This window comes from Hyperoodon ampullatus, assembly GCF_949752795.1.
Source record: "Hyperoodon ampullatus genome assembly, chromosome: 11".
Lineage (NCBI taxonomy): Eukaryota > Metazoa > Chordata > Mammalia > Artiodactyla > Ziphiidae > Hyperoodon > Hyperoodon ampullatus.
Window position 1 is genome coordinate 77,134,567 of NC_136924.1, and position 144,179 is coordinate 77,278,745.

The window sequence follows — 144,179 nt, forward strand, 5'->3', positions numbered from 1 at the left end:
GGGCAAAGGCATCCTTGCATTTCAAGAGTGCCCACCTAAACCACCAGAGGCTCAAGCTCGGTTTAACTGGCAATTCCACAAAGGGCTCGCTTCGCTTTTCGAGTGATCGAAATCACCTGTTCAAGGTCGCACATCCAATTGTTACTGGATGCAATCAGCAAGGTCGGGTAGGGCTGCCAGGTCTGCGACCCCCCAGCTCCCGGAGGCGACTCAGCAGGCCCACCTGGTGCCCCGCAGTGTGCGCAATCGCTGGGAGAACGCGCCCCCTCGCGACCGACTTCGCGCCGCAGCTGGGCCTGGCGCAAACGCCCCCCGGGCGGAGGCCGGCGGCTGCAGGGCCGGGGAACCGGAAGGAGGAGGCAGCGGCGACCCGAGGCTGGGAGAGCGGGTGGGGGCGGGGCGCGCCTATATAAGCCCCGTGCGGGGTTGAGGGCGGGCCTAGGTGAGAGCGGCTAAGTCGGCGGAGCGCCTGGCGCCGCAGACCCGGCCAGCGAGGCCTGGGAAGGGAGAGGGAGGAGACTGGAGGAGGAGACGCGAGTGCGGGGTGGCGCCGGTCCACCTCCGCAGCTCTCCTGGCTCCCGCCGGCTTTCGAAGGCGGGCCCGTGCTGCGGCAGCGGCGGCGGCAGCGGCCTCGGCGGCCTGCGGAGGTGAAGCCTGGCTGCCGCGGCCTGGGTCGGCGGCGCGGGGACAGGTGCCGGCCCGCGTGGTTGGGCAGGGTTGGGCGGCCGCCGCCGTGAGTGCAGGGGCGGCTTTGCATCCTCGGGGCGGGGCCCTGGAGGGCAGGTGGCCCGTGCGTCTTACTGCAGGTCGGCCTCCTAGAGGCACCTACAGAAGTGGCCCCGGCCGTGTGCTTCGGCGTCCGGAGGACTGTGGGGAGGGCGGGGGTCGCTGCCTTCGGGGCGCCGAGGGCCCGTCGCGTAGAAGCGCCTCTCGCCCGGGCCCTGCAGGGGCTTGGGATCCGCGCCGGCTGCCTGGGGCCTGTTGTGCCCTTGCTTTGAGGATGCTCCTCAAGGGGAGTGGGGGGAATAGCGCCGATGCGCGGGGGTGGAGGGGGAGCTAGGGTCACGGTCGGGGCGGTGTAAGACTCGCCAGGATGAGCTCTTAAACCGGTTGGATGTGAGTGGTTACCGGTTAGTCCAAACAAAACTGAATACCTACTCGGGGCGGTCGCAGCTTCAGAGAGTACCTCGCTCCAAATGTCCAGTAGTGACGGACTTGCGTTATAGGCCCCAGAGCAATTAAAGGGAAGTTAGCATTCTTGTTCAAGAAGTTTCTATTCACTTAGTGAATGAGAACTCTAAAAGAATTGTGTGTGTTCGGGATTTTCTTTTAAAAGTCGTTGTTAGTGATTGGGGTCGGGGCTGCTGGTGAGGGATAATGTAGACAGTTTCGAATGGCTGCCTTGTCCCCATGGGGAAGGCTTATTTTTTGTGTGTCATCACTTGACCATAGAAATTATTCAATATGTGGATTGCCCTCAGCTCTGAAGCCACTGCTTGATGAGCGGCTCTTCCTCCCTATGTGGGAAATTGAATTTCTGGAAACGTCCCCCATATTGTAGATTTTTGCCTACGTAAAGGCGCCAGTGCGTGGCACTAATTGCCTTCAAGGTAGTGAAATGGAAGTGTGGTATTTAAAGCATCATTAGGTTTTGAGCTCACTTCTGTGGAAGAGAATTTTGAGGGCGTGGGTCTAGACTTTTCAGGGCATTTAAAGCCTCTAGTCGTAATTGACTTTTATACTTAGTTTTTTTTCTTCCCTCTTTCAGCCTCATCTGTTTCAATGGTGCAACTCTCTTCATCTCCTTTTGGTTACCAGTCACCTTCAGGCCATTCGGCGGAGGGAAAGGAGGGGAATATGAAGTCAGCCAAGCCCCAAGTGAACCACAGTCAGCATGGGGAAAGCCAGCGGGCCATGAGCCCCTTGCAGCCTGCTCTCAGTTCTGCTGCCTCTCCTTCCCAAGCATATGAGACATATATTGATAATGGACTCATATGCCTTAAACACAAAATCAGAAACATCGAGAAAAAGAAGGTAACTTTTTTTTTTTTGCCCCAGCCCTGTATATGCACCATCTTAAATAAGGGTTAAGGAACTGGCATTTTTGCTTTCTATCAGGGCTCATAGGTATTCTTCCTACAGATTTTTTTCCTAAAGATTTAAGTAACCTTGAGATTTAGCTGGCTAAAATGTACAAGTGGGCTAAATATTGGCTATGTTAAACACTTTCTGTTTGATTTGTCAGAATAACTGAATAAAAATATTCTTCATAGTAAAATTATTATGCATGCTACTGTTGAAATACTTGAAGAGCTGGCTACTTTACGTCAGATTAACTCCTTGAGTGTAGTATTAATGTTTCTTTTCATAAATGAGTAATAGTCTGAATTTTTTAGCTTGTTTTCCTTGTGACTTTCTGCAGCAGTTGATATTGCAGTATAGCTGCTGCAGTCTTTGGAAGCTTCAGTGATGGTAGAGCCAGAAAATATTTTAGCACTAATTTTTGTGTTGCTAGGTGATCGTTTAAGATTGGTAGGTGAAAGCATTGTAGAGAGCCTTGTGAAGATACTCAGGGTTATAATCAGCCTAACGTTACAGTAAATGCTGATGTAAAGATCCAAATCATTCTTCATTTCCTGAGTCATGTAGCCTGTGAAACGGTACTGCACGGAGCTTTGTTATGTCATGATCCTCTTTTGCTTGTGATAGTAAGGTGAGTTAATAACTATCTGGACCTAGGAACTCTTAAATATTTTTAGGCCAAGACCTAGTTAAACCTTAGGAAAGTTGCTTTTAATAGAGGAGGGTGAAGAGATTTTTAAGAGTCTGGTTGACTCTTGTTTCCTCCCCCTTCTCCCCTCCCTCAGCCCCCCTGCCGCCCCCACTAACACACACACTAGGAAGGTAGTGAAGAAGAGCCAGTTACTAGTAGCTTCTCTGTAGCCCTAGCTCTCACCAGTTGTCTTTTGAATGCATGCAGTTGATCACAAGTGTGAGAAGGTGAGTGTGCCTGGGTCAGCACAAATTCCCTGCCACTGTGGGAAATTAGTCAAAGCAGGATCTTTTGATAGAGACTCATTAATGTCTTAGCCCAGGTGGAGGAACTACATATATATGTATAATTATGCTCTTCAGTTTAACTGTAGTGCCTCTTTAATTTTGAATACCAGTCTGGTCAGTACTTATACATTTGTTTCAAGCTTCTGGAAGAGCATTTTAAAGCTATCAAGCCAATATGGAAGGAGCCTAAACATTGCTTTTAGAATACCATAAAGGGTATGTCATTATTATGTGGACAATAAATGCAATGTGTTTGTCATCTATTTACTTAAATATCAAATTTTATATGAAAAATAGCTTCAAGTTGAGGCTGCTATAATTCTAGAAAAGAAGTCATTTTACATTTCTGTACTTCCATTAGGAAGCTTCCTATTGAACAAATGCCTACATAATTCAACAGGTAACAGTTTCAGTATGAGGTTAGAGCAGGACCTCTCAGTCTCAACACTATTGACATTTTGGGCTGGATAATTCTTGGTTGTGGGGGGCTGTCCTTTGCACTGTAGGATGTTCAGCAGCATCCCTGGCCTCTACCCACAAGACGCCAGTGGCACCTTCTTCCTCCCTCCCATCCTCCAAGTTGTGATAACCAAAAATGTCTCCAGACATTGTTGTATATCCTTGGGGGACAAAATTTGCCCCTGATTGAGCACCACTGGGTTAGGAGCATATGACTGATTAAATCCCTGTGTGTCACGTAGTCTAATTATAATTATAGAGGCCATTAAGAGAAAAGGGTTTTATTACTGCTTAACTTATGTAATTCCAGACTAATGTTGATTGTGTGTAATATTTTTTTCCCTGACTGGAACTCACCTACAATTGCTGCTTGCCTCGTACTAAAATGTTATTCTTACAGATTGATAGCTAACTTCAAGAACTTTGTTTTCATAAGGAACAGTCTGGTATTCAGTTTGTTTCAGAATTTTATATCAGGTTGTAGTAGATACAAGTTTCTCTTTTGTAGCTCAAACTGGAAGATTACAAGGATCGCCTGAAAAATGGAGAGCAACTTAATCCAGACCAGTTGGTAAGTGGTTTATGATCCTTTGGCCAGACCTACTGATTTTCTTTTCTTAGTAAAACTCGAGATGAATTTGGGGGAGACCAAAGATTTGATAGGCTAAAAAAGAAGGGTGAGAATCCACTGGATATTTCAAAAGACTTTGTCTTCACCTATTAGATCTCATAGCTTTGACTTTACTTCTTTTGCACTAGTAGATGGTTTACGGATGGGTGTGTGTGTTGTCAGGTAAGAGGGAAAATGTAGACTATCACTGAGAGTTAACGTATGGATTTAAATTAACCTTTCACTAGAGTGGACTAAAGGAGAAGAGCAGGGAATCATCTAGCTTTCTACTTTTCTAAACCTAACGTCTCTCTGCTCTGAAATAGAAAGGAATATTCACTACAGCTTGCCTTGGTTTTCTCTAGTTGCTTCCCCCTAATTCCTTTGATGGTTTCTCCCTGCTTTTCTATCCTGAATTGCCATGTTCCTTCTCAGGAGGCATGTTTATCTGATAGATAGATGTTGGGCTTTTTTTTTTTTTTTCTTTTAAATCTTACTATAAATATTTACTATTCACCACATTTAAAAATATTGTTTACCTTGCCCATGGTATACCTGGTAATTGCAAGTTTTATCTAATGTGGTGAAGGAGAGTTTTTGCAATATGGAAAATTTAAAAGATGCTTTATTGATGTTTGCCATTTTGACCTGATCACATCTCCTGGCTAAGATGGGGACAAAATTAATCTAAAACTTATTCAGTCTAGCTTGTAGATCTATTGTATTTTATCTTTTTTAACTAAAATTTTTGGTTGTGAATCATAGGTCCTGGTATTCAAGGGCTTCTCCCTTGCCATATTGGCTGTTCTTCACTGACCTCGAATTTTTGTGATGTAGTAAATTACAGTTTTGCTGAGGCACAGATTTGAATTGTCTGAGCTCCGAGAATGATGGGCTTAGATAGCTTGTGAAAGGACTTAGCTGGACATTTCAGCGTTTCAACATGGCTTTGTTTTTAAGTAGTCATGGTATATTCGATAACTTTTAAAGTGATGAAACTTCCCTTTGTGTAAATACCCTTGGAGGAAATGTTCTGTTACAGTAGTGTTTTTGACTTTGGGGAAACATAGGAGATGGGAGTGGGGAGGTTGGTGGTTCTCATGATAGCTCTGTAAGAAATGTCGAGGATATGCTATATTTCAGAGCTCCCGCCAGGTAAACTTTAATCTCAGCATTTCATTACTGCCTTCACAACTACATGTTGCTTCTAGAGTATTAACTTGGAATTTTTGGGTAATATCCTGACAAATGCCAAATTTATATTGCCAATAGATGAGTCCTCTGAACTCTAGATTCTTATGCCCAGTTGTCTTTGACATTTTTGACTTCATTTTGCTTCCCAGAACCTGTTCCTCCTTTAACCTTCACTATGTCAGTTAATGGCTTGATGAATTGGAAGGACGGAGTTGCCCAAAACCTTGGAGAATTTCTCGTTTTTCTCCTCATACCTCATATCTAGCCCATCAGCAAGTCTGGTCAATTCTGCCTTCAAAATAAATCCAGAAACAGACCATTTCTCATAAATTCTGCTTCTGCCTTCCTGTTCCACACCACATCACCTTTCATCTGCATTACTGTAACAGCTTCCTCACAGGTTTTTCTATTTCTGCTCTCTATCCAAGTCTATTCTTAACATAGTAGCCCCAGTAATTCTTTTCAGATACAAGTCAGATGGTCATTTCTCTGCTCAAAAGTCCCTCCCTATTGGTTCCCATCATGGTGGCAAAATGTCCTATAAGGCCCTACGGAATATGCTCCCCACTTCCTTTTGCATCTTTATTGCATTTCCTGCACTTCTGTTTCTTGCTGGCTTCATCCCAGCAACACTGGCCTTCTTGCTGGTCCTCAAACATCCCAGCCACACTTCTACTTCGGGGCTTTTGCATGTGCTGTTCTTACTGCCTGGGATGCTTTTTTCCCAGATGTCTAAATGGCTCCATTCCCAACCTCCTTCAGCTTTTTATTTGAAGGTCATCTTAGTAACGCATGTCCTGACAATACCATACCTCCATTCCCCCATTCCCACCCTTTTGCTCCCTTCCTTGCTTTAATTTTCTTAATAAAAGTGCTTCTCTGACAAACTGTAAAGTTTTATCTCTCCTTCCCTTACACTGTAAGTTCCATTAAAGTAGAGATTTTTGTCTGTTCACTGTTGTTTTCCTAGTACTTAGAATGGTTTATAGCATATGGTAGGCATTTAAATATTTATTACATATAGATTTACTAAATATAAAATGATTGAATGTTAGGTTTTTAGGTGTGATTAAGTATATAGTTAGTGGTACTTTTGAGAAATAACATCTCCTCATACAAGGAATATATACTTAAGGTAGAAATTTAGAAAATGCAGATGAGTCAGAAGAAAAAAAATCTATAATCTGACCCCTCAGAACTGTCGTCAGTAGTATAGTACTTAATTTAAAAGCTCTAAGTTTAGTTTTTAAAGTTGGAAGTAATTCACATAGTTTAGAAATCAGGAAATATTAAAAAAGATAACAGTTTTTCTTTCACACTGTCCTTCCTCTGTTCATTTCTCATCTTACAAAATAATGATTCTAATAGGTTACTTTGTATTTGTCCATAGTTTCTTTAAGCCTGTATACAGTTTAGCTTAATATAGATACTTCTGGGGCCTTTATTTTTGCTTCTTTTTTTCTTAGTGTACTTTATTTTTTGGGCAGCTTTAGAAATTGATCCGACAGTAGAGAGAATTCCTGTATACCCCTTGACCCCACTACACACGCACAGCCTTCTCAGCTGTCACCGTTCCATACCAGAGTGGTACGTCTGTTACAATTGAACCTACATTGACACATCATCATCAAAGTCCATAGCTTACATTAGCGTTCAACTCATTCTGTGGGTTTTGACAAATATGTAATGGCATGTATCCATTGTTATAGTAACATACAGAATAGTTTCACCGCCCTAAACATCTGTGCTCTGCCTGTTCATCCTTTATTAATATGGTGTCAGCGTTACCATAATACTTTAAAGTTTGGTTGAAATGTTCTAAAAACTGTCAGCCTGGTTCTTTTTTGGGTGGGAGTGCTTTGAAAGTATTCTCCATTTTTTCTTTGAAAATTGATCTATTTAGATATTTATTGTTTTTGGAGTCAACTTTTTACAACTTTTCCTTGAAAATCACTAATATTTCATCCAGTTTTAAAAAATTATTTGCAAAGATTGGGACAAAGTAATTATTTATAAAAGCCTATTTGTGTATTACTTTGTTTATTTCTAACTTTGTGTGGTTGTATTTCCTCGTTTACTCAATTAAGTTAGTGAGTATCTTAAAAAAATTCTTTTTTAAAGCCAGCTTTTATTTTTCCTCTCCTACGCCTTTTATCTTTTTGCTTTCCTTTGGTTTATTTGCTTCATTTTCTATCTTTAAGCTGAGTGCTTAATTTGTTTCCTCCCCCCGCCGCCAACCTATATGTATTTAAAGCTGTGACTATTACTTCAAGCACTGCTTTAGCTGATACTATAGATTTGATTTGATACTGTTTTCAGTATTGTTGGCTAGAAATTTTGTAATTCAGTTTGTATTTCTTCTTCAACCCAACAGATATTTGTAATACTGTAAATAAAGCTTTCTATGATCTGCATGATTATATGTGCCTAGCTAATGTAACCTCTTTTGGTAGTAACTCTTAAGTAACCTGTTGAGACTAAGCTATAGACTTCTAAGATTTCACTATTGCTAACATAAACTTAGATTTCTCCTTTAAAGTAGTAAGAAAAGTGTCTTAATGAAGTTTTTTAGAGTCCCATTTGTAACTTTAATATCTATTTTGATTCAGGTCTGGATTTGAAACGGAGAACCGAGACTCAAGTGAGTGCTTGAGCAAAAGGCAAGGGTACTTGATGCTTTCAGCTGCTATACCTGTAGTCTAGGTCAGAGCTTTTGGGAGCTGGTACCAAGATACTGGCAGAGGGGTTTGAATAAAGTAGTTGGATTTGAGAGGTAAAATCAACATAGCTTGGCACTGTGTAGGAATAGAGAGAAGAACCAAGAGTGGTTTCCAGGTTTCTGGCTTGAACAGTTGGGTGGATGGCAAAACCATTTATTGGGCTTGGAAACACTGGGAGAGAAGAATGTTTTGGGAGGATGGGATAAAGAGCTCAATTTTGGACCATTGATTTTAATGTGCCTGTGAAACATTAAAGGGTGAGATAACTAGTAAGTATTTATGAGAAGGTCTGGAGCATAGAGAAGTTTAGTCTACAGATCTATCACCTGTATGGCTGCTAATTGAAGCCATGAGAAAAGATGAGACTATCACGGGTGAGAGTATAGAAAGCAGAACAGAAGCGTTAAGACAGAATGCTAAAGAAATCTGACATTTCATGTTTGGATAATAATGGCTAAAAATATTGATAGTGAACTTACTTTGGGTCCAGGCATCATTCTGAGTGATTTATAAACATGAAATCATTTAAATTGCACATCTCTGTGATGTAGGTCCTATTATCTTTATAAGTGTTTAAAAACTGAGGTGAGAATAGTTAATGGAAAAATTGCCAGTAAATAAAAAGCTGGAGAAATGGGAAGTTAGTGTTACAGAAAAAACAAGGGATCTTAGCAGAGCAGGAGGATGCCTTTATGTTGACGTCTTCTGAGAAGTTAACCAAAATGAGAGCTCTACAAGATCCATAGGTTTAAAGGATGGGACTGACATTGCTGACTTTAGCCAGGACAGTTCTGGTGGAATGGTGGAAACAATTCAGGTTGATAAGGGCTGACGAGGAAATGGAAGCTGTAGGCATTTTTGATGTATGTCTGAGACTGGAAGGACGTGGTTGCCAGAAAGGCACTTTTTATTTTTCTTATTTAGGTTGGGGGAGACTTGAACTTGTTCAGTGCTGGTTTCAGCATCAACAGAGAGGGAGAGGCTCAAGACATTAAAGAGGGAATCAGAGTAAGACCTCCGGGGCTTCCCTGGTGGCGCAGTGGTTGAGAGTCCGCCTGCCGATGCAGGGGACACGGGTTCGTGCCCCTGTCCGGGAGGATCCCACATGCCGCAGAGCGGCTGGGCCCGTGAGCCATGGCCGCAGAGCCTGCACGTCCGGAGCCTGTGCTCCGCAACGGGAGAGGCCACAACAGTGAGAGGCCCGCGTACCGCAAAAAAAAAAACAAAACAAACAACAACAACAAAAAAAAAACAGAGTAAGACCTCCCATGAAGGCAGAATTGAATACGATCAGGGCACAGGTGGAAGGACATCTCCTCCACTATATAAAGAAAGAGAGAAAGAAAAGAGGGATCCACATTTGATGATGGCAAGTCGAGGTAGTTCCCATTTGATTTTGCTTTTCTTGAGTCAAAGTTAATACCATTTGGGAGTAGATATGAAGCGGTATTCCTTTTTAGTTTTACATTCCTTTGAGGACTGTATGATATGGTTATGTTATCTGTGCATTCTTGGTTCTATATTTGGAAGGCCTCTCTACCTGTTTTATTAAGAAATATGTAGTCCAAACAAAGTATTGCATGTAAGTTACAATGCATAATAAAGCAAGTGTCAGAACCCACTACTCAACCCAAATAGTTTATTACCAACAACACTGAAGCTCCTTTGCAGAACTCTTTCCTGTAACCTGACCTTGAGTTTTTTCCCCCTCATTCCCTTCCTTTTGTTTTAACAGGACTAATTTGTTGTCCTTAAATCTGTTAGGGTTGCTTTTTTGAAACTTATGATAAATGTTATACTGTATAATCTTCAGTTTATCATTTTTACTCATTATGTTTAGGATTTTTATATTGATGCAAGTAGCTATATTTCATTTGCTTTTCTCTACTTAGTAGTAGTCTGTAAATAGATGGATGTTTGAGTTGTTTATTTTTTGGCATTCTACATTGATTGGGCTTATATGTGTTATTGAGATACAGGTGTAAGATTTCTTCAGGGTGTATACCTATCATTGGGTTGTAGGGTATACCCATAGTTAACTTCATAATAAAAATGTTAAACTATTTTCCAAAACTATTGTACCAGTTTATGCTAAGACAAGTAGTACACAGGAGTTCCTATTGTTCTGTACCTTTATAAAGACGTAGTACTATCAGATTATTTTAAAAACAGCTTTATTGAGGTATCATAAATATAACAACCTATTGTGAATGTACAATTCAATAATTTATAGTAAATTTGTAGAGTTATGCAGCTATCACAACAATCGAGTTTTAGAACATTTCTATAACCCCTCCAAGTTCTCTTTTGTGCCCTTATTTGCTTTCTATCTCTATAAATTTGGCTTTTCTGTATATTTCATATAAAATAAAGTCTTGCATCTGGCTTTTTTGACTTACCATTATGTTTTTGAGGTTCATCCATGTTATAGCATGTATCAGTAATTCATTTATTTTTATTGCTAACTAGAATTCCTTTGTATGGTTATAACACATTTTGCTTATCCATTTACCAGTTGCTGAATATTTGGATTGTTTTTATTTTGGGCTATAATGAATAATGTACTATATAAATTTACTTACAAGTCTTTAAGTGGGCATATGTTTTAATTTCTTTTGGGTAGATACCCAGAAGTGGAATATTATATTATTTTAACCATGGAGGCTTTGTAACATGCCTTTGTCTGATTGGACAAGTTCCCCATCTTGTTCTGTTTCATAATGGCCCTTTGAGGTAAAGTCCCACAAAAAAAATAGATAACTAATGAGAACCTGCTTCATAGCACAGGGAATTCTACTTCACTGTACAGTAGAAACTAACACAACATTGGAAAACAACTATACCCCAATTAAAAAAAAAACAAAACAACCTACCCCTTCTCTAATTATCATCTTTGTTCATCTGTGAAATCTCAAAGAAAATTTCCCTTTTTGAATTTACAGGGAATTCCCTGGAAGTCCAGTGGTTAGGACTCTGCACTTTCACTGCTGAGGGCCTGGGTTCAATCCCTGGTTGGGGAATTATGATCCCTCAAGCCGCACAGTGTGGCCAAAAAAAAACCAATATTTCTGTCACAATACTTAATTTGTCTGTTATAGGTAATTATTTACAAGTCTCTCCTACCATAGTATAAATTTCTTGAGGTTGTTTTCATCTGTGTGATTCTCACTGTGCTACTTGTGTAATATATTTGTGTAGTGAATGAATATTGACAGAGGAATCCTATTGGCTCAGTGCTCTTAAAACCCACAGGCCTCTCTGACCTTAGACTTTATAGATAGTCAGCTTTATTATTATTATTATTATGGTTCAGATTTCTAGCATAAACAATTGAATTTTTAAATTTAACTTTATGTAACTTCTATTAAATACTTTCTCCTTACTTTTTTTGAGTATGTATAGGCTAGTTCCTAAAGTCTTAAATCTCCTTTGCTGTTATTAAGGAACCTATTTTGAGATACTTGTACTTAGAAGTTCACAGAATTGATTTTTTTTTTATCCTGTTCGGTAGGAAGCAGTTGAGAAATATGAAGAAGTGCTACATAACTTAGAATTTGCCAAGGAGCTTCAGAAAACCTTTTCTGGACTGAGCCAAGATGTGAGTATGTTTTCTTTGCTTTTCCTAAAACGAATTTAACCACTGATCTTGAAGAAAATATCAGTGTCTGATAATGGTGTTTGGTTATTGTTCATCTAATTCCTGCTGATATTTTATTGGGGGAGGTGGGGTGGAGTATAGTTTCTGAAGAACTAGTGTTTTCAGATTTCTAGAGTCTCAACACAAATGTTATCTGAATATGAGGCACTGTGGAATTACGGAAATCATTGAGAAGGGGAATGAAAACTATTTTGACACATACATTTATTAAAGACATTTTAGAATATAGGCTTGAAAATTTATATTACATAGGCTTGTAAGTTTAGCGTTATTGGTAGACTCTTCTTGTGAGCGTGGTAGTTATTACCAGGAAAATTTATGGTTCATCTTAAATTTAAATAGCGTTAAGTCTGGTCCCACTGCTTGTTTCAGTTGCTCTGTGTTGGCAACTCAAACTTTTCTCTTCCACAGATTTAATCAGTAATTAATAGTGAAGTCTTAAGCATTCATTAATGAAGTATTCTTCATTGTTTTAGAATCTTAGTGTTAGATGGCCCTTTAAAGATCGTGTTCTACCAATTGAGGAAATAATTTGGTGAATTCATTTCTGAGATGGGGGGCGTGCCTCATAAGATAGTCTTTTCTACTTTTTGGATATTTTCTTGTTTGGCGAATTAAAATTCTCTTCTCCATTCCTGTGGCATCAAAAGAGAACAAATAAAAAAATAAAAACCCCAAACCATCATTCTGAAGCTGAAGACAGCTGCCATCTTAATCCTTGTAAAATATAGTTCTGAGTTGCTCTCTTCTGGATGTCTGACTTAATTAACTTTTAAAAGGTATTGTGAAACCTAAAATAGTGTAGTATAGAGACACTTCCTTCTGTTTTCTGGATAATTCTGTTAATGCAAGTCTAAGATGATATTAGCTTTGTTATCCATAGCACACTTTAACTCGTGTTTACTTATTCATCACTTAATTATAATACTTTCTGTTAGTTTCACAGTTGTTAAATACTTCTAGGCTATTTTATTTATTTTTTTAATTTTTATTTATTTATTTATTTTTAGGCTATTTTAGATACAATACTTCTGAGTCATTTTTTTTTCTTGTGTGATTGATTCCCCATCCCCCCACCCCCCATATGTTAAATTTATTTAGTTTTGGTCCATTGTGCTAAAAAAAAGATCTTTTATATCTGCCTTCTGGTTGGAGGTTTGAAGTATATTTTTATAATACTTACAAATTTCTGTTAACTATCTTTTGTGATTTACCCTATCAAATTTTCATTTTCCACTCAGGTGTTTTTTTTTTTTCAACGTATGATGTTCTTTTTAGATTTAAATCTTTTTTAAAACACCATCCATGTGCCAGGCACCTATGGAGGTTCACTATTTTTTTTTTTTAATAGATTTATTTATTTACTTTTGGCTGCATTGGGTCTTCATTGCCGTGCGCGGGCTTTCTCTAGTTGTGGCGAGTGGGGGCTACTCATTGTGGTTTCTCTTGTGGCGGAGCACGGGCTGTAGGTGCCCGGGCTTCAGTAGCTGTGGCATGTGGGCTGTAGAACAGAGGTTCAGTAGTTGTGGCGCAGTTGCAACTAAGCACGGGCTTAGTTGCTCTGTGGCATATGGGATCTTCCTGGACCAGGGTTGGTACCCATGTCCCCTGCATTGGCAGGCGGATTCTTAACCACTGCACCACCAGGGAAGTCCAAGGTTCACTATTTTTATAGCGAAGTACCTTCCAGCCTAGGAATTTGGGGGCTTTTTTTTTTTTTTTTTTAAACTAAACTCTTTCTTTTGTCAGACCTCTTCTATGATAGCCTGTTTTGCAGTTTGTGTAACATTTTCTTCTTTCCCTTCAAACTAAAGTTGGAAGCCTTCAGCCCACCACGTCTCTCTTTATCTTCATGATATGAGCTTTGTCCTTTGGGGATTTATCATTCTAAGTCGTGGTTCAGAAAATAAATTTTATGGTTCGGTGCTATTGCTTGACAGCAGTTTACTTCGTATCTTCTTCTTTCTAAATCAGTTTTCAACTGAAAGAAGAGAAGTAACCTGATTTCTTAGTTTCCACATAAATAAGAATAGGCTGCTGTCAGTGGTTTTCATGACATCTGATTATGACCTAGGAGACAGCATGTTTCTTACTTGATACCTGATAGAATCGATAAATATTTGAGGTCCTGTCATGTGTCAGACTCTATGCTGGGTACTAGTGATATACTGGTGAACAACAGAGATATAGTCCCTGTCATCATGGAGCTGAAGCGTAAGGGGGATGCAGCTAAAGAAAAAGATAAGCCTTTCATGTAATAGATACTTTGATAGGGGAAGTTCAGGGTGACTTGAGCCCATAAGAACACCTAATCCAACCCTGGGAGGTGGCCAAAGAGAGATCTGAGGTAATCATGTGATATAGTCCTGAAGATGTCCTCAGCACCAATTGCCTTTTCTTATACCATCATGAATCTGTGTCCAAGGGAATCCCACTGTCTTGGAGAGCTAGAATTGCCACCTCTATCGTCTTTCCTTCTCTCAAGCAGAAGCTGAGTTTGGTAAGTGTTATTGGTGTAAGTCCATATTAAGGTCTTGGAAAAAGCTTTTCTGAGCCTTTGCTGTCTTGAAGAAAATACCCTTGCCCATGTAACCCCCAACCAGTCCATTTCTCACTCTTAAAATTTTATCTTCAGCCATTGTCTCTTGTTCCTGGTAGTACTACAAGTCATATTTATTAAGTTGCTTTCATACCCTGTAGAAAGGAATTAATAATGCCATAATGAATCTTTTTCCTGAGGTTTTTTTTTTTTTAAACCCCCATCTTGATTAGGATTTATGAACGTTTCTTTTGTAGAGTTTTAAATGTTGATGCTGAATCAAAGTACTTTAACTCATCTATAGGAAAATTCTAAAAGTTTTTTTTTGTTGTTGTCTTAATTTTCATACCTTGGAAAATATCCAGTACGATGGAAACATTACAGACAGAAAAACACCTATGGGGAGAAAAGGCCTTTTGTGTTTCTCAGTGGAAATAGATGGTACTTTTTGTTATTGGTATTTTATAAATGAGAAGCCACTTTTGGGACCCACGTATTATATCAGACTTTAAGGTTTTACAGTTGTAAGCTTTAGAGTAGACTTGGAGCTGCTCAGTCTACACACACACACACACACACTCACTCACTCACTCACTCACTCACTCACTCACTCACTCACTCAGTCATTTGAGGGAAAACTTACATTCCACTAATTTTCCATGTGTGTTTCCATGACAAACTATTATGAAAATCTCTCTCAATTTTCCTAAAAAAAACCCTGTTTGCTGTGGCTGTTTTTTGGCATTACATTTGTAAGACATTTTATTTCTGTTTGGTTTTCAATTCCTTATGCTTTAAGCAGTCTTCTTTGGTTGGTTGAAAATCAACCATTTTAAATACTCTTCCCCTGGAACATAAGATTTAAAAAGGAACCCAAACTAAACTGAAGCATTTTCTTAAAATATTTAGCCTAAAAAGGCTTGGTATACATAATATGGAAAAGTAAAACCTTGTGATTAATATGGACATTAACGATAGGTACTTTGCTTCTCATCATGGTGATAGTAGAGGTACTAGATTCAGCCTGGGGTTGGGAGTCACATATTTGGACTTCTTTAGCTTTGATTAGCTGAGACAAACCAGCTAAGTACTCGGTGACTTCTTTAGCTCAAAAAGCAAGCAGGCGGTTAAATGACCTTGTCAGTTTCACAGTCAGTGTTATATATTTGAGATTTATCATCTAATTTCAACTCTTTGGGATTGTACTTTTGTAGACTAATGGATTGCTAGTATGGGTTGTGGAGAGTTGTCAGCCTTAATTAGCGTTTGTTTTCACAGCTGCTTAAAGCACAGAAGAAAGCCCAGAGAAGGGAGCACATGCTAAAACTTGAGGCTGAGAAGAAAAAGCTTCGCACTATACTTCAAGTTCAGTATGTATTACAGAACTTGATGCAGGAACATGTACAGAAAGACTTCAAAGGGGGCTTGAATGGTGCAGTGTATTTGCCTTTAAAAGAACTTGACTACCTCATTAAATTTTCAAAATTGACCTGTCCTGAAAGAAATGAAAGTCTGAGGTAAGTTCATGAAAATATTTTCCTGAAACAGGACACATAACACTTTAGTCTAGCTTTTCAGCATGTATATATGTATATGTATGTGTGTATGTGTATATATATATATATATATTCAGCTTTGGAAACGTTGGCCTGCCCAGACTCTCACGAGGTTGATAGCCTGTCTAGTAAGAAAGTGAATTTGAATGATCTCATTGACTTGCTTCTTTATTTCCACACTGATTTTTAAAATGTCTGATCAAGTTTTAACCTTATATAGGTATTAACCATAATACTAATTATGAATATTCTTAAAAATTTTTTTGTAATTATATCAGGTTGTTGTGTTACCTGAGAGTCTTTGCCTCCTTACTACTGCTGTACTTAAGTGGAGGTGAATAAAATTTAACTTGATTAGTATCACTAAACTGTCAAAGTAAGAATTATTTAGTGTTCTTCTTAGGCTGTGAGTAAATACTGAGAAACAAATCTGATAATTTAAAACATAAAACCAGCAAATTGAGGCAACCCAATTTTTTTCTCCTACAATATCTATTTACTGTTTTTGCTTAGATGGAGTAAATCAGCTAATGAGCAGAAGCTCTATGCTTTTGGTTTGTTAGATACAGGTTGTTTCAATGCTGTGTCTGTTAGCCATGCAAAAGCAGTTAGATTTCAACTGCTTTAGAAATTAGCCCTATCAGTGCAGGAAGAAACCTGATAAAACTCTTAATTACCTATATATAGCCATATATATATATATATATTTATTCCCATCCCAGTAGTCTATTCCATCATCATTACCTATTTGGATGCTTCCTTCTCTTGCTTCACTTTGGTAGATCCAAGGAATGTAGCTTACTTTAATATGTGAAATGTAAGTGAAACAATTTGAAAAATGAGCTGCTCTCTTTAAAGATAAATGCAGCTCTTAATATTTCCATTCCACTGTTTTTTTTTTTTTTTTTAATCTAGGGCATATACTTGATAATGAAGGATACCACACTGATTGCTTTAAACTCTTTTTGGTCTATTCCTTAATAGCTGTATTTGGTAAAATCTTTATTTTAGTTTTAATGAAAAATGCTTACATTTGAAATCCATAAATGGGTATTTAGTCATCTTTATAAAATTTCAATTTTTCACTTCCAAAGAGTAAAAAAACACAAAATTAACCTTGAATGTCTTAATTGTTGATGGGTTATATTGTATAAATTGTACTGCTCCATATATAACTGTATGTGCCTCTAAAGCCACTTTGTTCTGCTGCTGCTTTTCCTTGTCAGTGTTGAAGACCAGATGGAGCAGTCATCCTTGTACTTTTGGGACCTTTTGGAAGGTAGTGAGAAAGCAGTGGTAGGAACGACATGTGAGTTTTCTCTACTCTGGACTTATGCAGTAAATACTAAACTTTATATCTAGGAGTTTAGTATGATATTGAGGGCCAAAACTGTGTCAGTCCATCAGAACTTACATGTCTGACAATACTAGATTCATCGGCAGAATGATATCTTTGTTTAGTTCTGTTAAAAGCAGCTATTGTACAATTGTACTCGCTAAAATGGAGCCTAGGGAGAGTTTTGAGGTGATGAGTCACTGTGATTTGGGAACGAGAGCTAGGGACTAGTGCTTGACCATTTTGGGGTTCAGTTCTCTATTGTGCGTGGTAGTACCTCTTCTATTTACAAATCTTAAATCCACATATTGTTAATATCAAGGCTTATCTACCAGATCTGCTTAAGAAAATAATAATGATTTGGCTACGTAGTCTATTGAAACATTGTTGTCTATTGGTCTGGAAATGATCTGGAGAGAAAGAGTCCTTTTGGCTTCCTAGACAGGCTTTGGCCAAATGACCAAGTACAAATGTTTGGCCATGAAGTACACAGTTTTGTGTACTAGTGTAGGATAAGGAAAACTCATTGGAAGCTGGTAAACATTTTTGTTACTAGTGATTGCTTCCTTTTTAAAAATATTTAAGTATGAATAACTGTCTCAATTTCTAAGTCCTTTCAAGTTTAAACCACAGAAATTTATTGCTTGGCTAGAATGCAAAATGATACAAACACTTTGGAAACTAGTTTGTTAGTTTCTTATAAAATTAAGCATGCACTTACTATATAACCAAGCAATTACCCTTCTAGTACTGGAGAGAATTGAAAACATACATTCACATGAGTACTTGTACATGAATGTTCATACCAGCTTATTCAAAATAGTCCCAAATTGAACACAGCCCGGATGTACACCAACTGATAGTTAATAAACAAAATGTAATATATTCATGCAATGGAATCTACTCAGCAATGAAAAAAGGAATGAACTATTGATACTGCAACAGCATGTATGAATCTCAAAATAATTATGCTGAATGAAAGAAGCCAGACAAAAAATGAGAACATATTGTATGATTCCATTTATATGAAATTCTAGAAGAGACATAACTAGAACCATAGCAGGTCAGTGGTTGCCAGGGAGTAGGGGGAGGAGATTGATTATACAAGGGGCATAAGGGAACTTTTTGAGTTGTTTAAAATGTTCTGTATCATGGTTATGGTGGAAGTAACATGACTGTTAACATCTGTTAAAACTGTACACTTAAAATGTGAATTTTGTAAATTATACCTCAAATTTGATTAAAAAAAAAAAAAGGTCATCTGTGTCATAGTATTCCTGTGAAAGGAATAGTAGACCCAAATCAAGTATGAGAACTCTGCTTAATTTGGAAATTATGTTTTTAGTGGATATTAAAAATAGAATAGACTTTAGACCTATTTATGGTACAGTGACTTTAATAACATCATTTTAAGATTTTTCTTGATCATCAAATGGTGATGTGCTAGGAGTGAAATATAGCATAACTCAAGAGTAAAATCTTAATCATGGAATTTTTATACTTTAAAAATTCTTTAGAGGTTGTCCAAAATAGCTTTTTCTAAAGTTTATGTTTGAGGAACTGTGTTGTTTATTTTTCTTAAAGCCTAATTACTTGGGGAAGGTAGAGTAATTGCCTTTTGTGATGTCTTGGGGGCAGATGGGAGAAATCACTTTTCTCCCAGCTCAGGGAATGGATGTGTGCTTTTATAACATACTAGATAAAGTCCTTGATTGGAGTCTCTGATTTTTAGCCATTTTTCAAATGGTGGAAACGGAGGCCCAGGGAAACTTAAGTGACGTGCTAAACTTTGGGATTCTGATTTTTAAAATTTATATTGATTCAGCATGACGTAACGATGGACTGCATATTTCCTTTTCATGGTACGACCAGTTCTTTGAATACCCCCAGTGTAGACTGTTATAATGACATACTACAACTAGGATAAAATTATATTAGGATTTCTATTCCAAATAATTTGCCATGAACTATTAGGCTATGTGATAACTAAGTCTTAATCACTCTTTCTTAGACAAACACATGAAAGATCTACTATCTAAATTGTTGAACTCAGGCTATTTTGAAAGTATCCCAGTTCCAAAAAATGCTAAGGAAAAAGAGGTATCATTGGAGGAAGAAATGCTAATAAAATCAGAGAAGAAAAAACAATTATCGAAGACTGAATCTGTCAAAGAGTCAGGTTTGTTGTGACCTCTGAAATTCTTTATAGTGGTTGCATTTTTAACACTTAACCAAAATGAGTCAAATCATTGTAAAATGATTACTTTATTTTAATTTTATTTTCTACATGCATGGAAATCTTTACTTGCCCCAGGATAAGCCTAGATTTAGGACACATCTCTAGGCTTTACTACCATGATTTGCAGAGTCAACCTTAATAGAAACATTAGGTTATACTTTGTTACAAGAGAGTACACTGTTAAAATGAGGCATTTATGGAATTTGAATTCTTTGTTAAACTATTAAAGTTTAACTCTTTGTTAAACTATTAAGATCATTCCATTTAAAACCGTTGTTTAAAATGTGAGTTACAGTACATTCCAATACTGTATAGAGCAAGAATGTAAATAATCTAAGGTTAACATATTGATTTAGGAAAAAAATTGCCAAAATCAGTAAAAGAAATAATATTTTTCAAAATTCCACTTTTCTTGGGGAAGAAATACTTTGAGTAAATGGCACCTTTGCTATTTATTGTTGAGGCTGGATTTATTTAAGAAATATTACTTCTAAGGAGGTAGTCCAAGCAGGCTTCTGGTAGCCACTAGCAAGATTTGAGTATTTCTCGTTTACCCCATGGCACCACAGCTATAAATCCAACTTGAAAGAAGCTGTGTTTGTGGGTAAGAGGAGATAGTCCTATTTTCAATCAGAAATCAGTTTTTAACTATAACCTGACTTCAGAAAAGTGTCTTATATAAGCAGAGCTACTAGCTTCAACTAGCCTCAGACCACATGCTTTTGACCAGCACCCAATAGTGAGAATTACTCCTGCCCTGAATGTACTTAATTGCACTATCCTTTTTCTGTTACTATTCTGAAATTTGTCGCTAGAATGAATTACAGTGTAATCAGTCTAAAAACTTGTAGTTTACCTAGTACTTATTTAATATTCCTTTTATCTTCTCAGAGTCTCTTATGGAACTTGCACAGCCAGAGATACAACCACAAGAGGTAAGGTACCGAAAGGTAATTTTCAGTCAGTTGTGGTTTTTGAGACTTTTGTATATTGTTGGGGTTAGGAGCTAAGGCTTTGGAGCTAGACTGCTTAAGCTTGAATCCTGGCTCTGCAGCTTATTAGCTTAATGACTTTGGGCAAGATATGTAGCCCAGCTGTGTCTGTTATCCTCCTACATAAAATGGGGATAATAACAGTGCCTGCCTCATATGGTTATTGTGAGGTTTGAAGGAGTTAAACCTGAATTACTTACAATTTGGCCTGGCACGCAGAACGGCTCAAGTGTTAGCTGGTGGTGGTGGTGGTTTTGGTCCCTGTATTGGAATTTGAAGATGGGTGGGATTTTGCTCTTTCCCGAATTTACTCATATTGGTAATAGAAGAGGGCATTTGTTCTCTTTCTGAAGTGACATCGGAATTCATGGAAGCCGAAGAGAATGGAAGAAGCAAAATCACAGTATGATTGATATATAATGGGAATAAAGAAAAGGCTGGTAATTCAGGAAACATAAGGCTTCATTGTAAAGAGTAGGACTTTGTGTAGTTGAACTACCCTCTGCCTTAACTTGAAGGGAGTCAGGTGGTCCTAAGCCTGGCAGAGGCAGAGTAACCTTGGTAAAAGAGCCTGAGTCAAGCAAATGTGGCACCACGGTGTGCACTGCTTACCAGTCTTAGGTGAATCAAATATAGGTTGCTACTTTTGAAGTAGACTTTTGAAGTTTGTCTTTCTGTTAATTGAGGGGAAAGGAAAGGACATAAAAGTAGAATACTCTTTTCAAGTAGGATAAGGTCACAAGTTTCCTGTTAGCACAGTGGCTCAGACCAGTGTACATAGGAGTTCAGTATTCCCTTCAAGGTCTTCTACAGACTGTGACTTGAGCACGTTTTCCCTGTGGTTTAGTTTCTTAACAGACGCTACATGACAGAAGTAGATTATTCAAGTAAACAAGATGGAGAGCAATCTTGGGAAGCAGATTATGCTAGAAAACCAAATCTCCCCAAAAGTTGGGACGTGCTTACCGAACCAGATGGTCAGGAGAAGAAACAGGAATCCTTCAAGTCCTGGGAGTCTTCTGTGAAGCACCAGGAGGTATCAAAGCCTGCAGTTTCCTTAGAACAGAGGAAACAGGAGATTCCAAAACTCAGGTCCACTCTGCAGGAAGAGCAGAAGAAGCAGGATGTCTCGAAAACCAAGTCAACTCCTAGCCAGTGGAAGCAAGAAGCTCTTAAATCCAAAGTGGGATACATTCAGGAGGAACAGAAGAAGCAGGAGACACCAAAGCCTTGGCCAGTTCAGCTGCAGAAAGAACAGGATCCAAAGAAGCAAACTCCAAAGTCTTGGACACCTTCTGTGCAGAGTGAACAGGACATCACCAAGTCATGGACCACTCCCATGTGTGAAGAACAGGATTCAAGACCACCAGAGACTCCAAAATCCTGGGAAAACAATGTTGAGAGTCAAAAACACCCTTTAACACCACAATCACAGATTTCTCCAAAGTCCTGGGGGGTAGCTACAGCAAGCCTCATACCAAATGACCAGCTGCTGCCCAGGAAGTTTAATACAGAACCCAAAGATGTGAGTTGATTTGTATCAGTTTGTTCCTATCAATGTAGGCATAAATAGAGATTTGTGGTAGTGATAATTTAAAAGTTCTCTTTAGGAAAAGATCAGTAAAACCCATGTTTTTTTTTTTTCCGGTACGTGGGCCTCTCACTGTTGCGGCCTCTCCTGTTGCGGAGCACAGGCTCCAGACGCACAGGCTCAGCGGCCATGCCTCACGGGCCCAGCCGCTCTGCGGCATGTGGGATCTTCCCAGACCAGGGCACGGACCCGTGTCCCCTGCATCGGCAGGCGGACTCCCAACCACTGCGCCACCAGGGAAGCCCCCCATGTTTAATTAATGTATTAAGTATTTCACTTAGCTCTTTAATGCATAATTTGTTTTCCCTAGAAAATTGGAAGCAGATTTAATCTGTCATTTGCGCCTAACCTGAAGTGAAATTTCCACAATTAGAAAATATTGTTTTAATGCTCAAATTTTAATGACATGATACAACATCAAAATAGTGGATAGTTCAGAAAAGACCATAATGTTGAAGAAGTGAGAAACGTAAATGCATGTCAAAAGGCAGGAGACCTTTTTCTGACAGAAGTTACATTTTTCTGTATTCTCTTCCTTCTCTTTCATTTATAGTCACTCAGATTAGCCTGTCCTCTTTGAAGAGGATACAGATGGTCAGGAGGAGAAACAGGAATCTTTCATGTCCTGTTTCAGAAGAAGCAGTAGTTGGGGAAGGATCTGAATTAGTTATCTATTTCTGTTTCAAAAGAATTTTCTGCAGATGAAAAGTATAGGCATTAAATATTCTGTAATTAGGTTTTGGAGTATGAGATTTAGTTCAAATATAAGGCCTCATTCTGCTAGTGATAAATAACCCATGTCAGTAAGATAAGAAGCCTTATAATGAGTAATCTTGCATACAGTGCTAGTTAGTGTTGTCTCTTATTAAAGTATAAGTTATTTACCACCGTTTCATTGCACACTTCGTTGAAGACTCGTTACCACCTTGTTTGCTAAGAAATGTGAACTTGCTACCCTCCCAGTGTTCTCCATATACATCTAGTAGTGTTCCCTGCACTTGCACGCCATTTTAGCCAAAGGCATGCCCGGAAATCTTTGGTCCTCTAACCGTTTGAAAAACATTTTGCTAAGGACCTACTTTATTGCACAGGGAACTATACTAAATATTTTGTAATAACCTATAAGGGAAAAGACTCTGAAAAAGAATACACACACACACACATAAAACTGAATTACCATGATGTACACCTGAAATTAACACGATATTGTAAATCAACTATACTTCAATTAAAAAAGGTGGGGGGAGAAAAACATTTTGCTTAGGGAATTCAAAGCATTGCATTTTATAAAGTACCCCTGCCTCAATTCTACCTTATGGGAAGAGAATTTTAGAATTATTTGTCTCCTTTTATTTTCCTTTCTTCCTCTTTAAGTGGTAATACAATTTTAGCTTCTTCTGACCCTGCAGAAGATTGATAGCCTTTTTCATTAACTAGATATCATATGACAGTAATTGTAATATAGCAACTATTTTGAGAGATTTATATCTAAAAACCCAATTTAATACCTCAATAAAGCTGTTTAAAAAACCGCAGTTAAGAATTCCACTAGGTATAGCAGTGCTGAACCTTTACTGTACCAGAATATTGATACCATGCTGTTTGCTGAATAGTATTTAAAATTAAGGGTGTTTAATTGGAAAGGTCAAAACTCATTTAATGTGCCTTATGGCACAGACATCATTATATTGAAGTTACAGGGTCTCTCAGTGACTGAGAGGACGCTTCTCTGTATAGTAGAGTATTTGCCTCTGTCTGTATTGAAATCTCAGCTGTTTGGAACATGACCAAGTACTGTCAAGGGCAAAATAGAGTTCAAAGCCAAAAGACTAGATAACATGAAATAAATCACTAAAGTTCATACTTTTCTCCTAAAAGAGCCTTTCATATATTCCCTTAGGGTCTATTAACAGTTATTTTATGACACTGTTGACAAGCTTAGCTGTGTGACTTCCCAGTGGATTAGAAGGTGGAGAAGTGGAGCTGGTAGGGACAGGCTTGCTGATGCCTGTAAGACATAACCATACACATGGGGTCTATTTCAGGGCATTCAGCAGTCTTAAGAAATTTAGCAGGAGGGCGAACCACCTTCTAGACATCAGTAGCCCCCTCCCCCCCAAAGTATACCTACCGTATAACAGAATATAATAGTATATTTCCTCAACTCTAGGATATACATGTATATGTTTTTACATCTTACTGTTTCTGAAATCAGATATGTGTTAAAAATGGGATGTATATTTAATGTGGTAGTAGTAATTTTTTTCCCCTGGAGAAAAAAATCATGTGTTTTATATTAGAGTCAGTGGCATCTTATCATAGAGGACACAGGGTAACTGATGTCCATAATGAGAGAACTTCTATCACGGAAGTTCTGTTGCTCTGGGCCTTCCCTTTAAAAAGATGATGTTTAGAAACATTTCCCATTAAAGTTGTTCTGAAGGAGGAAACATGTAAAGTTTGCTGAAATTACTTAGAAAATGCATTTATGTGGAAATTCTTTACCTGAGATAAATCTGTAAATGAGCACTGCTATGTGTTTTGATTACATTAAGATGTAGTGATAAGCTTAGTTTCCTGAATTAGGCTTTTGAATTTGAATTTCACTCTTGTACATTATGGGTTTATCTTACAGGTGCCTAAGCCTATGCATCAGCCTGTAGGTTCTTCCTCTACCCTTCCAAAGGATCCAGTATTGAGGAAAGAAAAACTGCAGGATCTGATGACCCAGATTCAAGGAACTTGTAACTTTATGCAAGTATGAGTCATTATTAAGTGAATCTTAAATGATAGTCATGGGGCTACTAGCTTCTGATCTGAATCATTAAATGAAGTTGTTAAGAGCATAGATTCTGGTGTCCAGAATGAGTACAAATCTCAGTTCTGCCACTTCCGAGCTCTGAGAATTTAGGCAAGTTACTTAACTGTCTGCCTCAGTTTCTTTTTTGAAAAAATGATAATAGTTCCTATTCCTGTTTGTTGTGAGTAATAAAATGAATTAAACATGTAAGAAGCTTAAAGTGCTCAAATGATATTGCTGCTGTTGTGTGTAGATAATCATAAGACATTCATTATGACACATGCTAAATTGTGTCATACAGACTCTTACAGAATTTCAGAATAGTATGGTATTACTGAGGGATGAAGTAGGCAGATAAGAGATCTTTGTGTAGTAAAAAGATTTTGAGCTTTGGAATTAGACTTGCATTTAAATCCACTTCTACCAGTTACCAGTTGTATAATCTGTGGCAAGTTATTTAACCTCCAACCTTTTGCTTATTTGTAAAGTGAGGGAATTGCATACCTCTTCAGATTATTTGATAAATAAAAGACCTAAAATGATCACTGTAAGTATATAAGTTAAGTACTCAAAACATTGGAAATATTTTTAGGATAACCAGGATAGGCAGATGGGAGAAGAGAATGCCTTCTTGTCATGAAAGTCTCTAAGAGCATGAGTTAGTTTAGTGGTTGAGATAAAATAATTAGACCCTCTCATAAAATAATTAGACCCTCTCATTGGTTATAATAAAAATGAGGGCTCAGTCTATGCTAGGATTAACGTTTAAGACTTCAAGTCAGGAGTTTTCTTTTCCTAATTTGGCCTTAGAATTACTATTAGAGTTTTAACACTTGATACAGTCTTTTTTAAAAAAATTAATTAATTAATTTTTGGCTGCATTGAGTCTTCGTTGCTGCACATGGGCTTTCTAGTTGTGGCGAGCAGGGGCTACTCTTTGTTGTGGTGCACAGGCTTCTCATTGCAGTGACTTCTCTTGTTGTGGAGCACGGGCTCTAGGCACTCAGGCTTCAGTAGTTGCAGCACGTGGGCTAAGTAGTTTCAGCTTGCAGGCTCTAGAGCACAGGCTCAGTAGTTGTGGTGCACGGGCTTAGTTGCTCCGTGGCATGTGGGATCTTCCCGGACCTGGGCTTGAACCTGTGTCCCCTGCATTGGCAGGTGGGTATTTAACCACTGCACCACCAGGGAAGTCCTGACACAGTCTTTTTTTTTTTTTTTTTTAATAAATTTATTTATTTTATTTATTTTTGGCTGTGTTGGGTCTTCGTTGCTGCGTGTGGGCTTTCTCTAGTTGTGACAAGTGGGGGCTACTCTTCATTGCGGTGCGTGGGCTTCTCATTGTGGTGGCTTCTCTTGTGGAGCACAGGCTCTAGGCATGTGGGCTTCAGTAGTTGCAGCATGCAGGCTCAGTAGTTGTGGCTCTAGAGCACAGGCTCAGTAGTTGTGGTGCACGGGCTTAGTTGCTCCACGGTATGTGGGATCTTCCTGGACCAGGGCTTGAACCCGTGTCCCCTGTGTTGGCTGGCAGATTCCTAATGACTGCACGACCAGGGAAGCCCCTGACACAGTTGTAAGGTTTGACAGTTACTTTAGATTTCGTTTTTAATTCTCAGTTTCTTCTCCTATAAAGACTAAGTTATTAACATCTTGAGATGGTTATTAGCTAGATTCCTATAGCTAATAAGCAGTTGACATCATAAATAATTTAATGGTAATAGCTTTACCAACAAATGATAATCTTTGTTTTCACTCATTATTTAAACTCTTGTCTTTAGGAATCTATTCTGGATTTTGACAAACCTCCAAGTGCAATTCCATCATCACAGCCGCCTTCAGCTACTCCAGGTAGCCCAGTAGGTATGTCCTCATTCTTAAGACTTGTTAGACCTACAGCTGTTTTTCCAATTACTTCTTTTACATATAATTTTACTCTAGATTATCTTAAGGTTAAACTATGTCTGTGTGTTAACTTTTTCTAAATATGTACATATGTTATCAGAGTTACATACGGGTAAATTACCATGAGGATGTTAGTGTACTTAACTGACCTGTTTGCATTTTAGAGAAGGTCTCTAGATCGGTGAATGGAAGTACACAATATTAGTTGTCTTTGCTACTTTTTATATTCTTCTTGGAGTGAATTCTGACTAGAACCTGCTTGACTTCTTTCAACTCTGTATGTCTAGTGTGGAGGCTTTTGGATCCTGACTATGAGTGAAATTACATCAGTGGTATTTAGTGCAGAGTTTAACACAGTAACTAATGATGCAGCCCAGATCTGAATCTCGTCTGATGCTTCAGACTTTAGGCTTTTTGTTCTACACTAGTTTATCTCAGAGGTGGAATGACATAATCAAAGCCATAGTTCAGCTGCAGTGAGCAGTAGACACCAACCAGAAGACTGGTCCAGTAATTCCTGGGTAGGGTAAGGAGAAGGAAGAGAGAGTACTTAACAAAAGTGATAGAGATTAATAAGAAGAAACCAAATTGAAACTATGAAATTGAAAAGTATATTTAATTTACATGATCAAAGAGAAAAAAAAATTGAAGAGCCAGATGACGTCTGCACTTGTAACTTGAAGTGTATCAGCTAATTACTGCTCATGATAGCTCAGGTTTTATCATCCAGATTACAATTACCGTTTTTTTAAAAGTCATAGTTCTTTTCTTTTGGAAGCCTTGAAATGCTGCGTTTGTCCATTGATGGAACTAGTATCCTTTTCTTCTGTAATCTCTCTGACTCTTTTTAGAGCTCTACTACAGTAGAAAGGACTTGAGAGCTAGTTCTTCCAGATACTGCTTTGTTTTATAAAGTATAAACTTTAGTTTCCACCCAGTTGGTATGCATAAACTTCTCTCCTCCCTCAGTAGTTTACTGTTGATTTCACTCTCTGCAGCATCTACAGAACAAAATCTATCCAATCAAAGTGATTTTCTTCAAGAGCCATTACAGGTAACTTTTCCAGACTGATCTTTCATTTACTCTTCTTTGCTATTCAGGGAGGAAACTCTTGCTTTGGCAAGAATGCTCAGACTCGCTGATTCTAATATACCTAATGAAATTATTGCAAATGTTCTAAGGATACCTAGTTTTTTAGATTAAGTACAGCTGGTTCTCAAAAGATTCCGTAATAAACATGGGAAAGTCATCTGTTATAATAGAGAAGGTTAGCTGATGTTAGTAAGGAAAGAGTGAGCCTGAAGAATTCGGAGGTACTTTGGGAATCTTACTTTGCTGTTGAGCTACGTAAGTCACTTAGTATATTGGCAGAGTAAAGGGTGTAAAGAAAGAGACTAATTTTGTTTAACTCACGGTTAGCCAGTCCCACCCGCCTACATATATCTGACATTCTGATGAACTAACTTTCACAGAACACACTTAAAGTTATAAAGGGACCAGATCATTGAGATCTGTAAATGCCACATTGCATTTCCATCAATAGTAAGTTCAAGATTTGCTAGTTTTCTGGTCATTACTTAAAAAAAAATTTTTTTTTCTCAGGATCCCTCTGAAAACCTTACGGCAATTTTCTAGACAGCAACTGCTTTGACAGTAGGTTAAATATTTTGATCAGGTGGTTCAGCAGTTGTTGCCTTCCCTTCCAAAAACTTATGAGTAAATACCATTTGTTTACAGTGGTTTATATTTAGTTTAAGATGTAGCTCGGTTTTCAAAATGTGTTTGTTAAGCAGGGTCCCTCACCCCAGTCACTGCTTTAACTAAAGAATTCCATGTTATCTGGTCTAGCTATTAGGTTCTATATGAGGCTTTCAAGTGACAAGTTTAAGATTTTTTTTGATAAACCAATAGTCTGGTAGTTCTCAGGGCATGCCTGTGGGATGGCTACATCAGAACCACTTGGTCACTTTAATAAAAGTATATATAGTTGACCCTTGAACAGTATGCATTTGAACTGCTAGGGTCCACTTATACATGGGTTTTTTCCACTAAATTCATAGAGTACTATGCTTCACGAATTTGCGTGTCATCCTTGCGCAGGGGCCACGCTAATCTCTGTATCGTTCCAATTTTAGTATATGTGCTGCCGAAGTGAGCACTAAATACATAGAGTACTACGGATCTGAGGTTGGTTTAATCCAAAGTTGCGGAACCACGGGTATGAAGGGTCAACTATGGGACCTGAGCATCTGCGAATTTTGGTATCCATAGTGGGTCTTGGAACCAATTCCCTGTGGATACTGAGGGATGACTGTGTTGTTAGATACCACCTTAGACCTATAGGGTCAGAATTTCCAGGGGTGTCGTCTAGTCATCTGTATTTTTAATCTGCTCCCTGGGTGAATCTGCACATCCATTTTTTGGAACCACTGGCCTCAAACATCATGCTTACTCAGCAGTACTTAAAATGAACTCTGGTCTTCTTCAAGAGCAATAATTTGGAAGCAAGAACTGCCGTAACTTCTAAATAAATACTAATGTAAAGAATGTTTCTTTATCTTTTCTGTTAAGTTAACGTTTTAACTAAAATTCAAAGTCTTTTAAAGCTTAACTATCAAGTGGGCCAAGTTGCCTTAACTTAGTATCTTTGAATTTTTCTTTGGCAATAGAGTTAGTTATGTCCCCACAATAGCCAGTCTCACTTATTTTGGGTGGTTGTCTCATTGTTTTAATGAGAGGACCAGAAGAAAGACCTACTTTTAGAAACACTACCATTTTATAATAATTCTAATAGTTTGGTCAGATCTAAATTATACCTATTTATTTAGGTACATTAAATGCTCTAAAGGATTTCAAAATTTTCTCCATAAGACCTTTTAAAGGTCTTCCATGAGGCTTTTTAGAACTTGGTCCCCATCTCCTTATCAAGAAGTGGCAAATCATGATGAACCCTTCTAGAAGGTCACTGAAACATAACTGTTTGGTTACCATTGGTTACCATTAATTAGTTTCTGTTTAACCCATTTTATTACTTGGGCTTCTGAGAACCACATTGAAACATTTAGATAAAAGGAGTGGATTCACCGACACTTCAGACCTTGCCATTGCTAGAATTTTATGGATCTCTGTTATGATCTAGTACCTGTTGTGCCATAGCATTCCTTCCTAGCTACTCTTAGTTTTTAATTGATTACAGTTGTCACAGCATTAGTTCCTACTGTGCTTTCTCCCAATTTGTATTTTATACCTATTAGCTTTAATTTTTCTTAGAATATTGGTGCTATTGTGATTTATATAGAGCTTATCCTTTCTATTTATACTTCTGCCAACTTCTGTAAGACACTGAGAGCACTTAGAGTAAAAGCATAGTTGTCATGATCCCTGGCAGGCCCGTGCCTAGAGCATTAATGTGCCCTGGGCTCATCTCCCATGGAACTGCTATTGAGAGCCTGGTAGAAAATCTGACCCCAGATTTCCAGGGCCAAGAGTCTTGATAAATGAGGATGGGATTAGATGTGTAGCTCTGGTGACTAGGCCTGGAAAGGCAATGTAGCTGACTGCTTGGATTTGAATCTTAGCTCTTCTGCTTAATTTTAGTGTGACTTTGGGTAAATTACTTAACTTTCTTTGCTTCTGCCTGATTATGAATAAAATGGGAATAGTTGTACCTATTGCACAGGGTTATTGTTAGGATTAAATATATTAATATGTGTTAAAAGTGTTTAGCATACCATTTGGCACTAGTGATTGCTCCACGAGAGTAATGTGTTAGGAAGCCCGGGGCCCATGAAATATAAAGTGAACAACATGTGCCTTTTACAATGTTTTATATCTTCCTGTATTTAGGCTGCTTCTTCTCCAGTTACTTGTAGCTCAAATGCTTGCTTGGTTACTACCGATCAGGCCTCTTCAGGATCTGAAACAGAGTTTATGACCTCAGAGACTCCTGAGGTAATAAGAGACCAATTGTCTTAATTTCTTTTCTGTCTTAAAGAATAGCAGAACCAGTTTATTGTATGAATTACAGGCATAATCAGTTTAATGATTTAACATTTATACCTTACTAATGTTTGCTTTCTATAGATGTTGTAGTCCTGGAACTTATACAGGTAACTTTAACTTTATTGTGACCTTACCGTATACATGGACTTAATAGTGTTTTGCCTTTTCAGATACAATAAATATATCCAAATTGCTAGTGTCAAAAAAAAGTGAAAATTTCTAGGTAAGGGTAGGGTTAGTTCAAGTTTCTCACTATATTCATATTGAAGGACTCCTTAGGAGAAAAATCTTTTTATCCATGTAACAGAAGACTCAATAACTTTATAGTTTTAATATTAGCACTGACTCAGTTGGAATGAGTTACATTCTCTTTTTTGCCTAATTTTGTCAAAGCATTTTGACAGTATTACGTTTTTCCTCTCGATTATCAAGTGAAAGTTTTCGCTGTGTTTGAGCAAATCCTTGAGATAGATATAGCAAGATAGGATGATTTTTTGGATTAATTTAGCAATTCTTAGGTTTTATTATTATTTTTTGGTTAACTATTATATGAGAATTTGTGTTCTTTGTATAAGAAAATAAAGGTAAGCATTAGTTTTTATGGTGTTGACTTGGTCTAAATTAAAATTGCTTGGTTCCTTATTTTAAGAAGAGGAAGTGTTTGCCACCTAGTGAGTCACAGCTGTCTGCTTCAAAATCTCATTGGTATTGGTTTCTTCATATCTTTTAAAGCATTTGGCTTTATAATCTACTATATTAAGGACTTGCTTATTCCCTTAGTTAAGAGTTATTTAGATTAGCTCAGGTTTGGTTTTCTTTTTTTAGGCAGCTGACTGAGGAATCCACTAATAAGACTTTAAAATAGAGAAAAATTAACACTGACTAAGTAACTAACCCAAGGTTTTTCTTAAGCCTAATTCTTCTGTATGAATTTGGAATAATACTAGATTCTGAACTGGAAAATACCATTACAGGGTTTGAAAAGGACTAGGTACTCATAAAAAGTTCAGTCCCTCGTCTGTTAGACTGATTAATAGTAAGATTCTCACTTAGTCAGCAAGCTGTGCAAAAGCAAATGCTAGTGTGCATCCTCAGCAATTGAGATTTGAAATTGTAAGCAAAAGCTATTCTTCTGCATTCCTGTGTCCAAATGTCGTCCTATAGGACTTGCTGACTTATGCCAGTCTGGGGTTTAGTGTAAGTTAACTGTTTATTGTATGGCAGGTGATTGGCTGATATTGCATTTCTCCTCCCTAGGCAGCAGTTCCCCCAAGCAAGAAACCGTCTTCACTAGCTTCTCCAAATCCTCCCATGTCAAAGGGCTCTGAACAGGGCTTCCAGTCACCTCCAGCAAGTAGTAGTTCAGTAACCATTAACACAGCACCCTTTCAAGCCATGCAGACAGTGAGTATGAAACGTGAATGATGATTGCAGTTCATTATTCCTGTTAAAAAGCTATTGTTTCTCTTACATCTCTTAATTAGGTACTATGTGAAAAAATTTGCCTTTTCTATTACTCTTTTTGGGGCTGGTAGAATTTGCATTTGTCCAATGGAAATATTGTTTGTGTGGGAAGAGTATTAAATCCAAAGCCTCAATAATTTTGAATGGAAGTTTTTATCAGGGCCATTTCCCCTCTGAAAATTAGTGGCAGGCAAAGCTGAGGACCCATATTAAATAAATGAAATGTGAGTGAGAAACATAATTTTCTGTAAATCGCTTAATAATACTAACCATTACTAATATCACAGTAGTAATGTTCCATGGCATCAATAACCTGAAATACAGGACACATACTTGTGTGTTCTATCACTGCTGAAACTTTCATTTGATTTCATCTTCATCTCATCTGGGTTTTGGAGAATTGTTCAGATTTCTATGGTATTTTGAATTACATATTCCGCTACAAATTGTAGTTTAAAACTTCTTAAGGTGATATTTCAACTAGGTTTGTATGTTTATTCTCTAAACGTAGAAAAGAATAAAACTTTTCTTTAGAAAAAAGCAAAAAGCCTTAGCCAATAAGTACCTTTCCTGATGGTGCTTTAAGGTCCCACTCCAGGTACTTTCGTGTGATGGTGGTGGGATGGGGCCAGTGGAGTGGTAGTGGAAAGCAGGCACAATGCAGGGAGATGGTCTGGTGAATTCACACCCCTGAATTCACTAACCTTATTACTTCCTGCTTAGCCACGTAGCACAGCTTTGTGTCCTTGCTTTCCCTCTATCCCTGTCAATCCATCCTACACGGTATTGCCACATTGGTTTTACTAACTTTTTCTTATTCCTAATTAAAAGCAAATATTGGTCCATTATAGAATGATATTGAAAGTCCTTTGCCTGACACTCAGTAACTTTTGAAGTCTGGTGTAACTTGCCAGACTAGTCCCCTGGGCTTGCCTTGTACACTCTTGTCACAATACCTTTTTTTGTGTGGTGTGTGTTTTAAGATTTTTAATTTTAATTTGAAATGAAATACAGTTATTCATTCAACAAATTGGAAAATATTAAAACAGTTATTATCTAGAGTGGGGAAAGAAATAAGAAAGTTTTATACACTGCTGATATGACAGTAAATCGTCACAACCTTTTAGGAAAGGCATTTCCTGCTCAAATTTTTTAAGAAGGGGGCATAAAGCCGTGACAGAAGTTTCACCTTGAGGAATCTATACTACAGGAACAAAGGGATTAGTAGCTAAGGATATGCTTCAGTAGCTGAAGATATGTTGTATATACGGCACTAGAAGGCAATCGCAACAAAACCAATCTCAATTGGAGACCATCTGAACGTCTGTTAACTGGGCAATGATTGACTAAATTATGGTATTTCCAATTCTATGGCTCGCTCATTCACTCACCGTATATATTTTTCGAGGCAGGCATTGTTTTACTGTATGCCAGGCATTGTTCTAGATACTGGGGGTAAGGAAGTGAATAATACAGATTTGTCCCCTTTATCATGAAGCTTACATTCTAGTGTGTGTGTGTGTGTGTGTGTGTGTGTGTGTGTGTGTGTGTGTAGCAAGGGAGAGATAAAAATGATAAATGATAATAACAACAGCAACAATAAAACAAGTCAGTTAACCTTTAGAATAATTGCCTGTTTCTAGAGGCAGGTACCTTGGGTTTTTCAGTGAAAAAATTACATCCAGATTTTTATTCTGCTTTGAATCTTTGTGTCCTGATTAGTTGCTCCTGGTGTGTCTTCTCATTGTATTTTGGAAATTTTTAATAGCACTTATCCTACTTTATTTTTATGTTTTTTAAGTGAAACTTCAGACTTTATCTGGATTTCCCTAGTTTTTCCACCAGTGTTCTTTTTCTTTGCCAGGATGCCATGCAGGGTGCCACATTGCATCACAATACCTTTTTGCTCATGCCAATCTGTCTTCTCTACCTGTTAGGATTCTATCCAGTATAAATTGGTTCTTATTTGTTTGCTTACTCATTTATTCAATAAACAGGTAGTTATGAAGCCAGGCACTGTTCTTAGGGGTTGTAACAATGGAGAATAGACAGGTATTTGTGCTTAAGAAGCTTATACTTTATTACGGAGGTGGGAGGGCTAGAGAGAAAAATATTCATATATATATTATATCAGATGCTATGTGTAGTGAGGAAAAATGGAGCAGGATAAGGCGGCTAGAGAGTAACAGAAGTGCTGTATTATAGATGATTACCAGAGTCTGGACAGATCATTGCCTGCTACATGGTAGAAATTCAGTAAATGGCATATTTTTTCATTTGTTTTCAGTTTCTGAAAAAGTACCCTTTTCCCCTATATAGCTTTCATTCTCAGTAAGCATTAGTATAATGTAATAGCAGGAGAGTTAATTTTTGTACTTGGTTTAACTTCTGTCAGAAATCAAATAGAAATTGTTTTTTTTACTGTGGTAAAATATGCATAAACATAAAGTTTACTGTTTTAACTGTATTTAAATGTATAATTCAATGGCATTAAGTACATCCACAGTGTTGTACAGCCATCACCACTATCTATTTCCAGAACTTTTTCATCATCCCCTCCCCCGTCCTAGCCCCTGGTAACTTCTATTCTACTTTGTCTCTCTGAATTTACCTATTCTTAGGTACCTCATATAAGTGGAATCACGGTATTTGTCCTTTTATATCTGGCTTATTTCAGTTAGCACAGAATTTTCAAGGTTCATCCATGTTGTAGCATGGATCAGAATTTCATTCTTTTTTATGGTGAAATAATATTCCATTGTATGTATGTACCACATTCTGTTTATCCATTCATCTGCTGATGGACACTTGGGTTGTTTCCATCTTTTGGCTATTATGAATAATGCCATGAACATCGGTGTACAAATATTTGAGTCTCTGCTTTCAGTTCTTTTGGGTATATGCCTAGAAGTGGAATTGCTGGATCATATTCTACTTGGTAATTCTACTTGGTAAATGGGAATTCTGCATTTAGCTTTTTGAAGAACCGCTGTACTATTTTCTGCAGTGGCTGCACCATTTTACATTCCCACCAGCACTGCACGAGGGTGGCAACTGTACCACACCCTCAGCAATACTTAGATTTTCTTTTTTTTTTTTTTTTTAAGTAATAGCCATCCTAATGGGTATGAAGTGGAATCTCATTGTGGTTTTGATTTATATTTGTCTAATGACTAATGATGTTGTGCATCTTTTCATGTGCTTATTGGCCATTTATCTTCTTTGAAGAAATGTCTATTCAAGTCCTTTGCCCATCAAATAGAAGTTTTTGAGTGTTGCAGAGTTTTGCTGGATGTCACCTTTAATTGTTTTCTATAAAACTTCACAAATGACTCAGTGTACCCTGTCTTTTAAGGTATTTAATGTTAATGCACCTCTGCCTCCACGTAAAGAACAAGAAATAAAAGAATCCCCTTATTCACCTGGCTACAATCAAAGTTTTACTACAGCAAGTACACAGACACCACCCCAGTGCCAACTGCCAGCTATACACGTAGAACAAACTGTCCTTTCTCAAGAGACTGGTAAGATCTTTGTGTATCATATTTTGAAGACTTAGATGAGAGCTAATTAAATGGAAAGCAAGTCTGTAGTGACACTTGAGAGGTTCTTTCTTGACTAGTAAGCCTTATCTTTTCACATGTTCAAGTATTGAGAAACACTTAATGCTTTTTCATCTCTTTAGTTAAGTTCACTTATTACTTTTAACTTTTGTAGAGGTAGAACTTAGATGGTTGATTTAACCTTGAAGTAGGCTTTTATTTTTAAATCTGATTGCTTTGATTACCATCAACAGTGGTAGAGGTGCACGAGGCACTATCCAGCTGCTTTTATGAAGGTTTTGAAACCACTCTGTTAACTCCGTGTTAGCACAGATAGCTATCTGGCCTTTTTTCTTCCCTCTTGTAATAAAGCATTGATTAATGTGAGGATATAATTTAGTATGCTTATTCTACTCTTTGCTTAGAGATGGGAGACACTTTTGATCGTTCATGCTATTCTAATACGTACATGAAAGAATAGCAACTTTGTAGTTATTTCCCAATTTAAGAAGCACTTGTAGATTTTTGGTGTTGGTATTTCAGGCCCCTATTGGGTTTTCTAAAACTTAAGCTGGAGCAAACAAATTGCTTGGTTAATCACAAGAGGTAGTAAATGTAAATCCCTGGACCTAGCCACAAATGACCTCATGCTCTTCTCACCTGTACTGTGAAAACATAGGGCAGGTGATTTACATAAAGGATACTTTTTGTCATATTCCTTTTCAATTACAGTATTAATAAGAGTTCATTTTCTTTTACTCCTCGATCTGGCATATTTAGCCTGTTTTTTTCCTTTAATTGTGGTAAAATATACGTAACATAAAATTCATCATTTTAAACATTTTTAAGTGTACAGGTTTTATGGCATTAAGTACATCCAGGTTGTTGTGCAGCCATCACCACCATTCATCTCTAGGAATTTTTCATCTTCCCCATTTAACACTAACTCCCCATTTCCCTTTCCCTGTAATCCCTGGCAACCAGCATCCTACTCTATGAATTTGACTGCTCTAAATACTTAACTTATATAAGTGGAATCATAGAGTATTTGTCCTTTTGTAACACCATAATGTCTTCAAGGTTCATCCATGTTGTATTGTAGAATGTGTCAGAATTTTCTTCCTTTCTAAGGCTGAATAATATTTTATTACTTAAATATATATATATATAGAGATATCTGTGTCTTTCTCTATATATACACATACATATCTATAGCATCTGTTTTTTTAAAAAAGGGACAAAGTTGTATTAAAGGTTTTGATATACACTGACTTCTAAGTATAACGAATATTAAACTTTTATTACCATTTAACTCTTGGACTCTAAAACTGTTTCCTTAAGCAGCAAGTTATCCTGATGGAACTATTCAAGTAAGCAATGGTAGCCTTGCCTTTTACCCAGCACAGACGAATGTATTTCCCAGACCCTCTCAACCATTTGTCAATAGCCGGGGATCTGTTAGAGGATGTACTCGTGGTGGGAGATTACTAACCAATTCGTATCGGTCCCCTGGTGGTTATAAAGGTATGCTCTGAATAAAATTTGTATGTTTACTTGACTCAAACTGTTTTTACTTTACCTTGTTCCTTTTTGTGGTTTCCATTTATAATGTAGTAGAGAATTCCCTGTTTCTGCAAAATATTGTATTTCTAATATGTCTGTTGTCTATAACAGAGGAACTCTTTGAATGAAAAACAGATCGATCCTGTGACTTACTGAAGTGAAAGGTTGAGCATTTTGGTTTTTTTTCAGGGATGAATTTTGGTTTTCATATTTGAAGAATTTCTTTTTTCTGTTAATTGACTTGGCTGGCTCAAAACATGTCATATTTAAGACAGCGCCCATTTCCTAGTTATCAGAGTATACCACAGATGAAAATTTTCAGACAATAATAGTGATACGCTTTTAAGTTAGATATGGTTCCAAGTATTCTAGTCACTGCTGGTATTAGCAGAAGTACTCTAGACCAAGGCCTTAACCACCATCCTTTCCCGACCCCACCTGCATCCCAGCAATAGTAAATTTCCACAGTTTGCTTGTTTGAAGTCTGTGATATTTTTATAAATGTGTGTTTTATTGTGGAAACAGTATTATGGAGTATGCTTAAAGAAGGCATAAATCTAATGATGGCTTTATAGGATCAATTTAACTTTCCAAGTGGTATAGAACAGACTATTTAAAAGTTTAGTGTAATTTTGCCCATAATTTTATGTAAGTTGTTTATTTATTAGGTTTTGATACCTATAGAGGACCTCCTTCAATTTCCAATGGAAATTATAGCCAGCTACAGTTCCAAGCTAGAGAGTATCCTGGAACACCTTATTCCCAAAGGGTAAGAATAATTGTTATAACTGAACAATAGTACAATTGACGTGAAGCTGGTGACTAAACTATAGTAGAGTCGTAATTTGTTTTGTAAAGACACTCTTGTAACTATGGAGAGTGGATCTGGAAGCTTTTCTAATAACCCAAGTAGGGTACATGACAACTGCCTGTCACATGGAACTTAGGAGGTCTTAAGGACTTTATTAAGTTTGCATTAACTCATTTACTCCATCATCCTATAAGGGAAACTGGGGTTCAGAAACAAGTAACTTATCTAAGGTCACTCAGCAAGTAAATGATAGAACTAAGATTAGATGCAGGTTTCTTTTTAACTCCAGAGCCCATGGTCTTTACTATTTTGCCTTCAGTTTAACTTTTTTAGATATCAAGTATAGGAAAGTCCTTTTTTGTCAGTTTGATTTTTTTGGTTTATTCTTGATTGACTAGTTCAGCAGATTTTCTTTACTATATATGATAAAAGACTGATAGGACGATGGTAGACATTCCACTTGAACAGCCCTTGGGAACTCCCTGTCGTTGGTCATATATGTATATGAATTTATACTACATTAGCATTTTCAGTTTTGAAGTTTTACAAGCCTTTAAGTATGTATATGGTATTTTACTGAGTTCTGTTGTTAATATACAAAGGACCTCATGGTTACGTGAGGTAAGATAGATGTCTATACAGAGGCAATATTGAAGAACACACCAGGTCACCTAAATGACTTGGGTTTGACCCCTGATCTCACCAGTTTCCTCTTTGTGTGACCTTGGGCCTGTTACGTAAACTTTCTGAGCTTTAGTTCCTTATCTGTTAGGTGAAGACTCATCTGTTTGAGTTACTTATCTTACTCTGAAGTGTTGAGGATTACACTATGAGAGATTCTGAGGATTAAATGAAGTCATATACATACATAAGTGCTTTGCATATATCAAGGATGCAAATATTAACTGTTATTACTTGATTGTCACGTACTGTGTGTGCAGGGAAAACTTTGATTAATGCGGTCTTTCAGTAATGGAGCTATCTGTTCTTAATACCAGTATTCTAGTATTTTTGTGTGCTGCTTTAAATTTCTTCCTGAGGAAACATAAGATATCAATGATAGTAGTGCTATTGGGAAGAGGATTAGGCGTTTGGGGCAGGAAAATTTATTATTACTTTTACTGTATACATTCTCGTCCTGTTTAAATTTTTTATTACATGTATTGATATTAATCTGATTACACCATTAATTATTCTTTTCATGACTTGCATGGGGGCTGACTTTCACCATACTTGGGAGTCAGTTTGAAATGTTGCCTCGTGAACATTTTTTCTTAAAGATTCCAGGCAATAATATGTTCATACATTAAATTCTTATCAATTTCCCTGTCAAAACAAAACCAAACCCTAACATAGTTTGTAATTGTCTTCACCCTTTGGTTTATAAATAGAGCAAGACTGAAATTGTCTGTATTTTTGCTTTATCATCTCCTTTTGTATTGAGATGAGGCACAGAGGACCAGGACATATTTCTGAATTTCCCTCATTACCTAGCATTGTGTCTTTTATGTAGTGTTCTCTAAATGCTTTCTTGTTTTTGCAAGTATTAACATATCTAATTTGTCAGGTTAATTAACTGATGAAGCAAACATTGCTACTGTGACTCTTGCTTTATTTGTTTTTCTTGGTGTCAACTGAGCCCCTTTGGTTGCTGGAGAAGGCTGGATCAAGGGCTAGGAGGACTTAGTCTTACAAATTTATCTGCCAATAATAACTAATGACTGTTTTGCATTTTTGGTGCTAAGGTAAATATTATGTGTCCATTTTAGGATAATTTCCAGCAGTGTTACAAGCGAGGAGGAACATCTGGTGGTCCTCGGGCAAATTCGAGAGGTAAGGATAATTAATTGAGGAGTTTATTTACCCAAAACATACCTCTAGATCTTTCTTCATCCTTTGTCAAGTTCTCCCCAAAGTGTATTAGCATTTATCTTTTGAGGTTTTCAGTTTGCTTAAATGTTGTACTGAAGATCTGAGGGAGATATTAGACTACTAGAAAGGCTGTGGAAATCATTTGTCAATTTAAGTGTGTGTGTGTTTTAAATTTGCTTGACACCAGAGCATAATTTAACCTTCAATACATATTCACTATGCTGACTTGATATAGTTTCAGGTGATATTTCAGGACGGTGGTTTTGGAATAATGGGCACTTTTAGATACTCTAGTGCTCCTTAGTACATTGATAGATAGGAATAAACAACAATTAAGACACAATGACTTGAACAAAAGCAGGATACTTTTAATACTTCTTAAAATGTGAAGGTACTATTAAAAGGTTCAGTGTAACTGAGAAAATCAAGAATTACTGGAGATTAACTTTGTCACAAGAAAAGAGAAACTTTTCCTTTTAAGAAAGTAGCCACTATTCACAAGAAAAGAGAAACTTTTCCTTTTAAGAAGGTAGCCACTATTCACATTATCTTTGCCTTCTACCTGAGCAGTGTTTTTGTACAATACTGAAAACATTAAAATTTTATGATACCACATTAACTTAGAAATAAAGAACAAGCATTTATTATGGGGCTTAGTACCATAACAAAATATGTTTGAATGTCTAGTAGGCTAGTAGTTCCAGAAGTTGCTACTTTTATGTAATCTCAGTTTTCTTGAGTCCTTCTCCGTTAGATACTTAGAGTAGATTTATCACTAAGGAATTAAGAACTCAGAATTAATGGGAGAAAGGTAGAGAATTAAAGAGTGTTCACACCTGGGTTTTAGACTCTGCTAACCATAATTACTGTTAAGTTATCCAACCTTCGGGGGCCTCATTTTTTTAATATTAAAAAAAAATGAGGTTGCTGGACAAAATCATCCAGGTCCTTTCTGGCTTTTAGAATAGTAGTAGAAAAGCCTATTGTCAGAGAAATCTAGAAGAGTATACTGTAGCTATACTTTATTGCTTTTTAAAAAAAATTTACTATAAAATGTATTTTTATCTGTATTTCAGTAGCCGACTAATGTTAAATATTGTGTTCAAAGCTAACTGCTTCATTATGAGAAACTCACTGTTGCTAATAAAACAGCAGGGTGGAGTGATTCTTCTCAGGTGAGCAGCCCAGAAAGAGACAACGAAACCTTTAACAGTGGTGACTCTGGACAAGGAGACTCCCGTAGCATGACCCCTGTGGATGTGCCAGTGACAAACCCAGCAGCCACCATACTGCCAGTACACGTGTATCCCCTGCCTCAGCAGATGCGAGTTGCCTTCTCAGCAGCCAGAACCTCCAATCTTGCCCCTGGAACTTTAGACCAACCTATTGTGTTTGATCTTCTTCTGAACAACTTGGGAGAAACTTTTGATCTTCAGCTTGGTAGATTTAATTGCCCAGTGAATGGCACTTATGTTTTCATTTTTCACATGCTAAAGCTGGCAGTGAATGTGCCACTGTATGTCAACCTCATGAAGAATGAAGAGGTCTTGGTATCTGCCTATGCCAATGATGGTGCTCCAGACCATGAAACTGCTAGCAATCATGCAATTCTTCAGCTCTTCCAGGGAGACCAGATATGGTTACGTTTGCACAGAGGAGCAATTTATGGAAGTAGTTGGAAATATTCTACGTTTTCAGGCTATCTTCTTTACCAAGATTGAAAGTCAGTACAGAATTGACAATAAAAGGATATGGTGTTCTGATTAGTGGGAATAAAGGAAAAGTAGTCCTTGCCCTTCTGACAGATTGGTTTAGGAAAATGTTTTCATTCCTAGAGGAAGGAGGAGGTCCTTACTTTTTTGTTTTCCTCCCCATGGTGAAAAATTTCAAGCTGAATGACAATTAGCACTAATCTGGCACTTTATAAATTGTGATGTAGCCTCGCTAGTCAAGCTGTGAATGTATATTGTTTGCACTTAATCCTTAACTGTATTAACGTTCAGCTTACTAAACTAACTGCCTCAAGTTCAGGCAAGTTATAATGCCTTGTTGTGCCTCAATAAAAAAGTTACATGCACCTTCAGTGTTCTTACTTGATTAAACATTTAGTTAAGAAGGAAAATGTTTAATATTTAGTGTTCACACTGGTAACTCTTGAATGGGAATCTATTCATGGGTTCATACTGTTATTTTAAAATAAGGCTTTTATATATAACAGCTCCTTTTAGAGTTACTTTTATCTGTTGTTATACATATCATCCATCAAAAGATTTCATCTGTTTTCCACTGGCCAAATCAAATATTCTCCTTGAAGCTGTTTTGCAGTAGGGTGTTTTATCCTTTAGTTAGCTATCTTCAAGTACCTACTATATGAATAATAATACAAGATAGAGTACGCGATACATGGGTAATACTACTGGTCCACCATCAGTAAGGCTTATGCTTTCTAGTGGATTCTTAATTTGAGTAGGTAAAATATTTAGTCATCAAAAAGCATAGGTCTGTGGTCAGGCAATGCTGTATTTGAGTGCTGATTTTGCCACTTAGTAACTGATCTTGGGCAAGTTATTATACCTCAAAGATTTTTTTAAAGACCATTTCCCGAAATGCAAAATGGGCATGATAGAATAGCCTCAGGGCAGTTGTGAAGTTCAACTAAGAATTTATCTAAAAGGCTTTACACAGTGCCTGGCACATAAGCATTTAATAAATGTTAGATGCTGTAATTGTGTTTTTCTCATTCGGAATATTTTAGGGTGCTGTGTGTGTATATACTGTCTTGTATGCAGTGTATCAGGCAATGCCAGAGTTTAGTATCCATTCTAGATATACATCCTCACGTCTCAATTTAAGTTTGTATATGATTCTTACTACTAAGAACTTAATAATATGTTTCTCAATTACTTTAAAGAATAGTAATTCAAAATAAACATTTTGATTGAATATTCCAGAGTTTATTAAGGGTTGGAGAAAGGGCATTCTTAGCCTGCAACCAAGCAAGTCACTTGCTGAGACAGAAAGTTCTTGTTTTGATCCTCCGCTCACTCTGTGTCGTTAAATAATCTCAGGAAGATGTAAGAGCATTAAATTATTATGGTTAATATTTTTGAGCTAGGTGTGGGTTCAGCAATTAAATCCTTAAGCCATGTTTAATTCTGTGGTGTTAAGTGTTATTACAGTGCTCTCAAGACAGAGGATGTAATGTGATTCACTATTTAACAACTTTTTCAATTCATGGTAAGTACTTTGTGAGTTAGGGATATTAGTATTCCAGTTAAATAAATTAGTTCATGGCTTTTATGTCCAGAACACAAAATGAAAAGTATGCAGGAAAGCAGAAATATGAAATGCTTGAGGGGAAAACTTGATGTTTAAGAACAGTTGTTGATCAAGTTCAATGAGGCCTTTCTCAGTCTTTTTTAGCCACTGTTTTCTGCATTAGGGTCTTCAGCTTAGTCTTTTGTCCTGCACATGATTGACATTTATTGAAAAAATACTGTGAATGACTCTTTATATTTTTTAAGGTAAGTGTCCAACAAGAAGAGATTCATTAACTAGGGTATCCCCTCATGATAAACTCATGTTTTAGGAGAGTATTTTAAATGAAATACTATTTCTCTAAGTGTAAAGACAATAAACTCGAAAATTATTCTTAGACTTAAGGAATGAATGGACAAGATCTTTCATTCTGAAGCAGTGTAACTTTTGAAGACACAGTTCTTCTGGAAGCTTTTAGTAAAAGTCCAGATGTCTTTACAGAAAGATGTACACATGCAGATTTTAGATACCTTTGCAAGAGATGTAATGGGGATCCATAGATAGGTAAAGCACATTTAGGGACCTTGAATAAGGAACTTATATTTTACTGAGGGGATCTTGTAGCTATGACTGAAGTGGAAAGGCATTCCATAAAATTACTATGTATCTCTGAATATATAGATTCTTAGTTGTCTTACTGGAGGTGGAGATAAAGTAAGTTTTTCTATTTTCTATAGATAGATTTTCTATAAATTCACCTCTGAGTTTCCTTTCACTTTAAATCTTTTAGTCTTTTGTTAAATGAATTCTTCCTTAAGAATTGTGAGCAACTGACTCTTACCTCCTCTAAAGTTATTTAGTGAGTAAATGCAGGTATTTAAAGCAGGAAATAATTTTGAGAGGTTTGCTCACTTGCCTTCCATACCAAGTATCTTTCTTGTCAACCAGTCCATTTTTAAATTGAAACTTTCTAAACTCCATAATAGCTACAATTTTACAGTGCTTTGACATCACATACTGTGTTTTTATACTTCAGTCTTCCCTGTTTGCAAAGTTTTATTCCTTTATTGACTGATGTTCTGTTGTGATCCTTGTGATAACTAGGATGATATTTTATGTATTTTACAAGGCATATAAAGTATTTTATATGCCAAATAATTCTTGGCATATAGACGTTAAAGTTTTTCCATATGAATTCCACTCTGCTCCCACAGCAAACACTTCATTTTGATGAAAAAATTTTGAGTTGTCTCTCCAGGTCCTCCACTTGCTAATGTTACCTCAGAAGTATTCTTTTTTTTTTTTGCTGTACGCGGGCCTCTCACTGCTGTGGCCTCTCCCGTTGTGGAGCACAGGCTCCGGATGCACAGGCTCAGCGGCCATGGCTCACGGGCCCAGCCGCTCCACGGCATGTGGGATCTTCCCGGACCGGGTCATGAACCCGTGTCCCCTGCATCAGCGGGCGGACTCTCAACCACTGTGCTACCAGGGAAGCCCACTCAGGGGTATTCTTAATTGCCACTTTAATGATTAGGCTGATATCTGTCCTTATTTTTCAGCTTTTGGGCAAGTGTTGACAAAGTGATAGGTACAGCTCACTTGCTACCAGTGCAAGATGCTGAATGCCAGATGATAAAATATTGTTACCCATTATCAATATCAAGAGGCCTTAGGCTCACTAATTGTAAGTTTCTTAAGCATTATTCTTTTTTTTTTTTTTTTTTTTGTGGTACGCGGGCCTCTCACTGTTGTGGCCTCTCCCGTTGTGGAGCACAGGCTCCGGACGTGCAGGCCCAGCGGCCATGGCTCACGGGCCCAGCCGCTCCGCGGCATGTGAGATCTTCCCAGACCGGGGCACGAACCCGTGTCCCCTGCATCGGCAGGCGGACTCTCAACCACTGTGCCACCAGGGAAGCCCCAAGCATTATTCTTTTACTCATTTTATTTCAAGGGCCTTGTATGTTGAAATAAATTATTAATTTAGGTGGGTTTTAATTTGCCATAAAACCCAAATAGGTGGGTTATCTATCTGATTTGTACCTGCCTCACGGGCTACAAAGATGAATGTTCAGACACATCAAGTATATCAATTTTATCCATTTAATTTGCTGAGAGCAAATCTCGAGTTATTTCTCTGATTTCTATCACACTTCTGTTTTTTTCTGTTCTATATCTGGAAATCTTACTATTCAGAAGCTAAACCTCCTTGGACAAGTTATTTAATCTCATCTTTTCTCTTGTTTCTAAGTTTTCACTTTCTGGAAGATTTCCTTGATTTTGTCTTCTGACCTTTTTACAGAGTTTAGATTTCTGCTACGTTTAAAATTTATAAGTACACATCTGTTATCTTGAATGTTCCTTACATGTGTATTCCATTCTTGTGATTGCACTATTGTCTAATTCTAAGGATAGTTGGTTTTCTTAAAGTTTTCTTCCCTCTGTAGTCTATTTCTGTACTTCGTTTGTCCTAGTCTCATATCTGTATTGTTATATTTGCTCAGAATCTTGTGATTATTTGTTGACTTGATATTTAAGAATGTGGCACCTAAATATGATTGGAAGCTTTGAATGCAGAGGTGGGGCTTGTTGATTTTGGGGTTTGTAGTAGCATGATTTTTGTGGGGAGAACACCAATGTGGAAGTAGGGAAGAGCTTTCTAAGTGGGGCACAAAACCCAGAAGCCGTAAAAGATGGATAAATTTGACACATAGAATTTATTCCCCTAAAACTTGTTAGGGGACATAATGTCAAAAGGCAAATGGCTGCCTGCAGTGGGAGAAAATCAAGAAAAAGATGGCCCAAAAAAGGAGCCACAGAAGGGAAGAGACAGTTCATATGTGCTTACAAAAAAAAAAAAAAAAAAAAAAAATCAGTAAGCATATGTAAAGTCTTAAAGTGCGTATTTTGGCAAGCATGTGGGAAAAGGGGCACTCATAGTGTAGATGGTAATAAAATTAGTACTTTTTGGAGAGAGAAAGTATATGCTTTCTAACCCAGAAATTGCACTGCTAGGAATTTACAAGTAGTTTTGGAATTCTGCCAAGGTACATGCATAGAGATATTGTGTATAGCATTAATTATAACAGCAAAAACTGGAGAAACAACCTAGATGCCCCTCAGTAGGAAATTGGTTAAGTCAGAACAGAAGAATATAGATCAGTGTGTGCAAAATATCATTTGTGTAAAAATTCCTAAAAGCACATATATGTGATTCCTTGAATTATTTTTTTTCCCTGGTAGTATATACAAAACTTGATAGTGTTGGCTTTAAGGAAAAGGGGTTGTAGTAGGTATTTTTCATTCTGCATATTACTATAGAACTTTAAATGTACATATTACTTTTTGTTAAAAATTTTAAAGATAAAATGGTAGATTGCTATGGTACTTACCCTGCTTTGTCTTTCCTTGGCTAGAGCTTGAGGGTCTGCTTTAATTATCATTAAGCCCGGGATAACACATGGAAGAGTTACCGTAAAAACCTTTCACCTTTCACTAATATTTGCATTTCACTTCATAATTTAAAGAGCACTCTCATTTGTGTAATCTTATTTGATCTTCACAATGGTCCTGGTGAGGTAGATGCTTTTCTAGGGGATAAGAAAATTGGGACTCTTGGAGATTGACTTTCTAAGACCACTAGCAGTAGTGCCTGAGCCAGGCTTTGAGTCCAAATACAAGCGCGACCTTTCTTACCGTACTTCTTGCTCTTCTTTAGTTCTCAGGTGTGGTTGCCTTCACTGTATTTTCCATTGCTGTTTTGCACACTGATGTTTTAGATGTACTACTCAGCTTTACTAGAGCAGAATAAACACTGTGAACTGGATAAACTGGACCCAGTTAAGGCTGTCATAAGTTATCATTTCTTGTATGTCCTGAATATCAACAGGATGACTCCTTTTCCAATGTGAAATGTGGAAAGCCTGAGGAAATGAAGGAACAGAACATTTTGAGGAAAAAACTGATTTGAAAGTACATATTTCATTTTCAGTCTTAGTTAATGCCACTCTCTTTAGCTTCTATGCCTCCCGCCCACTACTACCATTTTAGTTTCTTGGAGATGGAAGTTTCTGGCTTCTGATCAGAAACTTCCTAACCCCCTATTACTTTAGCTTAGTATACTGATTTTTTGTTTTTAAAAAATTCTGCTTTAACTGAGAGGTCTGTCATTCTTTTAGAAAATTCTACTCAGGGCTTTTGGTTACATGTGACAGTTTAAAGGAGATTACATACCATTGACTTTATTATACTAACAAAATACCGAAGACCTTACATTTATAAGATGCATGTACATACTCTTGCCTGTTTTTCAGGTGCTATGATGTAGAGCTCTGCCAATATAGACCCTTTTGAAGTAGAGGCATTTAATCAAAATTAATGTACTGTATTCACTTACAGATCATTTAAGTGGTTTAAGAGATATATTATTAAACTTACAGGTAGAGACTTTTGTGCATTGGGTTTTAACTCCCATTTTGTCTTTACCGTATGGACGAGATTCAAGCCTGCTAACACAGACCAGCAGTTGAGCTGCTGCCAACAGATGGGGAGGACAACTGTGTGATATTCCATTTAGATGACTGAAATGTTAAATCTCAAAAAAGGCCACAGTGGCAGTGCTGGGAGTGAAAATTGCTTTCTGTAATTTGAGCTGTAATCATGCCAGTTATCCTCTGTGCTATATTTCTAGGATAATGTCATCCATTTCTATGGTGTCAACTAACCTATATACACAGATGACTCACAGTTCTCTAACTCCATCCCTTTCTCCTTCCTCTAACCCCCTGCCATAGCTTCCTCCTTCTCACCTAGCTCTTCTGTGAGAGCCAGAAGTCAGTTTCTGATGGTCACTGGAAATCTCCACTTGTATAACCCATAAGCACTTCTAGTTCAACATGTCCAAAGACAAACTCATCTTCCCTCCAAAATATAATACTCCTTCCATTTTCTCATAGGTCATCAAAGCTAGATACCCTAGAATCATTTTTGACTTCCCTTTGTTACTTTGTGTATCAGTCACAAATTTCTGATGCTTCAACCTGCGAAATGTCTCATATCTGCCCTACCTTCTTTATTCCTATTGTGCATATCCTGTTTCAGGCCCCTTATCTCTCTCACATTCATTCATTTATTCACTACTTATTAATTGCTTATTTTGTGTCAGGCATAGTGTGAGACTGCCTCACTATGTCTCATTTATCAAAGGTTGAATAAGGTCTCTCCTCTCTCCTTAACAGAATACAATGATAATAGTTAATATTGAGCATGTACCATGGGTACCATGAGCATGTACCATGTATAGTACCATGAGCATGTACTATATCATTTACAGTCTTCACAGTAGCTTTTGGAAGCAGATGAGGAAACAGGCACAGAGTGGTAAGCCGTATGCAAACCATGAATACTACAACAAGACAATACAGCTCGCTCAAATTCTACCTTAAACAAGGTGAATGTGTTAATAAATATAGACATCCTCTCATATTGTGCATAGTAGTAAAAAAAAAAGGGACTCATAAACAACGAGCCATTTCTAAGTTAAAGATATAGATTAGGGAAAGCAACTTTAAAACAGTTGCAAAGAAATCTAAGAGCAGAATCGGTTGCTTGGTTTTTTTTGTTTGTTTGTTTTCCTGTTGTCTCAGACATCACTAATTTGACAGCATTATTTTTGGGTAACTTGTCTTCACTGAGTCTTTTCAAAGCATACAAAGTTTTCATGGGAACATCATCTCTTTCTTAAATTATATATTTTGTAAGTTAAAGTTTATTTTTTGAGATAATTGTAGATTCTCATGTAGTTGTAAGAAATAATACAGATGGGTCCTGTGTACCCTTTATCCAATTTCCTTCAATGGTAACATCTTGCAAAACTATATATATATATATATATATATAGATTACAGTGTCAGATACCAGAGAGAGGTTTTAAGATAACTAAAACTGTCTCTTGCATAGGTCAAATGCACATATCTTAGATACCAACTAAGGGATTCGTGTTCATTTTTTGTTGGCAGTTTCAGTAGGGAAAATGAAGGCAGAAGCCTAGGAATAGCTGACTGAAGCACAAATAGGAAGTAAGGAAGTAGAGACAAGGAATGAAGACCCTTCCTTGGAAAAGAATGAACGTTAGTTAGTGAGCATTACTGAAAAAGACTGTTTTTTAACTGGGGGAAATATTTTTAGGCTGAGTTTGAATCAGTGGAGAGAAAGGTTGAAACTGTAGGAAAGAGTTTTACAAATTGTCAACCATAAGTGTGTAATAAGACTCAAAATTTATTTTAATGAATAATATATAGAATAGAGATTTATGGAGCAAGGTCCCAGAGGAAATGGGAGAAGATTGGGTTCAGATTGGAGGCAAGGAAGTAAAGAGGGGTAAACATTAATTTGTGTTTGAGTGATTTGAACCTAGTGGTTTTGTTCATCTTTGCAGAGCTCTGTGGAAAGAGGTAGGGAGTTTGAGAAGAGTCTTGAGGGTGGGAACAGTTGCTGAGATGCTGAAGGTGGTGCTGAGCAAAGGAAAGGAAAAGGATTGTTGAGCCTAAGGAAAGAACACATTTGTAGTGGTGTCGGTTTGCACAGTGGGTCAAGGGTAGACTTGAGAAGTTAAATTGGGAGTTTATTAGCAGAGAAGGAGGTGTAGTCATGAATGAATAGACTAAGGAAGGGCTGAAAAGTGACTGAGTTGGAAAACCATTATAGAGTTATTGAGGGAGACAGAGATGGAAGAGAAGGTCCTAAATTGAAAAGAGGATATTGGAGTTAAGATTTCAGAGGTCAAGGCATTTTAGATTCATGTGGTCCAAGAGAGTGGGATAAGGAAATAGTGTGAAGATGAAAGGCACTATGATTCATAAAAATTTGGAGTGCTAAGGAGTTTGTATTTTATCTTGAAGTTGATGGGAAATCATCAAGGAAGGGACATGACAGTATTAACCTTTAAGAAACACTACTCTGATGGAAATGTAGAGAATGGGAAAAACTGGAAGCAACCAGAGACATATTGCTAGGCACTTTTGCACCCAGCTGAAGGGCGTGGTCCCATTTACAGCCCCTGTAGAGGGGAGAGCTTTCAGGCAGCTAAGTTTTCCACCACAAAGTTTCTACCCTCTTGATTGAACCCAGTTAGCTGAACCAATCTGTCTTAATTACCTGCTCCAGGAAAGATCACACCCCTTCAGATGTATTTTGCCCACAGTCATCTTCTTTACAAATGTAATTAAACTCTCTTTTTCTGGGTTAACCTCAGGAACAACTAGCTCCTTAATATTTTTATGCCATTGAAATTTGGGGGCCAGATATGGCCACAGTGGGTGGGGACAGTATACCCTTTCTTGCCTTTCACTACTTTTCTGAGAAGATCTGGAAATATTTCAGAAACCCTCGGGCATAGAGTTAGTTTCTCTGATCTGGAACAGTTACTTTCTAAGTATATTTTTTCTGTTTACATTTGTCTCTTCTATCACATTGTAAGTTCCTACATAGTAACCTGCATCGAATTCATTTTGTTATAATGTAGTGCCTAAGTATCGTAGTACTCTGGCCCAAAAATACACGTTTAAAAAACGTTCAGTGAGGGACTTCCCTGGCGGTGCAGTGGTTAAGAATCCGCCTGCCAATGCAGGGGACACAGGTTCGAGCCCTGGTCTGGGAGGACCCCACAGGCCGCAGAGCAACTAAGCCCCAAGCGCCACAACTAATGAGCCTGAGCTCTAGAGCCCGCGTGCCTAGAGCCCACCCAACGCAGCCAAAAATAAATAAATAAGAAAAAACAAAACAAAAAAAACCCGTTCAGTGAATGAATGAGTGAATGAATGAATGATGGCTCCCACAGACTGAGGGAGCCTTGTTCTCCTGTGGGCTAGATGATCTCAAGGGCCCAACAAGTCTGCCCTGGAACAGGCTCAGTTGTAATGCCCAAAGAGTGCTCAGACTAACAAAAAGTGCTACGCCATCCATATATGCTTAATTTGGATGTAGCTGTAAAGAGACCTAGCTAGCTCGTTTCCGGATCTCCGAAGAGGCGGGAGGCTCTTTTCCGTATGGTAGCAAGACTGCCGCCTACCGGAGCCAGTGAAACTGGTTTCCCTCCGGGAAAGAAGCCGAGACTACTTTCCGTACAGTAGCATGGTGGCCGCCAGTGGGGGCGGCCATAGCATCACGCCCGGGGGGAAGAGGCCGCCGTAAAGGAGGCGCCGCTTCCTCTTCTTACTTCTCCCGCCTCCCAACGGCTGTCGTAAAAGGGTGAATGGAGAGCGAGTTGTTGGGGGTTGAAAGGGAGGACAGGGGGCGCGGAGTCAGAGTGGCGCAGCAAGTGGCTGCAGGTGGCGACGGTGGCGGGGGGTGGGGAGTGAGGTAGTGCAAGGGTCGCGGAGGAGGAGGCTGAGAGGGTCAAAAGAAAAACTAAAGCTGCAGCCTGGCCTACTGGTCCGGGGGCCGCGGAGCCCCCGCCCGGGGAAATGGACCTCAACCGGATCATCCAGGCGCTGAAGGGCACCATCGACCCGAAGCTGCGGATTGCAGCTGAGAATGAACTCAACCAGGTAAGGAGCAGGCCTGCGGCGCCCCCCGCCGGCTCGCCGGACTCTCCCTCCTCGGCGCCCCTGATCTCCACCCCCACACGGGCCCCGGGCCCCAGACCCCGACGCGTCTCTCGGACGGTTCCACCCTCGCCCCAGCCCCCGCCCCGGGGTCCAGTGGCGCCGCACTCCCCGGATCTTTTCCCAACGGCTCACGCACCTGTTGGCCACCTTTGCATCTTTTCATGTCGTTTTCCTTCCCCAGTGCAGTTTGTTCACCCTGCCTGCTCCGCAAAAAGAAGCTTTAGAAAGCTTTGCTAGTGTTTTCGGGATGTGATTTCTTTTCCTTAAGTACGCTGACTTGGTGGGAAAATTCACTTAAAATTCAAATCTGAGTTCAGCTTTTCTGCAGACCCAGCCCTTTTTAGGTGTTGCTGTGGGAAACCCTGCCCATCGCCTGCTTCTGTGGGGTTGGCAGGACCGTTTAGACACTGATTGGCAGAGTTCTGTTGGAGCGTTGGAGAAATGCTGTTGGGAGAGTGCTCTGGGAAGAACAGGCAATTTTTATGGTGTTAGTGCTTTGCGAAAGACTCGCCGAGTAGTAAGTGATGGTAGGGATTTCTTATAAACGGTAAAATGTGTGAGACTTTCTTTCATCCCCCATCGTCTATTCTTACTAACTAGCCTTGACCATGTTCCAGCGATACTACCGACATTTCCAAATTTAATGATCACAAACTCTAGCTTGTATTTTACTCCTCACCTGTAAGAATGAATCAGAGACCTCTCACTAAAAAGTACGAATTAAGGTCCACCCCCGGGATAGATTGACAGCTATCTGAGGTTGCAGTAATCCTTAAAATGTAAAGGAATATACCTAAATTAGTGGTTCTCAAAGTGTTGCCCAGGATAAGCAACATCAACGTCGTTTGGGAACTTGTTAGAAATGCAAATTATGGGGCTTCACTCTAGACTTAAAGAATTAGAAACTCTGGGGATGGGGCCCAGTTATGTTTTAATTAGCTAGCTAGGTGATTCTGTGCTTCCTAAAGTGTGAGAACGACTGTCCTAAGTAAATGTTTCTGTAGGAGTTCACTTAGGTTTTCCCTGGTTGGAGTTGACTTTAAAGTGCACATATCCATTGTGAATCTCTGAAAGGGATTATTTTAATGGGAAATCTGGGTGGAGTAAGTGTGAATCCAGGATTTCCAAGAGATAAGAGGGAGAGTGAAAACACTGACTCTGGAGGGAAGGTTGAGTTGAACTGAAGCCCAAAGGGAATGCACTGGTGCTTCAAAGAGAAAAGGATTCTCACTCAGAATAGGGGAAAGTTAAAGTCAGTACCTGTCCCAGGCTTTGCAGAGTAAAAGTACTATATGTTGCTTGGCTAGAAGAGTAGTAATCCAGGCATTGGTTAGGAGGAACAAAGCAAGAGCTGAACTTGCAATCTACCAGTATGAACAGGGGAGTTAGCCTGTTTCTCTTCACAATGAGGCCAGATGTTATACTGATAGTGTTGACAGGGATTATGTCTTTGCTATCACGTTGTACTACCCTGCCTCTGTTAGCCTACCCTTGCTTTGTTTCTGAGTCATCAGCATGTAAGTGCAGTTGAATTTATAGAAGTGGAAAAGGTAGGTAGGAAAGCCTACAGAACTGCAAGAGACGTTTAGGATCCAATTCTACCCTTTTCTTCGTGGTATTTCAATCCAAATCCATTCCAACCTCACTGTGCCCTGCCCCATATCCACCCAACTCATCACAGACCACAATTTCCTCTGCAACTTCTAAAAGTAGCTTATTGCTATGTCACTCATTTAGCATTTATATTTAGTATAATGCTTTGGATTGTAATATGCTCTAAGTATTTTTTTGAATTGTAAGTAGAAGACCAAAGTATCATGTCACATAACCTTTTAATAAAACATGGTTTTAATGTCGGATTTTGTATGCTTTATCCTTTACCACCACTGTAACCTCTTTTTTTTGTTGAATAAACAGGTGGGTAATCTACCATAAATGATTAGGGTCCAGCTCATTTAATATTTTAGTCTAGGTCCCCCCACGATAAATATTCTCTGCATAGGAAATAGGGGCAGTTTCTACAGTGTACTGATTGATTTGTCAGTTGCCATTTAGAAGAGTAGGCAGTTTCAGATTGTGTTCCAAACGATAAATTCTTTTGCACCTAGATTTTTTTTGTGTGTGTGTGTGGTACGCGGGCTTCTCACTGCTGTGGCCTCTCCCGTTGCGGAGCACAGGCTCCGGACGCGCAGGCTCAGCGGCCATGGCTCACAGGCCCAGCCGCTCCGCGGCATGTGGGATCTTCCCGGACCAGGGCACGAAGCCGTGTCCCCTGAATCGGCAGGCGGACTCTCAACCACTGCGCCAACAGGGAAGCCCCAAAGGATAAATTCTTATTTGGAACTATATTTTTCTGTAGCCAACATCTTTCTGTTACCAGAAAGATGACTGCTATATCTGATATTGTTTCTCTGGAAAAATGTGTTTTCAGTTTTATTGGAGGATATTAAGAATGGATCCTGTACACATTCATCATTGTCTTTAAACCCAATAGTCCCTTTAGCAGCAGCATAGGGAAGTAGGAATGGGTAGATATCTTTTTCCAGTAACTCATCCAGAAAGGTGCCTTCTTTTAATAAATCATGGCTTCAAAAGGGAAATCAAGATATTTACTTTCATTGCCACGCTTTGGAATCTCTCCTTTTCCATGCATCTGTATGTATCATTTTTATTGTCCTTTAAGAGAGTTTGTGGGGCTTCCCTGGTGGCGCAGTGGTTGGGAGTCCGCCTGCCGATGCAGGGGACACGGGTTCGTGCCCCGGTCCGGGAGGATCCCACATGCCGCGGAGCGGATGGGCCCGTGAGCCATGGCTGCTGAGCCTGCGCGTCCGGAGCCTGTGGTGAAGAAGTGAACCAGATGAAGAACTGGGAGAGGAAGAAAGGGAAAAGCAAATTCAGTAAAGGCCTTCAACTTGGAGTGTTGGAGGACTGGAAAAGTTAATGTTGAGGGAGCAATGAGGCAGAGTGGGAAAACGTCAGGTTTTTTGCTTTAAATGAATTCTCATAAAATGCAGAATTTAGCTAAGCAAGGAAACTTTATTTTCAGAAAACTTCACAGGTATGAACCAAAATCCTCAAGAAATCATTGAGAGATAGTATTATTATTATTTTTTAGAAACTTGAAGCCCAGGATAGAAAAGGAAATTGGATAAATATTTGTAAGGAAAGTCGTATGAGAATATATCTGAATTTACCACTGAATGTTTTAGCTGGTCAAATTAATGTTGATTGAATCAAGGCTGAAAGAAGACAAAAAGTTGCAGAAGTTCTCTGAAATGTCAACCAGTTGTAAAAAGAGGAGTTCCAAAATGTGTACAATGGCAACAGTGTTGAAATAAAGTCTCCACTATAACTACTTCCAAATAAGTAGTATTAATCTAAGTGTAAAGGTTATTTTGTACTTACGTATAAAAAGTAAACTATGTAGATTAGAACTAGCAATATATATGTTTCAATCATTGATTCACTACAGGATCTTACAGTATCTCAAAAGTTATAAACGTGAGTTATTTCACAAGAATGTAAATATAGAAGGTGAGACTGAGCTAAATCTGTTTTAATTTTGACTCCTGTAAACTGCTATTAAAAGAAATCTGTTTTCTTAAAAACTACTTAAAATTTCTGGTGGTTTCAATTTACTTTATATACAACAGATGTAAGATTTCGAGGTTTATACAGGATGAAAGGAAGAGCAATTATAAGATAATTTAAAATTTTACTGAAGGATATGGAAAGACTTGGAAAGCATAATGTTCCTGGATGGAAAGAAGCAATATTTTAAAGATGCCAGTTTTCTCCAAATTTTTGGTTAAACATTTATCTTTTTTTTTTTTTAATATGTATTTATTTGGTTGCACCGGGTCTTCGTTGTGGCAGGCGGGCTCCTTAGTTGTGGCACACAGGCTCCTTAGTTGTGGCATGTGAACTCTTAGTTGCAGCATGCATGTGGGATCTAATTCTCTGACCAGGGATCGAACCCTGGCCCCCGGCATTGGGAGCGTGGAGTCTTAACCACTGTGCCACCAGGGAAGTCCCTGAACATTTATCTTAATAAATGCTATAACAAATAATAGGAAAGGTGATAAATTTAAAAAATGGAGTGGTATGCATAAACCTAGTGGTGTACTGAAAGGGATGCACCATAGATCCAGGCTCCTGGGAGGAAGTAAGCAGAAAGGACTCTGTGTCATGGTCTGGCTTTAGCCTCACTGAGTATGAGTCTTTTCTGGGAATGTCAGTGGGCAAGGCCAAGTGTAAGCTCTGGGAATGTGGCAGGCCTGTACTAGACAGGTACTAGGTCCAGGTACTAGACATCTGGAGGGTATATGATCAGAAGGAATAGGCTGCTCTCTCTCTCTCTTTTTTTTTTTTTGCTTCTAAAGTTACCATGGCCAAACTCAGGAATAGGTCAAAGTAGAACATGTCTATGGGGAGAAATGGCCCAGGCAGCAGGCAGTTCATCAGCACAGGCTCACTTAGGCATTGTTAAGTTTAAAAGATGCTCTGGCAACAGAGAGCAGCTGGTGACGACAGCTCTCAACACTGTCTTGTGAAGCACACTGTTCCAGTCTGGGCTGGTTCCTCTCTATAGCTCATGCACAGCCATTGTCCATTTTCTGTGTTGGATCTCTTGTTTTCTGTAGCCCATGTTTTCCTGTTAGTCAAAAATACCGTAAACAAAATTGAAGCATAAATAAGCTGGAAACAAACACTTGCAATGTATAAGTCAAATAAAAATTTGAGATTAAATTCATAAAATAGCTCCTAGAATTTATTAAAAATAAAACAAATATTCCATTTACAAAAGGGTGAGGGGATAAAGGAATTTGTAGAAGAAACCAAATAGCCAACAAACAGGAAAAAAAATTCAAGCAAGAATAAATGTAATTTAAAATATGAATAAGGTTTAAAAGTTTTGAAGGAATGATAATGCTAATCCCTATATTAGATAGATGAACACACACATATTCTACTCTTGGGAGTGTAAATTGCTACACCCTTGCTGGAGAGCATTTTGACAATATATGTCCAAAAAACATAAAATTGTTCTTACTCATTTATTCATCAATTTATTCTAAGTAAATTTTTCTGACTTGGAGTATTTTAGTAATCTTCATTTGGCTTTGGAGAGTTTCTCTCACTTTAAAAGTTTTTCTTTTATTTGGACAGTAATGTATTCAGGAACAGGTGCTAATAGTTATTCATTTATATTGCCCTATTTTTTTATAAAATATTTCTTTGTAATTTCAGTCTTACAAGATTATCAATTTTGCCCCCAGTTTACTTCGGATTATAGTCTCTGACCATGTGGAATTCCCAGTACGCCAGGCAGGTGAGTTGGTTTTTTTATCCTTTATAAGTTTATTTATGGGTAAAAGTAGGACTAGCGTTTTATTTCATTTCTAAATATCTGCTTTCTTTGAAAACATAGGAAACACACATGAAGTATTTCTAATGGCTTGAAAACTCACTCTCTTTTTCCCTGGAAATTTAGAGGTCCATACTGAGCTCTTAAATCTCCCATAGCTTTTTCTTTCCTCTTCTCCTTTCTAGCTTCTAGCTACAGTTCCTTTTCTCTATAACCTTGGCATTTTCCCCTCTTAGCTTTCCCAGTTTTAATAGCTTTATCTCCCTAATTTTTAATGATTCCTGGTGGCCTTGCCTTTGGGCCCATAGATTAAGACCATGAATTTGTATATATTAATTTGGTTCCATTCATGCATCAGATCATGGAGATAAGGTTTGCACAGGTGTTCTTTTTTTTTTTTTTTTTTTTGCGGTACGCGGGCCTCTCACTGTTGTGGCCTCTCCCGTTGCGGAGCACAGGCTCCGGACGCGCAGGCTCAGTGGCCATGGCTCACGGGCCCAGCCGCTCTGCAACATGTGAGATCTTCCTGGACTGGGGCACGAACCCGTGTCCCCTGCATTGGCAGGCGGACTCTCAACCACTGCGCCACCAGGGAAGCCCTGCCCAGGTGTTCTTAACCACATGATTGGGGAGCAGGATTTTGTTATAAACATGAAACTTACTTTTGAGTCTGTGGAATCTTAGGGTAGTTCCCTGATGTTGTGTATTCTTCTTCGTTTTGCTTTTTTAATGAACTGGTAATTAGAACCCAAAAGGTTAAAAAATGGAGAAAGTCTTAGAGTGTAATGAGTTCTGGAAAGAGAATAATTTCATGATTAAAGGGGTAAAATGATAATAGCTAATTTAAAAATATGTAATTGAAGAGACTTAAAGAATTATGTAAGTGATATGTACTAATAAATAATTTGGGCAATATAGAAAAATAGAAACAAAAAAGTAGAAAAAAATTACCTGACATTCATCACTCAGAAATGACCGTCATTAACATTGGGTGAACGTTAGTCTTTGCATGTGTTCAGGTAGAAGGATAGATGAACAATATAGAAATGGGATTATACTATACATGCTGATAAAAGTATTTAGTTTTACTTGAACATAACAGAATAAAAAAGTAGGGAATCATTAAGTTTTGGAAAAATATGATTTTCTAAATGATCCATTTGTGGTTAAGAAAAACTATGGAAAAACATTCACGGTGGAATTATTTTTTTACTTTAATAAGGTTTATAAGACTTCTATGTAAGTTTTTTGAAACCACAATTCTCAATTTAATCTTTGTTTTATAAAATAGGGCTGTTTTGAAACCACATTTTGCTAAGTGGAACCTATTTTAATAACCTAAGTGTTTATAGGGCCATTGTGAATTTCCCATAAAGCTTTGTAGAAACAGTATTTTTAAAGATCTTAAAGCAATTTATTAAATGAATATGTCTTTTTTATATGACATATAAACATTACAAAAATACAGTTTATATTATTAGATTCCTCTTAATCCCACCCCCAAAGATACCTACTGTCAACTTTGGTGCATGGTTCTCTATTCTTTTTTTTCTGTAGATAGGTTGGTTTTAAAAAGTAACAAAAATCTGTTTGTATTACACATGCTATTTTATAATTTCCTTTTTTTTCATTTAACCTTATACCCTTGGGGCATCATTCCATGTCAGTACATGTACATATACTTCATTCTTTGTAACAGTTATTCAATATTTCTTTGAATTAGAACTGCCATAGTTTATTTAAGCAATCTGATATTAGTGGAGATTTCCTTTATTGTCCCTTTTTGTGGTTTTTGATAGAGGCAGTGCTGAAATGAACATCCTTGGACACATATCTTTGGATGCTCATGTGGATAGTTTCACAGAATAAATTTTAACAAATGGAAGTGCTAGGTCAATGATATTAACAATATTAACATTTAGAATTTTGAATCTTATCACCAAGTTGCATTTACTTGCTTTTTCTATCAACAGTGCATTAGAATGCTGGGTTCCCCATGTCCTCACCAACTGTATACAACTTTAAATCTTAATAACTTAGGTAATTAAGTTTTGATATAAAATGTAAATAGCATTTAAAGGCAATTTTTTCTTCATAGTTATGTAGATTTCAAATCTGTTAGCCACATGACAGGGTTTGTCTTGGTGGTTGATCATGTCCTAATTTATTAGGACAACTTTCTACTTTAGAGCATCCATTTTATTAGACAGTCTGAAATATACTGTGTAGGCTTCTACATCATCACCTAAATTTAAGTGCCATTTATAAATTTTCTGTTCTATTTAATCTATTATTAAAATACAAATGCTCCAAGAATCTGATGGTGACACCCAGACAGATAATTTATCATTTTAGCATGACATTTAAAGAAGAATGATATGATCTTTGATTTAAAAATATCAGCCTGTATAAAAAATTATGCTAATATTAAGTGGAAATACTTAGTTCTGCAAAATATTCAGTTTTTGATTATTTTGTTTGTGGGGAATTCTAAAATATTCTTGCTATTATCAAGCAAGCTCATTAGTGAATGTCCTTTATTACCTTACTGTGAAGAAATAGGAAATAAATGTAATATTTTGATATTGGCAAGCCAAACAAAATAAATTTGGATGTTTGCTCCACTGTCTTCCTTTTGATTGGTAAGCTTAATAGCATTATTAAGGTTAACCTCAGTGTTCCAGAATACAAAACCTAGAAATAAACAGAAAGTTGCCTCTGATCAGTCCAGAAGCACTTCAAGAAGCTCTTTTGTTAAAAACTAATGTGGCTTATTTGTAGGATACTCAGAATCTATTTAATCTTGTTTTAGATATAATATATACACTTTGTTACCTTATTTCCTAGCCTTAACAGATTAAAGTAATAACAAGGGAGAGAAGGAGAGAGGGGCTACCAAATTACTATGAAAAATGGAAAAGCTTAAAAACATCAACTCAAAAAAGCACAGCATTCTGCTTCACAGAGTTTAATGGCATCCTTTCCCCTTTGAGGTTGTGGAACCCAGTTGATCTGTGTAGTGGTGGCTCTGGGTCCAGAGGATAGAGCGTATGTGATGATTCATTGTGTTTGAGAAGGGGAGAAGCTTGTGTATGTTTTAAAACTAATTTCAAACTTAAGATGCTTGAAATTGTAAGTGGATTCTGCAGAAAAGCAAATTTTAATACTTAATTTCTTTATGAATGAATTAAGATGTTTGTATTTTCTTAGCTCTGGCAAATGTTAGATACTTGAATTAAATGATTAAAGGGAGATTTTTAGATTATTGATACAGTTTCAGTTATTTTTGGTATTTTTCCTTCATTATCTTTAGTAATCCATGATTGTCCATGAGAGTAATTAATATTCTCTTTTCAAATTATTCATTAAGTTCAATTTTATTTTAACGAATTGCAGATTTATTCCAACATATACAAATTTGTCAGTGTGCCTTTTATATAGGCCATCTCTTGTGGTGTCCCATAATAAAAATATTTTTTAGTTATAAAATTAATAGCATTTAATGACTGAATTATGAGTAAGTCCATGATTTTACCATGTCTGTATCTTTGCTGTCTGAAAGTTGTTTTTTATTTTCAAGATTAGTTCCATAGGGATTAAAATGGTGTGTATAATATATTGATTTTTTGATTTTTCTTTTTGCAAAGATTAATCTCATGAAATCAGTCTGAACTGCTGACAGGTTGGACCATATTCTTAGACCATTTATTCATTTTTTTCAACAGTTTATGTATTTTTATTGCTGATGACTGTAATATTAAAAAATAAATATACTGGGATAAACGATGGTACTTAGTCCAGAGCCTGTGTGGTCTGAATTAAAAAAAGACAAAAACCCAAACTCTCTCACATACAGACACATTTTCTCCCTCTCCCTCCCTCGCTCCCTCCCTCCCTCCCTTTCACTCTCTCAAATAATTTTTGTTTTTATCCTAAAAAATGGAAATCCTAGGTGAAATTGTTTTTTTCAGACCTATGTTGAATCAAAACTAATGAAAGAGGAGCTTGTAGGATGTCAGGTTTATAATTTCATTGGGTTTCTGTTGTATTATAGCCAACATAGAACATGTTGGTTTATTCTCTGTGGTATAATGCTTTTACGAGCCAATTTAGTTTATGTTAAAATTGAGATGAAGGGAGGATTGGGTAGAGGGGAGAAGGGAGAGGAGAAACTTAAGGGAAGAAAGTTATAATGCTTTGCAGGTCACCTTTCTTGATTCATATATATTATGTATATGTAAGAATATGACACCATAAGTAAGTATTAATTTACATTCAGTGCTCAGCTGGGATGGTTAGGAAACTTCACATCCCCTATCAAAATTCTGTAGCAGTATGTTAGCTTCTTTTAGAAGTCTTTTGTTAAATGTTGATGATGATTAAAAAGAATAGGAACAGAATCACTGATTATGTGTTTTGATAGAAATAAACAGGTAAGAAATTTCCTGAGATTTTCCAAAAATATTTGAAAGCTGATGTCCTTTTCTTTATTGTTATATTTACAAGTGGCAAATATTTCAAAAGGGTTAGATAAAAATTACCAATACTATAGGTATTTCAAAATGGTAGTGCGGGATAATAGCCGGTGAAAAAAAAACAAAAATAGCAATCTCCATGAAGGACTGTAGAATTTCATGTGTTGTCAGTTCAGTATTAGGCATTATGAACAGTATGACTCTTACGGTCTCAAAGTACATTTAGTAGAGTTTCATTTAGACCATCTTGGGTTTAGTTTAAGGATGCATACTTGAGTTCCTGGATCATTTTTCTGTCATGTAAACTCTGGAAGCTTGATTTAATGAGATGTTTTCTGCTTAGACTTGCTTTACTAGCTAAAGAGAAACTTTAAATTCTTATCCATTTTCCCTTCCCCACTTGGCTATTTATAACTGTAAGATTTTCCATTTTTGCTGGGTATCATGTTTAGCATTGAAGGGTTTAGCCTTTCATGCTCTGTAAAGCTGAATGAAAGCCATCTTTCTGATACTGCTACTTTAGCATTTTTTTTCTCTGACTTAGCTGCCATTTACTTGAAGAACATGGTGACCCAGTACTGGCCGGACCGAGAACCTCCACCAGGAGAAGCAATATTTCCATTTAACATTCATGAAAACGATCGCCAGCAAATACGTGATAATATTGTGGAAGGAATAATTCGGTCTCCAGATTTAGTGAGGTACATTATACTGTTTCTATATGCTTAGTAGGAAGCCCAAAATATATGAATGGGGGAGGTTGGATTTAATCGTCAGCCTCAAGTTTGTTTTTTAAAAGAGATAAAGTAATGAAGATGGGCACTCAAAGAATACAGTTTTAGTAATTTGTTTTTGAATTTGTAATTCTTTGCCTCAAAATATTTTGGAAAAAAAAATTAGTTTCTGTAAGTTGCCACAAGAAGAGTGGAGGCAAAAATCTAACTAAAATTGTTGTATAGATCCTTGCTATGTGAATAACCTATGTTCTTAGTTATGAGCTCTTGACTTTTTACTATCTGCTTTTCTTTTCCCTGATACAGGGAAATTGACTTCTGGGGGTTTTAACCTACCAGTTTTTGTAACACTTTACCTATCTTTTTGTTCATTTTTGTGAACTGAGCTTCTTTTCCTTTGAAGAAGACAGGATAGAGAAAATATAAACTAGAAGAATTGTCTCTGGTTTTTCAAATTTAGATTAGATGCTATAAAGCAGCATTGTCCAATAGAACTTTCTGCAGTGATGGAAATCTTTTATATCCACACTGTCTCATATTTAGCCATGTGGCATAGAAGCCAACTGAGTACTTGAAATGTGGCTAGTGTAACTGAGGAACCGAATTTTTAATTTAATTTTGATTAAATTACAGTGTGTGCATGTAGCTGGTACCTGCCCTTAGTGGATAGCAGAGGTGTAGGTCAAAAAAAATTTGCAGTCTTAAAACAGAAGAAACAAATTATTTTCACCATGAGCAAGTGATTAGGTTTCTTTTGAAAATGTGGGAGGGAAATAGATGAAATTGAGGTAGGGAAATGAAATTATTTAACTTCAAGAGATTAGATGTAACCTATCCCTGAGTGTATAATGTACATTGGCATAAGCAGAAGAAAGGGAAGAAAGTGTGAGGATAACAGTGAGGAAGGTGGACAAACATTGAACACCTCTTTGTGCAGTTGTTTGGGTAAGAAGAGAAAATAGGGGTATTGATGAAAGAAAATCATCATTCTCGTTGGTTGCCCAAATGCCATCTGGCACTGGCTTCCCTGTGGTACCATCATGTGTCCATTTCTTGTCAAAATCTTTACATTTTCAAATCTCTCTGAATCTTGCAAGCAATGCTTCTACACTTTAATATATGAAAGGATGGCTGTTCATAAACATCCTTTGCTTGGCTTGGAATTGAGAAAGGATTAAGAGGGTCAACCTGAAGATGAAATTTAAAAAATGAAAAGTTTCAGTTTTATTGAATACAAATATGACCTATTTGTTGTTTAGGAACAGCTGCTGGTGGCACAAGAGGTTATCTTTATCTTTATTATGAGACAGTTCTTTGTGGCTTTGCTTCTTTTATGTCCTGAAGACTTAACTGTAACTACTCTTAAAGAAATATTCTCAAAGTTTATTTAAGAGTATTGCAAAGGATCTTTTGCAATTAGATTTGGAAAAGATCCTTTGCAAGGAAAAGGCATTATTTGTTTGTTTCATTTCAGTGAAATCAAGTTATTGGCTGTTGAACTGAACACATATGTTTTTCTTGGCACTATGGAATCCTAATTTAGCTAGATTCACTCTCCATCCATTTGCAAGTGACCATGTAAGGACATACTAATAGTTGGTAGAAGAGAAATTTTTTTCCCCTCACTCTCTTTTCAATCCCAATTACAGTTGTATCCAATTGAGGAAATGATTACTGACCTAAGTGTTATGAGATCACATCCTTCATAGCTTCACTTTGTGGTTTCATTAAAGAGATTTCTTCTTTTTTTTTATGTCTTTCCTGTTGCTTTTTTCTTTATTTCTTTGGAAATAGTTCTTAGCATTCCTCTTCAGGAATTGCCAGCTAATGCTTGTTACTTCATACAAAAATTAGGATCTCAGGAAGCTGTGATAGGTGCAAAATACTGTGTGACTGGGAACTGATGATGAATGGTTCCAGGCTTTGGCTCACAGAGATGTTTCCCGCTGTTATGTAGGCCTCCATTTTACCTACTTTGACCATTTTTAGGCTAAGTTTGTCCAGTTGAAATGATAAAATACTTTTCTGGTTTTGTTTCCCCCTTAGGACATGATAACCAAAATACAAAATATAACAAGCTGGGAAATTTTACAGAGCTGGGGTAGATTCATTGTCTTTCTTTTGGAAAATTTTTTATGAATTTATTTTTTATTTTTATTTTTTGGTGTGGACCATTTTTAAAGTCTTTATTGAATTTGTTACAATATTGCCTCTGTTTTACGTTTTGGTTTTTTGGCCACAGGGCATGTGGGATCTTAGCTCCCCGACCAGGGATCAAACCCACACCCCCTGCATTGGAAGGCAAAGTCTTAACCACTGGACCACCAGGGAAGTCCCTGTATTTATTTTTAAATTCTTTATAGGACTTTATAGGTTTTTCTTTATAGGACTGCTCTTTTTCCCTCCACCGCAGATAAATATCTATATAATGTAGGTAAATAGGAATCAGAGTGTTTTTATGTACAATATTAGAGGTCTTTGAAGCCTGATATTTATAACTACTTAGATTTTGGACTTTTTTCCCCCACTTTATAGAGTCCAGTTAACAATGTGTCTCCGTGCCATCATTAAATACGATTTCCCTGGTCACTGGCCAGCGGTAGTCGACAAGATAGACTATTACTTGCAATCACAGAGCAGTGGAAGCTGGCTTGGCAGTTTATTATGTCTGTATCAACTGGTGAAGACATATGAGTAAGTTGATTTCTATTGGCTGAAGATACCAGCCTCCTGTTACTTAGAAAGAATTACATTGCATAGAGGGGTCTGCTATGGGTGTTCTGCAGAATCAGGTTAGTTTGGGAAATGTTGGATTAAACACAGTTAAACATGTTTGTTTACTACAGTTTTTCAAAGAATCTTTAATCTGCTAATGTACTAATCTCTAAGTTAGTGCTTCTCAAACTTATTTGTTAGTTTCAGAGGACCATTTATTAACAGTTTTCCTTGGAAATTTTGATGGAGAGGTACCTTAACATTTGTATTTAAGTAAGCACATCATTAAGTAAACCAAACATTTACCTTTTTGGATGCAAGGTAGAAAATGTTCCAAGTTTCTTTGCTAGTGACTTTCTTTTCTATAAAAGTCGCTTGGGAGGTGTGGGACTAGTGTCACATTTAATAGCATTGCTTTCTAGCTTCTAAGGGGATTGCTGCTCCTGCATGCAAAGTCCTGTAGTCTTCCTTCTAAAATGATTTTTAGAGGATATTTTAGATTTATACCTGTTAAAGTGATCTAAGAGCACCTAAATTTGTAAACTGTTTTAACTTCTCAAAGGAGGGTGGTAGATGGAGAAATGTTTTTTCCACCACATTATTTGTTATATAATAGGAATGTCTATTTGAACTGTTTATCAACTTGTATTTTATAGCAAGAATTGTGGTATGTGAAAATTAATTTAAGTACTAGAAAAATTCATGTAGGAAAGTTGCAAAACTGTCTTGGATTTTTTTGAACTAGTCTAACTCTTTCTAGAAAGATTTTAGGTATTCTGCCTAAAACAGGGATATGCTCTTTCAAAGTTCCTTTCAAGTTTATTCTAGCAAACCAAACAGAAAATGTAAGCTAGTGTTTGGAATGTTATTGTTTTAGCTTTATATAGTTTAAAAATATTATTTTTCATTCATTGTTTATAGCTCTTTTGTGGGGGGAGAAATTATTGTTCTCTCTTTTTGTCTTTGCTCATGTAGATATAAGAAAGCAGAGGAAAGAGAACCTCTTATAGCAGCAATGCAAATATTTCTGCCTCGTATTCAGCAACAAATCATGCAGCTCCTTCCTGATTCCTCACATTATTCTGTATTAATACAGAAGCAGATCCTGAAAATCTTTTATGCACTTGTGCAGGTAAGTTTCTATAGCAGAAGACAAATACGGTGCCTTGTATGACTGATATGCCTGATACATAGAAAGTGCTCAGTAAGTGTCAGTTATTGTTAAAAATTATATATTGTATATTCTCACATGTATTTCTTTAAAAAAATCCTTATGAGAGAACAGACTTTGAGAGGTCAACTTAATTGTCCAAGGTTATCTGAGTGGCAGAGCTGAGATTCATTGTCCATATGCCTTTCACCCCCAGTGTCTGAAGTCTGGGTGTGGAAGAAACAAGGTAGTTAACTTCCCTGAAACCCGATAATTTGACTAATCTGTCCATAGCATTCTGCCTGTAGATTAGTTATGATTATAGGAGAAGAGGAAGGAAAAGAAGAGAGTTCCTTTTTTTAACTGGGAAATCATATTGATGCTAGTTTCTTTGCATTTGACCCATTTAAAGCTAACAAACAAGATTGAGTGCCTCATTTACCTTCATTTAAAATACTTCCTTTTTCTTACCTGAAAACTATAAAGAACATGAATATGGAATGTTTTAAATATAAAAATATTTAAAATTTAATCCTCAGTAGACTTGGGTAAGTTATTTCCATCTGGGTGGAGAAAGAATAATTGTTGTCAGTTTAAACCATTTGATGTTGAATGGATTAAGGCTTTATTTCATGCTTTCTAGTTAAATTAGTCACCGCAAGAGGGTAGTTTCATCAGGCTAGAGAGCCAAGATAGTTTGGTTTTGTTCTTGGCTTCTATCTGACTTAAGTATTTTCGTACTGTTCTAGAATATTTCACTTGAATAAAGATTTATATTTTTAGCCTCATCTTTTAAACTTTTAATAGAGACAGTCCAAGGCAGATTTTCCTTTTTTTTTTTCAGCTTAGCCTTTTTTGGGGGAGAGAGAAGGGGAAAGGAGGCACATCTGAGAAAAGAGAAGAAACTAGACTACTAGGAAAACATATTCCTTCACCCTCTTTTTTCTTTTTTTAAAAGTAATAAGGTAGGAAGATGTATGGTGCTTTTGTTTTTGTTTTTCTGTTCAGAAATCTTCCTCAGGAGAATCACTTTGTGGCAAATATTTTTTATTCAGTGAGATGTTTTGCCATTAGATATAGTAATATCCCATTTATTTGGAGCCAGACTTCCCTTTCCCCATTGGGAGAAGCATAGCCAGGAATCAGTAAGTGAGACAGAGCCTGATGAAATAGTTTTCTTAAAGCCTCTACTTCTACTTGGTTTGCTAAGAGAACAAAAATCTAAATTTTTTTTTTCTCAACATGTATGTGCTAAAAACCTAAAAAAACAGGAAAAAAACCCTCATCATTTTAAACCATTTTAGTAATCTATTATATGCTAATACAGTAATATTCTTTAGTGGGAAATCCTGGAAGCAAATATTTAGAAGGCTTTAGGAGGCACAGTTACAGGGTTTATGTAAGTGAAAAGTGATTGTCTGACAGTTTGGGATGAGGCAGAAAAAGTTATGTTTTAAAAAGTATGATACAATGAAATTGATTTTGTCTAAGCATTTATTAAATATTGTGTACAGGGCTGTTGAATATTCCATACATATTTCAGAACTTGTTTGTCCAGAAGTGAACTCATTGTTACTTTCCCCCAGCCTTTAGCCTGCTCCTCCTATGTTCCCCATCGTAAAGCCAACTGACTCCCCACTGCATTTAGAACAAAGTGTTAACTTTTCCCCATGGCCTATAAAACCCTTCATCTCTTGCCTCATCTTATACCATACTTAGCTTTAGCTTTGTTCTTTGCACTCCAGCCATATGGAAATTCTTTCAGCTTCATGAGCAGATCATGTCCTCTGTCACTTCTGAGCCTTTAAGGCACCGTGTTTCTGCCTGGAGCATTCTCCTTCCCCTTTATGCCCTGGTCAATTTGTGCTCCTCCAGGTCTTGGCTTGCATATCACTTCTTCCAGGAAGTTGTCTCTGATAGTAGCAGGCTGCATTAGGTGGTCCTCACGGGTGCCCTTATCAACATTATACTGCTTTTATCTGTACTATTTATCATACCATATTGTAATTCCTTGTTTAAATGTGTTCCCCCTCCCCCCGCCCAACTAGACTGTGAGCTTTACTTAACATTATGTCCTTAGTGTGTAGTAGGTTTTGGACTCCATGGCTGCAGAGGTGCTATGCCTCGTCTCCTGTAGCTCAAGGTGTAGTAGGGGTGGGGTTGCACACAGTAATACAGTGGACTGTGATTTCATGCCACAGTGTAGAGGAAAGTAATTGAAAAAATGTTTCTTGAATGTTTCATGACGTAAAGATTTTCATTAAAGTCATTAAAATGAGTTTCCACCACAAGAAAATATAATTATGGGAGGAGAAATTAAGGAAACACCCCTATTTACAATTGCATCAAGAAGAGTAAAATACCTAGGAATAAACTTAACCAAGGAGGTAAAAAACCTATACTCTGAAAACTATAAAACATTGACGAAGGAATTTAAAAACAATACAAAGAAATGGAAAGATATTCTGTGTTCTTGGATTGGAATAATTAATATTGTAAAAATGTCCATATTACCGAAAGCAATCTGTAGATTTAATGCAATCTCTATCAAAATACTGATGACATTTTTCATAGAACTAGAACAAATAATTTACAAAAGACCCTGATTTGCCAAAGCAATCTTGAGAAAAAAGAACAAACCTGGAGATATAATACTCCCTGACTTCAGACTATACTACAGAGACACAGTAATCAAAACAGCATGGTACTGGCACAAAAACAAGCATATAGATCAATGGAATGGAACAGAGAGCTCAGAAATACACCCACACACCTATGGTCAGTTAATCCATGACAAAGGAGGCAAGAATATACAATGGAGAAAAGACAGTCTCTTCAGTAAGTGGTGGTGGGAAAACTGGACAGCTACATGTAAATGAATGAGATTAGAACATTTCCTCACACCATATACAAAAATAAACTGAAAATGGATTAAGATCTGGAAACCATAAAACTCCTAGAAGAGAAAATAGGGAGAAAACTCTTAGACATAAATCATAGCAATTTTTTTTGATCTGTCTCCTAAGGCAAGGAAATAAAAGCAGAAATAAACAAGTGGGACCTAATTAAACTTAAAAAGCTTTTGCACAGCAGAGGAAATCATTGACAAAACAAAAAAGACAACCTACTAAATGGGAGAAAATATTTGCAAAGGATATGACCAATAAGGGGTTAATATCCAAAATATTATAAACAGCTCATACAACTCAATATCAAAAAAACAACCGAATTAAAAAATAGGCAGGAGACCTGAATAGACATTTATCCAAAGAAGACATACAGGTGGCCAACAGGCACATGAAAAGATGCTGAACATCACTAATTATCAGAGAAATGCAAATCAAAACCACTGGTCAGAATAACTATCATCAAAAAGTCTACAAATAACAAATGTTGGCAAGGATGTGGAGAAAAGGGAATCCTCGTACATGTTGGTGGGAATGTAAATTGGTACAGCCATTATGGAAAGCAGTATGGAGGTTCCTGAAAAAACTAAAAACAGAACCACCACATGATCCAGCAATTCTACTGTTGGGTATATATCTGGAAAAAAATGAAAACACTAATTTGAAAAGATACATGCACCCCAATGTTCATAGCAGTATTATTTACAGTAGACAAAATATGGGAGCAACCTAAGTGTCCATCGATAGATGAATAGATAAAGAGGTGGTGTGTGTATCTACATATACACAATGGAATATTACTCAACCATAAAAAGAATGAAATTCTGCCATTTGCAACAATGTGGATGGACTTAGTGAAATAAGTCAAAGAAAGACAAATACTCTTATCACTTATATGTGCAGTCTAAAAAAATAAAATGAATGTATATAACAAAACAGAAACAGATTTACAGTTATAGACAACAAACTAATGGTTAACAGTGAGGAGAGGGAGGTGGGGAGGTGGGGAGGGTTGAGATAGGGGTATGGGATTAGGAGACACTAACTACTATGTATAAAATAAATAAGTAACAAGGATGTATTGTACAGCACAGGGAAATATAGCCATTATTTTGTAATAACTTTAAATGGAGTATAGTCTATAAAAATACTGAATCACTCATATACCCGAAACTAATATAATATTTTAAATGAATTATACTTCAAAAATAAAAAGATAATTTTATGAGGTAATGGAGGTATTGACTAACCTTATTGTGATAGTAATTTCATAATGTATATGTGTATCAAATCGTCCTGTTGTATACCTTAAACATACATAGTATTATATATCAATTATATCTCAATAAAGCTGGAAAAATGAAAAGTTTGACACACAAAGGGGTAAATGGTAAAAAATCACTTATCTAGAATCTCATGTTGAACAAATGATGCCTTACTGTATTATTATTATTTTTTACTTAAAAATGTAGCTTAGGGACTTCCATGGCAGTCCAGTGGTTAAGGCTCCACGCTCTGAATGCAGGGGGCACAGGTTCGGTCCCTGGTCAGGGAACTAAGACCCCTTGTGCTGCACAGTGCGGCCAAAAAAAAAAAAAGCCTAGAGAAATAATTCATGGCATGTATATTTTCTAGATTTAAAAAATTTAATTTACATACATATGTTTATAGAGCTGTTTTAAGTTAATTTTAGGTTGAACCACCTGAAATTACTAATTTCATGGTCAGGTGTTAACCATTTCATATATTTCAACCTTTCAATATAGATAAATTGCTGATTTTTTAGAGGGGAGGAATTATTGTCTGATGTTGTTGTCCTTTGTTTTCAGTATGCATTGCCTCTTCAGCTGGTGAATAACCAAACCATGACAGCGTGGATGGAGATCTTCCGAACTATTATTGACAGGACTGTTCCACCTGTAAGAAAGGGCTTCTGTTCCTAAGAAGAATGGGGAAAACTTGGGTTTGGGTTATTTGTGGTAGATTGATTTGTTATACCAGCCTGCTATTTAGAAAAAAAAAAATTACTACTGTAATAAAAGTAATTAATGATACATACTCATTTTTAGAAAGTTCAGATAAACAAAATTAATAAAATAATAACTATTTAATTCTACTAAAAATGATAACCATTTTAAAAACTTGGTATTTATTCCTCTTGTCTTTTTTTCTCTGCATTTATATACAACCATATTTTTTTTCTTTCTACAAAAAATATTAGAGAATCTTTATAGGAAGAAGTGATTAAAAAGGGTATGCTGACAAAATCTTATTAAAAAGTAATTTAAAAGGGTATACAGAAAAAGAAGCATTAATAAAATTTGTCAGGAGGAGCAATCATATTTTATTTGTAAAAATGGTATAGATAGGTACTGTTTTGAAGTTCATTTTTCACTTAAAATCTATTGTAAATATTTTGTATGATTATGAAGTTTTTTACATTGTGTCATTTTTGTTGAATGCTTCATTTGCTAGATATTTAGGTTGTTTTAGTTTTTTAGTGTTTTAACTATAAGGATGTAGTTAAATTTTTATGCACATACATGATTATTTTGTTTGGATAACCTCTTAGCAGTGTTTAAGGCTTTGACAGATCTTTAATTAATTAATTAGTTAATCAATTAATGGAAGTATAGTTGATATACAATATTATATTAGTTTCAGGAGTACAGCGTAGTGATTCAGTATTTTTATAGGTTATACTCCATTAAAAGTTATTAGAAAGTAATGGCTATAATTCCCTGTGCAAGACTTTGACAGACCTTGTAAACGGCTTTCCAGAAACAGTGCACTGGCTTATACTTTAATAAGCAGTGACTGAGAATGTCTGTTTTGTTAAATTCTAAGTTTGCCGGTTTGATAGGTGAAAGATGGTGTCTCATTTTTATCTGTAGTAACAGTGATACTATATTTCATCTATCAAATTAACTCAAATAATCAAATAAACTAAATTAAAATATATCAAATATTTAAAATTTTGAGCTTGTCTCCAAATGTGCAGTATTCCTTCCTTTGCCCATATCTTGGGACAAATTATGTTGAGGTTTAGTTTATACACATAAATACACAGAGCTTAGTGAACAGTTCAGTGAATTCTGACAAACATACACTTGTGTTACTATCACCCAGATCAAGAACTTTTCTGGCATCTCAGAGAGTTTCCTTGAGGGATATGGTATTTTGTGTTTTGTTTTCTACTTATTTGGGCCTTTTAAAGATAGAAGATAAAAACAACAGCACTGGTTGGTTGAAATTTGCTTTGCTTGTTTAATTCCTACCTAGCAATCTATAAAGTAAGAATTTGCATTTGTTTGGCAGTCTGAATTCACATTTAATATTACTTAATTTGTATCAATATTTATTCTGCCTTTGTTAGTCACACAAACCTTTTCATTATGTGGGAATTTTATCTGGGTGTTTTTGTCCTCCTAGGAGACTCTGCAGATTGATGAGGATGATAGACCAGAATTAGTCTGGTGGAAGTGTAAGAAGTGGGCATTACACATTGTAGCTCGTCTCTTTGAACGGTAATTCTGGTTATTAGATTTACAATCTATGGTTAGTATCTCAGTATTGGATATAATAAAATTGAATAGGTCCCTTTATGCTCTACAGTTTATGATTATTTTTCTTTAGAGCAACAGAGGGCAAAAAGTCACCCTCTGCTTTGTTTTAAAGCAGGCTTAACTGTGATCATTGGCTTTGAGATCATAGTGAGGTGAACAGTCTTCTTTGGACCTTTCTATTCTTTGTAAAAAGGATCGAGAAATGATATTTCTGTCTGAAGTTTTAAGTATGGCCTGGAGTCTAAGTACAGCTTATCATAATTTCATTTTGGGGCTTGTGAAAAAAGGTAAAACGTTAGTTTTCTGTCCCAATAGAGTACATCTTTCAACAAGTATTTAAACTGGTGAGCGTGCTTTGTTTCTAAAGTTTGCAGTATTTAAACATTTTCTCTTTGTATTTTAAGATATGGAAGCCCAGGAAATGTCACAAAAGAATACTTTGAATTTTCTGAATTCTTTTTGAAAACGTATGCAGTGGGAATTCAGCAGGTAATAAACTTACATTTTTTAAATAGAAGGATGGTTACTACTGAAAGTAGTTAAGTCACTTCTATCCATTTAAAAGTAGTTTACAAACATGTTAATTAATACGAATTTATAGGGGATGAAATGGCAGCTCTGGGAATCCAATACAGTGCAGTTTTAGAACCAAATGTCCTAGGGTAGCTACTGCAAGAATGTCCCTTCTAGACTCCTAGATGCTGGACTGAAACCTTTCAAGTCTGTTGATTGATACTTGTGTAGCAGTCGCCAGTATGAGATCAGGTTCTTCAGTTAACTTCCTGACCTCACATGAGTTTCTTACCCTCTATTTGTTGGAGCCCCACCTCTTTGTTCTAAGCTTTTATATCAGAAGATTTAGGTAATAGGAATTGATCTATTTCAAGAGGAGTTGAGCTCAGAAGTTAAGACTTTCAGCTGAGAACTCACACATTTTTGTGGAAGTTTGGGAACCATTTTGTACAGTGAAAACTAGGAGTTCTTGAGAAATAATCCAAGTTGATATTAATATTTACAAACTACAAAGGATAGATGGGTGTGAAGACTATCTGTATTGCCATTTGAATCATGAAATTTTTCTATTTCAACAAATGAAATTCAGTAATGATTGAGCATTGGCTGTGTCAGGGCTATATTAAGGAAGCAAAGATTAATCAGACATAGTAAAAGGCTTTCATGATACAAAGGGTGTTTCTAGATTTTTATAAATCTATGCAGATTAGTCTTCTTTACTGTCAATGATAGAAAGTTCAAATCTTAGATAGAATACTTCCTTTTATGGATTATCATTTTGACTAGTATCATTTTATGGATTATCATTTCTAAAAATTACCTTGCAACAATTCAGGAAAGCTATGGCTATAAATTTCTCACAGATTATTTTGTTGGCCCATGAGAAAGTCTGTAGGGAAAATTGGTGAGTGATGAATAAAATTATATATTCAGCCATTCATTTTGGATACTAGGATAATCAGGGAGCTGTTTAGCTCTGTCTTCTGCTGTCTCTGTCTTTCCACGGCTGTTAAACCCCAGTAAGCATCCTAAAGTTGATGCCCTCTTCTAGTGTGTTCAGTAGAGGTTTTCCAGTGTCACATAAACATGTATGTACACACACATTTAAATTTCATGCTGTGGCATCCATGTCATAAACTGTTAGAACCTTGGTCATTTAAGGTATATATTCCTGATATTTTAAAAAGTTTTTTTTTTTAATCAAAAACTGTTCTCTTCTTTACTATTGTGTCTCATCTGCGACCACCTCCACTTTGTGTGAACAGCAACTGTATTAGGAAGAACTGTGTTTAGTAGCATCCATTTTTAGCCCGCATTGCAGAAGGAGTTTCTAGGTGATAGTAGGACTTCTGACAAATTTTATAAACCTGAACTTTATATAACTTGAACTGAATTCATGTTCTGAATTTATAAATTCTGTACATGTTTTAAAAGAACCCCTTTTATTTATTCAGCAGTTCAGTGATAAGCTTGCTGTAGTGAAGGGCTCTGGAGATCAGGAATTGGAAGACTTGGACCGTGTTGTAGTGCAGCCTCTGACTGCGTGTCCTTGGGTCCTCACAGCTGCTTTGGGCATGGTTCTTTCCTTAGAAACAATCTTTTTTTAAAAATCAATATTTAAAAAAATAACTTCTCAGTTTTGTGGTATTTCTACAAAGACTTTCTGTGGTCTGAGATTATAAAATAAAAATTTTCCACACTCTTTTTTAGTTACTCTGTGGTTTCATTTTTTGTTGCTGTTGAAATATTTCCCTATCTGGAATTTATTTAGGTGTGAAGTTTAGTTAGGGAGCCACCTTAATTTTTTTCAGAGGGCTAGTCAGCTGTCCCAATACTGTTTTTTGTATAACTTACTGTTTCTCTTCCAGTTGAAATGCACCTTTGTCAAACGTTAAAATATGTTTATGGTGTCTCTTGCTATATGGATGTTTTCAGTGTTCACTTAGTCAAGTCTGTTATTATTTGACAGGAGTCTTAATTTATTTGAAGAGCTAGTATGTGGAATAGTGTATAGACTTCTTTTGGGTAGTTCCACAGGTTAGAAGCAGGATAAATGGCTGAAAATCACAGTGAGACACCCTTCAGTTCAATGTCACAAGGACCTATCTAGGAATTAAAACAGCTCATGTGCTTTCTCACAAAATATTTACTTCTCTAAAAATCTGTTAATTTTTATCTCTATGACCTCTGCGTTGGTTTTATGTCATGCCTAAAATGCCCATCCTGTTAACTTCAAAATTGTTTATGTTTTCCTATGTTTTCTCTTCTTATTTTCCTGTAGGTACTACTAAAAATTTTAGACCAGTATAGGCAGAAAGAGTATGTAGCTCCCCGTGTTCTTCAGCAAGCATTCAACTATCTCAACCAAGGCGTTGTTCATTCTGTAACCTGGAAGCAGATGAAGCCGCACATACAGGTTAGTGTCAGGGAGCAGCTCTCGGAAATCATTCTCTGGTTATATTTTCTGGACAGGGTAAGTGTTAACTAATCCCATATTTTGTATTTAATATGTTTTTGTTTCCATTAATAATTTCAAATGAATGCAGTCTTGTATCTGCTATGAAGGACCTGGAAATTTAAGTATTTGAGAAGAGTGAAGTTTTCAAGTTGTATGAATTGGAAGACTTGGATTTAGTTAATCTAGCTTGGAATCTTAATTAGCCTCTGTTTCTCCTCTGTTAGGTCAGATAATATTTTTCTACCCTTTTTACCTAAAGGTTGCTAGGATCAAATGAGGTATTTTGTATGATAGCATTTTGAAAACAGTCCCCAGGGCTCTACTAAGGTAGTGTTATTTTGCAGGAAATGCAGCCTGATACCTGACCATTTTCTTTTGTAGCTATGAGCAAACAAGGTTTTTATTTCTCTTTTTGGATTGTTAAATTCTATAAAAGAAGTTAAAGTTTTCGGTTTTTATATCAATTGTGTACTTAAAGGTAGAATCAGCATTGTTATTAAAGAATAAATCAGAGTGAAAAATTATGGACCATTAATAAATAAATTAATATTTACATACAGATAATTTTGGGTAATTCAAAGATGTTAGGAATGGAATTTTTTCCTCTCAGTCTATGAATTCTTAAATTCTGTAATCTCTAAGATGGTATCTAAAAAGTAAAGCAATTCTTTTACTTTGTCTTTGGTGTCTAGGATAGAATTTGTTTAGTGTTATCTTATTATAGGTCTTACAGATATTAGATCTTTTGCATTGTTTTCTGTGGACATTTTAATAATGTTTGCCTAATTCCCTTGATCAAATAGTGATTGGTTCTTTGCAATTAATAAAGATACAGATTTCATTTTATTTACTGTGTGCCTGTAAAGTAAGGGTGAACTGTGATAGCATTTTTTTCTACCTGATGCCTTTGGCCTTATTTTTACATGGCTGTAGTGTAGGAGTAAGAAAACTCCGATTATTAGGCTGAATTTTTTTCTCTTAGAATTACTTAATTTGGAAGAAGTGATAAGAGATAATTTTGTTCTTACATATGTAATTGTTAGAGCACGGAAGGGCTTGGTAGAGCATTAGCGGCAGTGAACATAGAGGCTGTTAGATGTGATTTTTCCCCCCCACTGAAGCCTGCACTTGTAGGGTAGGAAATTAAGTTGTTGAAAATGAAAAAAGAAGAAAATGTTAATGTTGTTGAAATATTGACATTTAGGATCAAAATGGAAATGTAAAAATGTTCACAATAAGTAATATAATAGTAAATATAAGCTTGGTTTGATATTTATTTCTCTTCCTTGACGAATCAAGGTATGTTTAGGTATGTTTAATATTGATAGTAAAACTTTATTATCCCCGCTCTTGCCTCAAAGAAGAGCATTCACCTCGTTCTCTGTACCTTTAATCAGTTGTTGTTTAAAAACAAGCTTATGTTTAACTTCTTCTGCCCCCGCCTCTACCCCTTACCCCCAAGGCTTTTGCTTTCCTGCTTTCACTTTAGCCAATGCAAACTTAACAGAAAGATTAATATAACAGTTTGGAAAACTAACTTCATGAAGGCTTTCATTATTGGTGTTCCCCAAATGTGAATAGTCTATACCCATTTGTTGTTTTGTTTTTTTCTCTTGTTAGAATATCTCTGAAGATGTGATTTTTTCTGTGATGTGTTATAAAGATGAAGATGAAGAGCTGTGGCAGGAAGATCCATATGAGTATATAAGGATGAAATTTGGTAATGGCGATGATTTGGGTCCTCCTCAGTTCCTGGCTCCGTAAAGTAATAGAACTAAATGTATACTTTTAAGCAGATTTTACTACTTTGTTAAATTCCCAGAGTTCTGCTTTTCACGATAAACTCTGAAACTCGTGAGAGTTTGATGTTCTGTTGAACCGATGGACTTGAGATGAAAAGCTGCTTTATTTGTCCATCCCTGTCATCGGTGCTGAAGCAGTCATGGAGCCATCTGTGTATAACTCTTTCTGTTGTGATGCTGATCTGCAGGGACCCATTCCTTTCTGTGCCTTTGGGATACCTATTTGTAGATTGGGTTGTTCTCAGTCTGGGAGGTCCTTTGCATTTCTGCATATTTTAGGAACACCCCAATTTAGTTTGCATCCTTAACCTAGGGGCTGAGTATTCCACAGGGGAATGAGATTACTTCTGATGACCCCACTGTGTGGCCCATTTCTCTGTGAGTCCTTTTAGCCTTGGATCATCCAGGAAGCTGTTGAATTGTGTAGGTTGCCTAAGTTCATTCCCTTTTGTCACCAGTTTGAATTAAGCACTTCCTGGAGTACTCAGGCACTTAGCCTAGGAAGATGTTACTTGTGTACCTCTGTTCCTCCCACGGTGAAGAAGCTATCTGAGGGCAGGGACTTTATCTCACTTGCTTTAGTTTGCGTTCTCCATCCCTTCTACACCCCTACATTCCTCTGCAAGTTCTTGGCCCTGGTCTGCCTTCAGAGAATGTTGAAACAAATAATTGATAAGACTCGCACTGCCCAAGGCATGCTGAAGGTACTGTGACCACAGTGCTTTCCCCTCGTTGGGCCATATGTCTCTAGTTACTTGAGTTAAGCCTACTAATATAGATGCTAGATTATTGGGCTATGTTGTTTTCACAGTGCTTTGTGTTTAGGTTCTTTGATTCAGTAAGTGAGGAAGTGCCTCTTTCCTTTGGAGACAAAGTACAGGAAAAGCAAGTGAATGAGAAACAATATTTACCACTGCTTTATCCTTCCATTCTGTCATTTCTATTTGAAAATCATTATACATATGCATGATTTATTAATTCCCCTTCCTAATGCTTTTGTTTTCCTAGTTTGCTTTGACAGAGCAGAATGATTAACTGGTCTTTCTTCTGTCTTTTTTAAGGCATATTTTTAGTGTCTAGTTTTTCTATGATACCTGTTTTTATAATGTGCAGTGTATTTGTTTAACTTTCAGAGGGCTACCATTATTTTACTTATTCTTCATATCAAATAAGAAAGTATCTCAGTTTTTAGAAAATATAATAGTTAAGAGCTGTGTGTGTTGATTGATAGAATTTACATTTTATTGATTAAAAGAGAATATGGATAATTCAAGACTAGCTAAAGTGCCTTTTTTCCTTAATCATTTCCTTCTGTAGAGTGCAGTGGGTATTACTTAATATGTGTATTTTACTTTTAGATAACTACTGGGGAGAATAATTACGTTATTAGTTTTCTTTTTATATTTTTGTCATGTGCAGTTATTTATATTAACAAAATACTCTTGTCTAAGTGTACTGACTGATATTAATAATGGTGTTTTTAGATTTGGTAAAAACTGAAGGAGCTCAGGCTTTGATGTTAAGACAGCCTGGATGTGAATGCTGGCCTGGTTGCTTACTCACTGTGTGACTGTGGGCAAATTACTTAACCTCTCTGAGATGGAGTGTTTTCAGCTATAATATCTTGTGTGTGTATGAGTGTCTATATCTGTATTATCAGTTTGTTTCTTTCTCTTACTACGTAAGCTCCATGAGAACCTTTTTTGTTTGATATTTGTATCCCCAGAGCTTAGAACAGTGCCTGGCACATAGTAAGCACTAAATAAATTTTTATTGTTTTTTGATAGAGGTAAAGCATTTTTCCTGTCCCCAGTGAAACAGATATACCTAATATGTATTGTTTGTTTTAATAAGATTATTTAAAAGGACAACCTTTTAAATAACTATTTAAGTATTTTAATAAACATTTGATGTTTATTTTAATAAATATCAAATAAAATTTAAATATTTAATAAATAACATTTAATTTAAATATTTAATAACTATTTAAATATTTTTAAAATGTTTAAAATAAATATTTGATAAATATTGTTGTGCATGAGAGCAGTGATGATATATCTTTAGCTTTTTTATGCTGTAAACCGGTGTTATATGTTGACTGTTTTATTTCTTGGTTTTGGAATGGTGGTCAATAAGGTTTAAAATCTATAATAAGTAGTTGTATTTTTGCTAACATGGTTTAAACTTTTAAAATCTTAGATATTTTCGAAGATTATGCTTCTCCCACCACAGCAGCCCAGACTCTCTTATATACTGCTGCAAAGAAAAGAAAAGAGGTATATAGTTATTCTTTCTAAATACAAATCTGAAAGGTGGCCTGTGTTCATTTGACACTCTAATGAATGCCCCTAGTATTTGAAAAATTATGTTAGTAGTTATAATCTGTTACTTTAAAAATATTTTTCTGTCCTTGTAAGGGAAAAGGAATATTTTGTTTTCTTATAATTGCTTGATAGCACACAATAAAATGGCTTTATTTTTGAAAATTTGTACATCATATTTAATACAATAGTAAGGCAGTAACAGTTCATATAGACTAAAATGGTTTCTTCTGTTTCTTTAGGTGTTGCCAAAAATGATGGCATTCTGTTATCAAATCCTAACAGACCCGAACTTTGACCCTAGGAAGAAAGATGGAGCCCTGCATGTGATTGGTTCCCTAGCTGATATTTTATTGAAGGTTAAGCTACTCAAATTTAATTTACTTAATAACACTGTGTAGCAGAGGCAAATGAGAGAATATGAAAGTTATGGATAATTTAAAACTGGTGACTTTCTGCATAATTGAATTGACTAAATATTTTTCTTTCCTTAATTAAAAAAAAGACTTTTTTCCATAGTTCCATTATTTATTTATTTTTTAACATCTTTATTAAAGTATAATTGCTTTACAATGTTGTGTTAGTTTCTGCTGTATAACAAAGTGAATCAGCAATATGTATACATATATCCCCATATCCCCTCCCTCTTGCATCTCCCTTCCACCCTCCCTATCCCACCCCTCTAGGAGGTCACAGAGCCACTGAGCTGATCTCCCTGTGCTATGCAGCTGCTTCCTGCTAGCTATCTGTTTTACATTTGGTAGCGTATAATGTCAGTGCTACTCTCTCACTTTGTCTCAGCTTACCCTTCCCCTCCCTCTGTCCTCAAGTCCATTCTCTACATCTGCGTCTTTATTCCTGTCCTGGACCTAGATTCTTCAGAACCATTTTTTTTTTTTTTTTAGATTCCATATATATGTGTTAGCATGTGGTATTTGTTTTTCTCTTTCTGACTTACTTCACTCTGTATGACAGAATCTAGTCCATCCACCTCACTACAAATAACTCAATTTCATTTCTTTTTATGGCGGAGTAATATTCCATTGTGTATATGTGCCACATCTTCTTTATCCATTCATCTGTTGATGGACACTTAGGTTGCTTCCATATCCTGGTTATTGTAAATAGTGCTGCAGTGAACATTGTGGTACATGTTTCTTTTTGAATTATGGTTTTCTCAGGGTATATGCCCAGTAGTGGGATTGCTGGGTCATATGGTAGCTCTAAAAAAAATGACTTTTTATTCATCACTTTTTCAATATGAAAATGTTGCTGTATAAAAAAAATGATACAAAATGACTTTAGTGTTATTTCTAGAAAGATCACTCAATATCAAATTATATCTAAAGTACTATTTCTGTCTTGTTTTAAAACATGCAATATGTAGGTAAAATGATTTTACAAAATTGTAAATAGAAGTATATTAAGTGTAAGTCATAACAAATGTATTTTATTAGGAAGTGATTTTTACATATGAAAAAGACATTGGTAAGTTAAACTTAATTTCTGTTTCCTAACAGAAGAGTTTATTCAAGGACCAAATGGAATTATTGTTGCAGAATCATGTATTTCCATTATTATTGTCTAACCTGGGATACCTTCGAGCCAGAGTAAGTTTTCCATATTTCCATTATAGTATCTCGAAATCTTCATTTGTAAGTTAATTATTGAACTAAATATTTTTGAATAAGTTGACCTTTTACCACATATTGAGGCGAAATGAAGGCAATTAGAATGTCTTTTATGGTCACATAAGCTGAATAAAGAGCAAACTAGTGAATAAAGGAATTTAATTCCAGCTCTTTTTTCCCCTAGCCTCACTTGCTGCATATGCAAAACATTCAGTGAGAGGGATGATGTTACAGCAATGGTACAATGTAAATTCATAAGCTGATTAGTGTCCAAAACAGCATGGAAATTATATTTTGGCTAAAAACTTGATTATGATTTCCAGTATAATAGTTAGGTATGCCTTAATAAAATGGAGAAAATAATAATCCATGTAAATTTATTTGTGTTCTAAGTGTATATTATTTATAGAAATGATATATTTTATGGAGAAATAAAAATAGAACTTTAAGAGCCTAGTACTTATTTTTATAACTGTATCAACCCAACAAAATGTCTTGCTATAACCAATATATGTTAAAATGCCTTGTACACTCTAAAGCATTTTATAAACAGAAGATAATAGTCACTAGGGAAATATTTGTGTGAATGTAGATTAGCGATGTGGAGGGCACACAAGTATTTTTATAAGTAGGTTGTTATTTCTGCAGACTCTGAATTGTATTTCTCTTGTTAAGTCTTTAGTCATTCAAATGAATTACTGTCAGTTGTGTTTTATGCACATAGAGAATTTAAAAAAATAATATGATTCTGTGGTCTAATAGTTTAAACTTCGGTAATTTATGCAAAGTTAAATTTCTTCATGTCTTGTGTGAGTGAAAAAATCAAGTTTGTTAAGCCAGTTAGTGTAAGGGAACATAATATTTCATTCATTTGTTGTGAAGACCAGTAAATGAATATCAGCATTGGTTGGTTCATAGTGCTTTTTGCATATAAATAATAAATAAGTTATGAATCATAATATTTATTAAAAGCATTGACAGGATTTCTATTTTTAGAGACACTTAAATTTGGCTCTGTTTTCTTTTTCCTGTGAATAATGATATTGCATAAAGGTAATTTAGAAGTAATAAAACTGCCTTTATTATAAGAAGTCTGGGAAATCCAGAAGTTAGCAACTAAGGCTAATATGCTTCTCTCCAAAAACAAATAAATAAACAAATAGCACTTGGTAGAATTAATGATATTTTACTTAGTAAGGAGTTCTTATATGTGTGACATTATTACATAACGCCATAATCCTAATAGTTTCCTACTAACTTTTTTCTTATAACACAGTCCTGTTGGGTACTCCATGCATTCAGTTCTTTGAAATTTCATAATGAGCTCAACCTAAGAAATGCAGTTGATCTAGCAAAGAAGAGCCTGATTGAAGATAAGGAGATGCCTGTCAAGGTTGAAGCTGCCCTTGCTCTTCAGTCATTAATTTCTAACCAGACACAAGGTAAAGACAACATTTTTTTTTTTTTTTTTTTTTTTTTTTTTTTTTTGCGGTACGCGGGCCTCTCACTGTTGTGGCCTCTCCCGTTGCGGAGCACAGGCTCCGGACGCGCAGGCTCAGCGGCCATGGCTCACGGGCCTAGCCGCTCTGCGGCATATGGGATCTTCCCGGACCGGGGCACGAACCCGTGACCCCTGCATCGGCAGGCGGACTCTGAACCACTGCGCCACCAGGGAAGCCCAAGACAACATTTTTAAATGAAAAAAATTTAAAATAAAAACACACCTTTTAGAGGGTGTATTTAATTTATTTTTTTGACATGGTCTTCTCAAGTAGTTTTGTTCACTTCCTTCCCTAACAAAGATGAGTCCCTAAGTCTTAAGGTTCAGGGTTTGGATTTTTGAGCTTTTGCCCCCTCAGAATTTTATAGGAGTTTATTCTTGCCACTTTTAGGAGTGTCTATTGACTGTGGTTTCCAGAAAAATTATAGATTAGAGAAGAAGTTGATGATTGGTAGATGGGGAATCAAGAGATCTGGGGGTCTAGTTTTGATTGTGCTACTACCTTGCCATGTAGATCTGGGCAAGGCACATGATCTATCAAGACTTAGATGCCGTATGTTTAAATTTAGGGGGATTGGACTAGATCGCTTTAAGATTCCTTTCAACTCTAGGATTCTATGATTCTGCTAGTTCTGAAAGTAGCAAGTATCATTTCTAGTGAGTGATAACACATATCTCACTTGTTTGTTTACAAGAATGTTCTGTTCAAAATTCAGATAAACCTTTGAAAGTAAATTCGGCTTTATGAAGAACATGAACCTTTACCTCTATTCAACAATGTTCCAATGGAAGGACAGTAATGCATAAGCACATGTGGGGAGAAGGGTGGTTAGAGATGGGGTGGGGGAGGGAACAGACACATCAGTGTTGGGCATAGTCTTTATGTACATGATTTTTTATGCTTGTATCATGATAACATTCATGTTTGATAAGGCATGCTGATGACAGAGCACATGTGTAATTAGAATTTCTCAGTGGGTGCTATTGGCATTTTGGGTAGGACATTTCTTTACTGTGCTGAACTGATTATCCCTATGTTACTCATGGGAAAATTGATACATTGGTGAACATTATTTTGGTACAGCTTTGTAACTTACTCACTGTGAAGCAAATATGTTATCTAGAAGCTATTACCCTGTGTTATTTACCTTGGGACCAAGTTACTTTCCTTCACCATTTGTCAATGGCTAATTTTTTTACTAAGTTTGTTTTTTATTGCATTAGCTAAGGAATATATGAAGCCACATGTGAGGCCTATCATGCAGGAGCTGTTGCACATTGTTAGAGAGACAGAAAATGATGATGTAACTAATGTTATCCAGAAGATGATATGTGAATACAGTCAAGAGGTAGCCTCAATTGCTGTTGATATGACTCAACACTTGGTAAGACTGGGCAAAGTTTTATGTTAGTTGGTATAAAGGCTTTGAATAATCTAAATAAATTAAACTCCAAAATCTGGAGTTCAGTTTACATGTAATTGAAATGCTAATATAAAAATATTTGCTGTAATAATTCTGATAGTTAATAATTTTCTATATATACTTTTCAGTTTTCCTAGATTTTGGATTTATTTATTTAATGACAACCAGAAGTTAATTATTTGCTATCTGATTATAATAGCTAATATATATTCCACTTTAGTGACTAGATAAGGGAAAAATGCCTATGTTTAAAACATGACAGATTCTATCATTGATTCACTTGGCAAAGTGCATATCTTGAAGTTTGAGCAATGCCGACATTTGGATGTGTGACACTCCCCCTTTTTTTTTAAAAGAATTTATGTATTTATTTATTTATTATTTATTTTTGGCTGTGTTGGGTCTTCATTGCTGCACGCGGGCTTTCTCTAGCTGCGGCGAGTGGGGGCTACTCTTCGTTGTGGTGCGCGGGCTTCTCATTGCGGTGGCTTCTCTTGTTGCGGAGCATGGGCTCTAGGTGTGCGGGCTTCAGTAGTTGTGGCACACGGGACTCAGTAGTTGTGGCTAGGGGGCTCTAGAGTGCAGGCTCAGTAGTTGTGGTGCATGGGCTTAGTTGCTCCGCGGCAGGTGGGGTCTTCCTGGACCAGGGCTCAAGCCCGTGTCCCCTGCATTGGCAGGTGGATTTTTAACCACTACACCACCAGGGAAGCTTGACACTGCCCTTTTGCTAACTTATAGAGAAGGGCGGGTATAGCAGTACTAATTGTTGAATGTGTTTGCTATTTTCATAGGCTGAGATATTTGGCAAAGTTCTTCAAAGTGATGAATACGAAGAAGTCGAAGACAAAACCGTAATGGCTATGGGAATTTTACATACCATTGATACTATCCTGACAGTTGTAGAAGACCATAAAGAGGTAGGATTTCTCTGTGTTTTATTATGTCATTATAGTAACTGAAATTTATATGATCACTGGTGATGAATTTTAAAGTCTTAACCTTTAAATTGCTATTTATGTTACTGGATTTTAAAAATTACCCTCAAATTTTAAAGAAAAGTATTAAAATGATTGAAGGGAAATATTACATGTGGTTTTAAAGTATATAGTATATCTCTTTGTGCTAAGCTTAGTTCAGTTCATCACATCTGCTATGTGCCGGGCTAGGTTTAGGGGGATATCAAATTGAGTATGACTTGAGCCCTGCTTTTTGGAATCCATAGTCTTGTCTTCTTGGCAGAGAGAGACTGCCATTCAATCATGGTGGCAAATTTTAAATAATGGAACAAAATGCTGACGTAACAAATATCTGAGAATGGAAGGGAAGAAGGGCTTAAAACATCATCTTTCCTAAACTGAGTTCCAGAACAATATTGGGATAAGAATTTGTGCAAACATTTGTTAAGTGCTCTCATATCCGTTAGCTGATAGAATGTTACTATGTCACCCTGCCATAGAGTGCGTAATGGTAGTGTCTTTTTGCAGAAGCGGAAAACAAGGTTCAGGTAGTATCAAGAGTCTGAATCATGTTCACAGAGCTAGTAAGTTGTAGATTTGGGGTTGCAGTCAATTGATATATCCTGATGATATGTCAGTTAATCCCTACCTAAAACCTGCTCCTCTCTTCCCCAAGTATTATATATTGTATAGCCTCTACTTGACTGAGATTAGATTTGTGTTCATTACTTCTGTGAGCACGGTTGACTCGTTTGGCAATGATGGCAGCTCTCATTTTGTACAGTGGGACTTAGGAAGCAGGTGCTGGTTCTTTAAATAGCATTGTTAAACCCTGTGGCTGGTGACTTATCCTGTGTTTATCACATACCAATGGACACTTACCAGGTTCTTAAAAATGGTTCAGTTTTCTTCTCCTGGGCAGGGCTTCCTTTGCCTAAAAGGCTTAGTGTGGATTTTTTTTTTCCGTATTCATTATTGTATTGTTGTGTCCTTGTTGAAACAGTCTGGGCCTATCAGTAAAAGTGAGATTTCCAAGTTAAGTTACATGTATACTTAAGGATTATTCTTTCACCTTGTATGTAGAAATTATATTTTAAATTTGAAGAGAACTTAGACATCGCCTTGTCAAGTTTTCCCAAATATGTGTGTGTGGAGGATGGGCAGTAGTAGAATGAGCAGTAGTGTTAGTTTGAAGACAAAACAGCATTTTATCTTTTTGTTTTAATTTTTAAATTCTTGATATTAATTTTATTTTGAATTTCACGTAAAGTTAAAGGAGCATGTGACCTTATTGTGATTATCAAGGGAGGCAGGGGTTAAAATTGAGATGCACTAATCAGCTCCAGCTTCCTTAACCTACAGATGAAAAAACTTAAAGGCTTCAGCTAAATGGCTTTACCAAGGTCATAGGTAACTAGAGGCAAAACAAGGACTGGAATCTTGGTCTCCTGACTACCAGTCTTATGATTTTGAACTTTGACTTACTAAAAGCAAACTTTGAAAACAAGATTTCCTTAAAAGGAATATTTACACGTGTATAAATACTTAATATATGAAGAGCAGAATTAGAAATCTGGAACAGATGCTTAGTATTTTTATGGCTTAAGCCTTCACATTGAAATCCTAGATATATTAGTAATTAATTTTGGTATAAAATGTGAGATAAGGAAGTAATTTAATTTGTAATTTTATTATGAATTTAACTGCCACTTCTATTATTAGGCTACTTTTCAGAATTTCCTGGTTATTCTTGCATGTTTAATTTTTCACATGAAGTTTAGAATTCTCAATTTCTCTTCTCAGAAAAGTCCTGTTGGTATTTTTATTGGGATAATATTAAACTTATAGATTAAATTAAGAGTTATGATGAATTTTAAACTAAATGTTTAAAATTTGTCTTTAGGTTACTCAGCAGTTAGAGAATATCTGTCTACGGATCATTGATCTTGTTTTACAGAAACATGTCATTGGTAAGTTCAAAGGTAGAATAAAAAGGTAAATTGGGACTATTTTTAAATTTGATGAAAAATGCATTTTAGCCCTTCAAATTCAACAAGATGGACAGTTTTGAGAAAGAGAGGCTTGCATTCTGTTCAATTTTTAGATATACTTTCTGATAATAGGCATCCAGATTTTCATTTAGAGGTAAGCTTAACATATCCAGTTAAGAAATTTTGGTCTTGGAGTTTTTAAAGAACAGAGTATTTAAAGTTTTTTAGAAAGGAGGAACTGGGATGAGGTTCAGGTGAGGTTACTTTAATCTGGGATTGAAAAATGTGAAATGATAGACATATATCCTATCAGAAGTGTGAATTAATTGTTGTTCTGTTATCTGTTATGGTGCCTGACTGCTGAGTAGAATCAGTAGCTAATGCTGGACGTTATATACTGATTGGAATTTGTAGAGGAGGCAACTTTTTCATAGTATCCAAGCATTTTGAAGATGCCAGCCCCAAATCTTGTGGGCATGAGGGAAATGCAACCTGTATAGTGTATAGATAGAAAGATGGAACAAAAGCACGTTACTGTCTAAGAGCAGTTGTCTCCAAACTTTTTATCATTCACACCATTAGTAAAAAATTGAGCATGTACTTCTAATATATGTGAATAATATTTGAATAGCTATTTATAGGCAATATACATGTTACTATACTACAATTACATACATAAAAATAGAAATGTAAAAACATGAGATTAAATATAAATATATATGTATATATCCACTAAGTGTTCTAATAACATTCTTCTCCCATCTCAGTGGATTATCCTGCACCCTGCCACGGGTACTCCTTACTTTTGAAATAGTTGCTATAAAGCAGTAGTTCTAAGACTTCGGTGTGCATAAGAATCACTGAGGATCTAGTTAAAATGAAGATTCCTGGACCATAATTCCAGAGATTCTCATACACTCAAAAAGAGTATATTCACTTATGTCCTTATTCATGGAAGAGATTGTAACTGAAAATTCTCCATTAAAAAAATTTTTTTAAGGACTTCAAACGTGAATTTTTTAATTGATTTACAGTATTGTATTAGTTTCAGGTTTACAATGTAGTAAATTTGATATTTTTATAGAATATGCTACATACAAAGTTATAAAATATTGACTGTATTCCCTGTGCTGTGCATTACATGTTTGTAACTTATTTATTTCAGGTGAAGGGGATTAAGAGATACAGATTACTAGGTATAAAATAATTAAGTTACAAGGATGTAATCTCCATTTAAATTTAAAGTAAAGTAATCTTGAGGAAAAAACTGTAAAGTAAAGCAAAGGGAAGTAGTTTATACCAACCTTCTGTAATCTGCCTACACCAAATATTTAATTTGAGCAATTACAACATCAGGATATTAAAAAAAGGAAAGGGGCCTATTTCTTGGGTGTGGTGGGCAGAGGAGAAAGCCATGGTTTCAGCTGCCTGTCTCCTCTAATCTCATCCCTAGTCCCAGGGTGATAGCTGATCTCTCTTACGTTTTCAGCTGTGATGCACATAATGTTGGTGGCCCTTTTTTGAACCAATATTTGGCTATGCAAGATCTCAGATTAAAAAACAACAACAACCAAAGTTGTTCTGAAAGATGTCATGGGCTGAATCGATTAATCCAGGACCCCCGCCACAGTAGTCTGACCATGTTATGTCTGTGGTCCAGTCTCTTTCCATTGTCCCACTTCTCCCTCCCTCCTTTGCCTGTTTTCATTGCTAATTTACTCATGAAGTTGATTTATTATTAGAAGCCAGGCTTAGCTGTTACTGATTTAACTGTTCTATCTTATGCAGTAAGTCAAAGTTAGTAAAACCATCCTACCCTAATAGTCAGTCTTCTTGGTTGAGAATAAATGAAAATACTTATGGTCAATTTAAGCAGAAATGGAATTTAGCGGAAGGATAGTTGTAGCACACCAAAGCAGTGGGAAGGCTGGAGTTGGCCAGAGCCAGCCAGGATTCTGCCATAATAGTGGTCTGCTTAGAAGGCCAGTGCTGCCTTTGTCAACACTGGGTCCTAGGCTACTGCCTACCATAGTCCAGACTCCAACACAGACCCTGTCCCCCCCACCCCCGCCCCCCAAAACTGCAGCAGCTTTGTGCCTTCTAGTTTCTCCCTCAAGATTCAGAGTCCTGGTCTTGAGCATCTGAGTAGCCAGTTAATGCACACATGCCGTAGCTGTCACGAATGTGAAAGGAAATATTTCTATCTTTTAGGCTTCACTTTAGGAAGAGGCATTTACTTTCCTGAACAGAACTCTCAGAAATTTTATATTCAGGCAATTGGTTGTATTTCAAGTGATTGTCTTACATAACAAATTATTTCCCAGTATCTATGATTTCCGTCTTATTTTGCTTTTGGTAAGGCATATATCTGTATTACTAGCTTTTGAATGTATTAAGTTTTAAATAATGTTACAGAAAAAAACTTTATTCAAACTTCCAGGGTGAATTATTAGTTCCTTTTAATAAGAAGGGAAAAAAATAATTAACTTTGAAATTAGACTTTTTTGTTCAGTGACATGGTAGGAATTATTTGAAATTTTTGTATTGAGGTTTGTGTTTTCTGATTATATGTTTAGATATAATTTGCTTTTGAGTGAGGGTAATAATAATAAATATGTGTACAAATGCAAGAGCATTCCCTTTGGACTCTTCTACTTTGAGTATGATTGTCTTGAGGTAAATTAAGAAATACTGTACAAATTTTACAAGCTTTGTAAATTGACGAAATACTGTCCAGTATATAGTTTGTAAAAATATGTGAGACAGACAGATATTTTCACCTAGATTAATTAAGCTCTCTGAGGAACATTATTTGTAAATTTAAAATCCTGTGTAGGAGTCACATACAATAATCTATTCCCTCTTGTATCCATTTCTAATATAGTTTTATATATATATATAAACTATACTTTCTATATTACAAAATATTAAAAACATAATTTTTCAGTATTATAAGTAAGTTTAGTAAAAACAAATCTTTGGCTTGTCTTATTGAGTAGGGGGCAGATCTTGGTAAGAAACGGAAGGTGGCAAATAGATGTAGCTGAAGATGTGAATGCTGAGAAACAGATGCTCAAAAGTACATTAGATGTAAAACATGTGTGAGTGTATAGCCTAAATCCTCTTCTGAGTGGTCTTTGTGTTTAATTTTTGCTATTTCCTGGGATTCTAACTAGAGATTTTCTTCTTTCTAGAATTCTATGAAGAAATTCTTTCACTGGCATATAGTTTAACCTGCCATGGTATTTCTCCTCAAATGTGGCAACTTCTAGGTATATTATATGAGATTTTTCAGCAGGATTGTTTTGAATATTTTACAGGTATGACTTTGACCATGTAACAGTTTTGCTTTTCTGTGTCTAAATAGATATTATTTTCGAGTAAAGGGTGGTTCTACCATAGGAGTGTTTTTCAGCCCTAGGAATAGAGGTAGTAGGAGGGAGACCATATTGCCTACTGTATCTTAAATTACTTTGCAGTCAGAGTATATGTCCATAAATTTATTAATATTTTCTGAATATCGACTATATTCCAAGTACTGTTCTAAGCTCAGCAATACATCAGTGAAAAAAATAGACAGTCCTTGCCCTTTTGACACTTCCATTCTAGTGGGGGGGAGGGAGAGGGTAGGAAACACACAGCCAAGTAAGCAAATATACAGTATGTCAGATGGTGATGAGTGCTATGGAAAAAGAAGAAAATTAATAACAATCACTATAATAAATGATGAGCATTTTAGTCTTTCTGATCTACAATTTCCTCATTTACAAAAAAGATGGATTTAACACCTTCATTTCTAGCATTTTGTGGTTGCAAGGAAAGATAGTAATGTGTGGGTGCTACAGAAATATGCTTTCAGTGGTAATAATTTATTTCTACTTCTCTTACTCAAGTCTCACTGGGATTTTGAATTTTTTTCCAGACATGATGCCTCTTCTGCATAATTATGTGACAATAGATACAAATACTTTACTATCAAATCCAAAGCATTTAGAAATACTTTTTACAATGTGTAGAAAGGTAAGCATGTCCTAATCATTTGTCATAGTGATTCTTACTAATGGTTTACTTACTAATGTTTACTTACTAATGTTGTATTTTACTTCAGGGACTCTCTCAATTTGTTTCTTATACATTTAGTTCTATATTGCTCTCATAAACATATATTTGTCATTTAGTATTTTCAAATGGAGTTTGGAATTATAATCTGAAAATTTCATATTGTGTGTTATACTTAAGAATGTTTGCTACTTTTATAGCTGTGTACTTTAGAATGCTTAGGTAAATAATTTTCTTTGTGTTTTTTCTTTCAAAAATGCAGACTTGCTCCTTGATTAAAAAAGAGTGCTAGGAAAATACCACACAGTTTGTCAATTATTGATTTTTCTTTTAATTGAATGTATATATTAGAAGACACTAGATATAGGTAATTTGAACATAAATAACATAAGACAAAAAATTGGAATAGTTGGAAAAACAACATCGTTTAGCTCAATACAGGATAATTGGTAAGCCACATAATGGCTACTGTTGTATTTATGCACAAACATAATTGTCTACTATGTTATCTTTGTCACAAGTTAGAGTTGGCCCTCTTGGTCATATCTGGGAATCATTGTTGACTAATGCTTTCCTCCTCTTTTAGGTGAATATATGTATCAATATATACATAAATATAAAACTGTATTGCATAGAGATGGCAGATTTTAGAAAGCTCAAATACCCAGAAACCTAAGTTTGGCCTTGGAGTTGGGAGTAAGATAGCTAGTGTACAACCTATTTGCCTCCCTAGAAGAGATGTGTACCAGACTCTGTTAAAAGCGCTGAACTGATAATCAGTTTATCTGATGGAAGTCTCAGTTCGGTTATAAAGAGCCTGGGAGATTTTGGGAAGTCACTAAGTTTCATCACATGTAAACAGCAGGAGTAGAATCACGGTTTTTGAAGACTCATATTGCTCTGTAATAACCCAGCTTGTTAAGTCATAATCACCTGGCTGTCTTCAGTTTTTTCCTAAGTTATAGAGACAGCTGCTAGTGAGGGAAAGGGGAAGAGAAAGCAAAGGTAGAAAACATAACAATCCTACATTGTCCTTTATAACTCACAGTTGCTCTGTATTATAGCAGATATAGTAAAAGTGACGTTCACAGTGATCTCCTTCTACTTGTCGAGTAGTTAAATATATTTCTTATTTCTGGTCTTATTATTGAACTCTTACTGTATACTGGTATTTCCTAAGCACTTTATACACATGAATTTATTTAATCTTTACAACATTATATCACCTTTTGTCAAAGAGGAGACAGGCATTTTGCATTGTGCCTGAGGTTTAGAAAACTGACCTAGTCACATAGCTGTTATGTGTTGGAGCCAGATTTGAATCCTGGTAATCTGGCTCCAGAGCCCATTTTTTAAGCTACCGTACTATATTTTGTTTCTCTTCCTTTTGTGGGGGGACAAAACCTCAAACCATCAAAACCAGCAAACAAACAAACCAAGTAAATGCAATTTTGGGAAAAAGGGCTGATTTTTTTCTTTCTGTATCATATAATCCTATGACATAAGTATATTACTATATTTCTTTTTACAGATGGGGACTAAGGTACAGAGGTTAAATATTGGGTGGGCCAAAAGGTGCGTTCGGTTTTTTCAGTAAGATGGCTCTAGTAGCATTTAGTTGTCTTTAACTTCATTCAAAACAATTTTGTTAGGGCTTCCCTGGTGGCACAGTGGTTCAGAATCTGCTTGGCAATGCAGGGGACACGGGTTCGAGCCCTGGTCTGGGAAGATCCCACATGCCGCAGAGCAACTAGGCCCATGAGCCACAACTACTGAGCCTGCGCATCTGGAGCTTGTGCTCCGCAACAAGAGAGGCCACGATAGTGAGAGGCCTGTGCACCGCGATGAAGAGTGGTCCCCGCTTGCCACAACTAGGGGAAGCCCTCGCACAGAAACGAAGACCCAACACAACAAAAATAATTAATTAATAAACTCCTACCCCCAACATCTTCTAAAAAAAACAAAACAAAACAATTTTGTTAGATTGTATGTGACAGCTGTCATATCACCGTGAGTTTAAAAAAAGACTTATCAAAATTGGTGAATTTTTGTATAGCTGTTTTAATATTAAAGATGGAAGAAAAACAACATTTTTGGCATATTAAACTTTATTATTTCAAGAAAGGTAAAAACGCAACTGAAATACACAAAAAGATTTGTGCAGTGTTTGGAGAAGGTGCTGTGACTGATCAAATGTGTCAAAAGTGGTTTGTGAAGTTCCGTGCGGGAGATTTCTTGCTGGCCGATGCACCATGGTCAGGTAGACCAGTTGAAGTTGATAGCGATCAAATCGAAACAATAATTGAGGACAATCAACGTTATACCACGTGGAAAATAGCTGATATACTCAAAATATCCAAATCAAGTGTTGAAAATCATTTGCACTAGCTTGGTTATGTGAATTACTTTGATGTTTGGGTTCCACATAAGTTAAGTGGAAAAAACCTTCTTGACCATATTTCTGCATGCGATTCTCTACTGAAACGTAATGAAAACGTTCTGTTTTTAAAACAAATTGTGAAGGGTAATGAAAAGTGTATACTGTACAACAATGTGGAATGGAAGAGATCATGGGGCAAGCAAAATGAACCACGACCAACGGCACCAAAGGCTGGTCTTCATCCAAAGGAGGTGATGTTGTGTATATGGTGGGATTGGAAGGGAGTCCTCTATTACAGATGTCCCCAACATTTTTGGCACCAGGGACTGGTTTCGTGGAAGACAGTTTTTCCACGGACCGGGGGTGGGGTGGGGGAATGGTTTTGGGATGATTCAAGCACATTATATTTATTGTGCACTTTATTTCTATTATTATTACATTGTAATAGGTAACAAAATAATTATACAACTTACCATAATGCAGAATCAGTGGGAGCCCTGAGCTTGTTTTCACGTGCCACTCACTGATAAGGTTTTGATATGAGTCTGCAAGCAATTGATTTATTATGGTCTCTGTGCGGGCAAACCTGTCTGCTAATGATAACCTGTATTTGCAGCCGCTCCCCAGCGCTAGCATCACTGCCCCAGCTCCACCTCAGATCATCAGGCATTAGATTCTCATAAGGAGCGTGCAACCTAGATTCCTTGCATGCGCAGTTCCCAGTAGGGTTCACACTCCTATGAGAATCTAATGCCACTGCTGATCTGACGGGAGGCGGAGTTCAGGCGGTAAGGCGAGCGATGGGGAGCGATGGGACCAGTGGACCGCTACTGGTCCGTGGCCTGGGGGTTGGGGACCCCTGCTCTATTATGAGCTCCTTCCAGAAAACCAAACCATTAATTGCAACAAGTACTGCTCCCAGTTAGACCAACTGAAAGCAGCTCTCAATGAAAAGCGTCCAGAATTAGTCAACAGAAAACACATAATCTTCCATCAGGATAACTCAAGAGCACATGTTTCTTTGATGACCCAGCAAAAACAGCTTGGCTGAGAAGTTCTGATTCATCTGTATTCACCAGACTTTGCACCTTTGGATTTCCATTTATTTTGGTATTTACAAAATCTCTTAATGGAAAAAAATTTCAATTCCCTGGAAGACCATAAAAGGCACCTGGAATAGTTCTTGGCTCAAAAAGATAAAAAGTTTTGGGAAGATGGAATTATGAAGTTGCCTGAAAAATGGCAGAAGGTAATGGAACAAAAGGGTGAATACGTTGTTCAGTAAAGTTCTTGGTGAAAATGAAAAATGTGTCTTTTATTTTTACTTAAAAAACTGAAGGCACTTTTTGGCCCACCCAACAGCTTTTCTAAAAACACAGCTCATAAATGGTAGAACTAGGATTTAGACCAAGGCATTCTGGTTCCAGAGCCCACATGTTTAGAATCTAGATCTAGAAACACTGCTCTTGAGGTAGAATTTTAAGTTTATGTAAATAGGGTTGGTTCTTGGTTTTGCTAGCTACCTGCTTATGTTTCAGCTCACTGATCCATCTGTTTTCCAGCTTCTACAATTTTATAGCTGTCTGTTTTTTTTTTCCTTTTCTCTGTCTTTGTGGATACATGCCTCTAAAATATCTTTACCTTTATTTTAATGGCCTTTGGGAAGGGATAAAATTGAATGGGGATGTTCAATCTGTCATCTTTATCTGGAATATCTTTTAAATTCAGTTTTCTTAAATTGTATTTGTCTAGGAAATTATCCAGTTCATCTAAGTTTTCAAATATATAAGGAATATAATATTGTTCATAGTATTCTCATTTTTAATCTTTCCTTTATCTGTATTTGTCTTTCATAATGTTTTAAAATTTTGCTTTCTTTGCTTTTTAAAAATAATTTTGGCAAAAGTCTACTTAAGTCTTTTTTTAATGAATCTATTTTTGATTTCTCTTTGTTTTACCTCTTTTTGTTTATATTCCTAATTTCTATCTTACTTTTATTCTCTGGGTTAAGTCTATTCTTTTTCTTATGTCTTGTGTTTGAACCCTTATTAATTTTTCCATATTTCTTTATTTCTAATATAAACATGCCTCTACTCTATAAATCTCTCTTCTGGGAACCTTATTATAAGGCTGCCACATTCGGTGTATGAACATGTGCACTGTATAATTGTTCATATCAGTGAAAATGCAGAATTGACATTAGGGGAACAGGCTGGTAAGCTTTCTTATACTCATCTTCTGTAATACTGTATAGTCCTAAATGGTTATAATGTCTATGGAAAGTACTTCAATTTATGAAGTCCAAATGAGGAAATTAAAAGGTGTGTAATATTAAATTTATGGTTTCATTATGAAAAAATGGGTGCATATAGACAAGAATTCAAAAGGAACAGAAAAACACAGGGTGTATTTAATTGTTTAAGAAGAAGGTTATTTTGTTTTCTTTTGATTTCATTGTATTTTATTGTTTTGATGCATTCCATAAAGGGAAGCTTCATTTGTCTAGACAGTTAACTCATATAGTCTATTTTATTAATCCAAAGTTAAATAAGTGAATTATTATACCTTATAAGGAGTCAGAGTAGATAAAGAAGATAGATGAACTTCATTTTGAACTTCCTTCTTTGGGTTGGCAAGGTAAACTTATGACGCAAGCAACGCTGAGATTCTAATGGCTGAATTTTTATGTGATGTTTACTTCATGTAGACTTGATTAAATTTTTTGCAACTGCTATTTACTGCTGAGTGAAATTTTAATTACTGCAGGTACTATGTGGAGATGCAGGAGAAGATGCAGAATGTCATGCAGCCAAACTTCTTGAAGTCATCATTCTTCAGTGCAAAGGAAGGGGAATTGATCAGGTAATATATGTATAGAAAACATCCTACTTGATGTTTACATTTAAAATGTGCATGTCTGATTGATGTTTTGTTTATATTGTGATGGAAAATTATAAAGATAGTCTATAGTTTATGTTTACTGGTACAAATCCTATGACACAAATACCCAATGCAATTTGGCATCATATTTAAGAAACCATTGCTAAATTCAAGTTCACAAACATTTTCCTCTAAGAGTTTTATGGTTTTAGCTCTAACATTTAGGTCTTTAATTCATTTTGAGTTAATTTTTGAATATGGTTTGTGGAAGGGGTACAAATTCATTATTATGCACGTGGATATCAAGTTTTCTCAGCACAATTTGTTGGAAAAAAACTATTCTTTCCCCATTGAATTATCTTGGCACACTTTGTGAAATCAATTGACTGTAAATGTGAGGATATATTTCTGGATTCTCATTCAGATTTGATTAATTTTTTTGTCCTTAATCCAGGACTGCAGTATCTTTATTACTGTAGCTTTGTAGTAAGTTTTGAAATTAGGAAGTTTGTGTCCTCCAATTTTGTTCCTATGTAAGATAGTTTTTGGCTATTATGGTCCCTTGAATTTCCATATGAATTTTAGGATCAGCTTGTCAATTTGAGCAAAGAAGCCAACTGGGATTGTGATAGGCATTGTGCTAAATCTGTAGATCACTTTGGGAAGTATTGTCACTTTGAGAATATTTAGTCTTTCAATCCCTGAACATAAGATGTCTTTCCTTTTATTTAGGTCACCTTTAATTTTTTTCAAAAATGTTTTGTAGTTCTCAAGTACAAGTTCCTTTCGTTAAATTCTTCATAAAATATTTTATCATTTTTAATGCTATTGTAAATGGTATTGTTTTCTTAATTTTATTTTCAAGTTGTTTATTGCCTGTGTTTAGAAATACATTTTCTATATTTATGTTGTTTCTTGCAACCTTGCCGAATTTGTTTATTAGTTTTAATAGAGTTTCAGAGAATTTCTTAGGATTTTCTGTACACAGGGTCATCTCATCTGCAGATAGAGTTTTACCTTTCCAACTTGGGTGCTTTTTATTTTATTTTTCTTGCCTAATTGCCTTGGCTAGAACCTTCAGTGCAATGTTGAATGGATGTGGCGAGAGGAGACATTTTGTCTTGTTCCTGATCTTAGGGGGCAAAGCATTCCTTTCACCATTAAGTCTGATGTAAGCTGTGGGCTTTTCATAGATGTCTTTTATCAGATTGAGTGTGTTCCTGTTTATTCGTGGTTTGTTGAGTGTTTTGATCATGAAGTCATGTTGAATTTTATCAAATGCTTTTCCTGTATCTATTGAGATGATCATGTGGGTTTTGTCCTTTATTCTGTTGATACGGTGTTTTGCTTTAACTGATTTTCAGATGTTAAATCAACCTTGAATTCCTGGTGTAAATCCTTCTTGATCATGGAGTATGATCCTTTTTATATATTTCTAGATTCAGTTAGGTGGTATTTTTTTAAAACTATTTTTGTACCTGTATTTATAAGAGATATTGATCTGTAATTTTTTTTTCTTGTGGTATCTTTGTCTGGCTTTGGAATCAGAGTTATGCTGGCCTCGTGGAATGAGTTGGGAAGTGCTCCCTCCTCTTTTATTTTTTGGAAGAGTTTCTGAAGGTTGGTGTTTTTTAAATGTTAGAATTTAGCAGTGAAGCCATCTTTGCCTGAGCTTTTTTTGTGGGTAGTTTTAAAATTACCAATTCAATCTCATTATTTGTTATAGGTCTACTTGTATTTCTATTTCTTTTTTTTTTTTTGCGGTACGCGGGCCTCTCACTGTTGTGGCCTCTCCCGTTGCGGAGCACAGGCTCCGGATGTGCAGGCTCAGGGGCCATGGCTCACAGGCCTAGCTGCTCCACGGCATGTGAGATCTTCCCAGACCGGGGCACGAACCTGTGTCCCCTGCATCGACAGATGGACTCTCAACCACTGAGCCACCAGGGTAGCCCTCTATTTCTTTTTGAGTTAATGTAGGAGTTTGCATCTTTCTAGGAAGTTGTCCATTTCATCTAAATTAACTAATAAGTTGGCATGCAGTTCATAATATTTCATTATATTTCTTTTTGTTTTTGTAGGTTGGTAATAATGACCCTGTTTTGTTCCTGATTTTAGTAATTATTATCTTCTCTTTCTCTCGTTCTTTTTCCCCCTTTTGTTAGTTGAGGTAGAGGTTTGTCAATTTTGTTCATCTTTTCAAGGAACCAATTTATGATTTTGTTGTCTGTTTTTTTGGTTTGCTATTTCATTAGTTTTTGCTCTAATCCTCATAATTTATTCCCCTCTACTTGCTTTGAGTTTAGCTTGCTCTTCTTTTTCCAGAGTCTTGAGGTGGAAGTTTAGGTTATTAGATTGAGATATTTCTTCTTTTTTAATATGGGGATTGATAGCTATAAATTTCCCTCTAACCACTGCTTTAGCTACGTTATAAGTTTTGGCATGTGTTCATATTCATTCATCTCAAAATATGCTCTTATTTCCCTTGTGATTTATTCTGGACCCACTGGTTATTTAGGAGTGTGTTGTTTAATTTCCATATGTTTGTGAATTTACCAGAATTCTTTTTATTAATGATTTCTAATTTTACTCCATTGTAATTAGAGAACATACTTTGTGTGATTTCATTCCTTTTAAGTTTATTGAGGCTTATTTTATGGCCCTGCATGTAGTCTGTCCTGGAGATTGTTCCATGTGCACTTGAGAATAATATGTACTTTGCTGTTATTGGGCTGAGTGTTCTATAGATGTTGTTAGATCTAGTTGGTTTATAATGTTGATTAAGTCTTTTATTTTTTGCTGATCTTCTACCTAATTGTTTTATTCATTATCAAAAGTGAAGTATTAAATTCTCCAACTGTTATTGAATTATCTAGTTCTCCCTTTATTTCTGTCAGTTGTTTCATGTATTTTGGGGCTCTGTTATGTGTATGTATGTTTATAATGGTTTTATCTTCCTGATGAATTGACCCTTTTATCATTAAAATTGTCTCTCTTTATCTCTAGTAACACTTTTTGTTTGTTTTGATGTTGTTTTTGTCTAATATTAGTATGTCCATTTCAGCTTTCTTATGGTTGCTGTTTGCATGATATATCTTTTTCCATTCTTTTACTTTCAACCTATTTGTATCTTTGAATTGACCCATTCACATTTACTGTTGTTACTGATACACACAGATTCAATCTGTCATTTTATTTTTTATGTATATGTCTCATGTTTTGTTGTTGTTCCCCTGTTCTTTCTTTACTGCTTTCTTTTGAATTAAGTACATATTTTCTAATGTCACATTTTAATTCCTTTAATTTTTTTCCACTATTTAAAACATTTTTCTTAGTGGTTGCTCTAGAGCTTACCATATATATCTTACCTTATCAGAATATACTTCAGATTGAGATTAACCTAATTTTTAGTGAGATATAGATGCATTACTCTTATATAGCTCTATTCCCTCTTCCCCCTTTTTGTACTACTGCTGCCATATATATTACATCTATATATGTTATAAATCCAACAATACACTGTTTGTAATTATTTCTATTTGCAATTTTATTTCAAAGAAGCTAAGAAAAAAGGCAACCAAGTATATATCTACAGATATACACTTGTTATATTAGCCTTCTTATTTACCATTTCTCAGTTCTCTTTATTTGTTTGCTGTGGGTTGAAGTTACCATCTGGTGTCATTTCCTTATTCCAGTAGAATCTTGCTTCTACATCCTTGGTATTATTAATGTTGGATATATTACATTTTATAGTTTCAACAATACAATTATAACGTTATTTTATGGGATTGCTTTTTAAAACAGTTAAGAAAGTGAAAGAAATACTATTTTTACTATTTTTGATAATTACATAATTACCTTTACTGGAGTGTGTGTGTGTTTGTGTGTGTGTGTGTGTGTGTGTGTGTGTGTGTGTGTGTCTTTATTTGTCTTTGAATTACCCTCTGGGTCACTTGCTTTCAGCCCGAAGAACTTCCTTTAGTATTTCTTGTAGGATAGGTCTGCTAGCAATGAGTTCTGTTTTTTTTTTTTTCTGAGAATGTCTTTATTTCATCTTCAGTGAGGTTGAGGTCTGAAGGTATTAGTTCTGTTCTAAGCAAGTAGCATTGGGAGTGGAAGATTAGAACAAGATTCATAGTGGGAGTCATTGCAGACATTGCATAGAAAACACCAGAAAAAATAAGACATAAGATGAGGGCAGGGAGAAGCCTGTGAGCACAGGTTTACCTTGGAAAATAGATGATCTTTTTCACAGAAACAGAAAGTGTAGATACCAGGAGATGGGAATAGAGTGATATTACTCAAATGGTGACCATCTAATGGTGTCAGTAGGTGTTCATAAAAAAGTGTATTCAATGGTCTGGGGAAAACTGGATAAAACAAAATTCACTTCATTATTGCTTGAATTCTTAGTGCCTTTATCTGGAAATGTGCCTAAGGGGGAGTGGTTAGTATTCTGTGTTTTCCAAATTAATTTAACAGTGGAATCTTTTTGTTTTCCAAACCCAAGGAACATCTATTAACTGTTGTGACAGTGCCGTTTAGATAATGCTGATATAGAGATCTGTCTTGAGGTAGAAATAAGGGATGTGGAAACTTAAGTCCAATGGCTTTATTTTCACAGTTAAATAGGAAGAGTTGTAGAAAATGAAAAAAGTTGGAATTTCAGTTTGGAGGAGTCTAGTAAGTAGTAAAGAAGAATTGAATAAAAGAATTGCTTTTAGCTGGATAGACTCATTTGAAGTTAGCAAGTAAGAATTTCATATGTAATGTATGTACAGTGGGTTTCTACTCCTAAAACTGGGTTGTTAGAGGGATTGGAAAGTTGGTACCCGAGCATTTCTATGTCAGAAAGTTAAGTGAGTTAACTCACTGTCTAATGTTAGTGAGGTTACCATTACTGTGCTGAAGGATTGTAATGCCTTAGAATTAAATTCCTCAATATTTCCTGTAAATTGGTAGTTAGATCTAGAGATTTGGTTGGATTCAATTGTGATTTTTTGGCAAGAGTACTTCATAGGTGGTGTTGTGTATTTCTACTAGGGACAGAATGGTTGTCTCTCGTCTTATGATCTTAGTGCTGTTGGTGATGATATTCTAATTCTGTCATTCCTTCTTCATTTATGAGTGGAATTACTTCTATGAAGAGAAGTGTTTTTTCATCAATTATTAGATTACTCTGAGGGATAGTTTGAGTATTTGCCTTTATTTGTCATGATTGAGACAATATGTTTGTTTCCTTATGCTCCATCTTTGGAGCATCCTCCAAAGATGACCAGTGAGGTGTTTTTAATGGGTTTTTTTTTTTTTTTTTAGCTTTTTAGTATTATTTGACCTTATAGATTCAAATTTATTTGATACACATCAAGTATATTCAGTATATTTCAGGTATACAAAGTTCTTTCAACTTAGGCCAGTGGGAGCCTCTTGAGTTTGCCATATGAGTGCTTTTGACCTGACTCGCATAGACTTTGGAAGTTTTCTGCTGTCTGGTGTGATTAGATGTTCCAGTTTCATCTTGTACATTTCCTGCCCTACCCTGGGAAATGGTATTCCAAGACTGCACAAGGGATATTCCTTGCTATTGAGTAGGTCTTTATTTCCACAAAAGAGAACCAGGAAATACATATTATATTATCTTAAGATTAATGCATCATTAGTAGACACAGATATTTCCAGTTCAAATTTAGAACTACATTATTTTTACTTAAACTAATTGATCCTAATCAGTATCTCCCACACCCAAAATCCCGGTTCTCATCATAATTACTCACTTACTTTACCCCACTAATATGTATATATTATCGCCAACATATGATCATTATTAACAGTTTAAGATTTTTTAGTAGCTCCTTCTATCTCAAGGGTATATTTATATGCTAGGGATATTTATAGCCAAACAAGTCAAATCATAAATTTTAAAGTAACTTAACATAATCCCTGTTTGTTTGATTATTTATTTCATTTTATTTTAACTTTTAGGGATTGCTTAAATTTTTTGTGAATAAAACATATGCAAAGTGTAAAGTCTAATTTACAAAACAAGGTATATTCAGGGAAATCTAGCTTCCATTCCTGTCCCCTCTACCATTACTTTCTTTCCCCATTTCTACCCTCCCCCCACCCCCCAGTTTTTAGTTCATCCTTCCATTAAAAAAAAAAAGCAAATTGTTATAGCCATTCTCTCCTCACCTTCTTAAACAGTAGCATTCTAAACATATTTTTTTTCCATCTTGCCTTCTTCACTTAATAATATATCTTGCAGATTACTCCATAGTAGTATATGGAGGTATTCTGCATAATCAATCCCCATAATTGACTTTATTTTAATATAAACGGATCATTTTAGTTTTACTAATTTTGAAACCTCAAAGTTTCTTTGTATTCTTAATGGCTTTGCACGTAATAGTAGATATTTGTTAAAATGAAGCTTTGTTATTAAAACATATCAAAAAGGTTTTCAGACTTAGTTTACATTTTCTTTTGGCTTCATTGATTCACAATAATTATTTGACTGTAGTAATAATTTTTAATAGAGCCTATGTCCTATATATGCTCTATATCAGAATATGAGACAAAATCAATAGAGTTAATCAGACTAGTCATTTCTTTATAAAAATCTCAATCTTAAAAGTACCACATGTACTCATGTGTTTTGATATTATATATCATCCTAAACAAGTCTAGTATTCTTCTGATACTAATGTAGTTACAGTTTGGCTTACTAAAGGAAACATTGAAATTGTCTTAAATTTTCACGTGAAACTCTGATTATTTTTTAATAGATTTTATTTTTCAGAGTAGTTATAGGCTCTCAGAGAAATTGAGCAGAAGATATAAAGATTTCTCCTGTACCCCTTACCCCACACATACATAGCCTTCCCCATTATCAACATCTCCGCCAGGGTGGTACATTCGTTATAACTGATGAACCTACTGACACATCATTATCACCCAGAGACCGCAGTTTACACTAGGGTGTACTCTTGGTGTACACACTTTATAGGTTTGGACAAATGTATAATGACATGTATCTACCATTAGAGTATCATGCAGACTAGTTTCACTACACTGCCCTAAAAACCCTCTGTATTCCACCTATTCATCCCATTCTCCCCTGAAACTTTGATTTTTAAAGTTTAATTTAAAAATAAACTTATATTAAGACCTCAGAATTTTATTTTACACAAAATATTTTAGCCCATCCCTTTTCAAAAATTGAACTATAGTTGCTGTACAATATTGTATAAGTCACAGGTGTGCAATATAGTGATTCACAATTTTTAAAGGTTATACTCCATTTGTAGTTGTTATAAAATATTGGTTATATTTCCCATGTTGTACAATATATCCTTGTAGCTTATTTTATACCTAATAATTTGTACCTCTTACTCCTCTACCCCTATATTGCACCTCCCCCTTCCCTCTCCCTGCTGGTAACCCCTAGTTTGTTCTCTATATCTGTGAGTCTACTTTTTTTTGTTATATTCACTAGTTTGTTGTATTTTTTAGATTCCACATATAAGTGATATCATACAGTTTTTATCTTTCTCTGTATGACTGATTTCACTTAGCATAATGCCCTCCAAGTCCATTCATGTTGCTGCAAATGGCAAAATTTCATTCTTTATTATAGCTGAGTAGTATTTCATTGTGTATATATACCACATCTTCTTTATCCATTCATCTGTTGATGGACACTTAGGTTGCTTTCATATCTTGGCAATTGTAAATAATGCTGCTATGAACATTGGGGTGCATGTATCTTTTTGAATTAGTGTTTTTGTTTTTGTTTTTTTGGATATATACCCAAGTGTGGAATTGCTGGGTCATATGGTAGTAGTATTTTTAGTTTTTTGAGAAATCTCTGTCTGTTTTCCACAGTTAGCCCATCCCTTTTAATTGAAAGTAACTGTTAGGAAATATTTCTAATAAAATTAAACAATATTGCACTTTAGAATTGGAGTCATAGGATTTTAATGTATGAAATCCACTATTTTTCTTCAGTCCTTTACTTATACCAACAGGAATTTTCTTTTTCAAAAATTTTATTGAGATATATTTAACATATAAAATTATCTTAATTTCAGGTATACAACATGAGTCAGTATTTGTATATACAGGGAAATGATCATGACAATAAGTCTAGTTAACATCCATCACCATACATAGTTAAAAAATTTTTTTTTCTTGTGATGAGAGCTTTTAATGTCTACTCTTTCTTAGCAACTTTCAAATGTACAATACAGTATTCTTAAGTTTAGTCACCATGTCATTCATTACATCCCTGTGACTTTTTTAGGAATTTCTCAAGAGAAATTCTGATCACATCATGCTTATTTTTAGTCTCATTTTTTTTTACACTTGACCCTTGAACAATGCAGGAGTTAGAGGCGTTGACCCTTTGCACAGTCAGAAATTCACGTATAACTTACAGTTGGCCCTGTGTATACACGTTTTCTCCCTATCCGCGGATTCAGCCAACTGTGGATAGTGTAGTACTGTAGTATTCACTATTGAAAAAAACCTGCATTTAAGTGGATCCATATAGTTCAAACCTGCGTTGTTCAAGGGTCAACTGTATTTCCAATTTGATTTATCAAAGAAAAATTCCACCCTAGTCATTTTAACTCAAACATGGAAGTAACTAAGTCTACATTTGGATTATAGCCATCATTTGAGTGTGGACTCTTGTAGAACAATCTTCAACTAAATGTAATCTTCACATAAAAGGAAAGGAGACGTTTTGGCACTACTGTAGGACCTCTTTTTGGCCATTTAAGCTCTCTGGGTTTAATAATTCTAAAAATGATTTAAACAAGCAAAAGTTTCACTGTCATTAAGAGTATCTGATTTATTGATAACACTTCACCAACATTCAGCTTTCTATAAAAGTTACTTGATTTCTCTTTTTCCCTCTAGTGCATTCCACTCTTTGTTCAACTTGTTTTGGAGAGATTAACCCGAGGGGTCAAAACTAGTGAGCTTCGTACTATGTGTCTTCAGGTTGCAATTGCTGCCTTGTACTACAACCCTGATTTGCTGCTACATACTTTAGAACGAATTCAGTTGCCTCACAACCCTGGACCTGTAACTGTACAGTTTATAAATCAGTGGATGAATGATACAGATTGTTTTCTTGGGTACGTATGTGTCTTTTCGATTTTACACTGCATTTCTATTCTGGAAAGTTGACTTTTTAATATGTACATATAATAGCATATAAAGAGAGAATTTTTATATCTTAAGAATTATTATTATTTTTTATTTATTTTTGGCTGCTTCACTGCTGCACGCAGGCTTTCTCTAGTTGCTGCAAGTGGGGGCTACTCTTCGTGGCAGTGCGCGGGCTTCTCGTTGCAGTGGCCTCTCTCCTTGCAGAGCACGGGCTCCAGGCTCGCAGGCCTCACCAGTCATGGCTCGCAGGCTCCAGAGCACAGGCTCAGTGGTTGTGGCGCACGGGTCCAGCTGCTCCGCGGCACGTGGGATCCTCCTGGACGAGGGCTCAAACCCACGTCCCCTGCACTGGCAGGCGGATTCCCAGCCACTGGGCCACCAGGGAAGCCCTTTAAGAATTATTTTTAGTGTATTGTTAACATAATATTAAATTCTTAGAGAATTAAGAATGTGTTTCAGCAGTATAATCTAGTGGAAAGAATGCAGGCTCTGAAAATTAGGTATAGCAGTTCCCCGCTTGTTTTTGACTTATGTGTATTGTTATATCTCTAGGCAACAAGAATTAAGTGTACACTTGGGTTCCATGACTATTAAGTGTCTATGGGTAACAATATTCTAAATAGAGTCGTGTTTCTAAGGAAAGTACTGGTCTGGTAAAGATATAAAGACTCCAATGGGGCCCGTTTTCAAATGTGAGGTCAGAAGATTGTTAGTTGTAGTCCAGGTCCCACCTTGGTAGGAGAGTTTGGCTTTATGTGAAGCACTCTCCTAGCTTCACAACATAGGAAAAGTGAGATCCTAAGTAGTAGTTATAGGCCCACCTCAAGTGACCCAACACATATAAGTGACCCTGTTGTGTTAGAATTTGAGCTAAATTGCTGATTAATTTGTTCAAAACATTAGAAATAACTAGTGTTCTTTTTAAGTTTTGTAAGATATCATTTAGAAAAATTTACTGAGGGGAAAATAATTTCAACAGGAGTAGTTAGGACATTGCCAGGTGGTGGGGAGATGATGGAGGGGCTTGAATTAGGATGGTAGAAAAGGAATGGGGGAGCATATTTATAAGTTGCTATGTGTATTCTAATTTTTCTACTTGTAGGAGACTGGAATTTGTCCCTGATTTAGATTTCTTATTAAAGCTTTGAAAGGAAGAGCATACTTTAAAAAGAAATTGTGCTTAAAGTTATCTCTGACAAAGATTTAGAGAGTAGAGATTTAGTCACTCACAGTTATAGTTAGTAGCATCTATAAGCATTTTTCCAAAAATAGAAAATCCTTCTCAGCTATTGTATAGATTGGGCATGCTTGGATTGTGCTCCCTTGGATTCTTCAGAGCCCCACTCGATAATCATCTTTTGTACTATGATCCATTTGACACCTGGTGTACACTACTAGTTAGAGGCTACATGGATGAGAAGGTCATCAGGTCAAGCACAGTTCCTGTTACAGTATACTATACTTTGACATTAGTAACTTGAATCAATAAAGCAATGGAAATAATGAAGAATAATAGAAGCTAGTAATATATTTGTCATTGGGTTTATTGTATATTACTCTCATTTTGAATCACTGCCAGTGAATTTTTTGTTCATGCCTGCAATTTTAAGTGTTATACTAATATAGAAAATCTTTTAATTCTTAATATTTTTAGTTTTAAACAATTTAGAAGAAACATTCATACAAAAATGTGTGTAATGTATATTGGTCAAACATTTTTCCTTCAGAATTAAAATTTCCTTATCCTGTTTTATAGAACAGGACATTTAATAGATTTACTTATAGCTATTACATTCAGCTTATTAGATGCTGAGTTTTTGGAGAAGCTTTTGGCACCTGGGGTTAGTATACAGTGTATGTGTCAAGATACTTTGTAGACCAATCCAATGAAGACAAAGTCTAAGGGACTCCTCATTTTTTCCATTGGATAGGAATTTTATGCTATCATATACAGGTATTCTTGTTTTAATAAAAGTTGTTATGCTAAGGCCCAGATACAGCATTTGTATTATCATAAATTGATATTACACAAGATTCACCATATTAATTGCAGACTCCCATAGGTCTTTGATGATGATAATTGGTTTACAAAACTTGATTTACATAGGATTTCATATAGTACAAAATGTAGATACCTCTGTGTAACTCCAGTGAATGAACCTTAGAATACACCTTGGACATAATTTCTTCGGAATTTGTTCTCATTTCTCATGTGCACATTTTTTTTCGCCTTTATAATTTGTAGGCATCATGACCGGAAGATGTGTATAATAGGACTGAGTATTCTTTTGGAATTGCAAAATCGACCTCCTGGAGTAGATGCTGTGGTGGGACAGATTGTGCCCTCAATTCTTTTCCTTTTCCTTGGCCTAAAGCAGGTCTGTGCTACCAAACAACTGGTAAACCGGGAAGATCGCTCAAAAGCAGAGAAAGCTGATATGGAAGAAAATGGTAAAGTGTTCTAATTGCAATGAATGCTAGAATTGATTGTGATTTGAGTATGTGTTTTCTTTGAGTTTTAGTCTATTTGGAAACATTAAACAGGTGTACATTTCTTGGCCTGTTACACGTTTAACAAATATTTTGGGTTTGTTTGACTTAATTATAGTAGTCGCTTCTTACCACAATTTTGGTTTCATGGTTTCAGTTGTCTAAAAATATTAAATAGAAAATTCTAGGAATAAACAATTCATAACTTTATTTATCTATTTATTATGGAAGTATAGTTGATTTACAATATTATATTAGTTTCAGGTGTACAACATACATAGTGATTCACTGTTTTTAGAGATTATACTCTTTAAAGTTATTATAAAATGTTGGCTGTATTCTGTGTGCTGTACAATATATCCTTGTGCTTATTTATTTGATACTTAGTAGTTTGTACCTCTTAATATTCTACTCTATTTTACCCCTCCCTCTTCCCTCTCCCCAGTGGTAACTACTAGTTTTTTCTCCGTATCTGTGAGTGTGTTTCTGTTTTGTTATATTCATTTGTTTCTTTTATTTCTTATATTCCACATATAAGTGTGACATACAGTATTTGTCTTTCTCTGACATACTTCATTAAACATAATATCCTCCAGGTCTATCCATGTTGTTGCAAATGGCAAGATTTCATTCTTTTTATGGCTGGGTAATATTCCATCACATATCTCACCACATCTTCATTATCCATCCATTTGTTGATGAACATTTGGGTTGCTTCCTTATCTTGGTTGTTGTAAATAATGCTGCTGTGAACTTTGGCGTGTGTGTATCATTTTGAATTAGTGTTTTTGTTTTCTTTGGATATATATCTAGCAGTGAAATTGCTGGAACATACTTTTAGTTTTTTGAGAAATCTTCATGTCGTTTTCCGTAGTGGCTGCACCAGTTTACATCCCCACCAACAGTGTTCAAGGGTTCCCTTTTCTCCATATTCTTGCCAACATTTGTTATTTGTTGATAGCCATTCTTACTAAGAGGGGTGAGATGATATCTCATTGTGGTTCTGATTTGCATATCTCTAATGATTAGCAATGTTGAACGTCTTTCATGTGCCTGTTGGCCATCTGTATGTCTTCTTTGGAAAAATGACTATTCAGGTCTTCTGCCCATTTTTTAATTGGGTCATTTAGTTTTTTGACATTGAGTTGTATGAGCTGTTTATATATTTTGGATATTAACCCCTTATTGTAGCATATCATTTGCAAATATTTTCTCCCATTTATATATTTATTGTCTTTTCATTTTGTTGATGGTTTCCTTTGCTGTGCAAAAGTGTTTAATTAGGTCCCATTTGTTTATTTTTGCTTTAGTGTCCTTTGCCTTAGGAGACAGACCCCTCCAAAATACTGCTACAATTTATGTCAAAGAGTGTTCTGCTTTTCTTTTAGGAGTTTTATGGTGTCTGGTTATACATTTAGGTCTTTAATCCATTTTGAGTTTATTTTTGTCCATGGCATGAGAAAATGTTCTAATCTCATTCTTTGGCATGTAGCTGGCCAGTTTTCCCAGCACCACTCATTATTGAAGAAACTGATATTCCCCATTGTATATTCTTGCCTCCTTTGTCATAGATGAATCAACCCTAAATGCAGGAGTTTATTTCTGGGCTGTCTATTCTGTTCCATTGATCTGTGTGTCTGTTTTTGTGCCAGTACTATACTGTTTTGATTACTGTAGCTTTGTAGCATAGTCTGAAATCAAGGCGCATGATACCTCCAGCTCTGTTCTCTTTTGTCAAGATTGCTTTGGCAATTCAGGGTCTTTTGTGGTTCCATATAGATTTTAGGATGATTTGTTCTAGTTCTGTGAAAGATATTATGGGTATTTTGATAGGCATTAAATCTATGGATTGCTTTGGGTAGTATGGATTTTTTAAATGATATTCTTCCAATCCATGAACATGGGATATCTTTCCATTTCTTTGTATCATCTTTCATTTCCTTCATCATTGTTTTATAATTTTCAGAGTATAGGTCTTTCATCTCCTTGGTTAAGTTTATTCCTAGGTTTTTAATTCTTTTTGATGCAATTTTAAACAGGATTGTTTTCTTGCTTTCTCTTTCTGCAACTTTACTGAATTCATTTATTAGTTCTAAAAGCTTTTCAGTGGAGACTTTAGGGTTTTCTGTATATAGTATTTTGTCATCTGAAAATAGTGACAGTTTTACTTCCCTTCCAACTTGGATGCCTTTGATTTCTTTTTCTTGTCTGATGGCTGTGGCTGGAATTTCCAATAGTATGTTAAATAGAAGTGGCGAGAGTTCGTATCCTTATCTTTAGAGGAAAATCTTTTAGCTTTCACTGTTGCGTATGATGTTAGCTGTAGGTTTGTCATAAATGGCCCTTATTATGTTGAGATATGTTCCCTCTATACCCACTTTGATGAGAGTTTTTGTCATGAATGGATGTTGAATTTTGTCAAATGCTTTTTCTGTAGCTCTTGTGATGTTCATGTGATTTTTATCCTTTTTTTTTTTTAATGTGGTGTATCACATTGATTGATTTGTGGATATTGAATCATCTTTGCATCCCTGGAATAAATCTCACTGGATCGTGGTGTATCATCCGTTTTTATAAATTGTTGAGTTTGGTTTGCTAATATTCTGTTCAGGATTTTTGCATCTATATTCATCAGAGATATTGCCCTGTAACTTTCTTTTTTTGTAGTGTCTTTGTCTTCTTTTGGTGGCCTCATAGAATGAACTTGGGAGTGTTCTCTTCAGTTTTTTGGAATAGTTTGAGAAGAATAGGTATTAGCTTTTCTTTATACATTTTGTAGAGTTCTCATGTTAAACTGTCCAGTCCTGGACTTTTGTTTGCTGGGAGTCTTTTTATTATGAATTCAGTTTCACTACTAGTGATCTCTTTATTCAGATTGTCTATATCTTCCTGATTGGGTCTTGGAAGATTGTATGTTTCTAGACATGATTCCATTCCTTCTAGGTTGTCTAATTTGTTGGCATATAAATATTTGTAGTATTCACTTATGATTTTTTGGTATCTCTGTGATATCAGTTATAATTTCTCCTCTTTCATTTCTTGTTTTATTTATTTGGGCCCTCTCTCTTTTTTTCTTAATGAGCCTGGCTAACAGCTTATTAATTTAGTTTATTTTTCAAAAAAAAATAGCTCTTGATCTTTTCTACTTTTTTTTGTCTCTATTTTATTTGTTCCCTCTCTGAAGTTTATAATTTCCTTCCTTCTTCTGACTTTGGGCTTTGTTCTTAATTTTTAAATTCCTTTAGATGGTAGGTTAGGTTGTTTATTTGAGATTTCTCTTGGTTTTTTTTTGCATTCTTTTAAACATCTTTATTGGAGTATAATTGCTTAACAATGGTGTGTTAGTTTCTGCTTTATAATGAAGTGAATCAGTTATACATATACATATTTACCCATATCTCTTCCCTCTTGCAGCTCCCTCCCTCCCACCCTCCCTATCTCACCCCTCTACATGGTCACAGAGCACCGAGCTGATCTCCCTGTGCTATGAGACTGCTTCCCACTAACTATTTTACGTTTGGTAGTGTATATATGTCCATGCCAATCTCTCACTTTGTCCCAGCTTACCCTTCCTCCTCCCCATATCCTCAAGTCCATTCTCTAGTAGGTCTGCATCTTTATTCCCGTCTTGCCCCTAGGTTCTTCATGACCAGTTTTTTTTTTTGGATTCCATATATATGTGTTAGCATACGGTATTTGTTTTTCTCTTTCTGACTTACTTCACTCTGAATGAGTCTCTAGGTCCATCCACCTCATTACAGATAACTCAGTTTTGTTCCTTTTTATGGCTGAGTAATATTCCACTGTATATATGTGCCACATCTTCTTTATCCATTCATCTGTTGATGGACACTTAGGTTGCTTTCATGGCCTGGCTATTGTAAATAGAGCTGCAATGAACATTTTGGTACATGACTCTTTGAATTATGGTTTTCTCAGCGTATATGCCCAGTAGTGGGATTGCTGGGTCATATGGTAGTTCTATTTTTAGTTTTTTAAGGAACCACCACACTGTTCTCCACAGTGGCTGTATCAATTTACATTCCCACCAACAGTGCAAGAGGGTTCCCTTTTCTCCACACCCTCTCCAGCATTTATTGTTTCTAGATGTTTTGATGATGGCCATTCTGACCGGTGTGAGATGATACCTCATTGTAGTTTTGATTTGCATTTCTCTAATGATTAATGATGTTGAGCATTCTTTCATGTGTTTGTTGACAATCTGTATATCTTCTTTGGAGGAATGTCTATTTAGGTCTTCTGCCCATTTTCGGACTGGGTTGTTTGTTTTTTGATTCTCTTGTTTCTTGAGGTAGGCCTGAATTGCTATAAACTTTCCTATTAGAACTGCTTTTGCTATGTCCTGTAGATTTCAGAAAGTTCTGTTTTTATTTTCATTTGTCTCAAGGTATTTTCTGATTTCCTCTTTGATTTCTTCATTCATCCACTGGTGTTTTAGTAGCATGTTGTTTAGTCTCCATATGTTTATGTTTTTCCCATTTTTCTACCTGTAATTGATTTCTAGTTTCATACTGCCGTGGTTGGAAAAAATGCTTAATGTAATTTGTTTCCCCTTAAATTTGTTGAGACTTGTTTTGTGGCCTAGCATATGTTGTCTCCTGGAGAATGTTCCATGTGCACTTGAAAGAATGTGTATTCTGCCATTTTGGGATGTAATGTCCTGTAGATACCTATTAAGTCCAACTGGTCTAATGTTTCATTTAAGACTACTCTTTCCTTATTGATTTTCTGTCTGGATGGTCTGTCCAGTGATGTAAATGGGTTGTTAAAGTTTCCTCCTATTATTGTATTATTGTCAATTTCTCCCTTTATGTCTGTTAATATTTGTTTTATATATTTAGATGCATATATGTTAACAAATATTATATTCTCTTCTTGTATCGATCCTTTTATCATTATATAATGCCCTTTTTTGTCTTTTGTTATAACCTTTGTTTTAAAGTCTACTTTATCTGATAGGCATATTGCTACCCCTTCTTTCTTGTTGTTTCCATTGCATGAAATATATTTTTCCATCCCCTCACTTTCAGTCTGTGTGTGTCTTTAGCTCTGAAGTGAGTCTCTTGTAATTGTTTATTTTGCTAAATATATGCAGACAATCACAGAATTCTTTTTTTCAGTATGTTGCATTCTTCATAATTTCTCGCTTTGCTCTCTAATGGGTTATAATTATTATGACTTGAGGGAAATTTTCTAGTAATTTCCCAGACTTTCTTGTTGAATTTCCTACTGAGGTGTAAGATGATTAATCAGTGAAAATTTCTCTTGCTGTCTTTGTTATTCTACACATATATATATATATATATATATATATATATATATATATATATATATATATTTTTTTTTTTCCATGTATGTGATCAAAACTATGGTTTCTTGCATTATCCCTAAAACTACCTTGCAGTTGAATCCAGGCGCTTCAGTATGGTGCGTTTTATAGAACTAGGTTTAGATTGATATTGCCTGGTTTGGGTTTACTCCAGGTTTCTCCTTCTAGGTTGATTTCGTTCTGCATTTACTGTCTTCTGGTTATTTATAATACTGGACTAACTGCTTGGAACAGACCAGCCCTGAAAATAGAAACTGAATCTATGGGGATATACAATTCAACTTTCAATTTTTTTAACCCACATATAGCTAATTATTTTTCCTCTGTATTTCTATATTTTTCTGTTTCTATTAGCAGAAATGACCTCTTCATTTGAGCATTTCCAAGCAGTTCATAATCAGCTTAGTTAATTGCTAAGAGACTCAAATTCTCAGTGGTAGGTCATTGTTATTTAAAACACATGCACTGAATACATAATCATTTTATGTCATTTTTGACAAAAAAGTTAATTTGGGAATCTGTGACTAAATAGTATATTTTATATTAATGGATGTGAAGCAGCCATAGTAAAACAGTAATAGTGTTCATCTTTAGAGATAGTTAGAAATTGTTTTGAGTGAGGAGGATAAAGTCATTTTCAGTTTAGCAACTACAGTAAAGATAAGGTTTATTTTTATAATTTTACATAAAATTATTTAGTCATTTTTCCATTTCTAGAATGTCATTTATAATTTTTATTTTCTTTATGGAATTTATATTTTGTCCTTATGTGGTTTGATTTCTTTTAAATAAATAATGGATCCACAGAAGAGATTTCAAGTGATGAAGAGGAGATGAATGTAACTGCTCAAGCAATGCAGTCAAATAATGGAAGAGGTGAAGATGAGGAGGAAGATGATGATGACTGGGATGAAGAAGTATTGGAAGAAACTGCCCTTGAGGGATTCAGCACTCCACTGGACCTTGACAATAGTGTGGATGAATATCAGTTTTTTACACAAGCCCTGCTGAGTATGTTGTTACTCCCTGAATCTTCAGATATGTTTTTCATTTCCATCTATTAGAAGTTGTTTTGGGATCTTCCCCCAAATTGGTTTAGATTCCCTTTAAATTTTTAATTTATTTTTAATTATAGAAATCCCCAAACATACACAAAATGAGAGCAAATAGCATAATGAAACATCCATCACCCAATCCCAGTAACCTTAATCATTGTAAAGTGGCAGGGTGAGGCTGCAGGGTATCCTCACAAAAGTAATTACAGGCAAGAGTATCTGCATATATTGTTCATCCTCTAGATATGAATGGATAAGGATTTTTGCAGAATGAAGTATCTCAGATATGTTGCTTAAAAATTGTGGCCATAAACTTATTAGCAATTCACAATCCCCATGTGAATGAACAGAGTCCATTAGAGAGTAGATTTTTACTACATTAGCAATTTACCAATTTTGTACAGCAAAGGACACTAGAAACTCAAAGATTGGGAGAAAATATTTGTCATGTACATGTCATAGGCTTAAGACCCACAAATTACAAAGGCCTTCTATAAATGAATAAGACCAATAACCCAGTAGAAGAATGAAAGATATAAATGGAAAACTTACAGAATTAAAAATAAATAATAAGTCAATGAAAGCATTTAGAAAATTATTATAAACAAATTATAATGAAAAAATCCCACTAAATAGGTTGTTTTATAGTTACATCATATTTCTATGGTAGTACCATAATTTAGCTTATTTCCACTGATGGACATATAAGATATTTCCAGGGTTTTTTTTTTTTTACAAGCAATATTAAATTGAACATCCTTGTGTATAAAATATTGTTACTAACAAGGCAATGGTAGTGTAATATATTGGCATTATTTAGTATGCCAATGTATTGGTTGTTACAAATACCATTAATGAACCACCTCTATGATTTATTGAAATTCAGCAGGAACAGGAGGTAGAGAGTACAGGGAATGATATTCCAGAGCATGAGGAAGATAAGAGTATAAATGTGGAGACTGGAATGTGGAGGGTACACTCTAAGGCAGTTACTTCCAGACCTGGGTGTGCATCATAGGCAACAAAGAAGCTCTTAGGTCTTGGGTGGGATCTCAGGATATGTATTTTGAAAATGCTCCCCAAGAGATAGGCAGCCAGCTTTGGCTCAGTCAGCATATAGGGACCACTGCTTAAAGTCTCTGTGGCGTAGTAAAATTGTACCAAATTGTACCAGCCCTGAAATCTGGTGGGGTTTTTTTTCCTTTTTCTTTTTGGCCATGCAGCATGTGGGATCTTAGTTCCCTGACCAGGGATCGAACCTGTGCCCCCTGCAATGGAAGCAGGGGTCTTAACCACTGAACCGCCAGGGAAGTCCCCCAGTCTTGAATTCTGGACTGAGATTGTCTTTATCCCATTGCCCATTAGAGTGTTTTTGAATGTTTTTCTATAAAGAGGTGACCTTGGGGATATGATAGTTTCCTTCAGGGGTATTATCTGATGATGATGTCCAAAAAGAAGTGAAGGGGGCTAGACTCGGGAACCAAGCGTTAGGAAATTACTTTATTGGTTTAGGAGTAATAGGGCCCTGGAGTGGGAGGATGGCATTTGATGGGAAAAAGCGTATCAGTGAAAGACATCAAGAAAGCAGCACAGAATTGGATGTGGAGAGAGCATGATTAAAGATGTTAGGCATTTACAGTGGTTGACTAGGAGACTGATAGAACTGGTAATGGAAATGGGGAGATAAGGAGGGTTTGGGAGGTAAAATGTTAAATTTGGTTACAGTTGTACTGAGTTTGAGGTGAGCTATCCAAAGTAAAAGACCAGGAGACTTAGGGAAGAGTTTTGCCTAAAGGTACAAATTTGAGTTTTTGGTATAGAAGTGATGCTGAAGGAGCAGGTAGCATGAGAGTTCCTGAGGAAAATGGTAACAAGTGAGTAAGGTGTTTCCCAAGATCTGGATTTTAGGCAGCATTCATAGTTCGTAAAAACCCAGGAAGAAGAGGAGATGGGGAGGGAGCAGAGAATTAGGCAAAGCAGAGATTTGTGATGTCCCAAGCTTCCTTTATAGCTCCACGTAGGTCGAGTACTAAAGTGAGTACTCAGGAGTAATCCTTTGTTGGAATAAATTTTATCACCTATTGTCTGTGATCATTTCAATGTAATTTGATTGTGTTATTAGTTATTCTCTGAAATAATAATTGTCATTGGACTCCTTTATTTTTCCTTCTCCCTCAACACACCCCCAAAATACAACAGCTGTGCAGAATCGGGATGCTGCCTGGTACCAACTGCTGATGGCACCGCTCAGTGAGGATCAGAGGAGGGCGCTACAGGAGGTGTACACACTGGCCGAGCACCGAAGGACGGTAGCAGGTCAGCCAGCGTGATTTCTAGATCAGAGTGCATATGTCAGAGTGCCAGTATTCAGCTTGTATTTTATGAGCCTGGTGGCACCTAAATACTGTTCTAAAAATTGTTAGAGGCCAACCTTTCAAGATAATAAGGAATTATCATTATTGTATGATCTTTTTAATCATTCATGATATATTAGCTCTGTGAAACACCATGTGTTAATGTGTCTTTAGTGGTGTTCTTATTCACACCCTTATCCTATTTTGGAGCCAAAGGTAAGATGTAAAGGTTGGGATGAATCTTGCTGAGGGAGAGTTAATCAGCTGGGTCACCCACCTAAACATCTAAACAACAGAAGGGTCAAAAGCATTTTATGAATTCTTGCAGGGAGCTTGTATTCCTAGAAATGAAATACTCTCCATTTCTATTTGTTGGGCTTCATGTGTTGGTGATTCTCGTTGATTTTCAGTTTTTGAGCTGGAGAAATTATTTTACACAGACGTTGTTATGGCCACTCCAAGAAAATTAATGGAAGATTTTGTAATTACAAAAGTATTTTAGTGGGGAACATCATGGAATAGGAATCTAGAGTTTAGAACCCAGGTTCTTCTGCTTGGATTTAGGCTTTAAGTCCTGTACAGATTCTGTATCGGCCCTCCTGATGTGAGAGGTCAGTGTGCCCTTTCAGCAATAGACACTAGCTTTGAGCCTTGTTTTTATTTTGCTCAGTTTTAGCAAATAGTCTTTCCAAGATAGAAAATATAACTACAGTCTTCCTTCGGTATCGGGGTGGGGGATGGGGATTGTTTCCCTGACCTGCCTTGGATACCAAAATCTGAGGATGCTCGTGTCCCCTGTTAAAATGGTGTGGTGCAGTGGGCCCTCTGTATCCGTGTGTTCCGTATCTGCTGGTTCCGCATCCCCAGACACCAAGATGATGGTACTTACTGACATGGGTTTATTAAAGGCTAATGTTCAATTGGGCAGAATAATTAATACCACGATTCACATTCCTTCACAGTACTAACTCTAAAGAATCTGGCTCCTTTGAGGTTATTTCCAACTTTGTCACCTTAAATACTCTTCTCTTCCCCCCGCCTTTCTCTTGGCAAATGCTAGAGGCAAAGAAGAAGATTGAACAACAGGGAGGCTTCACCTTTGAAAACAAAGGAGTCCTCTCTGCATTTAACTTTGGCACTATGCCCACCAACAACTGAAAGAAGGAAGATCACCCGACCAAGTGTCATCGCTACGTGGTACGTCAGCCGGAAGGAGAGGGTCAAGGGGAGCCGGAGCTGCTTTTTGTGCCACTTGCTGTGCCAGTTACTGCCTGGTGTCCGGCAGCACCCTTCTCCACCCCTGCATCCCCTTTGACCTTTCTCACCCTGAAATATATATTTTAAGCAGCTACTGTAATGTATGAAATTAAAGAACAACAAAATTGTTGGACTGCAAAGGACAAAGCATATGCTCCAAAGGATGAATGACCAAGGTGGTTTTAGAGGATTGGATGGAATTGCACGTCTCAGGTTTTGCCATGCAGAATCAATGGATTTATGCGAATAACAGTGCCTTCTGTTGTACATGAATTATCTGAAAAAATTTTTTTGAGTGCATTGCAATTTTTTTTAAGGCATAAAACATATTTCTAGATAAATGTAAACCTTGGCTATATGTTGACTTATTCTGCATTTCACTATGTGAATTTACTGTTAGGAAGTTAGCTACAAGTCACTCTGGTTTCAGAATCATCACTGCTCCCCTTGCTCTCCACTGCTGCTGGGGGCTTTCTTCAGGGGTTGTACAATATGCACTGGCTCTGGTTTTTCATAAGGTGTTTTTTCCTAAAGATGTGGCTTTCCTAAGAAGTGTCTTATTCTCTCTTCCATCATATTTCTCAGCCCTGAAAGGGGTGGTATTTCTTTTGAGTCAGCCTATATGAATATCGATTTCATTCATAACCTAATAAGTTCAGGACTCAAAAATTGCTTGGCAGCAAGTGGCAGGGACTCTTTCGTCACTGGAATTAACAATCAGTCCAAGTGTATTCTGAATCGTACTTAATTATGCAATTAATTGACAGTTATACTAAAGCACATTGGACTTCTATGAGAAAGGTGCTACATAAGCACACTGTCTTTCTGGATGGGGGCTTGCATTTTCAGTAACTTATCATTCCAGCTATGTTGGACCCGGGTCCAAAACATTTTGTAACAATACTTTTTATCTAGGAAAAAGACCCAAGTAAATCTAACTTCTTGCTTTCTCACACATCTGAATTTTCTCCTATCTAATCTGTCCTAGTTTTTATTATAGCTCAGTTTGGCTTCTTATATTTTTCAAGGGTTGGGGATAATCAGTCAGCTGCACTCTGACATGGTAATGATGCAAGATAGCCCACGATAAATATCACAGATGGAGGTGACAGCTGTTTTTCTGAACTGATTCAACACCAGAACATGGATCACAGTGTTTTCATTCAGTAACGCAAAAGTGAATTTTCAGAATTTAATATATTTCTGGATATGATACAGTGGTCTGTTTTTGTGAAATGTTTGCGGCTTATATTTTCCGTCAGTCCCTGGAGGAGTTTTCTCCAGGTGCTTTCTATATTACCATCCCTTGTTAATATGAACTCTTTTTAGACTTTTAGATTATTTCAGTCGTTCTTTACAGAAGTAGCCCAAGAAGCCATGAGTTTCAGAGTTAAATGATCCCCTGCTTTGTTCTGCTCCCGTCTTCCCAAGGCATTGATGCTGAAGGTGCCAGCTGGCGGTTAGAAGAGAAAGACGGCATGGGGGAGATTGTAGACATCTTAAGCTCTGAAGCTCTTCTTTTTCTCCTCATGTCCCAAATGGTTTAATTTTAACATAAGTAACATGCCTTCACACTGCACTGTAAAAGGCATGTGATTTTATTTTTGTGATGTATTGTCTTCTGCAGTATTAAAGGGAAAGAAGTGCTAATGTGTATCATCCTATCTTGCTTTTGAAGCCAGGGTAGTTGTACAGTTTTGTTACCAGCAGTGCTAACCTGAATGTGATATGATTACCTTGGAAAGGCAGGAACTCATATGAATGTACTGTAAAATAAAATGCGGACTGATTCCCAGGATCTTGAACTCCTCTGTGTGAAATGTTTTCTGAAATGTGGAGGTGCTTTATGCAGGTGATAAAAACCCATCAGTGTGTGTTTTCCTCACTCCTGGGGACCTGGAGCAAGGTGACCGTAGGTCTGGGAGGGTAACAAGGGCTCATCAGCAACAGCTAAAGACTGGGTGTCCAAATATGAGCTGCAGAAGCTCTGAAAAAGCAAGGTCATTCAACCACATCAGGACCTTGAAGGAAAGGAAGAAATGCCTGAGGTGGAGCCATTTTCTGATGGGCTGCCATCAAATTAGGAGTGGAATGGTAAGCGCTGGCCTTTTGATTCTCAAATGTTTACCTAGCATGACAATAAGCTCCTCCTCCCCACCTGTAATTTATGTTAAGACCACACTGAACCAGGAAATTGTTAATCAGTGAAAATTCTAAAGAAAGAAAACAATGAAATTGTGTCATTTATTTAATATAGTGAATTACAGTCCAGTTTTCTATTCAGCAGGGGAGACTGAAAATTGTAATAAATTTATGGAGGAAATCAAGGAAAACTTGGCCATGTGATCAGAGACCACCAGCATTTGTATGTATGTATACATGTGTGTATGCACGTGTTTTATCTATAAAAAAATCCTTTCAGATAAACCTTAAATGGTAACCCTTCCTGTCCCCATTTCACTCTCTCCATCGAGATCAGTGTACAAGTGGGTTGGAAACTTCTCAGACAGTCCACTTGTGAGTCAGGCCACAAAACCAATGAAAAAAAGGTTGGACTATGTTTTTAGGAAGAAGCATAAACGGCACAACCGTGGCTGGTCCTGTAGAGGTGTGTATGCAACAGAACTTTGAGTGGCTGGGCAGCGGGAGAGTCTGGGGCAGACGGCAGTGCTGGCAGAGGGAGGAGAGGTGTACAGGGCTCTGACATCAAGTGGGGAGGTGAGCGAATGCACATGCTCCCTGCAGGGTACCTGAGAGGAAGTTCACCTTGGAGATCACCTAATTTGAAAAAAAGATTTCACAAGTACACGGGGGCCTCTCAAGAGCTAGGAGTTGGCGGCTTCCCAGGGTGTTTGGAATATGCCTGGAGCTGAGAGCAACTCAGGCAGGAGTGACCTTATGGAGACTCTTTTCCAAAAGGCTTCCTTGGGCATGAAGGGAAAACCTGGGGAGGGTGAGAACTACCCAGCGAGGCCTCCTGGGCACCTGTGTCCCCCACAGAGCTCTTAGTTAAGTGTGACACACCATTCTCACTGCCTAGTGAGTGAGGCCAGTCCCCTCACTTCTCCCCCTTTGCAGTCATTCTCTCCTGCTGCAGCTTGACCCTCACCCCTTACCTCTGCTCTTACGCCCACCTCACTGCCCTTACCTAGTCACAAGGTAGAATGACTTTTCAAAATGCAAATCTTGGTTGTATCACTAACCGGAGAGATTAAGACCTCTCAGCGGCTCTTAGGATGCAGATAAAATCATTAACGTGGCCCCAAAGCCCCTGAGTGATTGGCTCTAGCTCAACTCTCTCATCCTTTCCTCACTGCCTTCTGCCTCCAATTCACTGGGTTCTTCTCCCTCCAGGCTCACTGATGCTCTTTTCTCCTCTTCCCCTCTGTCCTTTACCTGATAAATTCCTTTTCATCTTCACTTTGGAACATAAATATTATAATATTTATGTTTATATTTGTAACATTTAAATATTAAATTAAATATTTATAATATTTATAATATATATTATAAAGGCTTCCTTATGGAAGCCTTTCTGCTCCAAGGGCCCCTAAGTCAACTTTGCATCATGTGTCCCACTTATAATCAAATAATGTGCAATATAAGCTGTTAGAGCCAAATCTGTGTCCTCCTCACTACTGAAACGCCAGCACCTAGCATAGTGTTTTGCTTACAGTGGGTTTATCATTGGTACCAGGTCCCCCCAGAGAAGACTCTAATAGCTACATTGGAGAATTCAGGAGGACTCAATATATCCCACCTAAAATCTAATTATTTACTTTTCTGGCTACAGTCAAACAAATATTTAAAGGAGGCCAATAATTTGATTTCCCCTTTAAGTATTTAAGTACTTTATTTAAATACTTTGTTAAGTATTTGCTCTATTTATTTGGTGGAGTTGGGGAGAAACTGGTTTTTTATTAATAAAAATCATATACTTCTATTTTCAAAATAAGAAACTTTTGCATTTATTACAGTTTTCCAAGCCAGATAACCCAATATTGGTCATTCCCAATAACCAAAACTACAAATTCAATTTCCTAATTTTTAGCTCCCCGCAGCTGCTGATGTCGGACACCCCTCAGCTAGGTGGTGCCAGGATTGGGGGCATTTTCACATAAATTAGAATGTTCGACATTGGTAGATGCCAGCAAGAAGTATTTATTTTTTCATGAGGGTGTTGTCTACTTTGGTGGGAACAAGACTAGTGTTCATTTCATAGTTAAAGGAGGAGTTGTATTTGGAAAGGTTCATTGCCTCAAACCATGTTTCCCGTGTGTCCCAGTGAGGTTTCAGCCCTCCTTAGAGCGGGTGCTCCAGGCCACTCCCTCTGGCCAGCCCCTTCGTGGGGTTGTGGTTGGGCACTATCGCCAGAGATTCTCTGAATGCAGAGACCATTTAAATAAGCAGATTGTTTACTTTCTCATTGTGCCTGCTTCTGACAGGCCTTCAACCTCTCTTTTCAACCAAGATTTGAAGACTATGGTACAGCCTAAACTTTGGATCTAGAGTTGTGTGACTCCAGTTGGATTCTTCTTCTTTGCTTGTGGTAGCCAGCCTGCATGATGACCCTCATTGAACTTTGATATCCCTTGGGTTGTTCCTTCTCACACTGTCCCATGGTTGGACTGTGAGAGCAATAGCATGTAGGCGTTATGGTATGTCACTTCCAAGATTAGGTTATGAAAATCTGTGACTTACATCTTGGGTGTGTTTTCTCTCTCCCTCCTCCTCTCTCCATGTGCTCTGGTGGGAACCATGTCATGAGCAGCCCAACGGTGAGGACCACATGGTGAACTGAAGCCTCCTGCCAGGAGACACATGCATAAATTAGGAAGTAGATGCTTCAAATTTGTCAAGTCTTCCGAGGCCACAGGCCTAGCTGGCAGCTTGACTATAACCTCATGAGGGACCCTAAATCATAATCATCCAAGTAAGCTACTCCTGGATTCCTGGCTCTCAGAAACTGTGAGACAATAAACAGTTGTTGTTTTTAGCTGCTAAGTCTGGTGACAATTTGTTACGGTGCTGTAGCTAACTAACACACCGTTTACAAAAACTCTCCTATACTTTGTACTAAGAATAAATAATATACCCTGGATTGGCAGGAAATAGAATGCTGACATCTGATATGAGGCAGAACTAGGTAATCTCCAAGATTTCTCCCCACCCCAAGATTCTACAATAGGTTGAAACTGAAGACTGCCTACGATACCCAAAATTCCCTAAAATAGTCTAGATTTTCTACTTTCAAACTAAGCTATATCTAAAAACAGATATGACAAAATCTGTAGCTCAGATTCAGTTTACATCGTGTTTATAGATGTTAGGCATTTGTTCTCAAGTATTACCATTTATCTTAATTTTTAGTCAGCTTTATTTTTTAACATGCAAAACTTTCTATAAATGAAAAGGCATGGTATAATTTATAGGCTATATTTTAATTGTCATAAAGTACCATTTGAAACCATGGCTGAATTAATTTTTGACATATTCAGGCATTATCTTTTTTTTTTTTTTTTCGGTACGTGGGCCTCTCACCGCTGCGGCCTCTCCCGCCGCGGAGCACAGGCTCCGGACGCGCAGGCCCAGCGGCCACGGCCCACGGGCCCAGCCACTCCGCGGCGTATGGGATCCCTCCAGACTGGGGCACGAACCCGCGCCCCCTGCATCGGCAGGCGGACTCCCAACCACCGCGCCACCACGGAAGCCCCAGGCATTATCTTGAGTTACACTGACTCAGTGGGTCAGCTCTACCAAACTCATGAAATGAGCCTGCTAGAAGAACTGCTGCAGGATGACTTGGATTTTAAAATTTTTAATATTTTAGGGAACAAAAGTATTAGAAGTGTTTCTTCCTTTGGAAGCTGAAAGCTTGATAGCAGTTCAAGAACAACTTGGAAATACCAATCATTTCGTTATCTTTATTTTTGTTTCCAAAATAGCAGATGAACTTTGTGGCCTGGGACTCTCAGAAAACTGCCAATTTCTGTTTTGATTTTTTTGAAAATCAAAGTGAAAGGAAGAACAGTAAATGACTATATTTTTGGTTTTAGAAATTATGCCAAAGTGTCATAGTAATATCTCATCAAAGAACAGTTTCACATTCCCCATTCGTTAATGGACTTAGCCATTAACAAAATAATTTCTGTTTTACAGAATATTTATTGTTGTAAGTATTATTATTATTATTAGATATTACTAATTAATTGATAGCCAAAGTTGCTCAGGCAGGAGAAGGGTAATTTTTTACACAACGTAAATTTAGAAAATCTGAGTCTCTGCATTTAGCTCCTGATTTTCACACTGGCCTGTTAGGAGTTTCTTTATCTATAGAACAGGGTAGAGGGAGGCCTGGCTGCCTTGGGAAATTCTGTGCTCATAACATGAGTCTGATATTTTATAAAGGGAGAATTGTCTCTATTCTTAGTTAAAAAAATTTTTTTTGACCTTGTAATTCAGAATTAGGAAAAAGAGGGAACTATGTGGAAATTATTTTATACTTCATTTTAAAAACCAAGTTATGTTGTTTTCTATTTGCAAAAATGCTGTATTCTTCAAAGGTAATATGGTTCTTGAAAAATAGTACAGCTGTGCCTCATATCACGCTATAAAAATGTCAGGAAACTACAATCATAAAGGAGCTAAAAGACAAGAAACTTAGTAGATGCCTCTTTAAGGAGCAAAAACAGGTTGAAATTTTGAAAATAGTTAACTGAGAAACTGCTGACTGGTTCTGGGGGTGGAGGTGGCCATTACTGTGATTTTTGATTAGGTTTTTATGTTCCTAAACCTCTATCATCTCTTGTTGTGAATATAATTTTTCCCCCCTTCTGCTAGGCTATGAAGAGAAAAAGGAATTTTGAAGGGCAAGTGGTCCTTGCCCCTGAGAGAGTGGGGGAAGCTAAAAGTTGCCAGATCTCCAGGAAATTCACATGGTTGCAGGATGGCAGCTGGGAGGTCGGGATGGGGAAGCTTGAGTGTTTCCTCTGCTCCTAGTTCTAAGATGCACTTAGGGAAAACTCTGTATAGATCTTTTCCTTACCTAGCCCCTCTATGTATTTGTTTGTTTCTCTTGATAATTAGTCATATAGTTCTTATCTTTGCATGCTGAGTAATTCTTATTTAATACTGGAAATTGTGTAAAAGAAAAAAAAATAGAGGCCCGGAAATTCCCTGGTGGTCCAGTGGTTAGGACTCCATGCTTCCACTGCAAGGGGCACAGTTTGATCCCTGGTCAGGGAACTAAGATCCTGCAAGGTCAAAAAAAAAAAAAAAAGAAAAAGAAAACGAAAAAAGAGCCTCTATATGCTGATGACTTTCAGTGGAGAAAGTTCAAAATTTTCTTTAAGATGGCAGAGTGGAAGAAGGGGGAACTCATTGTAATACAATCAGAGACTGGTCTGGGTTGAATTTAGATTACAGTTTGGGTAAGATTCAGTCTACTGCTTGTTTGCCCTGTACCTAGGGCTTGGCCCTTCAGAGTTTCAGTTAAGAGATCAGTAGGTCTGGGTCTCCTTAGCGCCAAGAACTATGGGAATTTCTGCCCTGCTTTTCAGTGGTTTTCAGCTTAGCTCTCTCATCTCCCACCATGCACATCTTTAGAATTAGCTGAATGCCTTGATGGGGGAGACCAGATCTCAGGTCTCCAACTTCGGCATTCCAGTCCTGAATGCCCACCCAAAGCTGTTTCTCTGTCTCCCCAGCAGAGACCTTCTGTCTGGACCTAGCTCAGATCCTCAGTCTTCAGCGCATGCTCAGAACTGGCAAATACCTCTTGGAATAGTCAACTGCCAGTTCTCAGCAACTTTACAAATGTTCTGTCTCTCAACCTCTGGAATTTTAGTCCCTCTAGTAGTTTGCTTTTGCAGCTCTCTGATACTTTAGTAAACATGATTTAAAAAGTTTATCTGGATTTTGTAGCTCTCAGTGGGAGCATTTTCCTGCCATGAATTCCATCATATCCAGAAACAGAAATATACCTTTTTTTTTGGTCCATTTGATCTGACCTGGACTGAGAGAAATGAAGTAAAGTCTTCCACTGCTGTTTCCACCTGTTTCTCCTTGTGCCTTCTATAATTTCTGCTTTTATCAATATTGTTGCTACATTGTTTAGTACAGAGGTATTCAGAGCTGTTACATCTTCATTTTGGTTTGTATGCTTTGACACTATAAAGTGCCTATATTATTGCTTTTTGGCCTGATTTCTACCTTCTCTAATATTTTATTACAACAGCCACTTTCTTTTTGTTTTGCTTTTTCCTGGTATGTCTTTGTTCATCTTTTTATTTTTAACTTTTCTAAATAATTTTGTTTTCAGTGTTACTCTTATGTATAGCCTAGGAATTGGGTTTGTGACCTAGATTTGTGAGTCAATCTGAAAATCAATCTTTTTCTTTTATTAGGTAAATTAACCTACATTTATTGGTTAATTTTAGATCTATGATATGTGTAACATTTTATTATTGTTTTTAAATGCACAGCTCCTCCTTTTTTATTATTTATTTATTTATTTGGCTGAGCTGGGTCTTTGTTGTGGCATGTGGGATCTAGTTCCCTGACCAGGGATCGAACCCAGGCCCCCGGCACTGGGAGCACAGTCTTAGCCACTGGACCACCACGGAAGTCCCTGTGTAACATTTTCAAAGTCTCTTCTATGTAGTCTCTTTCTTTCTGATAGTGACTACATAATTATATCTTTAATACCTTTATTCTCTTTTTTCTTTAGAATAATGTCTAGAATTTTCCTAATATAAGCAGCATTAAAATTGATTGTATTCTCTTCTTCCCCTTCATCCCTTGCCCTCCATCCCACAATTCTGGTAAATAATGTCATCTTTCTTAGTGTTGACTTTTGTACTGTCAAGTATATTTTACTTCTAAAACTTAATTTTTCAACTTAAAATGTCTCTTGGTTTTTCGGTATTATAGATGAAGCAGTCAGTGAGCTTATTCTTTTTTCCACTTTCCCTCTTACCTTTCCATTCTTTTAGGTTATCTTTTTTAAGTTGTCAGATCACATACCACATGTATTCTATTCTGTCACCCCTATTTTTCTCTTTTTTTGATCTTATATCTATGGGTAGATACATTTGCTGCCCATGAGAAGTCTTTTTACTGAGGCTTCCTCAGTCATCCCTTGACTGATTACAGTTTTTCCTCTAGTAGTTTCCTTGAGAAGAGCTCACACAAACATTATTCCCTGAATTCTGGAATATTCAAAGCAATTTGGTAGTATTAACTGTTGGAAGTAATGTGACTAAAAGCTCTATTTCTGGCAAGAGTATAAATTGGTACAACCACTGGAAAGCAGGTTTGCCACAACTTATAAACATTCACTACTCTAGGACTCAGAAATTTCATGTCTATTCAGGGACAACTCATGCACAGGTATACCAGGAGTCACATACAGGGCTGTTCATAAGAGCACTGTTAATAATAGTAAAAACTGAATGACCATCAAAAAACAGATAAGTAGGGGCTTCCCTGGTGGCGCAGTGGTTGAGAGTCTGCCTGCCGATGCAGGGGACACGGGTTCGTGCCCCAGTCTGGGAAGATCCCACATGCCGCGGAGCAACTGGGCCCGTGAGCCAAAATTACTGAGCCTGCGCGTCTGGAGCCTGTGCTCCGCAACAAGAGAGGCCGCGATAATGAGAGGCCCGCACACCGCGATGAAGAGTGGCCCCCGCTCGCCACAACTAGAGAAAGCCCTCGCACAGAAACGAAGACCCAACACAGCCAAAAATAAATAAATAAATAAAGCAAACTGTCAACAAGTAAAAATAAACACTATTATATTTAAAAAAAAAAAGATAAGTAAATCAAGGTATATTCCTCAAATTAAACTTTATACACCAGTCAAAATTAATAATCTATAGTTATACTCGATAGTATAGACAAAATCTTAGCTATGTGCTGTATTTTACTAATTCTCATCTTTGTCATTTTAAAACTTGTAAAATTGTGATATATCTTACAATTGATGGCATGTCATCATTTAATTAGAAGATATTATTTTTCTTATTTTATTATGTAAAATAGTGCTGTATCTTACATTTGATGGGGATTTATATTCAATGACATATGCTAATAATGTGTGACAAAATGAAGTGTCAGAAGATTACATAAATATGATGCCCTTTGTGTAAGGCTGAAACAACAAAAACTAAGCAGTTTTTATTTATGAACACATATATGTGACAATATTATATGTGTTCAAGGGAATAATAAAAAAATGTCAGGATGGTGATTCCTTCTGGTGGGGGAAGTTAAATGGATGGGATAGGAAAGGTAGATGAAGGTTATTGTTTGAGTTCTCATGTTGCTTTCATGGGTATTTATGTTATTATTTAACATAATGGCTTATTTTAATAATCAATAATTAACATAATAAAATTACCATAAATCAAATACATATAATATTGATACATAAATGAGGACATGTATGGACTAAGAATGCAGATATGTCATAAACCAAGAATTCTGACTAATTTTATACACCTTAGGTTGAAACTTTGTATTAGGAGTAAAACTTGGCTGGTTCATACTGTCCTTGAGTATAAGTGTTGAAACTATCTTCTGGCATTGAATGTTGCTTTTGAGTAATCTGACATCTGCCATCATCCTGATTTCTTTTTTCTTTTTCAAATGATATAATCTTTTGGCTTGGATTTCCAAATGATTTTCTGCCTGTTTAAAGACAATGGCTTTACTAAAACATGTCTGTTTTGTTGGAGCTGGATCAAATTTCTCTGATATACAGTGTGCCTTTTCAATAGGTAGGCTTAGATCATGTATTTCAGGACTATTTTCTATAATTTGTATTTTCAAATACGTATTCTATTCCACTGTTTTGTCTTTCTTCTTTTGGACTCTGTGCATGTGTGGGATATAATTTACTTGTCTTCTATATCTATAATTTTGTCTCTAATCCCTTTGATTTCTTTCTCTATTTTGGTTTAATTTTGCTTGCTTTCTCCACTTCTTTCCTGCCTACCTCTTACTGTGCTTTCCATAATATCTATTTTCCCTTGTGCTTTTTAATAATTTATTCTTTATCTTTGATTTTGGTTTTCTTTCCTGAGTCCTGACAGTTCCTCTTTCTCTTCTTCCTGTTATTGATCATGCCATCAACATCTGTTGTCTCTTCCTTTCTTCTCTTAGTTCTTCTATTTCTGCTTTGCTCTCTTCCTTCATAATTGTGATTTTATTTGAATACAGTTCTTATCTGGTCTGTGACAAGTCTTTCTGGTGGATTTTCTTATTTATAGGGAAGTTTTGCTGTGCTTTCCCACATTTTCTTATTGTACAGAATTTTTATAGACACTATATCAGTTGTTTTTGTAGTTTATATTTTCCTGAACTAGCTACTGGCAGGTGATTAGGGAAGTGTAGGTAAGCAGGCTCAAGGGTTATCTCCTTTGTTGTTATATTGAAAGACTCTTTTCTCCACGTCTCATGTCTTTTTTCAGTCCTCCTTTATCACCTTCTCTTATGTTAAATAGATATTCTGGTGTACCATTTAGAATAATACTAACTTAATTCCAATGGTATATATGTATATATATATGTATATATATATATATATATACATACACACATACATACATATATACATTTTGCTTCGATATAGCTCCCTTTGCTCCCTCCTCCCTTGCATTGTTATTAATTGTGTATTATTTTACTATCATCATAGTGATTACATCTTTATTAGTTAGAAGTACATCAATATAGCAGTATCATTATTATTTTATACAGTTGTCTTTTAAATCAGTTAAGAGAAGAAATAAGTAAAAAAATACATTTATGTTGTGTTATACATTTACCTATGTGTGGTAGATAGAATAATGGCTCCCCAAAGATGTTCATGTCCTAATCTTCAAAACCTGTGATTATGTTTACATGACAAAGGAGAATTAAGTTTCCAGATAGAATGAAGACTGCTCAGCAGCTGACTTTAAGACAGGGGAGGCTATCTTGGATTAGCCAGGTGGACACAATGTAATCACAATGTTTTTAAAAGTGGAAGAGGGAAGCAGAAGAGAAGATCAGAGTGATAGGGGAAGGACTCAACCCACCATTTCTGACTTTGAAGATGAAGGAAGAGGACCACAAGTCAAGGAAAGCAGGTAAATTATAGAAGCTGAAAGAGGGAATTCAGTGGATTTTCCCCTAGAACTACCAGAAAAGAATGCAGACCTGCTGACACCTTGATTTTAGCCCAGTGAGATATGTTTTGGACTTCTAAACTTCATGAGATAGTATATATGCCTTGTTTTAGGCCACTAAATCATTGGTAATCTGTTACTGCAGCCAAAGGAAACTAACCCACTATGTAATTATCTTTACCGTGTTCTTTATTTATTCATGTAAATTCAAGGTCTAGTTTCATTTTTTTTTTTTTTTCAGCCAGAAGGATTTCTTTTAGAATTTATTGTAGGGGCAGATCTGCTAGCAACAGTTTTTCTCAGTCTTTTAAAAATCTGGGCATGTCTTTTTTTCACCTTCATTTTTGGATAGTTTTGCTGGATATACACTTTTTAGTTGACTTTTTCTTTTCTTTGAGCACTTTATCATCCCACTCTCTTCTGGCCTCCATTGTTTCTGATGAAGTCAGCTGTTAATCTTATTGAGGATCCTTTGTGGTGGATTGCTTTTCTCTTGCTACGTTGAAAAATTTCTTTATGTCCTTAGACAGTTTGATTATGATGTGTTTAGGTATGGATCTGTTTGAATTTATCCTACTTAGGGTTTGTTGAGCTTCTTGGCTGTGTAGATTAACGTTTTTCATCAAATGTGGGAAATTATCAGTCATTTCTATTTCAAATCCTTTTTTCTGCCCCCCTCCCCCTGCCTTTTTCTCTTGAAAAACGGCACCTCTGTGTATGCCCCTCTGAACTTCACCTGGTTCAGTATGGTGTCTTCAGCCTGTTTTTGTGCTCCCCTGGTTGCTTCACCCAATGCTGTACCTACCTGAGAAGGTGATCCCTTCATTTTGGCTGCTGCTTTTGATATTTGCTACTCTCGATACCTCTGGGCACCTTCCATCTTTCTCTCTCTCTCTTCCCCAGCACTTGAAAACTATTCAAAGTCAGTCCTGTCCACAGCAGGTCTCATTCAGGTGAGGTCCTCCCCTTCTGGGAGAATACTTTCACTGGTGATTTCTGAGGTCTATTGCTGCTACACCCTTCTGTGCTCTCTCATTTCTGCCTTCTGCTAAGCTGCTTTTTAAAACACTTCCATTTCAATTTAGACTTAGTGGGTTTTCTGTTTCCCAGTTTCATGAAAACTGAGTTTGTGGCTTTAAAAACTCTGTTTTTTTTTTGGCTTCCCTTGTGGCAGAGTGGTTGAGAGTCTGCCTGCCAATGCAGGGGGCGTGGGTTCGTGCTCCGGTCTGGGAAGATCCCACATGCCGTGGAGCGGCTGGGCCCGTGAGCCATGGCAGCTGAGCCTGTGCATCTGGAGCCTGTGCTCCACAACTGGAGAGGCCACAGCAGTGAGAGGCCCGCGTACCACAAAAAACGAAACAAAACAAAAAAAACTCTGTTTTTTTCCTGTGGTTTTCAAGAGAAGTCATGGGAAGATTCATTAAACGACCACCATATTTCTACCAAATAGCCTCCAAGTATGTTAAAAAATTTTTAGCATATTTTCAAAATATATTTACAGTGTTCAGAAGAAAGACAAGACAAAAACAAAGTTGGCCCAGAGTTTCAGTCAGATGTTATGTCTGTTGTTTTGTTCACTTCAGTGCACAACATTCAAGGGGGATGGGGATCAGTGTGATGTTACAGGAGGTTGGTCACATGTCTAAGTTGAATTTTGAGCAGGTTTGGGAAAACCCCTTAATAGGACCTACATCAAACATGAAAGTATTATTATTTCTTGGTGATTTTCTTCAATTAATCTTGGGAAAAAAACGAGATGCAAAGAAAGAGAGAAGGCAATGGAATTTTACAAACACAATAGAAGATGCAAGTGGAGATGATGCTTTGGACTAATGAGTAGGATAGAAAAAAAATGATTTCTTTCTCTGATTAGATAAGCAATCACATAAAAGTGGACAGATGGGTTTTTGATGTAAAACATAGTTTGAGAGCCTTGTGATATTCTCAGAAATTTTTCATTTTAAGTTTGTAAACCAAGAGCAAGTCAAGTTTCCATTGATAAAGCAGTACCATGTAATTCTAAGTCTTGTTATATATGTTATACTGTGTATTTAGCTAATACACATTTTAACAGAAAAGGCATAAGTGACTGGATTATGAACCTCATCATGTGTCAGTTATCCATTCCACACTCATGGCATTTCTAGTGCTGTATGCATCACCATCCGCCAGATGACAGGGTCAGCTGTGCAAGTCTTGTGCTTTGGAGAAAGAACAAACAAACCTATTTAGCAGCAAAAATATCAGGAAGTCTTCATGAGCTTGGTTTCTGATATCCTAATAGAAGGTAGAGGAGATCTGTTTGTGGAAGGGGATCCTTTTCATAAGCCTCCAAGTCACAGGCTGTTTACTAATTCTTGGCTGCTGAGGCTAGTCCTAATAACTCCTGATAAACACACCCAGCCAGACAAGATGGGGAGGCCCTACCGTGAAATGCTGGGATGGGGTACAAGAGAGCGGCAGCAAGGGCTGCTGCTGTGATGTGATCTCTCCAGATGGGTTCTTTCATCTCAGGTAAAAAGTTCAGTCCTACGATCTCATTCTTTTTTTTTTTTTGCAAACATTGCAATGGTTGACTTTATTATAGGGATTAAAATCTATGATTAAAGTGATGTAATGTCAACAATACTTTCTTAATCCTATATTGATTCAACAACTGCTGTGTATATGCTTTGGTTCAGTTAAATATGATGGACTAGTTTGTAGACCCCTGAATTCCAACGACAGCAACTGATATACTTACCGTGCAGCTGCTGAGCTGATAACTCTTCTTTATGACAGTGTAATAGAGTGGAATGATATTAAGTTACTCTGAATACAACAGGCATGACTCTTCATTTGTCTGAACTATATTAAAATATATTCGTATTTAAAAATCATGTAGTTTTTATTTTGAAAACACTCCAACTTTGAGTTACAGACCAGATTATTTCATGACTTTTTATGAAACTTTAAAATATAATAAATAATGTAATCCACTGATGATTTGTATCAGTATTAAAAATGATTATTTCAAGGACTTTTATAATCCCTTAGTGATAAGTGAAGCCTACATATGCATGCTGCTCTTGAAATGGGCTCAGAGTCATTTAAAAAAATAATAGCATGGGTGTTTCTCTTCCCTCACTGGCTAAATTCTGGATCAACACACTCTGAGTGGCAAAGCTGAGAGAACATAGTGGAGAAATAGTGAGTGGGTGAGAAACAGGGGTAATTAATATAAGTGCTCTGAAGTCCTGTGATGCCTGAAAGGATTTAAAACAAAAATGTAAGAGCACTGGAGGAGTAGGTTTACACTGTGCCACACCCTCCCATCCCACCCCACCCCCCGGCCCCTCCCCATCACAATACACAAGGCTGTATACTTATTACTTCAGGAAATATAGCACGATAGGGTTACTTGTATCCTGGGTCTTGAAGTCACAGCCTCTCCCCCTCATTTCTCCACCACACCCATAGTCCTTTTCTGATGAAAATGAGGGAGCCCAGATGCCTCTGTGGGGTTTTGGGCAAAACCATATTCTATAGAGGAACTCCATAGGGGATGGTGACAAGCAGATCAATTTGATCCTTTCTTTATGATAAATATGGATTCCACAAGACATGCAGAAATGGAAACTGTATCCCAATGTTTCCTGAGATGTGGGCTGGTGCTCCATGAGGCCTGCTGTTTAGCCAAGACTTTGGGATCAAGAGTGATTGAACAGCCAAGAGGAAGATGATGACCTGTGAGACCCAACATGCTCCTGAATCTTTGTGAGAGACCCTTGTCACTGAAGGTGGCCAGGCATGTCTCTTGTAATCCTGAAAAGCCAGAAACTAAGTTTCTGCTTTAGGGTCTCTGTCTGTATTCCACGTTTCTCCCCAGACCAGAGAGAGCAAGAGGTTGCAGAAAGAACAAAGAGGACATGATTTGGAGTCCCTGGGTTCAGATTCTTGCCACTGAGCTGAATATCAGCCACCGTCAGATAATTTATTTCAGATAATCCAAATACGGTCTGTCTTATTCACCCTATAGAGTTCTTACAAGGGTTCAGTAAAGTCATAACATATCAAACGTATGAAGTTTTTTTTTTTTTTTTTTTTTTGCGCGGGCCTCTCACCGTCGCGACCTCTCCTGCTCTGTGGAGCACAGGCTCCAGACGCGCAGGCTCAGCAGCCGTGGCCTACGGGCCCAGCTGCTCCGCGGCATGTGGGATCTTCCCGGACCAGGGCACGAACCCGCGTCCCCTGCATTGGCAGGCGGATTCCCAACCACTGCACCACCAGGGAATACCTGAAGATTTTTGAACGTTGTAAATGTTTGTAAAATCTTATTGATTATATTTCATCTCTTAGCTCATCAAATATCCTCAATATTGCCTTTTATATATTTTACCTCCCCTGGACTCCACAGTAAGATGTGGGATCCCCAGAAGGTGTTTAATAAATGCTTGTTGCATGTATGACCATCCTAAAATGCTGACCCTTGTGGTTCATTCAGGACTGGAACCATGTTCAAGAAACAGAACAAATAGGAATTCAAATCACTCTCAAATCAAATGCAGAACTCTAAGGCAGCTCTTACTAAAGTCCCCTTTCCCTCCTGTTCTCTAGCACTTTGCAACTCCCAGACCCGTCACTGTTGCCCCACAGAAGGACCCTCTCCCTCACCCTCCCTGACCCACCCAGTACTCTCTCTAACCCACCCCTAGCCCACCCCTCCCAGCATTGCCCTGGGCCCTCCACACCTCCACATGTGAGACTCCCCTGGGAAGTGAGACTCCTTTTTACTGTCACTCCTGTTTTCACTAGAATAGACCTTTCATTCTCAACTCCTTTTCCTAATTCTGCCTCCAAGAACCCAAATCTTGCTTAATCCTGCTCAGGGGAAGAGCGGGGAAGGAAGTAAGCAGCAGATGGAATCAGAACCTAATTTATTTGGCAGGAAGAAGGATTGGAAACACTGTTTTTATCCCATTCCATAGATGGAGAATAACAAAGTCAGCAAGTATCTATTACGTTCCTGCTAGGAAGCTAGCTCCAGGGATGAGCCAAAAGGAGAAAGCTACACTCCCTAGTCATTGATGACTGGGTGAGGGAGAATGGGAGGGGTGTTTCTCTGGAAAACTTTATGGATGCTTGAGAAAGTGAAAAATACTGCAGCACTCAAAAAATATTCAAGCGTAATTTACATAAAATAAGTCCACTTTCTTAAGTGTCTAGTTCAGTGCATTTTTGGCAAATGTATAGTCATCTAACCATCCTCACAGTCAAGATACAGAAATGTCCATTACCCCCAGAAGTTCCACTGTGTTCCTTTTCAGCCAATTCCCTTCCACTACCCCCAGCTCCTGTCAAACACTGGTTGATTTTTCTCTCCCTACAATACTGTCTTTTCTAGAATGCTACGTAAATGGAAATATAGATAGAGTATGTAGTCTTTTTATACAGGTATTAATAATTCCTTCTTTTTATTGCTTAGTGGTATCCCATTGTACATATATATCAAATTTGTTTATCCATTCTCCAGTTGATGGGCATTTGCGTGTTTCCAGGTTTTGGCCACCATGAATAAAGCTGTTATGAACATTCATATAGAGGCCTCTGTGTGAACATAGATTTTTGTTTCTTGTGTGTAAACACCTAGGATTTGGATTGATGTGTTACATGGTAGGTGTATGATTACTTTTACAAGAAACTCCCTTGCTGGTTTCCAAAGTGACTGCATGAGGGTTTTAGTTGCTCCACATTCTTGCTGACACTTGATATTGTCAATTGTTTTGATTGTGTTCATTGTACTGGTATGCAGAGGTATTTTGTGGATTTAATTTTCATTTCCCTGATCATTAGTGACTTTGAGCATGTTTTCACATGCTTATTGGCCATTTATGCATCTTCTTTGATGATATATCTGTCCAAATCTTTAGCCCATTTCTAATTGGGTTGTCTTCTTATTATGAGTTGTATTTTTCCTATTCTTCTTATTGAGTAAAATTTCTGTACGTATTCTAGACACAAGTGCTTTATTGAATGTATGTTTTGCAAATATTTTCACCCACTCTGTGGTTCATTTGTCTTTTCACTTTCTTAACAGTGTTTTTTTTTTTGCGGTACGTGGGCCTCTCACTGCTGTGGCCTCTCCCGCTGTGGAGCACAGGCTCTGGACATGCAGGCTCAGCGGTCATGGCTCACAGGCCCAGCCGCTCTGCAGCATGTGGGATCTTCCCGGACCGGGGCACGAACCCGTGTCCCCTGCATCGGCAGGCAGACTCTCAACCACTGCGCCACCAGGGAAGCCCTTAATAGTGGTTTTTAAAGAGCAGAAGTATTTAATTTTGATGGCATCCAGCTTATCAATTTTCTTCTTTTATAGTTTGTGAGAAAGCTTTGCCTAACTAACACAAGGTCACTGTTATTGGTTGAATTGTGTCCTCACCCTCCCACTCCCCCGGCCCCAAATTAATATGTTGAAGTCTTAACCCCGACTACCTCAGAATGTAAACTTATATGGAGATAGGGTCTCTGTAGAGGGAATCAAGTTAAAATGAGGTTATTAAGGTGGGTCCTATCCAATATGACTGGTGTCCTATAAGAAAAAGAGGAAATTTGGAGACGGACAGACAGACAGACACACACACACACAGACACACGCACACACACAGGGAGAATGCCCTGTGACCATAAGCCAGAGATTGGGATGATGCATCCATAAACCAAAGGATGCCAAAGATGCTAGCAAAGCACTAGAAGAAGAGAAAGGCACTGAACAGATACTTCCTCGCAGCCCTCAGAAGTAACTAGTCTTGCTGACACCTTGACCTTGGACTATCAACCTCTAGACTTGTGAGATAATAAATTTCTGTTGTTTCAGCTATTCAGTTTGTGGTACTTTGTTACAGCAGTCCTAGCAAACTAATATAGTCACTAAGATTTTCTCCTACTTTTTTTCTAGAGGTCCTGTAGCACTTTAGTAAGATTAATCTGGCAGAGATATAAGAGAGTTCCTGAGTTCAAAATGATTTCAGAACGATTTTAAGGAGCTGGATGATGCTTGTATCAATAAAGTTTTTATAGGAATAAAGAAACTCTGCCTTGGTTTTGGCAAGCAGAGAGAAGAAGATTTCATCTTTGTGAAAACGAATTTCACTGAACTAAGAAGGCATAAAATTTGGGCACTGTTTCACTATAATTTAATGAATTGGAAATATATATATTTTGGACCAGAAGCTGCAGTTTGCCAAACCATCATTCTTTTGTTCCATTCTGAGGAAATTCATTGCTTCTTCATAGGTAGTGTCCAAATCCAAGGTTTTGGAATTAAGGAGCAAAGTGCTAAGTGGGGTATTTAGTAGCTAAGATAGGCAATGAGATTGTGTTAGATTTTTCGCAGAGGCCACTCGCTGAATTGTGTCTCAGGTCTCAGTAGTGTTTGGTTACCAACCTCTATTTAATCTATCTTCTGATAAACATAGGGAATTGAAGAAATTCAACTAGAAATTATGGATGGCTCACAGTATACTCAGCATTGTCAGGATAAGTAGAAACCTATGAGTTGAAGACCCAGTGCTTCAGAAATATTCAGTGCACTGGATTCCAGCCACTGTGTTTATTAAGGACACCACTCCTGCATTCTCCTGGCTTTTTAAGGTAGTCTTGGGGGATCAGTGCCCATGTTGGGACCCTCAGTAAAGAATTAGAAGAGTGCTAGATGGCAGAAGATGCCAATTTATTATGAAAAGAAGTGATGCAGCATTCAAAGAAAACACATGATACGTGGATGAGGATGATGATGTCTCATTTCTGTGAGTTAAATAGAAGGGGATATTATAATCATGTTTTACAAATGAGGAGACAATTAGAGACAGGCTAGAGGGACATATTCAGATATACCAGCGATATCTAGCCAAGGTTTTCAATTAAAGGTTTTTTTTTTAAAGTATTATTCTGGTCACAAGTATCTTCTTTACTATTACAAAATCTTGGTTCATCAGGATGTATGGAAGATTAGTGCTCCACAGACTTCCAACCCCTCTCTTCCCCCAACCTCCGTGGGTGCTGCGCCTACCCTTCCCATACTGCTGTGCTTGACTCTGGACTCAGCCACCTGAATTGATTTAGGCAATGGGATGTCAACAGATGTGAGCAAAGGCTTGAACTGTGCTTGCACATGTGGGTTTGCTCTCTCAAACTCTTGACTCTCCCCATGAGAGGAACATGATGTGGACACTGCTCATCTAAGGAGGATGAGAGACATGGAGCCGACCTGGACCCGGCCTACAGCTGGGAGTCAGGCCCAGCTAAGCCAGCCTACAGATGTGTGAGGCGGCAGCATGCTGCTGCAAGCCACTGAAGTTTCCAGGTTATTTGTTAAGTATCTTTGTTTGCATAATACTACATTAATACATACTTTTGTAAAGCGCAAAATGGTTATAGGTAGCACAATGTAGCCCACTGTGCTTATGTACTGCATAGACTGGAAATAATAAGAATGGAGGCTGAAGAACCGGCACAGGACTGGAAATCAGAAGACCTGGGTTGCCGTGGTTTTTCTACCTTTAATGATAGTAGCTTATCTTAGGAAATGCTCACCAGGTGCCAGGCATTTTTCTAGCAGTTTTATTAACTCAGTTAATCCTCATAACAGCCTTATGAGGTACATTTATTGATATTCCTACCTTAGAGATGAGGAAACTGAGGCACAGAGCAATTAAGAAGCCACCTGAGGTCTCACAGCTAGTAAGTGGCTGGACTGAGATTGGCACCTTGACAGGCAGTGTAATGGATGCTGTCGTGCACCATCCAGGTGCCTGGTCACAACGGAGGCACTCATTTTCCCAGATGCTGGGAGAGTTGGCACCTGATAGTTCTCAGCTGAGTCCCTCTCTGGGAGTTGTCCTTGACCAAAGGGAGCTGCCTCACTCAAGTTACAACCTTTCTTGGGGATAGCACATCCAATGTCTGGTCAATACGTGACCCAAAGCCTGGTCAAAACTTCTTTGTCTACATTAGGGACAACTTGAAGTCCCTTCCAACTCAGGAGCTCTCTGCAAATCAGACTAGTCCTTTGAAGCTACTTCATCATCTCTGCCCAATCCTGTTTCCCTCATTTCCTTACAGGTGTTGGTTTTTAAAATGCTCCCTAAAAAGTCTGCATACAAATAACCATCTCAGAATTTAATTCAAGCAACCCAACCTGAGATAGCTGCATTCCAGAGTCTGAGTTTCTAGACACTATGCAGTATTGCAAGGTATCTACTTGGAGTTTCATTATAAAGTAGGGACGATAATGCCTGCCTTATTGAGAGGGTTAAAAGTGGTGGTATTTCACGTTCATTTTTCACTCTGGAGTGTGGCGATCTGCCTTCTGCCCCACCCTTTCCCACTCCAGGGACGCTCTTACCACTATGGTCATCAATGACTTTTAATGACAAAACCCAACTGATATTGTTTATACTGGACTCTACTGCATTTGATTTTATCATCACTTGTGAACTTGGTCTTCTGATGATTGTTTTGCACAAGATTCCAACTCTCGCTTTCTTGTTCAACTATCTCCTGCATATTCGTGACTCCCTACCCCAACTTCTTCCCCAAGCTTTGGAATAATTGTTCCACAAACAGTTGAACATGCATTGCTACTTCTTTTCTCCAAGTTCCTCAAACGCAGCATTTCCAAAATGGAAATCATCCTTTTCTCCAGCAAACCTGCCCTTCCTTCAGTAATTTGCCTTCATTGGTGATACCAGCCTTCCAGGCCACCATTCAAACAAAAAGGTGTTTTTCTTTAATAGTTCCTCTTCCTCACCCCCACATTAAATAAGCCTGTCTAATTTTCTCCTTGTCTCCAAACTTCTTCACTGTGTCCCTCCACTCTATTTCTTCTGTCATTGCCCCCCTTGAGACCCTCATCAGCTCTTGTCTGAGCAATTGCAATAGCTTCCTAAGTGGTCTCCTTGCTTCCAGCCGTGCTTTCTCAAATTCAACATCCAAACCACAGTGCATGTGATCTACCTAAAAGGAAAATCTGATTATGCTATTCTTCTGCTTAAAACTCTTCAGTAGCCCCCATTTTCTACAGGATGATGGCAATAAAAAGCTCTTCATAATCAGAATCAGTGCAGTTCAGTGCAGTGGCCAAGATGTGGGTTTTAGAACCAGGCTGTTGGAAAATATCCCTGGCTCCTCTGCTTATTAGTGGTGTGGCCTTGGGCAATACCTTTAACCTCGCTAACAGAATGGAGATATAATAAAGGTATCTACTTGAGGCAGTTACTCACCAATTTTTCTACACACTATCTGATGTTTTCCAGCCTTTCTTGAGCTTGGGTTGGGACCATGAGATAATCTACTGGGAGTGGCATTGATGGGAGGCCTGTGACTTCCCTCCTTTTTTCCTCTTTTCTTGCTGTGACAGCTTGGGAGGCCACATGTCCAGGGTGGCTCTGGACCGTGAGCTCCGTGAGGACACACAGCGCTTCACTGTGGCACCTCCAGCACTAGAACAGTGCCTTGTTCATATCAGGTGGCCAACAAATATTTGCTGAAAAAATTGACACCCACTTTGAACTTTGGAAAATGGAATATCTTTTTCTTACAAATATGCAGAATAGATTTAAACCCTCGTATTAATCCAGTAGGGCTGCCATAACAAAACACCACAGACTGGGTGGCTTAAACAACAAAAATTAATTTTCTCAGTTTTGGAGGCTAGAAGTCCAAGATCAAGGTGTTAGCAGGTTTTCTTCTGAGGCCACTCTCCTTGGCTTGCCGATGGCCGCCTTCTTGCTGTGTCCTCACATGGTCTTTCCACTGTATACGCAAGTGTCTGCTGTCTCTCTGTGTCCAAATCTATTCTTTCTATAAGGACACCAGTCATATTGGATTAAGACCCACCCTAATGGCCTCATTTTAACTGAATTGCCTCTTTAAAGTATTTATCTCCAAATACGGTTACAATCTGAGGTAGTGGGTGTTAGGACTTCAACACATGAATTTGGGGGGACACAATACAGCCCAGAACAACCCTCGTCTGTAGAGTACCCTCTTCACTTCAACAGACCAGAGGATCTTTTCCTCTCAGGAGAAAAAATCTTGTAATAAGAATGATCAAGACAGGAGAAAGTAACACTTGTTGTGGATATGACATGACAGCGGCCCACACCTACTGTCCGTCCACTCACTATGTGCAAGGTCTTATGCTAAATTCTGTAAGTACATTGTCTCTTTCAATCTCAAAATTGGAGTACAGGGCTTCCCTGGTGGTGCAATGGTTGAGAGTCCGCCTGCCGATGCAGGGGACGCGGGTTCGTGCCCCGGTCCGGGAAGACCCCACATGCCGCAGAGCGGCTGGGCCCGTGAGCCATGGCCACTGAGCCTCCGCATCCGGAGCCTGTGCTCCACAACGGAAGAGGTCGCGACAGTGAGAGGCCTGCGTACGGCAAAAAAAAAAAAAAAAATTGAGGTACAGGAAGATAGAGGAAATTGTCTTAGGACATACAGTGGATAAGTGGTAGAGCTAGGATTTTAGGATTTGAATCCACTTATACTGCCCTACTCCCCATCTCAGCTAATTGTCACAAGTGCCCTGTGAGAGAGTATATGCTTTTTCAAAAGAACTGATAACGAAATAGCAAGCATTTATATACTGTTCTCTACATGACAGGTACTCTCAAGTATTTCACATACGCTAACTCATTTATAACCTCATAATAATGCCATGAGGTGATAGCATTATTACCATAACCAGTGCCATCACTGACCCACTGCCAGGAGTCCCAGCAAGGAGGTGGCACAGGAGGATCTGAGCCTAGGAAAGTCCACCTGCCACACTCAGCTGCTGCTTGGGACACAGGTTAAGTAACTTGGCCAAGGGAATGCCTCTTAGAAGGGAAAAGAGCCTTGAATCTGGGCCTCTCTGGAGACCCCGCACTCCCTTCATTACTGTGCACCGTGCCTGCTTACGCCTGCCTGTGCGCTGTGTTTTCCTCCACAACCTTGGTGATGTGAACAGCTCTGCCAACCCTGATGTCAAGGAATGGGCTTTAATGCTGAGGAAACAAGAGTTGGGGGAAATCCTCCTTTGCAGCGTTATTGGAGTAAACTCTCATTTCCCTTAGACTGACTAGCTGCGTGTTTAATATTTCAAAACGCAATGGTCTTTAACAAATCTGACAGGTTAAACCTGGAAGGGGGTGGGAATTTTTAGCAGACTGGCAGTTGCGGGCAGACTGACTTTTTTTTTTTTTTTTTTTTGCGGTACCTGGGCCTCTCACTGTTGTGGCCTCTCCCGTTGCGGAGCACAGGCTCCGGACGCGCAGGCTCAGCGGCCATGGCTCACGGGCCCAGCCGCTCCGCGGCATGTGGGATCTTCCCGGACCGGGGCACGAACCCGTGTTTCCTGCATCAGCAGGCGGACTCTCAACCACTGCGCCACCAGGGAAGCCCCAGACTGACTTTTTTATATATATAAAAGTTGTGCAGGGGACACGGGTTTGTGCCCCGGTCCGGGAAGATCCCACATGCCGCGGAGCGGCTGGGCCCGTGAGCCATGGCCGCTGAGCCTGCGCGTCCGGAGCTTGTGCTCCGAGAGAGGCCACAACAGTGAGAGGCCCGTGTACCTCAAAAAAAAAAAAAAAAAGTTGTGTCTGTCACAAGGCCTCTGGGAACACTTGCACAATTTAAAATACAGATTCGAAAAATACGTTGACATAATTGTCTGCCTTAAGGAATTTTTCTATAATCACAGCCTTAACATAAAAATTCGCGCTTGGTATCCCTCCCCAGGCAGAAGTTGGAGTGTACACGAGACTTTCCTTATGCTTAGAAATTAGCCTGACATTCTCTGTCCCAACACAAGTTCATTTCAGACTAGAGCTCCCAATAGACAGCATCTCCATCCTTCCTTCTCCTTCTGCTTTTCCCCAACCAGGAGCCGGACGCTCTGCCCACTTCCCTTCCCCAGCTGCAGGCATCTGTGCTGTCCCTTCTTGGAGTCTTCAGGGGCGCCTCGTCCCCACCCCTGAGGCCATAAGACCCCGTCAGGATCTGGATCCAGCCAACTGCTGGCCTCCTGTCGTCCCCTCCTCCCCTAAGGCCCCCGTGGTGCCCCCACGTGTGCGTCTGCGCTGTCTCGATCCACAGTTACTCCCTGCTGCTGCCCGGGATCCACCGGCTGTGCTCCGGGGCCGCCAATCCACGAGGACTTGATGGAGCCCCTGTTTTGTTTCACGAAGCCTGCGATGTTTCATCTGCAAGTTCGGGGTCCTTTTATAGAGTCCTCGCTGTTATTGGTGTTCATTTGTTGACTTCTATCTGAAAATGCCAAGGAAGGCAGGATCTGGAGGTAAAAGCATCACCTTGTCCACAGTAGGCATCCATAAAAGGAGATGCATCTCTTCTTTTACTTACAAAAAGAAAATTACCCACGTTGCCTGACTGAAAGACTATAGTGAGGCAGAAATTGTTAGAAACTTGGAACAATTTTTAAAAATGTTTTTATTGTGGTAAAATACACATGACATAAAACTTACCATTTTGGTGATTTTTTTTTTTTTTTTTTTTTTTTTGTGGTACGCAGGCCTCTCACTATTGTGGCCTCTCCCGTTGCGGAGCACAGGCTCCAGACACGCAGGCTCAGCGGCCACGGCTCACGGGCCCAGCCGCTCCGCGGCATGTGGGATCTTCCCGGACCGGGGCACGAACCCGTGTCCCCTGAATCGGCAGGCAGACTCTCAACCACTGCGCCACC

General features: G+C 37.2%; 2 protein-coding genes across 22 annotated transcripts; both read left to right on the forward strand.

The window, feature by feature from the left end:
- Nucleotides 1–1,843: 1,843 nt before the first annotated feature.
- On the forward strand, nucleotides 1,844–41,971 carry CAPRIN2 (caprin family member 2; the record flags this gene model as incomplete). Of its 19 annotated transcripts, XM_079714675.1 has the most annotated exons (19): nucleotides 1,844–2,035; nucleotides 4,029–4,091; nucleotides 11,556–11,642; nucleotides 14,128–14,202; nucleotides 15,520–15,758; nucleotides 17,024–17,106; nucleotides 19,145–19,312; nucleotides 20,264–20,307; nucleotides 21,212–21,889; nucleotides 24,591–24,713; nucleotides 26,531–26,612; nucleotides 27,653–27,708; nucleotides 30,502–30,606; nucleotides 31,915–32,061; nucleotides 35,477–35,645; nucleotides 37,005–37,187; nucleotides 37,895–37,995; nucleotides 39,807–39,870; nucleotides 41,062–41,971. In XM_079714675.1, the coding sequence occupies 19 exons, from the start codon at nucleotides 1,859–1,861 to the stop codon at nucleotides 41,628–41,630; spliced, it is 3,213 nt and encodes a 1,070-aa protein (XP_079570801.1). The 19 variants fall into 19 exon arrangements, with proteins under 19 accessions (XP_079570801.1, XP_079570812.1, XP_079570818.1 ...); XM_079714686.1 differs by lacking the exon at nucleotides 14,128–14,202; XM_079714692.1 differs by lacking the exon at nucleotides 14,128–14,202 and having other exon boundaries at nucleotides 37,008–37,187.
- A 9,444-nt stretch (nucleotides 41,972–51,415) lies between these two features.
- IPO8 (importin 8) lies at nucleotides 51,416–118,184 on the forward strand (the record flags this gene model as incomplete). Of its 3 annotated transcripts, none has more annotated exons than XM_079715317.1 (25): nucleotides 51,416–51,710; nucleotides 57,021–57,102; nucleotides 62,158–62,314; nucleotides 64,883–65,041; nucleotides 66,038–66,194; nucleotides 70,948–71,037; nucleotides 72,551–72,645; nucleotides 73,089–73,173; nucleotides 75,479–75,613; nucleotides 77,276–77,375; nucleotides 79,657–79,733; nucleotides 80,021–80,137; nucleotides 81,299–81,388; nucleotides 82,686–82,851; nucleotides 84,135–84,295; nucleotides 85,126–85,251; nucleotides 87,194–87,260; nucleotides 90,476–90,601; nucleotides 91,204–91,301; nucleotides 96,487–96,582; nucleotides 105,523–105,743; nucleotides 108,023–108,228; nucleotides 114,425–114,628; nucleotides 116,872–116,988; nucleotides 118,087–118,184. In XM_079715317.1, the coding sequence occupies 25 exons, from the start codon at nucleotides 51,627–51,629 to the stop codon at nucleotides 118,182–118,184; spliced, it is 3,114 nt and encodes a 1,037-aa protein (XP_079571443.1). The 3 variants fall into 3 exon arrangements, with proteins under 3 accessions (XP_079571443.1, XP_079571445.1, XP_079571444.1); XM_079715319.1 differs by lacking the exon at nucleotides 51,416–51,710 and adding an exon at nucleotides 56,201–56,254; XM_079715318.1 differs by lacking the exons at nucleotides 51,416–51,710; nucleotides 57,021–57,102; nucleotides 62,158–62,314; nucleotides 64,883–65,041; nucleotides 66,038–66,194 and adding an exon at nucleotides 70,478–70,501.
- Nucleotides 118,185–144,179: the final 25,995 nt, after the last annotated feature.